General features: G+C 45.5%; 1 protein-coding gene across 1 annotated transcript; it reads left to right on the top strand.

Annotated features, from left to right (window-relative positions):
- The first annotated feature begins 226 nt into the window (after positions 1–226).
- Positions 227–72619, top strand: LHFPL1 (LHFPL tetraspan subfamily member 1). Its single transcript, XM_068249596.1, has 4 exons — positions 227–278; positions 22465–23168; positions 65251–65349; positions 70709–72619. The coding sequence occupies exons 2-4, from the start codon at positions 22787–22789 to the stop codon at positions 70825–70827; spliced, it is 600 nt and encodes a 199-aa protein (XP_068105697.1). The 5' UTR covers positions 227–278; positions 22465–22786; the 3' UTR covers positions 70828–72619.
- Positions 72620–144179: the final 71560 nt, after the last annotated feature.

The following is a 144179-nucleotide window of genomic DNA, read 5'->3' on the forward strand; positions in this document are numbered from 1 at the left end:
TCAGTTAAGTCAGTTTGCACAAAAGTGTCCTCCATTTATTTACAATGCAATTATCATCTCTGTTTATCCTTCTTGCACATTACAGGCTGGAGAAGACTGATTCCCAGAGGTGAATGTTAAATGCTTTCAGACACACCTCTTAGGCTCATAATTGCTGCCAAGCATTGGCTTTTGTCCATAACAAACTCCACCCCTCTATGTAAGGTGCAGTGACTGCCCGGGATAAAGTCACTAGCAGATGCTACTGCAAGACGGGATAGGACAGCCTCAGTGACCCGGTAAGAGCATCCTTAGGAAATACATTCCTTCTTTACATCTGTCTAAAATGTTTGCAAGCAGAATGAATAATGTAAATCTGCCACCAGCCTAATGTCAGGTTAATGTGCTAAATACATGAATAATAATAATAGCTGTTTAATTTCAGTATTTATCTGTATAATTCAATAGAAATATTTGTAGACTGTTTTCACAGGTACGGTATTTAAGTGGGAATCATTTAATGATCAAACGTACCGCATGCCTAAAATGTAGTGCATTTCGGACACATACATTCTGAAGATTTTGTCTAGCCTCTTTTAATTCAGTCAGAAGGACTTCTTGGCTATGTAGTTTCCTGTGGGTTCAAACTGATGACAACTAAGTGCATATTAACACTCTTGCCAGATCTGGGGTTCTGGGTTTGGACACCGCAGGACATTGCATAGAGTCAGTATCCTCTCCAGAACTTTGCGTGGCTTTGACCTACTGTGCTTCTAAAACACACTGACCTCTGGCCTACTGTGTGAACATGTTAGGCAGGGGGGTAACTACATAGTGCTGGCCCTCCCCAGCAGAAATCTAATGTCTGTGCCTCACCCCTCCATTTACTGACCTCCATCACCGGGGGAAGGGGGGGGGGTGTCTTAGGGCAGGGCAGTTTCTAGGCTAAATTGCTCCCAGGGCAAGGGTGTAAAACTTGTGTGCCCCCCATTAGCTTGAGAATGTTATTTGAGATGCAGTATTTAGCCCCCCAGTATAGGTAGCCAGGTATAGGTGCCCCCAATATCGGTCAGCCATGTATAGGTGCCCCAGTACAGGTAGCCAGGTATAGGTGCCACAGTATAGGTTGGCCAGGTAATAGGTGCCCCCAGTATACGTTAACCAGCTATAGGTGCCCCAGTATAAGTTAGTCAGGTATAGGTGCCCCAGTATGGGTTAGTCAGTTATAGGTGCCCCAGTATAGGTTAGCCAGCTATAGGTTAGCCAGCTATATTTTAGCCAGTCATAGGTGCCCCAGTATAGGTTAGCCAGCCATAGCTGCCCCAGTATAGGTTAGCCAGCCATAGGTGCCCCAGTATAGGTTAGCCAGCTATAAGTGCCTCAGTATAGGTTAGCCATCTATAGGTGCCCCTGTATAGGTTAGCCAGCCATAGGTGTCCCAGTATAGGTTAGCCAGGTATAGGTTCCTTCTCCCCTCCCCTGCAGGCTGGGGTATTACAGTGAAGGACGGGGAGAAATGGCACACTGGGTCTCAGCTACAGGGAGGGGGGACCAACTCCTCCCTTTCTTTTCTTGGGACCCCCCTCCGTCTCCCCCTCCATTGAAGAAAAGCCCAGCAGAGGCAAGGGCGGTCTTAGTAAAAATTCACCTTCCAGGCTTCATGAGAGGATCACATGCTGCCGGGCTCCTCTGTCTGCAGCGCCTCTCACTACTTCTACTAATCAGGAAGTAGTGAGCAGCGCTGCAGACAGCGAGCCCAGTGGCATGTGATCATTGCATGGAGCCCAGAAGGTGAGTTTTCACTAAGACTCCCCTTGCCGCTGATGGACATTTAAGCAATGGAGGGGGGAGCACAGATGGGAGGACCCATGGAGAGGGAGAGAGGAATCGGGAGTCCCAGTGTGCCACTGCTCCCCTTCCTTCACTGTCCCCTCTCCCCTCACTGTATCTTGCGCCTTAGGCGAATATCCTCCTGGCCCACCCCTAGAAATGAGACTGGCCCAGGGGCTAGGGGCGCCAGTTTCTGTATTTAAAGAGGAACTGTAGTGAAAATAACGCAATGAATAAAATTGCCTATTGTTTACAATATTCATCTATAAATTATTTACTCAGTGTTTGCCCATCATAAAGTCTTTCCTCTCCCTGATTTTTATTCTGAAATGTATCACTGGTGGTGACATCTTTAGTTCTGCCAAGTGATCTGTACGGAATGTTTGCTTACTGAGAGTTCTATGCGCAGAGGGAGATATTGGGCTTGATTCACAAAGCGGTGCTAACTGTTAGCATGCATGTGAATAGCCCTTCAGCACGCCTAAAACCCCTTAGTGCGCGCCAATTAGCGCTCGCGCGCAAAGTCCCGCACCTATAAGGTCGCATTGGATGTGCCCTAAACGTCGCATGAGTGCGACCTTATAGGCGCATAGGATGCGTCGTTTTCGTTGCACCCGGTGCGCCGTTTCGTACGCGGGTCTTTGGGCGCGATCTTATTTAACTTGGTGCGTGCCAACTACTTAGCACCCTAGTTAGCATGCCCAAAGTTAGCACCAGTTACTAGTTAGCACCAAATAGTGAATCAAGCCCATTGCTTCTTGGCACCCGGAAAAAGCTGTTATCTCCCACAATGCAATAAGGTTCACATACAGTAGACTATCAGGACCATGGTCATGACATCACACTGTGGGAGGAGTTTCACCACAATATCAGCCATACAGACCCCCCCTGATGATCTATTAGAGAAAAGTTAAGGATTTTTTGTTGGAAAGGGGGCATCAGCTACTGATTGGAATGAAGTTCAATGCTTAGTAAAGTTCCTCTTTAAAGAGAATCTGTATTGTTAAAATCGCACAAAAGTAAACATACCAGTGCGTTAGGGGACATCTCCTATTACCCTCTGTCACAATTTCGCTGCTTTAAGTGGTTAAATACTGTTTTAAAAAGTTTGTTTATAAACAAACAAAATGGCCACCAAAACAGGAAGTCGGTTGATGTACAGTATGTCCACAAATAGAAAATACATCCATACACAAGCAGGCTGTATACAGCTTTCCTTTTGAATCTCAAGAGATCATTTGTGTGTTTCTTTCCCCCTGCAGCTATCTTCCACTGGAGTGGCAGGCTGTTTCTTCCTGCAGAGTGCAGACAGCTCTGCCTGTATGTAATTCCTCAGTATGTGAAAGCCCAGCCAGCTCAGAGGAGGATTTATCCAGTTTGTAAAAGGTAATAGAGCAGAGAGAAGCTGCCCTAATCTAAATAACACACAGGCAGTGTGCAGAGAGGGGCCAGGAGGGGGAGATTCATCACAGAACCACAACACTGAAGAACTTGGCAGCCTTCCAGACACAGGCTGACAAGTCTGACAAGAGAGAGATAAGTTGATTTATTACAGAGACTGTGATAGCAGAACGTGCTGCAGTAAGCCAGAACACATTAGAATAGCTTTTGGAACTTGTAGGATGATAAAAAACAGGATGCAATTTTTGTTACAGAGTCTCTTTAAGGAAAAGCGGCAGCAGAAAGTTATGCTTCTGGCAGCAGGAAGGTTCTCCTCACCCCTCTTCAGTGTAGAAGCGCCGTACAGTCAATCACCATGCGGCTTCACTAGCTGAATGGTGATTGGCTGCACAGTGCTTGTACACTACAGGAGATAGGAGGATCTTCTGGGTAAGGCTAAGTTCACACAAATGTTTTTCAGGGCTTGAAATGCTGCATTTGATTGAATTTGTTCTTCCCTGAAATCCCCATTTATGGAAATGGGCCAACACACACGTGTGCACGCACGCACCCATGTACGCACACACGCGCATGCACACACACCCACACGTGCACAAACACACACACACACACACACACACACACACACACACACACACACACACACACACACACACACACACACACACACACACACACACACACACACACACACACACACACACACACACACACACACACACACACACACCCACACACACGCATGTTAGTTTGAAGCAGGAAATTTAGGTGCCCGCTATCGCCCATTAAAATAGTGGTATTGAGGGGAAATTTGGGTACCCAGGTTGTCCCATGCATAGCGGGCGCTGGGTCAATCGCTTGTGTATAGCAGCCTCCCTATTCAGTGTGCAGCCAGCCTCATCTTCCATGGGTAACATCCATGTACAACACAAAGCAGGTTACTTTGGTGCCCAATGCTCAGCGCCGAACGCCGAAGCTCTTGCACTAGTGCTACATGCAAGGGTAATTCAGGGACCTGGCGGTTGTCAGTCTCCGAATTACTCCTCCATCCTAGTTGCTATGACTCGGAGGGGGAATAGTATTTAACGCCGCCGGGGACTGAAACGGCAGCAGGGTGAGCCGTCATTCAGCTCACACTGCGCCCAGCTCATCGGTGGCCACATCATAAGTACGCCTACAGCAGCCCCGCTCTTTCTTATTCATCTCCTTTGGTTGGCAGATTTCCTCTTAGTTACTGCCTGGCTGGCAGTCCCTTTGGGCAGCAGCTTCCCATATGACCTTTGCAGAAGTCTGGCCCTGGTGGCATCTATCTCTCCAGCATGGCTTCTCCTAGACTCCTTCTCCCCCACTGTTATGTTCTCATTCAGTTACTGGACAGTGGGGAAAACAAAGTAAAGTGACATTTTCTATCACAAATAACACAAACACTAAGGCCCTGTTCACACTGCACCTGTTTCCAGCCGCGTTTTGGAAACGCGTGCGGGAGGCCGACACGCTCGACATCAGACAGTGCATAGAGTGCACTGTCTGATGTTCACACTGCATGCGTTCCGGACCTGTTCGGTCCGGGAACGCATGCTTCACGCATTTTTTCCTCAAAACGCGCGGCTGTCCCATTCACTTTTCAGTGATGGGATCAGCCATGCAACGCACACAAACGCGGATGTCGTGCGTTCGCATGCGTTGCGTTCCGCACGCATGGCCGTCCACGTTTGTGATGTGAACGGGGCCTTAGCCAAGCTGAGGACAAGATTCTAGATGGAAGTGTGCAACAACTCATGTCTCCACCAATTAAGCAGTGAATTATCTTGGATTAACTTTTGACTACTTCTGTTGGTGAGAGTTGTCATACTGGTTAATTGTAGTTCATAAACTTTGCAGAATTGCTTGAACACATTCTGAATCATGTAAGATGTTTCTGACTAATCTACAGTAACCTCAAGCGGAATAACACAACTGAAATGATTGGGTAAAACCCAACCTGGCTAACAGAATAGAATGAGGTCTCTGTGTGGTTTAAATGCTCCATTTATGTCTGTTCATTGAATCAGATCTCATTTTAAGAGTTTTACATCATCAGCGCTCCCATTAGCGTTCTTAATGTAGGAAAAAATTACACTGGTACACTGGTTAAATTACACTGGTAAGATAATTATTCTATTAGCATCATATAATAGCACAAAAGTCAGATACAGCCATGTAATCCTACCACGATAATGCTAGTTAGATGTTCATTCACTTGTGATGTGTTTTTTAAGTATATACACAGACACCCGCACACATGGGCACACGCACAAAAATCTGTATTTTAACAATGATATTTAAAGGGAATCTGAAGTAAAAGGTACTGGATATGGAAGCTGCCATATGTATTTCCTTATAAATAATACCAGTTGCCTGGCAGTCTTGCTGATCATTCTGGCATCAGTAGTGTCTGAATCACACAACCATGGGCAGACCTACCTTGAAACCACCTTAAAGGACCACTATCGGGAAAAAATATAAAATTTAAAATATATGTTATAACATACAAATAAGAAGTGAATTTCTTCCAGAGTAAAATGAAACATAAATTACTTTTCTCTTATGTTGGCGGTACTTACAGTAGGTACTTACAGTAGGTAGTAGAAATCTGACAAAATCAACAGGTTTTGGACTAGTTCATCTCTTCATGGGGGATTCTCAGTATGGCCTTTATTCTTTATAAAGACTCTCCTGAAGAAAGATTTATATAAAGGTGCTGGCCAGCCTCCCTGCTCACTGCACACTTTTTTTGGCATTTCAACGTAGAAACTTCCATTCGCTAAGTGCTTTTGAAAATAAATAAACTCCCGAAAATACCCCATGAGGAGATCGGTTCTGTCAGATTTCTACTACCTACTGTAAGTGACATCAACATAGGAGAAAAGTAATTTATGGCTCATTTTACTCTGGAAGAAATATACTTATTTAAATGAGTTTACATACATTTTAAATTTTACAATTTGTGCGATAGTGGTCCTTTAATCATGTGATTCCCGCAGCAAAATGTAGGGGGCAGCATTTGGACAAACAGTTTGGGCCACCTGGCGCCTGCCTCCTCTCCACTCTCCCACCCGCTTTCCTGGCACACACTCTACCCTCCTCATTCATGCATCTCCAAATCCCAATCCTCATTCCACCAGTGGTACCTGCTGCCCTTCCTTAAAGGGAACCAGAGATGAACGTAGACCTAGAAAATGAAAAAGCTTTTATACATACCTGGGGCTTCCTCCAGCCCCATATGCGCTGATCGATCCCACACCGCCCTCCTCCGCTGCCTGCATCTACGAGAACCGGCTCCTGTCACTGACGTCATCGGAACCAGGCTATGCAGGAGAAGTGCGCCCTCTACGTATCTCTCCATACACTGCTGCAGAGATACGCAAAATCGCACTTCCCTTACGCTCAGACTGGCTCCGACTGACGGCAGAGCGGGGAGCCGGTTCTCATAGCTGCGGGCAGCGGCGTGGGATCGATCAGCGCGTATGGGGCTGGAGGAAGCCCCTGGTATGTATAAAATCTTTTTCATGTTCAGCTCTGAGTTCCTTTAAGGCATCATAAGCAGGTGAGGTGTTGATAAATGCCTCTTATTGAAGCATGCTATGGTAAAACCCCATCACCGACAAGAGAGCACCACAGCCAGTCAGATGGGAAGCTTTGGCACACGACCAATCAGGCAGGAGTGCTGTCACCAGACCAGCCGATCCTCTAAAAATGTGGCTGCAAAATATCACGTTCATTTTTACTTAAAATGATAGGCACAAATAGGCACAATAGGCTTTAGAAATGTATATGTATGACAATGGCAACACATAATCACCACACTAGTCAATAAAACACAGTACGGTATATTTCCTTATAACAAGTAAAAGAAAAGCACAACAAAAACCTGTAAACCTGGATAAGGATAATGTTTATAAGCTGTGTGTTCCCACATTTTGTCAATAAACAGGAACAGAGTCTGAAGAAGGCTTATTAGCCAAAAGCTTTCTTTTTTCTTTATGAGTTTGGTATCATCATGATTCGATACTTCCCATTTCCTCCAAAGACAGTATTTGTATTCATAATGAGGTAAAGTCCCAAGGCAAGTATCATAGTACTGTTGCGTATTGTTATATACCACACCTAGACTGATGAGGATAATGTAAGCCTCACCCAGGTGTGGCATTGTGCAGCAAACTAGTTCCCACATCTGCTTCAATACTTCAAACTGAAATATTGATAAAATACTCATTGAACAGGCTATCAATTGTGAACCAGGATCTTTCTCCATCCTTTTTAATTATGAACAAATCTAGTTCAGTCTGATTCTGTTGGGTATCCTCCTCTGAATAGGCAGAGATGTCATTTAATGAGGCACGGTAAGAAACGCCTCTCAGACGTCTGTAGAAAGAAGAATGAGCCCCACACATGGTGGAAAAGTACCGTTGTGAACCTGCCATGGTAAAGCTAGGCATAAATTGTTCAAGTATCTTTCTGCTGTCATTTGCCTGGTCTACCACCCTGCACCAGACAATATTATACAAGATGTAGGCAGAAATCTTGTCTTATATCAACTGTAATGCTGCAACCACCAGGTTTGAACTGCCCAATGTATTTCAAAGCAGTGCATCCATCACACACATACCCTTCCCTTCTGCTGCTGTCTTTAAAACATCAGTAGCAGGTCAAAGTTCAAAACAGTTTCCTGAAAAATCACCATAGATTGCAACATCTTGATTCTATAATCTTACCACTTTTATGTAATATGAGAGACTACCTAAAGTATCCATATTATATTCACCCCGTTTACCCTTCTACTACTGTATATAGATTTGGTAAGATTGTAGAATTATGATTGTATGATTAGTGGGCACCTTTATACTGACTGCTCTGCTACCCTGCTTGAGTGTAACTGCTGGATGCAGCACAAAGCTATGCTGGCACTGACCGACCTTCTGTACAAATCAATTATTAGAAACTGCACTAAGAGACTTGAGTGGGAAGCATTATTTCTTATTTCCTTAAAGCAAACCTAAAGCAACAAAAAAAAAGTATAATACACTGAATTGTATATTTAGTACGGCTAATGAATAGAGCATTAGTAGCAGAAAAGAGTCTCATATTTTTATTTTCAGTTATATAGCTTTTTTTTTAAATAACATTGCATCATTCTGTCACAGTTGCAGTTTTAAAACTACAACAGTCTTTTAAGCTATAAAACAAAGCAGAAATAATGACTGTTTGACAGGGTCGTAACTAGAAATCACTGGCCCCCCTTGCAAACCTTTGGATGGTGCCCCCCTAGCGCCCCCCAAGTATAGGTGGCCCCAGTATAGCCAGGCACAGGTGACCCAAGTATAGCCAGGCATAGGTGTCCCCAGTATAGCCAGGTAGAGGTGCCTCCAGTATAGCCAGGCATAGATGACCCCAGTATAGATAGGTATAGTTGCCCCAGTATAGCCAGATATAGGTGCCCTCAATATTGCCAGGTAGAGGTGCCCCTAGTACAGCCAGGCGTAGATGCCCCCAGTATAGCCAGATATAGGTGCCCCCAGTATAGCTAGGTATAGATATCCCCAGTATAGCTAGGTATATAGATGCCCCCCTATCTAGCCAGGAGGACAGAGCATGAGGGGGGAACAATAGCCACAGAGCGGTGGGGAGGGGGCCCCACTCCCCCACCCTCACCTCGGGATCCCCCGTCAGCTCTTCCCTCTCCATTGATTAACTGCAGCACGAAGCAGGCATGGAACGTGGACGTACCTCTTCCATGTTCCATGCGGTGAAGTAGCATCAGGTGCTTCAGATTATAACCACTGCATAGAACGTTCACGTTCCATGCCTGCTTCATGCTGCAGTTAATCGATGGAGGGGGAATCGCTGACGGGCGATCCCAAGGTTAGGGAGTGGGGGAGTGGACCACCCTCCCTGCTGCTCTGTGGCCATTGTTCCCCCTTCAAGCGCTGCCCTGCCCCCCCCCCCCCCCCCCCGCGGCTGCATCCCTTGCAGCTCCTATTGTTACGCCACTGCTGTTGGAACTTTCCTGCAGTACAACCTTTTCTCATGCTGTCTCTCACCGTTTCCTGGCTGTGCTTCCAGGACTGTATTGACCCAGTGGGTCAAATAGCTACAACTGACATTTTTAACTCTTCCTGTACTGCAAAACAATATGAGACTTTTTTTTTTTTGCAACTTATGTTCTATTTCTTAACTGTACTACACACACAATTCATTATTTCATAAGTTTACAGGCTGTTCACGGGCTGTTTGGTGAATTATTGTTTTGGGCATGCTACGCTGGGACGCATTGGTGTCGCAGGTGGAGAGGGATTGCTCTCAGTCGCGTGGTGACGGGTTGGCCCATCAGCTGATAAATGGGGGCTTTAGAAAGCTTACTAAGTTATATGAAAAGAAGTCCAGACTATATTGGAATCTCAAATACAATAAAAGATATGTAGACGATCATTTTGTGGTTGCGCTTTCAAGTGTTTCCCCATAGGAGCAATATTTCACCGGAGTTCAAGGAGAAAAGGCAATCCAACTTTGAAACATGTGCCAAGGTATGTCTTACTTTGATGAGTGAGCTGAATGGAGGTGACCTGGTCCTAGTTGAAAAAGAAATTGAGAGGGTTGGTGATTCTTTGGAGGCATTTCAGGAGGACCCATTATATAAAAAACGGAATGAGGAATTAGAGAATCATATAAAAAAATTTAATAAGGGGTTAATTGTCCAACGTGACCAGAAATTAGTGAGAGACAAAACCGCCTGTAGAATTGGTACTGCGTATAGGTGGGGTGTTAGAAAACAGGTTCCTAAACCCAGGGGGGGTAGGCCGGGTGCCCAACCGGTGGAGACTTCAGACCGGCCCCCACAGGCAGTGGTCGAGGTTGATGAGTCTGACTCATCGGTTAGTGGTGTAAGCTCAGCCAGTTCGGTGAGCGTAGATAGCGTAGATAAAGAATACCAACAAAGACCACTACACACGATCTAGGGCTGAGAAAAGTCAGCCGAAAAAAATAGATAAAGTAACTAAGAAGGGTCAAGGATGTGGTGGCGGAAAAGTAAGGGGGGAGATAGGCGAATCTCAGGCATCACCTGGGGCAACAGGTGGAGGATTCGAGACGCTATCCTCTGCATCTTCGTCCTCCTCTTTAAACTTGTAGACCCCACCTATGGTGGGGATCAACAGTATATCCTAAATAAGGTAGAAATGGTGAATCCTGTTTGTGCCTCTAGGGTCCCACAAATAATTAATCTGACTGGTGAAACTCTACCCGATACTGTAATACAGATTTTAGGGAAAGGATTGGGATTTTGCCCCACTAACAATATCGATGTGTTTAAAACAATTGTCGATTTACATATGTTTGGGAGACGAATCCTTATGCAATTTTTGAGACAAGACTCTAAGAGGAGGGTCACCCCCGATCCAGCCGCTCGTGAGTGGTCGGACAATGACCTTGTGGCACTACGTAATCTTTTTGAACTACAGGATGAGGGGAACACTGGAGACGAGGAGACATGGATATGTCCTCCTCCACCCTGTGGATATCACCCCCAATTACAAGATTTTGGTTTGTTTAATAGATCAAAGAGGTTCCCTCCGTTTACGCTCTGCCCGAACCTTAAGACATTTATATCTGTTGTTGAGAAGGACTTGAGGGATATGGATGGAGGGGTTGTGAGGCACAGTAATCTAAGCGATGAAGAAGCATCTGTGCTTACCGATTTGTCAGCACAGAATCGGTGGACCATCAAGCCCGCCGATAAAGGCGGTAATGTGGTGGTCATGACCACCCTGGCATACAGGGATATATGTCTGGATATCCTCAGGGTGCGGGATTTCAGGGGTGAGCCTGGGCGGGTGCTGCGGGTGCAAGGCACCCAGGTGCCTGCCTCTGAGAGGCGCCGCCCGGCCGCTGCACTCCCCCTGACTGTGGCCGCCGCTCTCCCCCTGTGGCCGAAGCTCGCTCGCTTTCTACAGCCGCCGGCGCCGCCGCGTCAGACCTCGATCAGGCGGGCGGGCGCTAGGACCTAGCACGCCGCACTGATATGCGGAAGTGACATCACTTCCGCATATAGAGCGGGTGCGTCCAGCGCCCTCTTACTGGTCGAGTCGCCCGCTGATTGAGGTCTGAAGCTGCGGCAAGGTAAGGGGGGAGCGGCGGCAGCGGCTAGAGGGGAGGGGAGCGCTCCTGTCACTAACTACCTAAACGGGGACCCTATACCCCCTGGCTACCTAGACTGGGCACATATACCCCCTGGCTACCTAGACTGGGCACATATATACCCCCTGGCTACCTAGACTGGGCACATATACCCCCTGGTTACCTAGACTGGGCACATATACCCCCTGGCTACCTAGACTTGGCACATATACCCCCTGGCTACCTAGACTGGGCACATATACCCCCTGGCTACCTAGACTGGGCACATATACCCCCTGGCTACCTAGACTGGGCACATATACCCCTGGCTACCTAGACTGGGCACATATACCCCCTGGCTACCTATGCTGGGCACATATACCCCCTGGCTACCTATGCTGGGCACATATACCCCCTGGCTACCTATGCTGGGCACATATACTCCCTGGCTACCTATGCTGGGCACATATACCCCCTGGCTACCTATGCTGGGCACATATACCCCCTGGCTACCTATGCTGGGCACATATACCCCCGGCTACCTATGCTGGGCACATATACCCCCTGGCTACCTATGCTGGGCACATATAGCCCCTGGCTACCTATGCTGGGCACATATAGCCCCTGGCTACCTATGCTGGGCACATATACCCCCTGGCTACCTATGCTGGGCACATATACCCCCTGGCTACCTATGCTGGGCACATATACCCCCTGGCTACCTATGCTGGGCACATATACCCCCTGGCTACCTATGCTGGGCACATATACCCCCTGGCTACCTATGCTGGGCACATATACCCCCTGGCTACCTATGCTGGGCACATATACCCCCTGGCTACCTATGCTGGGCACATATACCCCCTGGCTACCTATGCTGGGCACATATAGCCCCTGGCTACCTATGCTGGGCACATATACCCCCTGGCTACCTATGCTGGGCACATATACCCCCTGGCTACCTATGCTGGGCACATATACCCCCTGGCTACCTATGCTGGGCACATATACCCCCTGGCTACCTATGCTGGGCACATATACCCCCTGGCTACCTATGCTGGGCACATATACCCCCTGGCTACCTATGCTGGGACATATACACCTGCCTACATATACTGGGGACATATACCCCTGCCTACATATACTGGGCACATATATCCCTGGCTATATATTCTGGGGACACTGGCTGTTTGTCATTATGTGCATTTACTGGTGAAAATCTGTGTCTTATGTGCATTTGCTGGTGAAAAGCTGTCTTATTATGTGCATTTGCTGGTGAAAAGCTGTCTTATTATGTGCATTTGCTGGTGAAAAGCTGTCTCTTGTTATGTGCATTTACTGGTGAAAAGCGGTCTCTTGTTATGTGCATTTACTGGTGAAAAGCGGTCTCTTGTTATGTGCATTTACTGGTGAAAAGCGGTCTCTTGTTATGTGCATTTACTGGTGAAAAGCGGTCACTTGTTATGTGCATTTACTGGTGAAAAGCGGTCTCTTGTTATGTGCATTTAGTGGGAAAATTTTGTCAGTAAAAATCTTTTGTCAGTAAATTTTTAGGTATTTGTCAGTAAAAAATAACGTGAAAGGGTGGTAACACTGGCAGGCTGCGTGGCGCAACGGGAAAGATACAGGCAGCCCACCTTGGGCTTGGCAGGGGGGAGGAGCCGACGTCAGCGAGGGAGAGTAGGGTGGCCGCAGGCAGCCATAAATACGCAGTGTGTGACTGCGTCGCACTCGCAGAGCCTCTCAGCCTGAGTCAGTCCAGAGGCTAGCAGACTCGCAGGCAGCCAAAGCCAGCCAGGAGCAAGCCCATGGAAGAGGGGTAGGAATGGGGTATCACATGCATGCGTAAAGAGGTGGAAGGTGTGGGTGTGATTAGGCAGGACATGGGTGTGGTTATGTGGTTGGGCGCGGTTAATTTAACCACTCCCATAGACGCCAGAGAAAATCTTGCACCCAGGTGCCAGGCACCCCAGGCTCACCCCTGCGGGATTGCTATGTGGGGGTCTCCCCGTCGAGGGCCGCGCGGTGTCAGAGGGAACTTTTTTCCATTATTGACGATGCTGTGATGCGGGATATCATTGATGATGATGTGGGGACATTCCTGAAGGTTGTAGATCTGGGGACTTCCTAAAGTGCATAAGAACCTTATTAAACCACCGGGGCGACCTATCGTCTCCGGGCGAGGTTCTCTAACGGAAAAGGTGAGTGTATATATTGATCGACATCTGCAGCCCCATGTCAGGTCCCTCCCCTCCTACACGCGGGACACCCTGCACCTCCTCCAGATTTTGGATGGGATGCAGGTGCCCGTGGGGACGCTGCTTGTGGCCCTCGATGTGGAGGCCCTCTATTCGAGCCACCCGCACAACCTGGGGATTGACGCTGTTGATTTGTTCTTGAGTGAACTTGGGATACAACATGTGCCTCATAACCTCTTCCTCTCGTCCCTTTTATGGTTTTTGTTACATAACAACATTTTTGTTTTTGAGGAGTCCCACTACCTCCAGGTGCAGGGCGTGGCGATGGGCACTACTTGTGCTCCATCGTACGCAAACCTGTACCTGGGGGCGTGAGAACGTGTTATTTTTCCGGATGATGGGCCTTCGATGTATCTGTGCCACGTTTTAACGTGGCACAAATACATTGACGACATCTTCGTTCTTTGGACAGGGGGAGTGGACCTATTGCAGGAATTCGTGGTTCGTTTGAACACGAATAATTGCAATTTAAGATTCACACTACAATGGGATGCTTTGAGTATCCCATTTTTCGACATAAAGGTGGGCATTGATCAACGGGGGTACCTCTTTACCCAACTCTATCGCAAGGATACCTCAACAAATTCATTATTACGGGCCGATAGTTTCCACCCTAGTCACACGATTAGGGGGATTCCTATGGGCCAATATCTTCGCCTACGGCGTAACTGTTCACAGATTACTGATTTTAAGAGGGAGGCAGACGACCTCTGGGCACGTTTTCATGCACGGGGGTATCGAGATAAACACCTAAAACGGGCTTACCAACGGGCCCATATGAGCAGCAGGGATACTCTACTCGGATCGTCTGGGAATGCGAAACAGGGATCAGAAGTCCTTAGATTTTGCACTCAATTTTGTGCGCAACATACATCAATCCAACATATAATGGATCGTCATTGGCATATTTTGACAAATGACTCCAAACTCGCCAGGTTTGTCCTTGACAAACCTCAAATCGTTTTTCGCCGGGCACTGTCGCTACGGGACAAATTAGTTGGAAGCCACTTTCGTGGAATTAACACTGTACACCAACACTGTAAAGCCTTGGGCACGTATACATGCGGGGGCTGCACTATGTGCCGTTATATACAGGTTGGAAAAACAGTGACGCTTCCCAATGGGAGGCGTTGGAATTTATCACATTTTGTCAATTGTGGAACGATGTTGGTGGTGTATCTTCTTACATGCCCCTGAACACATCACCAGCATCACCACTAAAAACTCTTCCATCGTTCCCACGCCCGTGGCTCGGCATTTTAAATCAATACATGGTGCCAACCCGTCGGGGATTCGTTTTATCAGTTTGGATCGCATTCATCGGACGATCCGGGGGGGCAATAGTGATCACCTGCTGCTCCAGAGAGAGTCCAGGTGGATCTTTGACCTACGGGCCACGGACCCACCTGGACTAAATGAAAACAATAGTTACTCCTCCTTCTTACCCTTATAAGGTTTGGGCCTCGTTGTATGACCTTAGCGGTTTCTGCGCCTCTCCTTTCCATCCTGCGGCATGCCGGTGCGTGCTGGCATGGCGTCCCCTTATATAATTTTCTTTCCCAGTGTATTGAGTTTTTTCTTCCATATTAAAGAAATACTGATTTCTTACTTTATTAAGATGGGAACTGCTTGAGTGCAGCTTTCCATTATTTACTTACTGGGGCTTCTCAATTCACCATGTATTCACAAATGTATATATATATATTTTTTATTTTTTGCAACCGTTGATTTGGCATTTACCTCGCTTTTGTGGGCGGCAGGATGGCCTTTGCACTTCCTCCACGAGGGTGGCTGGGCTTGCTAGTCCCACATCCTCCTCATCAGTGGCGTAGCTAAGGAGCTGTGGGCCCCGGTGCAAGTTTTACATGGGGCCCCCCCAAGCACCCTATACATAACAATTGATTTGGCGCACCAAAACCTGCCAAAGACAACCACAGAGTCAGAGTTGCAAGAAGGAGATAGGGAACAGTGTTTTAAGGATTACTACTATTCAAAGCATCTATAAAAGTGATTATTACCAGCACAGGACCAACACAGAGCTAATACTGTGATGAAGGGTGGACCCTTCGGGGCCCCTCTGGCCCAAGGGCCCCGATGCGGTCGCTACCTCTGCACCCCCTATTGCTACGCCCCTGCTCCTCATGACATCTTGCCCCCTCCTGTGTGTGGGTGGAGTGGTGGGAGTGTGTTGTGTCTGTGTGTTCCACCATGCGTGGTTTGTTTGGCTGCACCTGTCGGTGGGTGTTGTGCCCGCCCCTCCTGGCTCGCAAGTGGATGAGGTCTTGTGCCTCTTTACCTCCTCCTCACAGGGGATTGGGCCGTGTGGGGCGGACGCCGTGCGCTTCGATTGGCGGGTCGGAGTACTTTAGAGCCGGTTGGGGACGAGTGAGATGACTGTGCCACGCCCCCTTTGAGAAAGCCGGAAGCCCGGCGAAACATGTCAGGAACGCGGGGCTTGGCGTCCTGAGGCCGTCCGCACCCGCCGGCTCATGCCACTATACACTACCTGACCGGAACATCTCCTGGCTGGACTGTTTGATTGCATCATGCGCATCTAGTTCCAAGCGGGACCTCTGTCTATGCAATTCGCACAGCAATCCTGACAGGGTAAAGGGAGCCTGCTTCTGCTCACAGAGTCAAGCTGCATCTGACATTGGAGTTGCCCGTTGCAATATGGATTCGAGCTGATGTGACATCCATCATATGGTACTGTATGAACTGCTCATGATCAATTGGGAAAATATTCCATGCTCATCTACATCTCTTTATATGGGCTGGCAGTGTTTGTCGCTTTTGCCTATCTTCATATAGACTCTGCTGTGCTCTCGCTCTGTCTGCAGCCTTCTTCTGACATCTGCTGATGCTTTTCTGAACTTTGGGCTGTATTTCAAGGACAAGGAGACGCTTTTGCTTTATGTGTCTCCCTTCTGCTTATATGGCTGCTGTGCTTTGCTGGACTTTGATCTGCAATCATTAACTGCTCATTATATCAGAGACCCTATTTTGGGGGATACCTGATTCAAAATTATTTTTTTGCATGGGTATCTGTTCAATTGAGCAATTGCTCTTACCAGAACCAGGTGGCCAGGTGTGTGGTATGGAAACAGTAAATTCGGGCGCCTGAGGCTAGTGGACAAATCGGGCGCCGCCATTCACTCCTATAATAAATATCGTTTAATGGGCGCCCGATAGGAAAAAAGGGCGCCGGAGAAAAATAACGTTTTAAAAGCGGCGCCCGGAGACTTAATGTTTTATTACTGCTTCTCATGATTACACATTATTTAATGATTTATACATTTTTAAATATTATTTTTAAACGAAAAACAGTACAATATTTTTTTTTAAAACATTATTTTTAAACGAAAAACAGTACATTTTTTTTCTTTTTTTTTTTTTTTACATTATTTTTAAACGAAAAAACCAACAGGGGGGTCTTAGGTTTAGGCACCAACAGGGGGGTCTTAGGTTTAGGCACCAACAGGGGGGTCTTAGGTTTAGGCACCAACAGGGGGTCTTAGGTTTAGGCACCAAAAGGGGGGTCTTAGGTTTAGGCACCAACAGGGGGGTCTTAGGTTTAGGCACCAACAGGGGGGTCTTAGGTTTAGGCACCAACAGGGGGGTCTTAGGTTTAGGCACTAACAGGGGGGTCTTAGGTTTAGGCACCAACAGGGGGGTCTTAGGTTTAGGCACTAACAGGGGGGTCTAGGGGTTAGGGGTAGGTACAGGGAGGGTTACTTAGGCACCAACAGGGGGGGTCTTAGGTTTAGGCATCAACAGGGGGGTCTAGGGGTTAGGGGTAGGTACAGGGAGGGTTACTTAGTAATTTTTTTTTTAAACGTTATTATACGTTTCACTATTTAAACGAAAGATTAACGTTTTTTACAATTGCCGATTTAATGCACAATATTTAATGATTTTTAACTTTAAAAAACATTAATTTTAAACGAAATACAGTACAATACATTTTTAAACGTTATCCATGCTTATCGTTAAAAACCCGGCGCCCTTTTTTCCCAGCGCCCCTTTTTAACGTACGCGTGTGGTATGGGTGGTGGTGTGCTGGCGGCCACTGGGCTGCTTCTTTTTTAATGTTATTTCTTTTTTAAATGTGTGTACTCTATCTTGATATTTGATAATAAATAAAAGGTTTTGATATTTTTCTAAAGAATATGTTGTTTTTTGCTTGGAGTATATGACCCGCTTTAGCACCTCCTATATTGTCTTGTCCTATTTTTGCTTCAAGTTTGCTTTAAAGCAAACCTGAAGTGAAAATAAACTGATAAGTTTAGTTATTCGTTTATAAGTTTATCTGTAGTCCTACTACTAAAATAGGGGTATAAAATTTTAAAGTTTAAAAATCAAAGTTGAGTTTTGAATGTCTCAGGTGAATGGCTACAGTTTTTCATGGCTATTTAGCTCCCATAATGCTCCTATATTGAAAAATCAGGATTAGGCCTCTAGATACACAAAGCAGTGGTAAAATTGCTGTGCATTGGCTATGCACCACAATTTTAACGGTACCAGGGGCAGGGGCGTTGCTAGCCCCAAAGATCAGTGGCACGTGCACTATTCCAAGGTACCCCGGAAGTCCCCCAGGCAGAGTCAGCTGTGGAGCCTCAATAGCGGGCATGCTGAGAGTTGTGGTGCATCAATCAGGGTTATGCTGGGTGCTGTGATGCCTTTATAGAGGCATGCAGGGAGCTGTGGTTCTTCTATGAGGGCATGCTGGGAGTTGTGGTGTCTCAATGGGAGGCCCCTGGGAGCATGGGGGGGCGTTCACTAGAAGGTCAAGGATTGTTATGGAGGACTTCCAGATAACCTGGCGGCAGGCCGGCCCGCCCAGCAGAAAGCCAGACTAGCCAGCACAGAAGCCAGGTAACTGCCTAGTTATGTTTAATTGGCAACGCCTATTTATGTGATATGCTGCATTTTTTTTGTACTAATGGGGAGGGGGTTTTATCCAACATTTTGCTGGGCAGGCCTACTTAGTTAAGTTCATGTAAATCTGACTCCACCCATAACCACACCCACATTCTGCTGCGTGACCACACCCTTTTTATGGTTGAAGTGCCCCGGATCTCTTAGGATTCCTAGCAATGCCCCTGGTCAGGGGTGCAGTGCGTGTTACCCCATTAACACAATAAGCGTTACCAGGGTAACATGTTTTTGCTCCTCTGCATTAGTTCCATTGTAATTGCTGTGCACTTTATATTTCAGCAACTTAGTGGAGTCCCAATGGCTCCTTTTCTTACCAGTTGCCAGCACTGTGAATTAGTATCTCCAGTCAGTCAATGATCCAAGATTTTGTCTAATATGTTAATAAGCCCCACTCCAGAGGCAAAATTGGGCAATAAGAAATTACTGCTGCTAACAGCTGATCCATGTAAGTGGTAGTTGTGTTAATTGTTAAAGTGTACCTGTGAGAAAAGTGAAAAAGATAGATACTTACCTTAGTAGAGGGAAGACTGGATAATCCAGAGCCTTCCTCAACCCCCTCAAGCACACTCTTCCAGCACTGGTACCCTCTGAACCTCTTCGACAAGGGCTGGGTCAGCGCTTGTACGTGGACGGGAAGGCGTCCCTGAAGAAGAAGAGGGTCCCGGTGAGAAGTGGTGGTCTGCAGGAGGATCGGAGAAGCCTTTGGGTCATCACGAGGCTTTCCTCTGCAGGTTTGCTTTAAAGAGACACTGAAACGAAAAAAAAATTATGATATTATGATTTGTATGTGTAGTACAGCTAAGAAATAAAACATTAAGATCAGACACATCAGTCTAATTGTTTTTAGTACATGAATAGTTAAGAAACTCCAGTTGTTATCTCTATGCAAAAAAATCCATTAAAGGACTTACGAGGTGACATGTGACATGATGAGATAGACAAGTGTATGTATAGTGCCAAGCGCACAAATAACTATGCTGTGTTCCTTTTTTTCTTTCTCTGCCTGAAAAAGTTAAAAATCAGGTATGAAAGTGACAGTTTCTGTCTGGGTCGGGACCGGGTCGGACTGGGTCAGACTATAGCATAACCCTCACTGATAAGTAATTACAGCCATAAAACATTTTTCTGTCAGTAAATGGCTTTTAAGAGCAGGAAAGAGATAAAAGGGGTCAATAAATCATAGATTTGAGCTCTGGCATACTGCAATGAATGTGTCATTGAGCAGAGACAATGAAACAGTAAAAACTTAAAAACTAGATTTAAATATAAAATAAAACTGTGGGATATGTAAAAATACATTTTTAGGATAAGTAGGATAGATATAATTGTTTTTCTCCGAAGTTTATTTTCACCTCGTAAGTCCTTTAAGCTCTACCACTTTCAAAGTCGTGGACAGGGCTGTTATCTGACTTTTATTATCTCAACTGTTTTCTTTTTCTCTGCCAGAGGAGAGGTCATTAGTTCACAGACTGCTCTGAAAGAATCATTTTGAATGCTGAGTGTTGTGTAATCTGCACATATTATAGAATGATGTAATGTTATAAAAACACTATATACCTGAAAATAAAAATATGAGATTTTTTTCTTTGCTGCTAATCTTCTAGTAATTCTTCATAGTACACAACCAATTCATTATATCATATTTATTTTTTCGATTCAGTGTCTCTTTAAGTGATTTTCTAGCCCCATCTTCTGCCGCTAAGATGAGTCTAATGAGAAGGTTTAGACATTTTATCATTCACAACTTTCCTCTTTGTGCATCCGAAGGTAAACAATTGTCACCATGACTTATCATTTTATGTAAAAAGTCCTCCATGTTCACCCCTGCATGGACAGACGTGTCTTGGACACATTTGCATCAACAGTGTTGCATTGGCTTGTAAAGGTTTTAAAAATGGCAACAGTGCCATGCTTTGTATAAAAGATAAGAATACTTAAAGTGTACCCGAGATGACATGTTAAGTGATGAAAAAGATATGTGTATATACAGAATACTGTGGCAAGAACACAGACACCTATGTTGTGCTACTTTTCTTTTTTTTCCCTGCCTGAAAAAGTTAATATCCAGCTATGCATCTAAAGCCCCATATACAAACTCAACAGCGGTCTTTTATGGCTGGAATACACGGGTCGACCGGCGGCTCGATCGACCCCAGCCGCGTCCCCGCTGCGCCCCCGGCTCACTCGTCCCCGCTGGCGCTTCCTTATCAGCGCTCGATTCCCTGCCATTGTCCGCCGGCGGGGATCGAGCAGGCGAGGGTCGAGCGGCATGATCGGGCCAGCTGAATATTATCAGCTGGCCAGATCAGCTGGTCGATACACGGTACAGAAACAAACCGTGTATCCCCAGCATAAAGGTCCGTACACACGCCGGACTGGAGGCAACGACGAGTCCGTCGTCACCTGCCGCTGGGTGGGCGTTCCAACGACAGTCCGGCGTGTGTACGCACTGTCGGCAGACTGATACGGCTGTATCTGCGGATCGCTCAGAAACAGCCTTATCAGTCCGCCGACAGTGCGTACACACACCGGACTGTCGTTGGAACGCCCACCCAGCGGGAGGTGACGACGGACCCGTCGTTGCCTCCAGTCCGGCGTGTGTACGGACCTTAAGGCTCTCACAACTTTTCTTGTGAAACACCTAAAAAAAATTCTTGCTATTGTTCAAGCAGCTGATAAGACTGATAAGAAGTCAATCCAAATGTTGAATTGACTTCTTATCAGTCTTATCAGCTACTTGAACAATAGCAAGAGATTTTTTTTAAGGTGTTTCACAAGAAAAGTTGTGGGAGCCTAAAAGACCACTGTTAAGTGTGTATATGGGGCTTAACAGTTTTTCTCCAGTTGGAACCCAGTCGGGCATTCTATAAAACACTTTCCTAAGCAGATAACTAGGATACTGACTGCAAGGGATAGATACAATGATCAATAGTTCATGTATTTACCCTCTGGGATGCTTTAGACCAGGCTTTCTCAACCAGGGTTCCTTGAGTACTCTGCAGGGGTTCCTTGGCATTTTACCCCATCATAGGGGAAGTATAATAGAGCACACTATAATAGGGGGTACTGTAAAAATAAGCACTAAATTGGGGATCAGATTAATAATGAGCACATTAATAAAGAGCACTAGGATAAGGAGACACTAAAATGAGTGGTACTGTAATAGGGGGTAGTGAAATAAACAGCCTCACCTACTTTTAAGAAGACCATGCCTCCTGCAAAATACATGCAGGGGTTCCTTGAGATCCAAAAGTTATTTGCAGAGTTCCTCCAGGGTAAAAAGTTGAGAAAGGCTGATTTAGACCCTGCAATTGAGCAGAGACAATAAAACAATAAATCTACTTTGTAAATGTTTATACATAAAATAAATCTATGAGATGTCTAAAAAAAAGTCAATTTTAGGAGTATGAAGACAGGTCCAGTTGTTTATCTCGTCAGTTTATTTTCACTTTTGGTTCACTTAAACGCACATGGTTCAAAGTGCACTTCTCAGTCCATCTATTTCGCCTAAAGGCTTTTTGTTGAATCCTGGAGTTATCGGGAAATTAAAATGGGAGCCATGGGGCTGTACTGTATATCTTTTCTCAAGCAATCAGCAAGAACACACACTATATATATATATATATATATATATATATATATATATATATATATATATATATATATATATACACATGCTTATAATATTTCTATAGTTTGACCTATTCATTGACAGTGAACAAAGCTCTCCATGCTGGTTATTTTGTAATGAACAGGCAACTCCCTGTACAGTTGAAAGAAAAAGTAAACATAATCTGTCTTTCTCTGTCTTGGACTGAACCTATAGACCTGCACCTGCAGCAGTGAGTTCTCCTTTGCGTTGCTATGGTGTAATTTAACCCAGTGTCCTCATATTGCTTCTCAACAGGAAGAATCTGCTTTAGCGGTTACAATAAACGAGGTTTATAGGACAATGCTGGAGAGCAGAGATGCTAATTGTCTCTCAGACTGCAGAGCGTCCAGCGGAAGATGAAGACAATTATGTCCCAGGAAGATTTCTCCGCAGACATGCATCTACTGTAACACGTGGCCTCCAGAGGACACAGGAAATTGTGAACCCCAGTGAGAGTAGGAGATCATTGCACAGCTTTAGGAATAAGCAAACGCAAATTACTTCTGAGAACTGTGAAGTTTCCTGACAATGTAAGCCCTTCTTTTGTGTGCTTTACAGTGAAGGGCAGGTGCACAAGATGGCCAGCAGCCTGACGGTGATTGGCGCCCTCTGGGCTCTGCTATCTTTCCTGTCAGCAGCTGCCAGCTGCACAAGTTTCTTCATGCCTTACTGGCTATTCGGCATCCAGATGGGGAAACCAGTGTCATTCAGCACCTTCCGCAGGTGCACCTACCCAGCTCCAACAGATGACAGGAACTTTGTGATGGTGGAAGAGTGTGGAAGATATGCTAGCTTCAGTGCAATCCCCAGTCTGTCCTGGCAGATCTGTACACTTGTGACTGGTATTGGCTGTGCTTTACTTCTGCTGGTGTCTATGGTTGCTGTTTTAGGCTGCTGCATTGGGGATCTAATCTCCAGAATGTCTGGCAAGTTCCATGGAGCAATACAGTTCATTGGAGGTAAGAGTCATGGCAATAATTGTATAACTAATTATCAATATAGCCGTCAAGCTTATTAAACAGGGCAAAGAAAATATGAGCATTTAGTGTCCAATGTCAACAAATCAACCCTAATTATTCCTTGGCTTGCACATACTATTCTAAACTGGTGAAAGGGGAAGGTTGTTTGGTGTTAGTAACATTATTTAGTATGCAACACAAAAATGTGATCTTACCAGTGGCGGCTCCAGCTTCATATTTTTTTGGCGTACAAAGGGGGCACAGTGGCTGGTGGGTCCCATTTGGGTGATCAAAATTGATGTTTGTATAGCGAGCTTTCAATATTCTTTTCCTAACTCAGGTAATAAAGTTAAGGCTAACTAGTTCAATAATCATAGGAACCAATTGTAAACATCACACACAGAACTCAGAGGCTTTTTAGCAGAGCAGATTGTCCAAATGATGGTGCTATTATGGAAGAAAAGCTCCCTACAGATGTACTTGGCTAGTTGGCTGGCATGCTTTCAACCTTACTTGCTGCTTCTGTGTGGACATATCACAGACACATCATTCCAGCCCCCAGCCTGTGCCTCACAACTCTAAGCAAGCAAGGAGAGGGGGAAGAGGCAGGAGGTGGGGAAACGCTGTGTGTGTAATTCCTTATCTTATTAGTTAAAGAGAGTCTGAAGCGAGAATAAATCTCGCTTCAGACCTCATAGTTAGCAGAGGCATGTGTGCCCCTGCTAAAACGCCGCTATCCCGCGGCTTAACGGGGGTCCCTTCACCCCCAAATCCCCTCAGTGCAGCAGGGGAGCGCTTCCTGGTTGGAGCAGGGCTAACCGCCGCAGCCCTGCCCCACGCGTATCTCCGCCTCTCCCCCGCCCCTCTCAGTCTTCCTTCACTGAGAAGGGCGGGGGAGAGGCGGCGATGCGCGTCTGATAGACGCGACTGGAGGCAGGGCTGCAGCCGTTAGCCCTGCCTCCAGGAAGAAGAAGATTTACGACCAACTTGCGACCAAGTCTTGCGGGGGTGGGTTTGGGGGTGAAGGGACCCCCGTTTAGCCGCGGGATGCCCCTGCTAACTATGAGCTCTGAAGCGAGATTTATTCTTGCTTCAGAGTCTATTTAAGCATTGCTGGAGACTAGAGCTTGTATTTCACAGACAGGAAGTTTTGAAACAGGATTATTATCCTGATTATCCTGCTCTGCCGAATCGATCCACTGGACTGATCGCGCACTGAAGCTTTGGGGGCCGCTGTACTCATGCTAGATGCTCAGCAGAGGAAGACATTATATCGGCCACCTTGGCCGAGTTCCATCTAATGTGTGATCGAGGCTAAAGTCTAGTCACAAGCATCCTTATAACTAATCTTTGCAATCCCTGGAATGTTTGATAGTTACCTTATCAGGCAGGAGATCCTGATAATGACTGGGAATGCAGCTTGCAACCACACAACTTCCTACCATTAGTCATTTTTTTAATGCTGGGTACACACATTACGTTTTTTTCATGTGATAGATGGATTAGATAGATAAAATCCGTCATGTCCGATATTGCTCCCGATCGTTTCCCCACTCGATTTCTCATAGCGGTGAATGGAAAAAGATAAGAAAAAGGAATGAACATAAGAGAATCGAGTGTGGAATCATGACGCAACAACGATTGGGTCGGACAATCGCACGAAAAAATGTAACGTGTGTACCCAGCATAAGGAATACAGATTCCAAAAAGATTTTCACTAACTGAGGCTCTTGCCTTATCCAATTATCTTATTTCAAACTGCTGAGAAATAGTTTATGATATTCTAGCCAAATCTAGTCTCTTTTTGAGTCATTATATTTAAGTGCACTTGTATAAATAATATTATGATGTTTTTTTTAAACAAGCTTCACTTGAAGTTTCCTTGTGATGTTTTACAAATAAGCAGTTTACTTTGGGGAACAGCTTCTGTCTGCTCAGATGTTTCAGGTGCGGTCAGTATTAATAATCAACCATTACACACTAATAGCTTTTGTAATACGTTAAGTTGGCGATTCACTGAGGAAGCAATTTTCATTGTGGTTAAATAAAAACCAAGCTTTTTTTTTCTAGATTCTTTATTTATACAAAATTTTTATAAATATAGATAACTCGTATTCACATACCATTCATTTTATATTGTTGTCAGAAATGCTGATTTTAATACAAAAAAGACCAATCCCCAAACATCAAAAATAAAAAACATCTAGTATAAGAGAGGCAACGATAAATATCTTCTTATCCTGCCAGGGATCACTAAACTCTTTCTTATAGACTCTATCTACCTTTCCCAAGCCTACACCTTTTCTTTTTGCTATTAGATACCTCCCCTATCTACAACTCTCATACTTCTCAAACACCTCACACTCTCGCACATCTCTTCACATCCATACACGAGGGGGGTCATAACCGAGGGCAAGGCTCCGAATCCTACAGAGCAACCGTTCATGGCGATCGGATTCCATTGATTAAGTTCCCCAATGAATGCCGCTATCCTTTTCCCTCTTCCTCTTCACTTCCCATCCTCCTAAATTCTTCAGTCTCAATAAAGTCACTCCATCCCCTCCAGGCCTCTTGTGCTATAGTCTCTCCTTCTCTATTTTCTTGCACAAGCTTTTCCATTCGGTATATGTACATTACTTCTCTCAACCATTCTCCAACGGATGGGACATGTTCAGATCTCCACCATCTAGCTATTTGTATTCTCGCTGCATTTATTAAGTGCCTCAATATGGATTTTTTATATCTTCTAATACTTAAAGAATTGGCATGTAGAAGGTAGAAATCTGGGTCTCCTGGCAAAGCCAGTCCAGTTATTCTTTCCATATACTTTTTAACGTCTGCCCAATAGGGTTTAATTTTCTGACAGCTCCAGAAAATATGGATCAGGGACCCCTCCTCCCTCCCACATCTCCAGCATCCCGGATCTGTTCTTGGGAACATCTTACTTAATTTACTAGGGGTATAATACCACCTACTTAGAAGTTTAACCCCAGACTCCTGTATTCTTGTGGAGATTGAACTCCTATATGTATGATATAATATTTTCTTCCAATCCATATCTGTATATTCCTTTTGTAAATCTAGTTGCCATTTAGTTCTCCACTTCCTTGTCGGATCTTGTTGATAATTTATCAACTCGTAGATCCTCGAGAGGTAGCCTCTAAGCTGGGTCTTCTCAGTGCACATTTTCTCAAAGGGCGTAAGCCCCCTGGAAAATTCCTCTCTTGTCCCTTGTGATCTCATAAATGACCTATACTGCAGCAGACTCCATTGATCTACACCTAGATTCTGTGGGGATTCCCAGTGGCCATCTTTGATCAACATATATGCTCTCAATTGCGGGTGACCAATTATTTGCCTTTCCGAGCTCTTTTTCCTATATCCAGGAATAAAATCTGGATTATCCGAAATCGGAAGTAAGGGTGAGGGTGATGTTATTAATTGTGCCCTATTGACATATAGATAAAATGTTTGCAAGGAGTTATTTAAAAAACAGCCAGCTGGGTGAGCTATCTGAACTTTCTTATTCATCCATGGGATCCCTGTTAAGGGTATATCTATCAAGTGTTGTTCCATTTCTGCCCAGACTTTTTCTTTATTATTTTTATGCCAGTCTACTATTCTAATCAAAGCGGCTGCGGCGTGATATAGCTGAGGATTTGGGACTGCTAGTCCACCTCTTACCTTAGGCTGTGTCATCAATTTATAATTTATCCGTGGTGGTTTAGAGTACCAGATAAATCTGAGGAAGTCCTTTCTCAACTGCACAAAGAACTTCACAGGTACCTTAATTGGTACTGACTGAAACACATACAGTAGCCTTGGCATAATATTCATTTTTAGAATACTAATTCTTCCAAACCAAGAAAACTCTGGCCTATTCCAGTGATTCAAATCTCTTTTCACTTCTTGTGCCGTAGTTTTATAATTATTTTGATATAATTTCTGTATGTCCGGTGAAATATTTATCCCTAAGTACCTCAGTGTGCCTGATACCCATCTAATGGGGAAATTCCCTTTAAGCTGTTCCAATTCCTTCTGTTGTATCGCTACCCCCAGAGCCTCACACTTTGCCCAGTTGATTTTAAATTTTGAGAGAAGACCATATTGTTTAAGTTCCGCCATAAGACATGGAAGGGAAACTATTGTACCTGTTAGAAAAAATAAGAGGTCATCCGCATATGCGGTGACCTTATGAACCGTACCTCCAACCTTTAATCCACCTATGCTGACATCTGCCCTCACCCTCCTCAGGAATGGTTCCAATGTCAGTACAAAAATCAGCGGGGAGAGGGGACAGCCCTGCCGAGTACCGTTAAATATCTGCAATGGCTCCGATAGTATTCCATTAACCTTAATCCTTGCCGACGGTAATGAGTACAAACTCATAATTCTTCCCATCATATTTTCACCCAGCCCTATATGTCTCAAAATTGCTTTTATAAAGTCCCAGTCTACCCTGTCAAATGCCTTCTCGGCATCCGTCGAGAGGCACATGACAGGGGACCTGGTCGATTCAGCGTGTTGCATTAGCATTATTGCTCTCATGACATTGTCGCGTGCCTCCCTACGTATCACAAATCCTGCCTGGTCTACATGTACCAGGTCTGGGAGTAACTTCGCCAATCGAGTTGCCAAAATATGTGTAAATAGCTTAAGATCCACATTTAGAAGCGCTATTGGCCTATAACTGGTACATAGTGCCGGATCTTTTCCTTTTTTCAAAATCACCGTCACTAGTGACTGCAGTGAATCTCTCCCCCATCCTATATGGCCGTCTCCTCTCCCCGCTAATGAGTTTACACCCTCCATCAAGTATGGTGCCAAAGTATCTCTATAGGTCTTGTAATACTCTGCTCCAAACCCATCGGGACCCGGTGACTTACCCGTCTTCGAGGTGGCTATTGCCTCCCTCACCTCCTCCAGTGTAATTGGGTCCTCCAATTTCTGTCTATCTTCCTCATTAAGTTTTGGCATCTCTGCCTCCTCAATGTATTCTTCTATTTCTCTACGTCTTCTCTCTTTATGTTCCTCAGTTTCCTCTCTGCCTATCCCATATAGTTGTGCATAAAATTCTCTAAAAATTCTAGCTATCGATTCACTTCTATGATGTTTTTTGGACTGCGTATCATTTATATAGGGAATATAATTTGCTTGTTGTTGTGTTTTAAGAGCTCTGGCTAAAAACTTACCTCCTTTGTTCCCATATTCGTAATAAGTCCGCTGACATCTCTGAAAAGCAAATCTAGCTCGCGTATACATCAATGTTCTATATTTCTCCCTTTCAGCCGTTAACTCCCTAAATGTTTCTTCTGCTGTTAGTCCTTTATGCTGTCGTTCAAGTCTTGCTATGTTTGCTAATAACTCTTCCCTTAGTTTTTCCCTCTCCTTATTAAGTCTACTTCCTTCCTGAATTAGGTTTCCCCGAATAACACATTTATGTGCCTCCCAGACAACGAGGGGGGACATATCCTCAGATTTATTCAGGTTAAAGTATGTTTCTATGCTCTTCAATATCCTATCCCTTACATCTTCTTTCTGTAGCAGATATGAGTTCAATCTCCATTGAAAGGATTTATGTTTCTTAGTTTCTAGATAAACTTTCAAGAACACAGGAGAATGGTCCGATAAGGTCGAGCAGCCGATGTTTGCTTCCACCCGTTCAGAAAGTAAATTATGTGATACAAAAAAATAGTCAATACGAGAGTACATTTTATGCAAAGGGGAGAAATATGTATAGTCCCTCGTTGTAGGATGCTGAAGACGCCAAACATCACACAATTGTCTATCTTGTAGCATCTTCCTAACCCTTCTAATACCTTTATAAGTAAGGAAGGTTTTACCGGAGGAAGAGTCTATCAACGGATCTAATGTAAGATTTAAATCCCCGCCAATTACTACTGTTCCTTCCGAGAAGTCGTCAATTGCCCCCATAAGCTGATGGAGAAAATCTAATTGCTTGTTATTAGGGGCATAGTACGTTCCCAGCGTTATTTTCCTGGAATTATACATTCCCTTTCCCAGGAGGATTCTCCCCTCTGTATCTCTATAAATCTCCTGATCCTCCAGGGAAACCCCCCTAGCGAAGACAATTGCTACCCCTCTTTTTTTTGCGTCCGCCGCACAACTATATATAGCATTAGGAAATCTTTTATTAGTTAATTTTGGGTGGTCCGGGGTTTTAAAATGGGTCTCTTGGATCATTGCTATCCCAACTCCCATTTTATATATTTCTTGGAGGAGAGAAGACCTCTTCTCAGGTTTATTAAGACCGCGGGCATTCAGGGACCCAATTTTAAGATGCGCCATCATATTTCCTAGGGCTCTGTATTCTCCTCTCCCCAGCACAGCCCATCCTCGATCCGACCTCCCCCGTGCACTGGCCATTCACTCCCTCACTTCCAACATCACTCTCTCTTTCACTCCCTTTCAGATTGAATGTACACCTCACACTATGTCCATCCAATTCCTCTTGTGAGTGGACGTCATCCACTCCTACCCTCCTATTGAGGGCTTTTGAGCATCGCGCTCCTAACCTGTAGGGTGATCCCCCATATCTACTCCTACCTCTTTTGGGCATTCAGCCCCAGGGGGTAATCGTACTAGGTAATACCTAAGGGCATAAGTCTCCGTCCCCAAACCTCCTCCCACTTTTCCTATCTGAGCAAAAACAACAAACAAAAAAAAAAAAAAAAAAAAAAAAAAAAAAAAAAAAAACCACCCCACCCCAAGGGGTATCTTCCCCTCTCCCCCCTGTCTCCTCCTTTATATAATAATTCAAGGGTGGCTTTCGGGTAACAGGGTTCCATACTGGAGATCTCTCTTTACTCATCCCTTCTCATCTCCTCCCCCCCTCTCCCCCTCCCTCCTAGAAGCCATCAAGGTTCTTAATTATGGGCCGTTGGTTGCCTGTATCCTCCAGCCATCCATTGAATTCAATGATAATTGTACATAAATTCCATTTCCTCTCCTTAAGATCACACTGAAGCAGGGATAATCCGCATATACAGTTAACATATAAATCAATACATTATGAAGTATTTTACTAGAAGGCATGGGGTGGCCATCTTCCCGGACGCGGTATTTATCCTAACCCCTTATTACCTTAATTATCTATATCTATATCTACTTTACATCAATTTCCATCGTCTAAGTCTCCTATTTTCCTGTATTTCTATCATCTTAGGTAATCCCTTCCTCCATCTAAACCACGCCCGGTGGAGTGCCAACCCATGCCCTATTTCCACCTTACATTCAACTTCTTTTATAAAACCCGATATTATTTATTCTCCGACTGTTGAATTATCATCATAGTAAGATAAAAGTCCAAGGAGTCACCTCCTTACTCATCTATATACCCCAGGGATATTCCTATATTTATTTCTTTTATCCATTATTCCAAAAAAAAACAAAAAACATTTTAACAATTTATCTTCCTGTCTGCGGCTGTCTGGGCCTTATTCCTATTCTTCTTCACCTAGTGATTAGTGACTTCCCTTATCCTTTCTTCCAATTTCCCTATTCCCCCTCCTAAAGTGTATCCCTAAAATCTCTCCCCCCACCTTTATCTTCAAATTTCCCCCTAGCCCGCCCGCCCCTCCCCCCACCTCCAGATGTATCCCTATGTGTTTCCCAAACTCTGATATATCTTCTAGTGATTAACCTTCCCAACCTCCCTTACCTACCCTCCCCAGTCCCCTTCCTCATATGACTTCTCAATTTTATATTGTGACTCTTCTTATTACCCCTGTCCAGACAGCCGCAGATCGTCTGTTTCTAACGAGAAGACATAGCAAAACCCTTATAAATCGATTGTAAATATACTGATTATTCCTACTTACAATTCCATCCCACCTCATTCCCCCTCCCCCCTCCTCCCCCATTTCCCCTCTCCCTGTTTGCGACCACCTGGGCAGCATTTATTTCCGTGATAATACATTGACCTTATTTACCCTATGTCTCCCCCTTTCAAATTCTTATTTATGTGTATCTTAACGTGTCCATATTAATTACCTCTGTTTACTGTGCATCAAATATCAGTGAATATTTACAGATCCCTTTCTCCCTTATTTACATGCCTTATCCCCTCATCGTGTTATAATTGTAGTTACTCTCCTTTCCTCATATCTTTATCCCCTTATCTAATCGTGTTACATCTGTCCAGGTAGCCGCGCCGAGGGAGAAACAGCAGAGAAGTGAAGGGGAACCAGTTCAATTCAATTCATGACTTTCTCCTTTCTCTCTATTATATTAATATCTAGGTCCCCTTTAAAAAAATCTCAATTACCAGTACTGAGAGAGGAAGGAGAAAGGAGAGGGGAGAAAAAAAAAAAAAAAAAAAAAAAAAGGGCTCAGTTCAGTTCCATTCTATGTATTCATCAGCTCGTTCACCTACTCCTTTGCGACTTTCTCTCTGATATATCATTGTCTGGGTCCCATTCAGGGATCTCAACAGGTGTTATTGCTAAGAACTGAAAAAACTCTGGGAGGTCTCTTGGGTGCCTCAGAAAAAAGGATTTTTGATTCTTCCTCACTATTAAACTAAATGGAAATCCCCATCTATATTGTATTCCTTCTTTTTGTAGTGCTTGTAGCAACGGGCGGATGGCTTTCCTCTGCTGTAGGGTGCTTGGGGCCAAATCTTGATACAGCTGTATTTTATGTGTCTCCCACAGAATATTTTCCTGCTTTTTAGCTGCTCCCATAATTGCTTCCTTCTCATAGAAATGATGTAACCGACAGATTATGTCTCTTGGTTGTTCCTCTTCTTTGGGGGGCTGTCTCAGCGCTCTATGGCATCTCTCAATCTTTATTAACTGATCTGAGGGCCTATCGAGTAGCTTATTAAATATTAATGTGATGGTGAGATGCAAATCCTCCTGTTTGTAAGTTTCCGGGAGCCCCCGTATTCTAATATTCTTTCGCCTGGATCTGTTCTGTAGATCTTCAATTTGATATCTAAGTGATCCGCAGTAATGACGCTGGCTTTCTCTCTCCTCCCATAATTTGGCAGTTTTGACCTGCATCTCTATTATAGCGGCTTCTAATTTATCCACTTTACTGTTTGTATTATGTAAAGCCTCACGGATCACTTCCAGGTCAGCTTTAGTGGAGGCAACAATTTTTTCCGCTTGTTCAGTAAGGTCTTGTTTAGTGGGAAGGGTTTTTAAAAAGTGCCAGATATCGTCCAGATTCCTCTGACCTTTGGATGGTATCTCATGTGGGTCATTACTAGCCCCCTGTCCCCCCACCGAGAGTCTCTCTGTCTGTTTACCCGTCCCTCCGGCCCCTCCCGTCTTTGGGAAAAAGTCCTTTGCAGATCTCTGCGAGGGGTTTATGCTCTCTTCTGTCTCCTCTTTTTTCCTATTGCGACCTGTCATTTTAATGCTTTTATCTCCTATTGGCTCCAGTCAGTATAGCAGTGAGGTTCCTCTGATCCTCTAATAAATCGTTTTTTCCCTCCCTCCCTTCTTACTTAATATGATAGAATCTCTTAGCCTGTAAATCCCTTACACCATAAATATTTCCTTTCCTTAATATGTCCAAAACCGCACTAGCGGCTTTCTTTCTGATGTAGGTGCTGGCTTTTCCAGGATCCACTCACCCCTTTCCAGGGACCCAGCTACCGCGCTCTCAGCTTGTCTCCGGCGGGCCGGTGAAGATCCCTCCCGGAATATACAGGTCCAGCAGCGTTCGGTCCGCACTCAACCGCCCAGCTCTTCCCCCGATCACGTGGGGTGCCTGCGGGAGTGCTATGTATGATGCTCCTGTATCTCTCGAACTCCCGCGTTCCTCCTGCGCTCCGCCTGCCGCTTGCCGGTCGCGCAGGGTGCATGCGGGAGTGCTGTGGATGATGCTCCTGCGTCTCTCGGACTCTGGCGTCCCACCAGTCGCTTGCCGGACGCTCCTTGCTGCTCAACCGCTCAGTTCTTCCCCCGGTCACGTGGGGTGCCTGCGGGAGTGCTGTGTTATGTGTGGCGCTCCTGTGCCTCTCAGGCTGCGGCGTTCCGCTTGCCGCTTGCCGGGGGCTCCAGGCTCCTAGCTGCTTCCTTCCCCCTCTCTCCGCGTCTGAGAAGGCCGGCTGTCCGAGTTTGCCCACCGCTATTCCACAAGTTGAAGCAAACCAGCCGATGCGCTGTGGATGGAGGAAGCCGGGGACGGAGCTCAGAACACCACGCCCTACGTCATCACGCTAGAACGCCCCCCTCCTCTCCAAATAAAAACCAAGCTTGCTTCAACCATCGTCAGTCTCAGGAGTAGTGTTGGGCGAACACCTAGATGTTCGGGTTCGCGAACGTTCGCCGAACATCGCCGCGATGTTCGGGTGTTCGCGCCGAACTCCGAACATAATGGAAGTCAATGGGGACCCGAACTTTCATGCTTTGTAAAGCTTCCTTACATGCTACATACCCCAAATTAGCAGGGTATGTGCACCTTGGGAGTGGGTACAAGAGGAAAATAAAATATTTGAAAAAGAGCTTATAGTTTTTGAGAAAATTAATTGTAAAGTTTCAAAGGAAAAACTGTCTTTTAAATGTGGAAAATGTCATGTTTCTTTGCACAGGTAACATGCTTTTTTTCGCCATGCAGTCATAAATGTAATACAGAGAAGAGGTTCCAGGAAAAGGGACCGGTAACGCTAACCCAGCACCAGCAGCAGCAGACGTGATGGAACAGGAGGAGGCGCAGGAGGAGAAGGCCACGCTTTGTGAGACACAACAACCCAGGCCTTGCATGAGGACAAGAAGCGTGCGGATAGCATGCTTTGTACCGCCATGCAGTCATAAATGTAATAAACATAAGTGGTTCAATAAACAGGGACCACGCGGCAACGCTAACCCAGCAGCAGCAGACGTGATGGAACAGGAGGAGGCGCAGGAGGAGAAGGCCACGCTTTGTGAGACACAACAACCCAGGCCTTGCATGAGGACAAGAAGCGTGCGGATAGCATGCTTTGTACCGCCATGCAGTCATAAATGTAATAAAGATAAGTGGTTCAATAAACAGGGACCACGCGGCAACGCTAACCCAGCAGCAGCAGACGTGATGGAACAGGAGGAGGCGCAGCAGGAGAAGGCCACGCTTTGTGAGACACAACAACCCAGGCCTTGCATGAGGACAAGAAGCGTGCGGATAGCATGCTTTGTACCGCCACGCAGTCATAAATGTAATAAAGATAAGTGGTTCAATAAACAGGGACCACGCGGCAACGCTAACCCAGCAGCAGCAGACGTGATGGAACAGGAGGAGGCGCAGGAGGAGAAGGCCACGCTTTGTGAGACACAACAACCCAGGCCTTGCATGAGGACAAGAAGCGTGCGGATAGCATGCTTTGTACCGCCATGCAGTCATAAATGTAATAAAGATAAGTGGTTCAATAAACAGGGACCACGCGGCAACGCTAACCCAGCAGCAGCAGACGTGATGGAACAGGAGGAGGCGCAGGAGGAGAAGGCCACGCTTTGTGAGACACAACAACCCAGGCCTTGCATGAGGACAAAAAGCGTGCGGATATAGCAGCAATGCTTTTTGCCGCCATGTAGTCATAAATGTAATACAGATGAGAGGTTCAATAAACAGGGACCGGAAACGCTACACCATCCCAGATGTTCATTGGTCATGTTACTTGGTTGGGGTCCTGGAGTGTTGCGTAGTCATTTCCAATCCAGGATTGATTCATTTTAATTTGAGTCAGACGGTCTGCATTTTCCGTGGAGAGGCGGATACGCCGATCTGTGACGATGCCTCCGGCAGCACTGAAACAGCGTTCCGACATAACGCTGGCTGCCGGGCAAGCCAGCACCTCTATTGCGTACATTGCCAGTTCGTGCCAGGTGTCTAGCTTCGATACCCAATAGTTGAAGGGTGCAGATGGATTGTTCGACACAGCTACGTCATCTGACATGTAGTCCTTGACCATCTTCTTCAGGCGATCGGTGTTGGAGGTGGATCTGCACGCTTGCTGTTCAGTGGGCTGCTGCTGCATGGGTGTCAGAAAATTTTCCCACTCCAAGGACACTGCCGATACCATTCCCTTTTGGGCACTAGTTGCGGCTTGCGTTGTTTGCTGCCCTCCTGGTCGTCCTGGGTTTGCGGAAGTCAGTCTGTCGGCGTACAACTGGCTAGAGGAGGGGGAGGATGTCAATCTCCTCTCTAAAGTCTCCACAAGGGCCTGCTGGTATTCTTCCATTTTGACCTGTCTGACTCTTTCTTCAAGCAGTTTTGGAACATTGTGTTTGTACCGTGGATCCAGAAGGGTATAAAACCAGTAATTGGTGTTGTCCAAAATGCGCACAATGCGTGGGTCACGTTCAATGCAGTCTAGCATGAATTGAGCCATGTGTGCCAGAGTCCTACCAGAATCCTCATCATCCTCTTGTGAGCGTTGTGATAGTTGTTGTGATGCATCATAGTCGTCACCTTCCTCCTGGTCTGCTTCTGCTGACCATTCGCGCTGAATTGTGGAAGTCCAACGTGCACCGCTCTGGCCCTCGTCAGTGGTGGCATGAAATTCCTGCTCCAACTCCAGCTGTTCCTCCTCCTCTTCTTCGTCATAGCTGCTGGGGCCAGCGTTCCCTGAGGTGGATGGCCTGATGTTGGTACCATCACGCTGATCGTTTTCTCCTTCAGATTCCCCCAGTTGCATCATGACAGCTGTTTCCTTGATTTTCAACATTGACCTCTTCAGTAAACACAGCAGTGGTATGGTAATGCTGACTGAAGAGTTGTCACTGCTCACAAGCAACGTGGATTGCTCAAAATTTTGGAGGACTTGGCAGAGGTCCAACATGTTGGCCCAATCGGATCCACAGAAGCTTGGCAGCTGTCCGGATGCGCCTCGGTACTGCGCCGTCATGTACTGGACCACTGCACTCTTCTGCTCACAAAAGCGGGCTAGCATGTGCAGCGTAAAATTCCAGCTCGTAGGGACATCACACAGCAAGCGATGGTGGGGGAGATTGAAGCGCTCCTGCATCTTGGCGAGTGCCCCCGAAGCAGTACTGGAATTTCTACAATGTTTGGCCACTCGACGCACCTTCAACAGAAGATCGGCCACGCCTGGGTATGTCCTCAGGAACCGCTGAACTACTAGGTTCATCACGTGCGCCAGGCAAGGGATGTGTGTCAGCTTAGCCAACCTTAAAGCGCGAATGAGATTACTCCCATTATCACACACAACCATGCCCGGTTTCAGGTCCAGCGGTGCCAGCCACAAATCCGTCTGTTCCTTTATTCCCCTCCAAATTTCCTCCCCTGTGTGCTGCTTATCCCCAAGGCAGATCAGCTTCAGCAACGCTTGCTGACGCATGCCAACAGCTGTGCTGCACTGCTTCCACGATCCTACTGCTGCTGGGTTAGCGTTTCCGGATGAGGTACAGCTTTGAGATGCGTTGGAGGAGAAGGAGTCAGAGAGGTAGGTGCTGCTGTTGTTATCCAGTGGGAGGGACGGCGGTGCAGCTGTTTGCGGCGTGGGCAACACCCGCACCGTAGCAGGTGAGGAATCGCTGCCAGGCTCCACAAGGTTCACCCAGTGCGCGGTAAGGGAGATGTATCGACCCTGGCCGAACGCACTCGTCCAGGTGTCAGTGCTGAGGTGAACCTTGCAGGCAACGGCATTCTTCAAGCTTCGGGTTATTTTGCTGACCACGTGCTCATGCAACTCAGGCACTGCAGAGCGCGCAAAGTGGTAGTGGCTGGGAACCACGTAACGTGGGATGGCCACTGACATCATGCCCTTGAAGCTGTTTGTCTCCACCACTCGATATGGCAGCATTTCGCAGGCCAGAAGCTTGGCTATGCTGGCTGTTACTGCCACGGCCCGGGGGTCATTTGCTGGCAATTTCCTCTTGCGCTCAAACATCTCCGACACAGACAACTGAACCGTAGCGCTGCACACGGAAGGGCTGTTGGTTGTTGTGTTTGATGAAGACTGGGAGACCTCAAGAGCACTACTCCGGAAAGTGACAGTGTCAGCGTCGTCTGATGTTTGTGAATGTTGTGAACCACGCAATGGCTGGGCTACCGCTGCTGCTGAGGCGGGTCTGGTGGTGAGTCTGGTGAACCCAAGGGAGGCAGTGTTGCTGGTACCCTGTCCTGCCGAGTTTGCCCACAGAGTGGGATGTTTGGATAGCATGTGGCGGCTCATGCTGGTGGTGGAGAGGTTGTTAATACTTTTCCCCCTGCTCAGGCGGGTCTTGCACACCTTGCAAATCGCCATGGTAACATCTTCAGTGCAGTCTTCAAAGAAAGCCCAGACTTTGGAGCACCTGCCTTGCTGGCGATTTCTGTTTGCTCCTCTTTTGCCTCTCACTTGAACTTCCACGCTTGTGGTGCCTGAAATTGCGCGCCGCCTACCTTGTGGCACAAGGCGAACTCGTGCAGCAGTGGGTTCTTCAACAGACTCATCTGTGCTGCTGCTACTACGACGGCGATGTTCTCGTTCACAAACAAAATCTGGGTCTCTGTCCACATTGTCCATACCCTCCTCTTCCATCTCCTCAAACTCATCATATGTCATTGTGGGGGGCCGCCGCCGTGGAGTAGAGCTCCCCAGAACAACCTCTGCGCAGCTCACTCCAACGTCGTCTTCCAGATCTTGTCGGCCGACCTCCTGCAATTGCAACCCCTCCTGCCCAACTTGCTCTGGGATTTGGGTTTCCGAGTCCTCCTCGGACTCGCCTTGTATTTCAGTGCGCGGTGCATTTCCCACAGTTAATGGTTGTGAATCCGGGCACAACATTTCTGGCTGTTCCTCCATTGACCTTTGAAAGGTGGAAGTTTGTTGGGCTGGGAATAGCTCCTGCGAATACCCCATTGTGTCCTGAGGTAATTCATCGGACTGGTTATCTGGCAGTTGTGTGCGTGGTGTCACTGCCGGTTGTGTCAGCTTTGTGCCCACTGGCTCCTTGTAACTGGCTGAGGACTCGGACCTCGTGCGTGATGTGCTGGTGCTGCTTAACCCACTGCTGGACGCTTGAGAGGTCATCCAAGTAATTATCTGGTCCTGTTCTTTTGGATTTGTGAGGGTTGTTGTCCTGGACAACATGGGCGGTATTGAGTGGGTTTTCTTGGGTGCTCCCCTGTGGCCTGTACGTGAACCGTCAGGGGAAACACCTCTTCCCTTGCCCCTCCCTCTCTCACCGGATTTCTTCCTCATTTCACTTATCCTTACAGTACACGCTGACTGGCAGCAGTACAGTGGCAGTACAGAAATGCTATACAGTACCACTATTCCCAGCAGCGACACAGAGCACAATGCTATACAGTGGCGGGTGAGCGGTGTACCACTATTCCCAGCAGCGACACAGAGCACAATGCTATACAGTGGCGGGTGAGCGGTGTACCACTATTCCCAGCAGCGACACAGAGCACAATGCTATACAGTGGTGGGTGAGCGGTGTACTACTATTCCCAGAAGACACAGAGTGGCAGTAAACAGAATGCTATATAGTGTGGCTGAGCGAGGTACACAGAGTGGCAGTAAACAGAATGCTATATAGTGTGGCTGAGCGAGCGGTGTACTACTATTCCCAGCAGACACAGAACAGTAAACAGAATGCTATATAGTGTGGCTGAGCGGTGTACCACTATTCCCAGCAGCGACACAGAGCACAATGCTATACAGTGGCAGGTGAGCGCAGTGGCGTACCTAGGGTATTTGACACCCGGTGCTGGATATCTACAGACACCCCCCCCCCCCCCCCCCAACAAAAAAGGTAAAGTAGTGAGCGTGACAGCTAGACAGTGGTAGGATTAGCTTGTAAGATCCCCTGAGGACAGTCAGTGACATGACTATGTACCTTGTACAGCGCTGCAGAAGAGGTCAGTACTATATAAATACACTATAATAATATGGTAGGACATTAGACTAGGACTATGGAAGGATTAGATTGTTAGCTCTTATGATGATAGACATGACTATGTACTCTATAAAGTGCTGCAGAAGATGTCAGTGCTATATAAATACGACTATACAGTGGCGCGTACTTTACAATAAAAGTATGCCTCACAACCAGGTTAAACACGCACGCTGCACTGCAGTTTGATAGTTACATAGGACTATCAATGCTTTTGTGACAGGATGCAGCATTTCTTTTTGATGCAATGCAGCAGCGTAAAGGTCCGTACACACGCCGGACTGCAGGCAACGTTGGGTCTGTCGTCACCTCCCGCTGGGCGGGTTTTCAGCAGACAGTCCGGCGTGTGTACAGTCTGTCGGCGGACTGATACGGCTGTTTCTGAGCAATCCGCTGGGCGGATCGCTCAGAAACAGCCGTATCAGTCTGCAGATAGACTGTACACACGGCGGACTGTCGCTGGAACGCCCGCCCAGCGGGAGGTGACGGCGAACCCGTCGTTGCCTGCAGTCCGGCGTGTGTATGGACCTTTAGTGTGAAAGGGGACCAAAGGTCCACATAAATGCCAGCGCAATAACAATTATGGCACATAGTATTTTTAGAGGGGGCAGAAAAAAACAGAGAGAAGAAAGGAGAGGGTGATAGGGGAGTGAAGAAAAGATGGAAGATTGGAGAGACTGTATTGGCTATCTAGCAGGCAGGCTGATACAGAATACTCAGCAGTCTCCATCCCCCCCCCCCCCCCCCCCCCTCGTAAGGGGGGTTACCTTAATTACAGCTATTCAGTCCTTGCTCACATGGCCAGCCCAGGTGGTCACTCCAGTATCAGATAGCAGCCCCCCTGCAGAGCTCAAATCTGCCTGCAGCTAGGATGTGTGACAAGCTGCCCATATAGAGGTGACATGGCTCACTACACTACACAGTGCTGAGCACTGGCAGGACAGCTCTCTGTGCTTCTGTAATCAGACACATAAGCACGTGTCTGATCTCACAGCAACAAACTTTATTAAACTAGGAGACCCGGGAAGGGAAGTCATCTGAAGCAGAGACATTCACAGGGCTGTGACATGTATAAGCCGATCCTGTCCTGCAGCCTACACTGCTGTCTTTCTTCTGCTTCCATAATGTAAGTAAAAAAGTGCAGCCCCTGTAATGACCTCTCCTCTGTATGTTCCTCTGCCAGTTGTATCAGGCTGCAGGCAGCTCTACCCTCCTATTTATAATGAATGTTAGCTGGATACCTGCTCTAGAGTCATGTGAACTAGTGAGGATAGGCTGGGTGTCACTGCACCCTCACGGAGCTCTCACACTCTCTCTGCTGCCGCTGCTGAAAGTTAAAGGGGATGAGTGGGCGGGCTCACTCCACTGTCTTCCTCTCATTCATTGGCAGGAAAGAGGTGCCTGTGCAAAAGAGCCTTATGCTGATTGGAGGGCGGGAGAGAGAGAGGGAGGGACAGACAGAGGAAGATGCCTTGAACTTTTTCTGGCTCAGCCGCTCGGGGATCAGCCTCCCTGTACTGCGGTGCGCAGTGTGACACAGTTTAGTTTAATTTGGGTGATTGGCAGCGCTGTTATAAACTAGTCTCTGGGCTGGCCTTTTTGACACCCCTTTGTAGGCTGACACCCGGTGCGCCACGCCCCCTGGCGCCCTATTAACAGAACGCCACTGGGTGAGCGGTGTACCACTATTCCCAGCAGCGACACAGAGCACAATGCTATACAATGGCGGGTGAGCGGTGTACCACTATTCCCAGCAGCGACACAGAGCACAATGCTATACAGTGGCGGGTGAGCGGTGTACCACTATTCCCAGCAGCGACACAGAGCACAATGCTATACAGTGGCGGGTGAGCGGTGTACTACTATTCCCAGAAGACACAGAGTGGCAGTAAACAGAATGCTATATAGTGTGGCTGAGCGAGGTACACAGAGTGGCAGTAAACAGAATGCTATATAGTGTGGCTGAGCGAGCGGTGTACTACTATTCACAGCAGACACAGAACAGTAAACAGAATGCTATATAGTGTGGCTGAGCGGTGTACCACTATTCCCAGCAGCGACACAGAGCACAATGCTATACAGTGGCGGGTGAGCGGTGTACCACTATTCCCAGCAGCGACACAGAGCACAATGCTATACAGTGGCGGGTGAGCGGTGTACCACTATTCCCAGCAGCGACACAGAGCACAATGCTATACAGTGGCGGGTGAGCGGTGTACTACTATTCCCAGAAGACACAGAGTGGCAGTAAACAGAATGCTATATAGTGTGGCTGAGCGAGGTACACAGAGTGGCAGTAAACAGAATGCTATATAGTGTGGCTGAGCGAGTGGTGTACTACTATTCCCAGCAGACACAGAACAGTAAACAGAATGCTATATAGTGTGGCTGAGCGGTTTACCACTATTCCCAGCAGCGACACACAGCACAATGCTATACAGTGGCAGGTGAGCGGTGTACCACTATTCCCAGCAGCAACACAGAGCACAATGCTATACAATGGCGGGTGAGCGGTGTACCACTATTCCCAGCAGCGACACAGAGCACAATGCTATACAGTGGCGGGTGAGCGGTGTACTACTATTCCCAGAAGACACAGAGTGGCAGTAAACAGAATGCTATATAGTGTGGCTGAGCGAGGTACACAGAGTGGCAGTAAACAGAATGCTATATAGTGTGGCTGAGCGAGCGGTGTACTACTATTCCCAGCAGACACAGAACAGTAAACAGAATGCTATATAGTGTGGCTGAGCGGTGTACCACTATTCCCAGCAGCGACACACAGCACAATGCTATACAGTGGCAGGTGAGTGGTGTACCACTATTCCCAGCAGCGACACAGAGCACAATGCTATACAATGGCGGGTGAGCGGTGTACCACTATTCCCAGCAGCGACACAGAGCACAATGCTATACAGTGGCGGGTGAGCGGTGTACCACTATTCCCAGCAGCGACACAGAGCACAATGCTATACAGTGGCGGGTGAGCGGTGTACCACTATTCCCAGCAGCGACACAGAGCACAATGCTATACAGTGGCGGGTGAGCGGTGTACCACTATTCCCAGCAGCGACACAGAGCACAATGCTATACAGTGGCGGGTGAGCGGTGTACTACTATTCCCAGAAGACACAGAGTGGCAGTAAACAGAATGCTATATAGTGTGGCTGAGCGAGGTACACAGAGTGGCAGTAAACAGAATGCTATATAGTGTGGCTGAGCGAGTGGTGTACTACTATTCCCAGAAGACACAGAACAGTAAACAGAATGCTATATAGTGTGGCTGAGCGGTTTACCACTATTCCCAGCAGCGACACACAGCACAATGCTATACAGTGGCAGGTGAGCGGTGTACCACTATTCCCAGCAGCGACACAGAGCACAATGCTATACAATGGCGGGTGAGCGGTGTACCACTATTCCCAGCAGCGACACAGAGCACAATGCTATACAGTGGCGGGTGAGCGGTGTACTACTATTCCCAGAAGACACAGAGTGGCAGTAAACAGAATGCTATATAGTGTGGCTGAGCGAGGTACACAGAGTGGCAGTAAACAGAATGCTATATAGTGTGGCTGAGCGAGCGGTGTACTACTATTCCCAGCAGACACAGAACAGTAAACAGAATGCTATATAGTGTGGCTGAGCGGTGTACCACTATTCCCAGCAGCGACACACAGCACAATGCTATACAGTGGCAGGTGAGTGGTGTACCACTATTCCCAGCAGCGACACAGAGCACAATGCTATACAATGGCGGGTGAGCGGTGTACCACTATTCCCAGCAGCGACACAGAGCACAATGCTATACAGTGGCGGGTGAGCGGTGTACCACTATTCCCAGCAGCGACACAGAGCACAATGCTATACAGTGGCGGGTGAGCGGTGTACTACTATTCCCAGCAGACACAGAGTGGCAGTAAACAGAATGCTATATAGTGTGGCTGAGCGAGCGGTGTACTACTATTCCCAGCAGACACAGAACAGTAAACAGAATGCTATATAGTGTGGCTGAGCGAGGTACACAGAGTGGCAGTAAACAGAATGCTATATAGTGTGGTTGAGCGAGCGGTGTACTACTATTCCCAGCAGACACAGAACAGTAAACAGAATGCTATATAGTGTGGCTGAGCGAGGTACACAGAGTGGCAGTAAACAGAATGCTATATAGTGTGGCTGAGCGAGCGGTGTACTACTATTCCCAGCAGACACAGAACAGTAAACAGAATGCTATATAGTGTGGCTGAGCGAGGTACACAGAGTGGCAGTAAACAGAATGCTATATAGTGTGGCTGAGCGAGCGGTGTACTACTATTCCCAGCAGACACAGAACAGTAAACAGAATGCTATATAGTGTGGCTGAGCGAGGTACACAGAGTGGCAGTAAACAGAATGCTGAGCGAGCGGTGTACTACTATTCCCAGCAGCGACACAATGAGTGGGGGGACCCTGGCTAGCGTGGCTGGAGCGCGAACTACCCTGCCTGCCTACCCAAAGCTAAACCCACAGACAAATGGCGGAAATATGACGTGGTTCGGGTATTTATTTACCCGAACCACGTGACAGTTCGGCCAATCAGAGCGCGTTCGGGTCCGAACCACGTGACCCGTTTGGCCAATCACAGCGCTAGCCGAACGTTCGGGGAACGTTCGGCCATGCGCTCTTAGTTCGGCCATGTGGCCGAACGGTTTGGCCGAACACCATCAGGTGTTCGGCCGAACTCGAACATCACCCGAACAGGGTGATGTTCTGCAGAACCCGAACAGTGGCGAACACTGTTCGCCCAACACTACTCAGGAGTTCCTATTCTGTTATAGAATGTCCATGGATAAGATAGGAGGTAGTGTGAGGATTTGCCATTTCCGCAATACCAAATCGTTAATCCATCATTTTTTTTTAGATCCACACGTATTTCAAATGCAGTTTCATTTTAGCAAACGTTCCCTGCTATTAATTGAAGCTTTCAGAAGTCACATCAAAGGGCAGAACTAACTAAATTAGCTCTAGTCTCTTATCAGATTCTTCATGGAAAGCACAGCACCCTGCTGACAAACTTGTAAATCGCCTTGAGGGCTCTTTTCTGCTATGAAATACAATTGCAATTGCGATCGAAATCGCAATCATGTTTCAGTTTCCACCATGCGATTGCGATTAAGCTACTATACTCAGTATAGTAGAGCTCAGTCGCATCCAAAACACGTCAGGATGACGATTGTGCTTGGACCAAAATCACATCGCAATTGGCTCGCACTAATGGAAATTGCTGCTGCCGTTTCCATTAATTTAATGTACCTCGCGTTTTGCGATCGGAATCAAATCACAAATCACAGGGTATTGGATAAAGTCCCTTAGCAGAAATCGTAAAACCGGGTGTGGCAGAGCAAAGCTGTCTCTAGCATTGGCCCCTCTGCAGAGCTTTAAACAAACTTGAAGATGCTTATCACACAGCTGGACTTCAGCCTGATTTAGCTCAAAACTTTCTGACATACAAATAACCACATAAATATGAAATCAATCTTTTGTCATAAATATGACTTTCAAAAGGGCGCAGGCCCTTGTAACCCACTTATTAAGATATTTGGAACAAACCACATGGTTGGATGTCTCCGAAATAACGGTAAGCCCTGCCAAAGCAGAGATGCATTCTGAGGTCACAATTTGCCCCAACTCACTCATGTTTGATATCACTGCTCTTGATAAATTCTGACAGACACAAAAATGTTATTAGATTTATCATAACATGAATGTTTCTTGAGATAGAGCACATCTCATATTTTAGGCACATTTTTGCTTTTTTTTTTATTGATGAGGGCTGGCTCATCTCAGATTGCCTTGGGGAGTGGATCTTTCAGAGGTGAGAGACTCCCTTTGCTAATCGGCTATTTGCATTTGTACTGTTTTTGGCCTGAGGAAGCAAGCTTAGACCCATGAAACGTGTTGCCTGTGCTAAATAAATATTTATTTGTCTACACAAAGATCTCGTCATTGAGGTAAGCCACCTCATTTTTTTCAATTTTATCTTGTTTTTAATCCAATTTTAAAAACTCCAAGAGAAGATACCCAGCACTGTCTTCAAATGTATTGCAAGCTCTTTATTTGTTTAAAGCATCAAAAAGACATAAAAAAGGGCAAGTCTGTGTGACATTTCGAGAGGAGCCTCCTCTCTTTCTCAAGCTGACAAGCCCTCTGAATACATACAACTTCAATCGGCTTTAAATAGTGCTTACTCCACTAGGGAGCCAATCAAAATGGTCTGGCGCCCTGGCGTCAATCAATCAGGCAAAGTTCGTACATGTAAAACCTCCCATCTGGTGGAGGACTTGATGGGAAACTGCATCTATTTTTATGCTCCAATCATTTTGAAATGGCTGCTGGAGCACCGACCAATAAGGGCAAAGCATGTCCTGAATGAAAAAAGTCATATAACCGCCGCACGCGGAAATCCACATTGAAAATCCGCATATGATTAAATTAATGCGTATGCGTAAAAACGTACGCGTAAAATACCTGGAGGCATAAATCGTCTAAGACATAGACGTTACAATCCAATCGCCTATACCGGTAACGCATAAAATTTGCCTTTTCAGGCCAAAAAGTGTACATGCTCCTAACCCTTAATGGGTTGAATATAAACAATGCAGAATAGGAAAAATAATTTAAGAAAAAAAGGGAAAAAAATGTAAAAAAAGCTTGCGCCCTGTGTCTGGCGGCCACCCAAAGCGGCAACCAGACACCGAACGTCACAAAAAAAACAAACAAAGTAGTAACATCTCACCCTCCCAGACTGGCGTCCGCTAAAGTGCGGCGGCCAGTCTGGGCTGGCGAGAACATAAAAATACCAATCCTATCTCGACTGGCGTCCACATATGGCGGCCAGTCGGGAGAGAGACAGGTAAATAGCAAAACACCCACAAAATATTTAAAGGCCCACCCGGACTGACGGCTGCATACCAACGGCCTGAGGATGCAAGCTTAGATCCATGAAACGTGTTGCCTGTGCTAAATAAATATTTATTTGTCTATACAAAGATCTCGTCATTGAGGTAAGCCACCTCATTTTTTTCAATTTTATCTTGTTTTTAATATAATTTTAAAAACTCCAAGAGAAGAGACCCAGCACTGTCTTCAAAAGTATTGCAAGCTCTTTATTTGTTTAAAGCATCAAAAAGACACAAGCTTTTTTTTATTTTTCCCCCCCTTTATTTTCTAAATTATTTTTCCTATTCTGCATTGGTTATATTCAACCCATTAAGGGTTAGGAGCATGTTCACTTTTTGGCCTGAAAAGGCAAATTTTATGCATGACCAGTATGGGCGATTGGATTGGAACGTCTATGTCTTAGATGATTTACGCCTCCGGGTATTTTACGCATACGTTTTTACGCATACGCATTGATTTAACCACATGCAGATTTTCAATGTGGATTTCCGCGTGCGGCGGTTATATGACTTTTTTCATTCAGGACATGCTCTGCCCTTATTGGTCGGTGCTCCAGCAGCCATTTTAAAATGATTGGAGCATAAAAATAGATGCAGTTCCCCATCAGGTCCTCCACCAGATGGGAAGTTTTACATGTAGGAACTTAGTCTGATTGGCTGACGACAGGGTGTCCAGACCATTTTGATTGTCTCCCTAGTGGAGCAAGCACTATTTAAAGCCGATTGAAGTTATATGTATTTAGAGGGCTTGTCAGCTTGAAAAAGAGAGGAGGCTCACCTCGAAACATCGCATAGACTTGCCCTTTTTATGTCTTTTTGATGATTTAAACAAATAAATAGCTTGCAATACATTTGAAGACGGTGCTGGGTCTCTTCTCTTGGAGTTTCTACCTGCTGTTCCTGGAGACAGAGGGACAATGACCAAAAGTATATCGCATCTGGATGGTTTGGTGCTGCCTGTTACCACTTGTCTACTAAACCAATTTTATTCACACTGGGGCGCCTCTTTACCCAAATTGTGCTTTATATACCCCCAACATACCCTGTTGGAGGGGGTCTAGACAGACCAGACATGGTTTAAACCATAGCGATAATCTGTCACTTTTACCAAGGAGAACGACCACGCCCAGATCCGGCTGGACCACCCTGAGTGGAGTTGGGTTTGTTGTCTCCACCTGCTTCCTTTTGTCGGTTGCCCCTCTGCAACCCACCTTTGTGAGTAGTACAATTACCTCACCTGTTGATATCCCTTATATGAAAACATATTGCGCTATTGGACTCCCGTTTTTTATTCTCCTGTGTCTTTCTCTCTAGGGTTCTCAGACACCCCCACTACACAAAAGAGAAAATACACTAGGGCCTATGTGCAATTCACTTCTTCTCCTGAGTTTTCTCTGTGGTGATATTTTCTTACCTTGTCATAAAATGCTATTTACACCTCCAGCAAGCAAGAAAATAATTTTGATAGTACTTTTTCACCAACTTTTGAGTACTTTTTCAATTGTAAAATGCAGAAATGTTATTTAAAAGAGAACATGAAAATTATCTCCCAGGAGATAACTCAGGAGAAAAAGTTTATTGAATATGTACCCTGGCACCAATAGTGCAATATGTTGAAACAGCAAGATAAAATATATATTTGTAAAGAAATGCACTCACAAATTTCTGGATGCATAAAACCTGCCACAGTTGATAAAGCTTTCTGAGGAATTCATGCCCACATTTAGGCTTGTGAGGATCATCAGAGGTCGTTCTCCCAGTGCTTAGGTACTGTAGGTCATAGGAGTAAGAACTACCCTATAACCTTCCATCAAAGGTGTGATAGTTACATAGTTATTATGGTTGAAAAAAGACATACGTCCATCAAGTTCAACCAGTACAAAGTACAACTCCAGCCTGCTCCCTCACATATCCCTGTTGATCCAGAGGAAGGCGAAAAAACCCTTACAAGGCATGGTCCAATTAGCCCCAAAAGGGAAAAATTCCTTCCCGACTCCAGATGGCAATCAGATAAAAATCCCTGGATCAACATCATTAGGCATTACCTAGTAATTGTAGCCATGGATGTCTTTCAACGCAAGGAAAGCATTTAAGCCCCCTTTAAATGCAGGTATAGAGTTTGCCATAACGACTTCCTGTGGCAATGCATTCCACATCTTAATCACTCTTACTGTAAAGAACCCTTTCCTAAATAAATGGCTAAAAAGTTTTTCCTCCATGCGCAGATCATGTCCTCTAGTCCTTTGAGAAGGCCTAGGGACAAAAAGCTTATCCGCCAAGCTATTATATTGCCCTCTGATGTATTTATACATGTTAATTAGATCTCCTCTAAGGCGTCTTTTCTCTAGACTAAATAAACCCAGTTTATCTAACCTTTCTTGGTAAGCGAGACCTTCCATCCCACGTATCAATTTTGTTGCTCGTCTCTGCACCTGCTCTAAAACTGCAATATCTTTTTTGTAATGTGGTGCCCAGAACTGAATTCCATATTCCAGATGTGGCCTTACTAGAGAGTTAAACAGGGGCAATATTATGCTAGCATCTCGAGTTTTTATTTCCCTTTTAATGCATCCCAAAATTTTGTTAGCTTTAGCTGCAGCGGCTTGGCATTGAGTATGATTATTTAACTTGTTGTCGATGAGTACTCCTAAGTCCTTCTCCAAGTTTGATGTCCCCCAACTGTATCCCATTTATTTTGTATGGTGCTAGACCATTGGTACGACCAAAATGCATGACTTTACATTTTTCAACATTGAATTTCATCTGCCATTTATGTGCCCATATAGCCATACTATCCAGATCCTGTTGCAATATGACACTATCTTCCTGAGAGTTGATGATTCTGCACAATTTCGTATCATCTGCAAAAATAGCAACATTGCTCACTACTGCATCTACTAGGACATTAATAAATAAATTGAAGAGCACTGGACCCAGAACAGACCCCTGTGGTACCCCACTGCTAACAGTCTCCCATTTTGAGTACGATCCATTGATCACAACTCTTTGTTTTCTGTCCATTAGCCAGTTCCCTATCCATGCACATAGACTCTTCCTCAGTTCTTGCATCCTCAACTTTTGCACCAGACTTTTGTGGGGAACAGTGTTGAAGGCCTTTGCAAAGTCCAAGTATATCACATCTACAGCATTCCCAATATCCATATTAGCATTCACTACCTCATAAAAGCTGAGCATGTTAGTCAAACAGGACCTGTCTTTAGTAAACCCATGTTGATGCTGAGAAATAAGATTATTTTCTACTATGAAGTCATGCATAGTATCTCTTAGTAACCCCTCAAATAGTTTGCATACAACTGATGTTAAGCTTACAGGTCTATAATTTCCTGGATCTGATTTTTTGCCCTTCTTAAATAATGGGAAAACGTGGGCTGTACGCCAATCCACTGGGACTCTGCCAGTTGAAAGAGAGTCACAAAAGATGAGATAAAGGGATTTATCTATAACTGAACTGAATTCCCTTAGGACCCGAGGATGCATGCCATCCGGGCCAGGTGCCTTGTCTATTTTTAATTTATTTAGTCTTGCCTTTACTTCTTCCTTTGTTAAGTATTTAATATGACAGTTAGAAGATTGAGACTCTTCTGCCTCTGTAATTTGCAATAGTGCTGTTTCCTTTGTGAAGACAGAAGCAAAGAAAGCATTTAATAACTCTGCCTTACCTTGGTCATCCACCATTGAGTTCCCACCATCATCCTTTAGGAGTCCTATACAGTCAACCTTTCTTTTTTTAGAGTTGATGTACTTGTAAAACTTTTTTGGGTTAGATTTGATATCCCTAGCGATTTGATTTTCAGCTTCGATCTTTGCCAGCCTAATTTCGTTTTTACAATTTTTATTGCACTCCTTATACTTGCTTAGTGCAGCCTCGGTCCCCTCCTGTTTTAGGACCTTATAGGCATTCTTTTTCCTCTTCATTTTATCCCTAACCTTTCTATTCATCCATAGAGGCCTTTTTTATTCCTAGACATTTTGTTTCCATATGAGATATACATACTACAATATTGATTGAGAATAAGTTTAAAAGCTTGCCATTTCCCTTCAGTGTCCTCCCCTTGTAGTACATTATCCCAGTTCACCAAACTTAGTGCCTGCCTAATTTGATTGAACTTTGCTTTTCTAAAACTCATAGTTTTAGTACTCCCGCTGCCCCGTGGCCTATCAGTCACCAGATCAAACGTTATCATGTTGTGATCACTATTTCTCAAATGTTCTTGAACCTGCACATTTGATACATTATCTGGTCTATTAGAAATGATCAGATCCAGCAACGCATTCCCCCTAGTTGGTTCCGTTACCATTTGAGTCAAGTAATTGTCCTGTAGTGCTGCCAGAAATCTGCTGCTTTTACCTGAATGGGTAGCCTCAATACCCCAGTCAATGTCTGGAAAATTGAAGTCGCCCATAACTATGACCTAATTTTTACTTGCAGCTTTTTCAATTTGCTGTAGTAATCGCAGTTCTGCAGCTTCATTAATATGAGGTGGTCTGTAGCATACCCCAATAAGCAATTGGCAACTTTTATTTCCACCATGAATATTTACCCATGCGGACTCCACATCTTCGCAATCTTCCTCCATCTCATCGTTGAGGACAGCTGTAAAAGAATTCTTAACAAAGAGACAACCCCCTCCACCTTTTTTCCCTGTTCTATCCCTCCTAAACACATTGTATCCTTTTAAATTAGCTATCCAGTCATGGCTTTCATCCATCCATGTTTCGGTTATTCCCACAATGTCATAGCCTTTGTCCTTCAGAATTAACTCTAGTTCGTCTATTTTATTTGCAAGGCTCCGAGCATTGGTTACCATGCACTTTATATTTTTACCACCACATTTACCAATTTTGTTTACATGAAATGGGCTACTTGAAGTTTTACCAACCTCCTTAATCTTTACACTGTCCCCACCCCCCTCTCCACCCCCCATAATGTTAGGCTCCCACTGTCTTTTTTATCTTATCTTGTCTACATATTGAGACTTTATCCTCCCGCCTCCCCCCAGATCCTAGTTTAAAATCTCCTCCAACCGTTTAGCCATCTTCTCCCCCAATGCAGCTGCACCCTCCCCATTAAGGTGCAGCCCATCCCTGCTGTAGAACCTTTAGCCGACTGCAAAGTCTGCCCAGTTCTCCAGGAACCCAAACCCTTCCTTCCTACACCAATTTCTCAGCCACTTATTTAACTCCCTAAGCTCCCTCTGTCTCTCAGATGTAGCACGTGGCACTGGCAGTATTTCAGAGAACACCACCTTGGAGGTCCTTGCTTTAAGTTTATCTCCAAGTACCTGAAAATAATTTTTGAGGACCTTCCATCTCCCACTAACTTTGTCATTGGTGCCAATGTGTACCATGACAGCTGGGTCATCCCCAGCCCCACCCATAATCTGTCAATTCTTTCCGCTACATGCCGAACCCGAGCACCAGGGAGGCAACAGACTGTACGGCATTCACGGTTTCTTCAACAGATTACCCTATCTGTGCGCCTAATAATTGAATCCCCTACCAGTGAAGCTGGGGTGGAGTCCTCAAAACTTAAAGACTACACCACAACGTGTTAGCACATTCTAACCAATGCAAAAAAACGCAATATTGGTTGAAGGTGTTTTTTTTTAATTTTTTTTTTTAGTCCTTACCTGCTTCCTCTCGCCTCTCTCTTTGTGCCTGTGTTGTAACGCCTGTTTTTAATGCCTATGCCACTTGTGTCGAAGCCACTTAGTGAGCAAGCTCAGTACTGAGTCCTGAAGCTGACCAAATACCTCCTGTTACAGCTAATTCCTCCCCCTAGCTAATTTCCTAGCACACTAGAGAAAAAAAATGTACTTTTAAAAATTAACACTTGCTGCTAGATATCTGATGAATCGCAATGCACAAGCCACCAGATATCAAAGCAGCAAAACACACTTTACAAACAACAGCAATATAATATAATCAGAGCTCACAATTCCCAGCAGTGAAGTGAAGTGAAACAGCCCTCCACCAAGATTAGGGCTTTGGCCTACACTTCCTGTTTAATTTATCACCTGTGTTACAGCTAATCCCTCCCCCTAGCTAATTACCTAGCACACTAGAGAAAAAAAATGTACTTTTAAAGATTAACACTTGCTGCTAGATATCTGATGAATCGCAATGCACAAGCCACCAGATATCAAAGCAGCAAAACACACTTTACAAACAACAGCAATATAATATAATCAGAGCTCACAATTCCCAGCAGTGAAGTGAAGTGAAACAGCCCTCCACCAAGATTAGGGCTTTGGCCTACACTTCCTGTTTAATGTATCACCTGTGTTACAGCTAATCCCTCCCCCTAGCTAATTACCTAGCACACTAGAGAAAAAAATGTACTTTTAAAAATTAACATTTGCTGCTAGATATCTGATGAATCGCAATGCACAAGCCACCAGATATCAAAGCAGCAAAACACACTTTACAAACAACAGCAATATAATATAATCAGAGCTCACAATTCCCAGCAGTGAAGTGAAGTGAAACAGCCCTCCACCAAGTAACATTCAGTAGAGGGAGGCATCCAAAAATATATAAAATAGTTAGAAACTGTTTGAAAAGGAGAGGTGTAGTTGGCTTACCTGCGTACATCAAAAAAGGGCGTCGGGAAAAAAGGGCGCGTGGTGTAAACGATAAACAGTATTATCGTTTATAGAAATATTGTGTAGAATTTCGTTTACAAATAGTGTTTTAAGAATTTATAAATCACTAAATAATGTGTATGAGATCGGCAATTCTTAAAACGTTAATCTTCCCTGTTTGTAAACTGAAACTTATATTTACGTTTGTTAAAAACCCTCCCTGTACCTATCCCTAGACCCCCTGTTGGTGCCTAAACCTAAGACCCCCCAGTTGGTGCCTAAACCTAAGACCCCCCTATTGGTGCCTAAACCTAAGACCCCCCTGTTGGTGCCTTAACCTAAGACCCCCCTATTGGTGCCTAAACCTAAGACCTCCCTATTGGTGCCTAAACCTAAGACCCCCCTGTTGGTGCCTAAACCTAAGACCCCCCTATTGGTGCCTAAACCTAAGACCCCCCTGTTGGTGCCTAAACCTAAGACCCCCCTATTGGTGCCTAAACCTAAGACCCCCCTGTTGGTGCCTAAACCTAAGACCCCCCAGTTGGTGCCTAAACCTAAGACCCCCCTGTTGGTGCCTAAACCTAAGACCCCCCAGTTGGTGCCTAAACCTAAGACCCCCCTGGTGGTGCCTAAACCTAAGACCCCCTATGGATAATAATGTTTTACAGACATTAATAAATAAAAAATGTAAATAAAAAAATGTAAATAATTTTTTAGGGTGGATAATAATGTTTTAGAAATGTTTTAGAAATAGTGATTTAGTATCTTTATAAACGTTATTCGTCACGGGCTCATTTTGTAAAGTTAAATCATCACCAGTGGTAAAGGTAAATACAGGCAGCAGGGGCAGCTATTGTTTGACGTAATAGCTGGTGGCAGAGTGGCAGCAGAAGGTAAATCTGTGTACCCTTGGCAGTGGGAAACACAGACAGACAGCAGAAGGGCCGTACACAGCAGCCCACTGTAGATGTAAAATGTGTGGCTGCAGGCGACGTAATAGTCAAAGTGAACCAGGCTGGCTTAGTGAGCAGGAGCCAGGAGGTGGTAAAGGGTGGTAAGGCACATTAACGATGGTTCTTCCGGCAGCCAGTTCATGTCCCCCTCTCGCCGACAACAGGGGCCAGGAACTCGCCTTCCACCCACGCCTGGTTCATCTTGAGAAACGTCAGTCTGTCCACAGACTTGTGAGACAGACGTGAGCGTTTCTCGGTGACCACGCCACCAGCTGCACTGAAGCAGCGCTCGGACAGCACGCTGGAAGGGGGACAGGACAGCACTTCCAGGGCGTACTGCGCCAGCTCGCTCCAGATCTCCAGGCGCTTGACCCAATACTCCATGGGATCAACAGGGGCATCGCTGTCAAGCCCGCTGTAGGACCCCATGTAGTCAGCCACCATGTGGGTCAGGCGCTGGCTGTGACCGGAGGAGGATGCTGCTGCATGCACCTCCTCTCTAGTCACTGCTGCCGGAGCCTCTACAGTCCTGTAGAGCTCGTTGCTGAGAGACAGCAGGTCTGTGGGGCGCTTGCTGCTGGATGCAGGCACCTGCTGCTGCCTCTGTGCTGGCTGGACAGTGGGGGTGGAAGGCTGGGGGAAGGCTTCCTCCAAGCGCTCAACAAGGGCCTGCTGCAAGCTCCTTATTTGTTGTGCTGGCTCTCCTCCTGCAGGCGGCAGGAACTGGCTCAACTTCCCCTTGAGGCGCGGGTCCAACATCATGCTGATCCAGATGTCCTCCCTCTGCTTCATCTGGATCACCCTGGGGTCCTTGCGCAGACACGTCAGCATGTGCGCTGCCATTGGGAAGAGGCGGGCCACGTGTGCTGGCACATCGACGGCAGTGCTGCTGTCCTCATCCTCCTCCTCTGCCTCCTCAGCCTCATCCTCTTTCCACCCCCACACCAACTCAGCTGCGCTGTGCTGATCCCCCTCATCAGCAGCAAGGTCAGGGACCTCCACCAAGCCCTCCTCCTCCTCCCCCTCAGAGGTGGACTGTGCAGCTGCATGCCGCTCCTGCTGGTCCAAGGCTGCCGCTCCCTGTTCCAGCAAAGCATTGAGGGCCCTGTTCAGCAGACAAACCAGGGGCACCCACTCGCACACCATAGCATGGTCCCTGCTCACCATGTTAGTGGCCTGCAGAAAGGGAGCCAGCACTAAGCACACCTGCTGCATGTGCCTCCAGTCGTCATCGGGGACGATGGATGGGATGTTGCTGGTCTTGTCCCTTTTCTGAGCGGCGGACACAGTGGTCAGGGCAAGGTACTGGTTGACAGCGTGCTTCTGTTCAACCAGACGCTCCAACATCGCCAGGGTGGAGTTCCAGCGAGTTGGAACGTCAATGATCAGCCGATGGCGTGGCAGCTCCAGCTCCTTTTGCACGTCTTCCAGGCTCGCACAGGCTGCAGCCGAGCGCCGGAAGTGACGCACAACATTCCTTGCCGTTTCCAGCAGTTCGCCCATCCCCTGGTAGGTGCGCAAGAACTTCTGCACCACCAGGTTCAGCACGTGGGCAAGACAGGGGATGTGGGTCAGGTTTCCCCTGTCAATTGCGGCAACCAGATTGGCCCCATTGTCGGCCACCACCTCTCCGACTCTGAGGCCTCTGGGGGTCAGCCAAATCCTCTCCTGCTCCTGGAGTTTGGCCAACACATGGGTTGCCGTCAGTTTGGTCTTCCCAAGGCTGACCAACTGCAGCAGCGCTTGGCAGTGGCGGGCCTTCACGCTGCTGCTGAGGCGGGGGGTTTGGCCAGGTGTGCCGGAGGATGGCAGAGGATCGGAGGAACCTGCTGCAGTTCCCCTGACCCTGCGGGGTGGCACCACCCACTGTGTTGCCGCTGCTGCTGCTGTGCCCGCTGCTGCTCTCCCATCCTCACCCCCTTCCACCAAGCTGACCCAGTAGACAGTGAAGGACAGGTAGCGGCCTGTCCCGAAGCGGCTGCTCCAGGAGTCCATGGTGACGTGGACCCTTTCACCAACTGCGTGCTCCAGCCCTCGCTCCACATTGGCCATCACAAAGCGGTGCAGTGCAGGAATGGCCTTGCGGGCAAAGTAGTGTCTGCTGGGGAGCTGCCAGTCTGGGGCTGCACAAGCAAGCAGCGCACGCATGTCGCTCCCCTCCTGCACGAGCGTGTACGGCAGGAGTTGGGAGCACATGGCCCGTGCCAGCAAGCCGTTCAGCTGACGCACGCGACGGCTGCTGGGAGGCAGAGCCCTAACCACCCCCTGGAAGGACTCGTTTAAAAGGCTCTGGCGTGGCCTTTTGCTAGCACGGGAATCAGCGGACACAGCAGAGGAGGCCACTGAGGACTGGCTGCCAGAACAGGCCTCAGTGTCAGCGGCAGGAGTTGCAGAGGGGGGAGGAGCAGTGCGTTTCCGCACTCCTGCTGGTGCTGCTGGAGGAGCAGGAGGGCAGGTGGCTGCTGTTGCTGTTGCTGCTGCTGAAGGCTGTGCAGTGATGGGTGTGGTGCCACTGCCAGCACCAGATGCCTTCAGCCTCTGGAACTCCTCATGCTGGTGGAAATGTTTAGCAGCAAGGTGGTTGATGAGCGAGCTGGTGCTGAACTTTAAGGGGTCTGCACCTCTGCTCAACTTCTGCTGACAGTGGTTGCAAGTGGCGTACTTGCTGAAAACTGTGGGCATTTTGAAAAATCGCCAGATTGGTGACAAGAACAACCCCCTACGACCTGGAGCCACTGCTGCCTGTCTCCCTGTGGTGGTTGGGGAGGGGGGGCTTGGGGGCGGCTGGTGGTGGTACTGGCAGATGCTGCTGCTGCTGCTGCTGAGCCTGAGACACCAGCAGGCTGTGGGACCTGCCTACTGCTGCCAATGCTTGCAATGATGCGCCTCCTTGCAAGGCCCACAAGCGCATCCTCCTCCTCCTCCTCAGAGCTGCTGATGATGACATCCCCAGGTGCTGGTGGTGGCGGCACCCAGTCTTTGTCTGTCACCACGTCATCATCATCATCATCCTCCCCCTCCTGAAACATGTCCTGCTGGGATGATGACCCCCCAAACTCCTCTCCTGATGCATGGATGGGTTGCTTGACTGTCGCCACAGTCTTGCTGTCCAATCCCTCATCCCCCAAAGTGCCCATCAGCATCTCCTCCTCCAAATCGCCAACAACAGCAGACAATACCCTGATGGTGCCTGGGATAAAAATACTGCTGAGTGACAGGTCGCCAACTTGTGACAGTGAACTGGCCTCCTCCCCAGGCCCTGCTGGGCGGCTGCTGCGAACAGGGGTGGTGGTGGTGGTGAGGGTGGAGGCCTCGGATGCAGAGCTGATGGCGGGCTGCTCATCCTCCGTCATCAGTTGCACCACAGTGGCTGCATCCTTTTCCTCAATGGGATGTTTCCGACCCGGCTGGAGGAAAATAGGAGCAGGTACTACACGCTGCTGCTGCTGTGTCTCTGCAGCGTGAGTTGCTCCTGCTGGGCGGCGCCCAAGGCGTCCACGACCAGTGGCTATAGGCGGAATGTTAGCCACTGACGCAGCTGCTGCTGCTGCGGAACTGTGCATGGTGGCGCGGCCGCGGCTTGCCACAATGCTGCTCCCTCTCCTCTTGATTCCCTTGCTGTCCTTCCCCTTGCCCAAACCGTGCTGGCTGCCACTTCCAGACATCTTAGATGTTTTGGGCGTAAACAAAAAAGTTTTTTAAAAGGGTGGGTGAAAAAGTGGGGTACTTTAATGGAGTGGGTTGGTGGGTGAGGTGACACTAATCACTAAGTGATTAGATCGCTAAGTGATTACTAGTACAGTACTAATACAAAATAAAATAATCGGTAATCAGTAAGTGTGAACAGTGAACAGTGAGTGTGTCCCCTAGTACACTAACTAGAAAATACAATAATCGGTAGTAATCAGATTAAGTAGAAGGAAATAGAGTGTGTGTACTGTACAGACAGTGCACGCACGCACACACGCAGGAGCTAGCCTATGAACAGTGACTGAGTGTCCCTCCCTAGTAGTAAGTAGTAACAGTAAGTACAACTAGAAATAACAATAATCAGTTGTAATCAGAAGGAAATAGAGTGTGTGTACTGTACAGACAGTGCACGCACATACACACGCAGGAGCTAGCCTATGAACAGTGACTGAGTGTCCCTAGTACAGTAAGTAGTAACAGTAAGTACAACTAGAAATTACAATAATCAGTAGTAATCAGAAGGAAAGAGTGTGTGTACTGTACAGACAGTGCACGCACACACACACGCAGGAGCTAGCCTATGAACAGTGACTGAGTGTGCCTAGTAGTAAGTAGTAACAGTAGTAAGTACAACTAGAAATTACAATAATCAGTAGTAATCAGAAGGAAATAGAGTGTGTGTACTGTACAGACAGTGCACGCACATACACACGCAGGAGCTAGCCTATGAACAGTGACTGAGTGTCCCTAGTAGTAAGTAGTAACAGTAGTAAGTACAACTAGAAATTACAATAATCAGTAGTAATCAGAAGGAAATAGAGTGTGTGTACTGTACAGACAGTGCACGCACACACACACGCAGGAGGTAGCCTATGAACAGTGACTGAGTGTCCCTAGTAGTAAGTAGTAACAGTAGTAAGTACAACTAGAAATTACAATAATCAGTAGTAATCAGAAGGAAATAGAGTGTGTACTGTGCACGCACACACGCAGGAGCTAAACAGTGACAGTGAGTGTCCTAGTACAGTTACAGTATAATAACTACAAAATACAATCACTCAGTAGTAAAGGACAGCAGAAACACTGGTATAGATAAGATGAGAAATAAAGTAACAGAGGACAGGAGGACAGCTGCCCACACAGGCAAGGCCCTGAGGCCTAAAGCTGTGTAAGCTTGCCTGCAGCAGCTGCCTGTCTCTATGTAACACACAAGCTACTAACTAAAATACAATGTCTATCTAAATAACAACAATATAGGTGTGTATAGGAGGTGTATGTGAGCAAAAACGCTAGGTAATTGACCACTATAGAGCTCTTGCTAAGCCAAAGCACAAAGGAGCAGATCTCTCTCTGTACAAAGTCAGGCAAGGACGGAAAAACGGAACATGGCGGCCGCTATTTATAGGGTAGGGGATGGCCAGGGTCCCCCTCTGTGATTGGCTGCCGTCAGAGGGCCTGGGAGCCCTCTGATTGGCTCTAAGGACATCAATCTGAGCTATGACGCTATTCGAGCTCGGTATTCGAGCTCGGATAGCGCTGTTTGCTCGAATTGCCCATTCGAATAGCTATAGCTATTCGAGCTCGGTATTCGAGCTCGAATAGCTGAAAAAGAGCTCGAATATTCGAGCTACTCGAATATTCGAGCTCTGCTGAGCACCACTGATCATCACAAACATAGTTATAAATCCTTAAAAATCTCCGGGCGCCGTTTGTTAAAACGTTAATAATCTCCAGCGCCTTTTTTTCCCTGTTCGGCGCCCATTAAACGATATTTATAATGGGAGTGAATGGGGCGCCCTTTTTGTCCACTTGTCTCATGCGCCCAAATCTCCTGCTTCCGGCTTACCTGTCTCGTAGATCACAGGGCAGCCAAAGCAGCAAATATAACCCAATTTAATTTTCAAGAGATTATTGCACAAAAGTATGGTCAGACAACATGGTTTTTTTGGCATTTCTAGCTTCATCAGGTCAATAAAATGTATGTGTAATTCACAGTTTTACTTTTACACTGTTCAGTCCAGAGGCCTTTGTGGTGTTTCTCTTTCAGCTCTTCTGGCTGTGATAAGTGGACTTGTGACATTTCATGCCTAAAGAAGCCAATTGGAGCCATCTCTGCTGAGAAGCTAATGAGTGTACAGCTGTCCCCTGAGGTCAGTTAGATCTGGCATGCCATATCTTTAAGCAACAATGGGCAACCAAGTACATCATTTCCCTCCTTATCCTGTCTGGGAAACCATGCCAACATTTCCAGCACAATCATCCCTCCGAGATGATATCTTCATCCCTTATAAAAAAAAATGCCTTTTAGGCCACTAGCAAGCAAGAAACTTCTTAGAATAATTCTGACATGACTTTTTCACCTACTTTTTGGTACTTTCTCAATTGCAGAGTGCTGAAAAGTTATTTTAAACAGAAGATAATAAGTTATTTCCTAGGAGAAAACTTAGTGAATTGATTAAGGGCCAGGGGCCCATATGCAATTAACCTTTTCTCCTAGGTGTTATTTTTAAACTTGTCAATAAAATGCATTTTAAACTGCCAGCAAGCACACAAATGCTCAAAATAATTTTGATGTAAGGAACTCACCTGTTGGCTCCAGTGATGTCCCGTCCTCAGCTGACTCGCGCGCATCCTGACAATTCCTCTTCAGGACAACGCGCTTCCTCCGTACCCGGTGTCTATAGCAACCAGGATGCTAGGGCAGTCCCTGCTGACGTCAGTGGGTGGACATCTGCCGGCAGACGCCCGTCCTACACACTGAGACATCGCAGGGTGACTACTGTAGGTTGGGGACGGCTTTGGGCGGGCTTTAGGGTATTTAAATCCCTGTCTCACATTCAGTCCTTGCCCGTGATAGCAATCAGTACACTGGTCTCCTGGGCACTTTGTCACTCTGTGATACAATTGATATTGTATTTCTATGCGACTTTACTACTCAAATATTGTATATTAATGTGACTGAATGACTGACTTTAGTTTCGACCTTAGCCTTACTGACTACTCTCTCGTCTAGTCCTGTGTACCTCAGCCATCTGACCACTCGTGTATGACCCTAGCCTCATTAACGACCTAGCCTTTGTCTCAGCCTATTGTACCACAGCCATCTGATATCTCGTGTATGACCCTAGCCTGATTATCGACCTAGCCTTTGTCTCAGCCTATTGTACCACAGCTATCTGATATCTCGTGTATGACCCTAGCCTGATTAACGACCTAGCCTTTGTCTCAGCCTATTGTACCACATGCATCTGATATTTCGTGTATGACCCTAGCCTGATTAACGACGTAGCCTTTGTCTCAGCCTATTGTACCACAGCCATCTGATCTCACGTGTATGACCCTAGCTTACGTTTTGACTACAATTATTCTGAGCCTCAGTGTTTACGCCTTGAACCAAGCGTGATATTTGATAGTACTTTTTCATCTACTTTTTGTGTACTATTTCAATTGCAAAAGTTATTTTTAAAAGAAGTTGAAAAAATATCTCCTAGGAGAAAACTGAGGTGAAAAACTTAATTGCATATGGACCAGAATGTCTTTCTTGGCTGTTGCCTAGAGCTGCACCTGTAAAGCAATGAGGCCCCACAGTGTCACCCACAGGAATGAGCTTGATCTAGGTGGGCAACACAAATTGAGGGAAAATTGTGCGTGGGGACGCACCATTAATGTAAACTTCATTAAAGCGGACCCAAACCAAATTTTTTTTTATTCTAAATATTTAGTTGCACCACTCTGACACATACAACGATAAATAACCACTCCAAGCTCCAAGCCTATGAGCATTTCAGTGCATGCTTTTCACCCTTCTCTTTTCATAACTAGGGTTATACAGGTGGCAGCCATTAGCAATTCCTCCTTTGCTGCACACCACCTACTCCACCAGTTTGCCGGATTCTGTCCCGGCAATATGAAAGGAAGGGAGGGGTTCCTCAAATAAATGTAAAATATTTTATATTTGTCATCATGTAGCTGAAAAAAGGCTGCTAATTATGATTATAATTTAGAAAATAGATTTTATTTCTGAAACCTTGTATTTTTAATTTGGGTCCACTTTAACAGCAGAGATGGATTAAAGCAAAATAAAACTCTACAGAAGGAAACAACTTTGGCTACTTCTATTTGCCACCTGTTTGGCATTTGAGATAGAGACAGTGGATCAGCAAAGGTGCTGACCAGGGTCCTGGACACTCACTAGGAACTAGGTAACCAACTATGGCTTGTGGATGATCCAATCCTGCCTAAGGGCTGGTGCACACCAAAACCCGCTAGCAGATCCGCAAAACGCTAGCAGATTTTTAAACGCTTTTTTTTATTTTTATGAGGCGTTTTGCTAGCGTTTTGCGGATTGCTGCTGCGGTTTTCAGTATAGTAGATTTCATATATTGTTACAGTAAAGCTGTTACTGAACAGCTTCTGTAACAAAAACGCCTGCAAAACCGCTCTGAAGTGCCGTTTTTCAGAGCGGTTTGCGTTTTTCCTATACTTAACATTGAGGCAGAAACGCATCCGCAATCCAAAAAATGCCTCACCCAGGCATTTTTCGTTTCTGCAAAACGCCTGCCGCTCTGGTGTGCACCACCCCATTGAGATACATTGACCAAGCAGATCCGCAGCCGCAAGCGGATCTGAAAACGCCCAAAAAGCCGCTCGGTGTGCACCAGCCCTTAAAGTGTGTATACACACTCTACCAAACCCGAATGAGGTGGCTGTTTGTGGCAATTTAGTTCCTTGGGCAACTAGTCTACACTTGCATTCCTTTTTTTCTGCACTGGTCTTTTTCTTTTCATCAGTCTCTCTCTTAACATTGGGAAGCAGTGTGCATCATTGTTTGCCTCCTTTATTCCTAAATCCCTACCACCCCCACCAATCCATATCCCCCAAACCCAGTCTTCTTGATGAAACAGCCTCCATATGTTTGAGCTACATATTACAAATTTTAATTGATTTATTGTGCATATGAAAGCATGATTTTTTACGCCTCTAATACTTTTAGCCATAATTAAACCCTGCACAATCATGCTGATCAGATGTTTGACTAAAATTTTACTGAATAACCATTTTTTTTTAAGTGGGCAATTCAGACACTACTGATGCATGATAGATCAGCAAGATGCCAGGCAATTGGCATTGTTTAAAATGAAATAAATATGGCAGCCTTCATATCCCTCTTGCTTCAGGTATGTTTTAACCCCCTTGGCGGTATGAAAAATACCGCCAGGGGGCAGCGCAGCAGTTTTTTTTTAATTTTTTTTTTTTTAAATCATGTAGCGAGCCGAGGGCTCGCTACATGATAGCCGCTGCTCAGCGGCATCCCCCCAGCCCCGCCGATCGCCTCCGGCGATAGGCGATCAGGAAATCCCGTTCAAAGAACGGGATTTCCTGGAGGGCTTCCCCCGTCGCCATGGCGACGGGGCGGAATGACGTCACCGACGTCAGCGACGTCGGGACGTCATTGGGAGACCCGATCCACCCCTTGGCGCTGCCTGGCACTGATTGGCCAGGCAGCGCAGGGGTCTGGGAGTCTGGGAGGGGGGGGGAGGGCGCGCGCCGCACCGGATAGCGGCGATCGGGGTGCTGGCGCAGCTAGCAAAGTGCTAGCTGCGTCCAGCAAAAAAAAATTATGTAAATCGGCCCAGCAGGGCCTGAGCGGCACCCTCCGGCGGCTTACCCCGTGTCACACACGGGGTTACCGCTAAGGAGGTTAATGCAGCCACACTAAACTGAGGGATTGCACACTGCAATCCATTGGCTTGGTAAATCAGCCTCACTGTGGCTGTGTCATTGGGCCAGAATACAAATAAAGCATTCTTAATTTAAATTGAAATCTGAAGTTTTTTTTTGTACTTGGCTGGTGATACAATTTTACAGTAAAACAACTGTAGCATTGCAACTGTGTGGTGGAATATTTTGGAAGAAGTGAAGGAACATCCTTCACATCAGCATCTGGGACCTTACCACTGAAGAGAATTTACAAGTCATAAGCTGCCCCTTCTGATTTGTTTTTAAAAGGCAAGCCCTGAGAGACTAATCATCAATCTTCATTTATTACAAATCAGTGATCTGGATCAAGTGTACAACCACTAACATGTAGGCTTGACCTTCATATTTGATCGTTTTCAGCGCTTCACTAAGCAGTAAGCACTGAAGCAAGGACTATGGTTTTATGTATTTAGATAGCACTGACATCTTCTGGAGGGCTTCACAGAGTACACATAACAAATTGTGTCACTAACTGTCCCTCGGGGGCTCACAATCTATCATTACTATAGTCATAGTTCAGTGAGCCATTTAACTTACCAGCATGTCTTTAGGATGTGGGAAGAAACCAGATTGGCCAGAGAAAACTCACACAAACATGAGGAGAAATACAAACATACAGAAAGTGTCCTGGGCAAGGTATGAACCAGGATCCACGATGAGAGTGCTATCCACTCCACTACTCTACTGCCCTGGTGCTTGCATCTGTAACAAAAATTAAATAAAATAAAACAGTGTATAGGGCGCTCAACAAAATAAAATCATTAGCATCTGCATAAAACACTTCACGCAGTGTCCTTTCAGTTTAACAGGCAATAAAAAAGTCCTCATAAGCTTCCCTCAGTGCTGATGGCCCTTGAGGTATATTATCTTTCCTGTGCAGCTCCTTCAACAATAGTACAAATTTACGCTAACCAGATAATATGGCTGTCCAGTTTAGGATCAGCAACATGCTCCTCTGGCCTTGCCAGTTCACAGATATGCCACATGTGTTCCACCTCTAATCTTCATGGCTCCATACATGTAACAACAAAGAACAACGCAATAGTGCAACACTGTATGGCTTTTCCAAGCTTCCACAACACCACCAGTGCTCCTTGGCAAAACTCAAGCACCCAGTGTTCCACCACCGAGCTAAAAACTTAAGCCTCTCACCAGATATGCTGGCCGACCCAGCACAGATCAGCAATCAGCGCTTGAAAGTGTGTTATGATCATTTCCTCCAATATAGGATTTCCTAAGACTCTAACAGACTGGATATAGTGTAACTCCCTTTTTATTTAAAACATTAAAAAAGTAGTGCACTTACAAATTTCCAATTTAAAATGCGCATATCAAATCAAGTTGTCCCAGGCTCATCTAGCGTCTGCTTCACTCCTTTGGCTCCGCCCTACTAGTTTCGTCGATATGACTCATCAGGAGCCCCTGATGAGTCATATCGACGATATGCACATTGGTGCATTGTGGTTTACTGTAGGGAGCCGCTGATGGATCTGGTCCGACATGTTGATCCCCTCCAGCTCCAGCAACATATAGTGCCACGTAATAATGGAATTACACTGGCGCATGTGCAAAGGGGCGGAGCTATGGTGTGAGTCGACCCCTCCCCCTGATGCCAGGTCGCCTCCTCACTCTACAGTGAGAAGGCACAGACCCTTCTGGATCACCGCTGCTGCATTTTCACGATCACCCACTGTCCCCACAGCAAACCGGAAACAAATAAGTCCTTGTGGCGATGTGGGTGATTGCAAAATAGGATTGGATTGGGTTAACGTGATCAGATGTAGGGCTCATTCACACTATGTGCTGTGCTGTCAGTTTTGACGCAACGCACATTGTGCACGATGCATATGGCAACATGAAAGTCCATGGACTTTCATGTTACCATTCACACTACAGGTGTGCGTTCCCATGCGTTACGATGTGGGCACGACGCACACATTACCAGATAAGTACAGCTGCTGACTTCTGTGCTTAGCGCACCCCGACGTGCATTCCGTGTGCGTTGACCGGGCGATAGCAACGTATGCACGGAATCGTGTTTGTGTATGCGTTGTGTAGTGTTAATGAGCCCTTAATCTTTCCCAACATATGCACCTCTCATTTTAGCACTTTTTTGCAGTATTTATATCGTTGTGAGATGTTTGCATATTTCCAGGCAGTACACGTACTGATAAAAGCATTGTTCCTGTGTGTAGCCGTGTAATTGGTTGTAATGAACATGGTAGATTACTGTGTGAATCATGCTGCATAAACAAGCATGCCCATTTTTGTCTCTGCAGGACTCCTCATTAGCTCTGGATGTGCCCTGTATCCATTGGGCTGGAACAGTCCTGAAATCCAGCAGGCGTGTGGCAATGTATCCAGTCAGTTCCAATTAGGTAACTAGTGACTCACGATCACCAATCTTGGCCTGTGAGAATGTGTATGAGAGCCACTAGCTGTGAGTCGGTGTAAAACTCATTATAACCGTGAGGAATTGAAATCAATACAGCAGGCTTTCCATTAGTGCAACACTAGATACACATTATAGTTACATTACTTTCATGGCTGCTTAACTCATTCATGGTGGAAAACACGTAAGACTTCTTAAGTAAAGCAGTGGATGAAGCAATAGGATGTGCAAAGTGCAGTAACATACTGGCCTCAATCTACACAGAGGCAACAAAGGCGATGGACTTGGGTGCCAGGTAACCATCTTTGCTTGGACAGGCTGTTTTTTTTCCTCTCAGACACATCCCTGTTTGTGGAATTATTCCCGTGGTCAGCGCACAGGATGCACGCTGACACTGCGGAAATCCTCCAAAAGCGTATAATCTGAGAGAACCCAACAATGATGCTATGCACCTGTAGAGGGGAATTCCTGCCGGCAGATGGAGCTGTGGAGTGCAGAGGAACAGATCCTCTTCACAGCCACGGATGCCAGATAGGAATTGTACGAGGGGAAGTGATGCAGGGCAAGATAGCCCCTAAAGAGAGAGAGCACAGAGACAGGGTGTATGTGTGTCCACAAATCTAGTCGCCAGAGCGACGATGAACACACAACCGTGAAGACCAGGTGGGAAAGCAATCGCAGGAGATGGCGATTGCTAACAGCGACACAAGACTAAATAAGCACAGAGAAGGAATGTATGTATGTCCACCAATCTAGCCGCTAACCAGTGACGGCGAACACACAACAGTGGAAACCAAGTGAGAACGTAATCGCAAGAGATGTGATTGCCAATGAGAATGAGCACAGGAACAGAATGTATGTGTGTGCACCAATCTAGTTGCCAACCAGTGACAGTGAACACACAACAGCAGAGACAAAGTAGGAACGCAATTGCAAGAGTGGCGATTGCCAATAGTGACACAAGACAGAGTAAAGGTTAAACACAGGAGCAGAGAGAAAGACACAGCATATCATACAATGAGAATGTCAAATAATAAACGCAATACCTAAACGCGGTCACCACGCGTTAGGCGCAACAGCGACAAGCGCGTTTACGGCACGGTCTACGCACGTGAAGCGCAACAGAGACAAGCACGCCACCCTGACTAACGAATGAACACAAATGAACAAATAACAGGAACGCTTGCTAAACGGCTGCCTTACCGCAGACAACCGCAAGCGTTTGCTCCAGACAGACAGACAAACGGAAAACAGGTATAGGTCAGATAAGATCCACCGCTCTTCCGCCAGGGTACAGGGATAGGACAGGAAGGATCCACTACTCTTTCCGCCAGAGCGAGTGTAAACCAAGTAGAGAAACAAGGCTAGCAGGATCCACTGCTCTTTTCCACCAGAGCAAGTGTGATCCAAGAACAGACACGGAACTAGTTGGATCCACTGCTCTTTTCCACCAGAGCAAGTGTGATCCCAGTATAGAAACAGAGCTAGCAAGATCCAATGCTCTTTTCCACCAGAGCAAGTGTGATTCAAGTACAGAAACAGAGTTAGCAGGATCCACTGCTCTTTTCCACCAGAGCAAGTGGGATCCGAGTACAGGAATAGGCCTAGCAGGATCCACTGCTCTTTCCGCCAGAGCAAGTGCGATCCACATGGCAAGACAGACAGAAGGAGTAACCAGTAGCAACCGCAGCTACGGTAAAACTCCAAGACATAATCTAGAAAGATCCACTGCCACTACTGCTAGGGCAAGTGCGATCCAGGTACTGGACCAAACGATTCACCATCGCCAACCGCTGGCGACAGTGCAATCGCAAGGGCAAGACAAGACAGGCAATACAGATAATACAACCTAACTGCACTAATGGGATGCCTAGTGCAGTCCCCAGGAATACTCTAAGATAATCTTAGCAAACAATAGCAAGGCTGACACTCCAGGAGTGTATTAACAAACCATCATGACCAGCAAAGGATTGTGGAATCACATGGCATTTATGCTGCAAGCCTTCAAAGGAGGCGGCTAGGCAATTTGCATGACAAATGTATGCAAATTCCTCAGCAGCAGAGCAGGTCTGAAACTTGCAAAGTGAAGACAGGTCTCTCTTCCAGAGACCTGCAGCCCACAGACTTGAGGAATGGTCAAACAGCTGTCTGCCTGTGCAGCCAGCTGAGCGGATCATTACATCTATCTTTTGGCATTACATAATTTTGTACTGGCCAGACAGCGACTCCGCATTATGCAGTATTTCCCCCAGCTGTGCTTCTTTACTATGTGGAGTATGAATAGTAGTGGTGGAATGGAGGTGTAAAGAAGGAGACAGAGGGTGTGGATAAGGCCATAAATCAGTGGTCTGGTCATTTTGAGTTTTGGCTGGCCAAAGTCCAATAAATTAAGAATGTTTGCATTTTGGCCCTATCACTCGACTACTTCGCCTATTTGCCAACAGGAAAAAACATATAATGATTTTCTATGGGGCCACTGTGTTTTCAGGATGCACCTGCAATTCTGCAAAGAGTTGAAAAAAATATAAAACCTGCACTACTTTTCCACACAGCGTATGCGTTTCCTCAATTTAATCTCTGGCTACTGTAAAAAAACACATGTGTTAAAGCTAATGGGAAGTAGAAATAAAAACCCCATATACTCACCTAAGGAGAGGGAAGGCTCTAGGTCTTATAGAGCCTCCCTGTTCCTCTATTGATCCACTCGTCCCATCTCTAATTCCTCTGTTTTAACCCCCCACCGTAGGAGGCTTCGGAAGTCTTTAGGAGCCCAAGTGCTCCCAAAGACGGGCAGCTCTGTACTGCACATGAGTGAGTGCGCAAGAAATTGTGCGAGTGCAACAGGCACAGTACGGAGCCGCCTGTCTTCGGGAGCAATGGGACTCCCGAAGACTTACAAAGCCTCCTGCCTATATTCCCGACAAGGTACCGACAAGACAGAAGCTGTCACTTCCATGGCTAACAATTAACTTTTTCAGGCAGCAAAATACAACAAGTAAACCAGCCTGGTCATTTATATGTTTTGCACTCTACGTACACATGCTTATCTCCTCATGTCACACGTCACCTCGGGTGCACTTTAATATGTGGCCATCTTTACTGTCCTTCAGTGGGGGTCACTTTGCAATGTCTCTCTAGGATTCAAACAGGATGCTGCAAGGCAAGAGTGTTGCCCAGTGGGGGCACAGATAGTAATAGAAAAAAAATACAACTTTTTTTTTCTCCACTTGTAATGGTTTTGCCCAGAATGCTATTTTAACCCCCCCCCCCCCCCCCCCCCACACACACACACACAATAAACATGGTATTGTGATGTTGTTATTAAGAAAAGACACCATGCGTATTGTTTGTAACATTTTACATTCCAGCATACTTGCTCTGTAAATGATGTATGAAATGACAATTTCACAACTGGTTATAAATATCTCGGGATTATGAAATGGGGAAAAAAATGAAACGGTTTCTCAGACCATGGAATGATGCAGAGCAGATACTATGAATACTATAATATATATAAGAATCAAATTGGAATGGCAGCTTGGGTAAAGCAAAAGGCAATTACACAACATTAAAAATTAATTCTAGCATTTACCACAAGAGTACATTATTCCTGTCCCCGGTAAGACATTAAACCTCATCTGCATAATTACTTAGGTGGCGGGAACACTCTGGACATAACTGATGGTCCCCTTAGGGCTGGTGCATTAATGTAATTTCAGGTTCAGACTGTTCTTGGTCATGCCCCACTCCCTAGGTTACATGTAAAATGAGGGTTCAAATGTTAACTCATTCAGAATCCAACAAATCATTCAAACCTGTGTCTATTTAAAAGATTGGATTAGTGTTTTGTAACTGAGGTTTAGAGAGCCGACTCAATGTGTTTCGTGAACTTTAGTATAAGTGTTGTTCACTTCTTCAAGAGTGATCCTGGATTAACAGGTTCTTAGACCAAACTTGTTTCATCAGTACAACTTAGTTCAGTATATTAGGGAAAATTCCACATTTAAATCATAGGAAAAAATGTAATAGCAACATATCTGCTGGGCGTCATCACAAAGAGCTCCCGTGGAATGGCAGCAGGTGTGTACCATGGCGTGTGTGCCTATACTGGTAGTTACTTATATGGGATCTGTTTAGAAAACCAAAATTGGATCAGATGAATCCAAAATAAAACTCAATTTGTAATTTTCTTTCTGCAATATTACCAATTTACTGTAAGAGGAGAGGGGGCTTTCAGTGTCTTGATATATTGTACATAGCCAAAAACAAATTCAATAAGGGTACTCATATACTGTATACAGTGAATAGCCCATCCTAAATAGATTTATGTGCAGTCAGAAACAGCAATAAATTAGACTACATGTTTATTTTTTTATTTATTTTTTTACATATCTTTTTTTCCTCAAAAAGTATAGATAAACAAATAGTGGCATATAGTATTACATTGGTAAAAGCAATGGGTACAAGTGTGTGCAGATTCGAAAATCAGAAAACCTGCTCTATATACTTGCTCCAGGGGAGAGGTTCATAAAGAATCAGGATAAGTATTATAGCCAGGAACCTAGCACTTGTGAAGGCAGTAAGGTTGGCAGCCCGTAGTTGTAAAGTAAGCTGAACTTTATTTATATGCAAACTAGAAAACTAGGCTGTTGCCTAGGGTGCCCCAAGTTGGATGAAGAACCAAAGAACCATGCTGAGCACACTGTTTTCTATGGGACTCTTGTACACAACTGCTGTTGCATGATGGTTAGGGAACAGTGCTGCTAATATTGGGCAGAAGCTTCATAGGACAAGCCAAAACAACTAGGCAGCCCAATAACGTAGAACTTAAAAGGGCAAAACAATTGTTAGAATAAAGTATAAATAGTTTTCATTCAATGCCTTGTGCAATGATAGCTTTTGGAGTCTCATTTAGGTTGAGATTTTTTTTTCCAATGGAAACTTATACAACATTATTTGTGAGGAAGGGAGTGACAATGTGGTTGATGCACGAAAGTCTGGTAATATTGCCGTGCACAGACAGCCCTGCACAGACATCGACTAGCGCCACCATTGCTATAGTAGCATGCATTACTAACTAGCATTACTGTTAGTAACGCGTTACCTTAGCAATGGTCATGCCAGTCAAATACCGCGGGTTTCACTTAAAACGTAGCTCATGGTACAGTGTCCGCAGTAAGGGTAAAATTGCCATGTGATGTCTGTGCACGGCAATATTACCACAATTTTGTGCATCAGGCCTAATGGGGATTTCATAGGGCAGCAAAATGGCCATGATAGGGCCCATATAAAGAATTCAGTATAAAAGTAATATAGTAATATATTTGTTCTGTCCTGTGTTCCAGGTACTTGCAAGCTAGGCTGGGCGTATTATTGCACAGGAAGTGGGGCAGCAGTCACCATGCTCATCTGTACTTGGCTATCCTGCTTTGCTGGAAAGAAGAGCAAGCCATCTCCTTATTAACAGTCAAACGAATAACGGACATTTCCCATACAGTGTGACAATTCATTATGGCTATTTAGCATCCTCTATAATAAAACCAAACTGTCTCTGCGTCCCATCCCTGCACTTCCTGTTTGTGTGTGTATGTGTCCCGTGTTTTGCGCTACTGCGCATGTGCAGGGAGGGACACAGAAACTGAGGAGAGCTGAGGGAGGACGGCCAGGCGGCGTGCGCGCATGGTGGGTGCGCTGCGGCCCTGGGAGAGTGTGAGGGAGGGAAGGGAGTAGAGGAGAGGGGAGGGGATTCGACACAGACCTGGAGCCCGTTTTGAAACGGGCTTAGGTCTACTAGTCCTCTATAAGTTACATCTTAGCTAATATGAACTATGCATTGACAATGTTAACAAAATGCAGCTGAATAGAATGTGATGCTTACCGTATATATCAACAACTGTCTGTGTCAGGGGTAGGGAACCTATATGGCTCGGGAGCCAGATGTGGCTCTTTTGATGGCTACATCTGGCTCACATACAAATCAATAGGGGTTGATTCACTAAGCTATACTGCTCAAGCAGCGCAGCTTAGTGTGGCAGCACAAGTAACATTTTCAAAGTAGGCACACTAGTGCTGTAGCATGCACTACTAACTTACTCGCGCTACCTCCAAAATGAACAGCTGCTTCATTTGTCCTACTCTGGGCCCTGTCAGGTCCAATGACTTTGTAGGACGAGATTCTCACACTTTGATTGGCCCAATAGACTGCCTGTCACTTGACAGGCAGCCTATTGGGCAAAAGTGTGGGGATCTCGTCCTACAAAGTGAATCAACTCCCAAGTCAGCTAGCTAATGGTACAAGCTATTAGTCTATATTTCTCTTGTCTGTCTCTCAGGGAAATTGCTGATGTTGCTGAAACCCAAGAGAAGCTGAAGACGTATCTGACACTTCCGCTGCCCGGCGGATCAACTGTATACACATTACCATGGCAACAGGGACGTGAGCCCTACTGTTCCAGTTTGAAACATCTTGTATGGCTCTCACGGAATTACATTTCAAAATATGCAGTGTTTATGGCTCTCTCAGCCAAAAGGTTCCTGACCCCTGGTCTGTGTCATTCCACAAAATACCAGTGAGATTCATTCTAATATGTTGCTGTTGGACAATCACGACAGTTCATATTTTAGATACTGTGATAAACCAAGGATTTTGTGGACCTGGCATTGTGCGTGTTACTACTAGCAACAGAACAAGGAATGTTTACACAGCTACAGAAATTCTCAGCATGCTGTTACTGTTCTGCCTAAGCTGCTATGTAAATCAGAACTTGTAAGCAATGATCATTGTTGGGCTAGTTGGCAGTATTAGCTAGAGCTGAGTGCAGACGTAAGATAGGATTTACTAAGGAATGCAAAAATGTGAAAAACAGAAGTGAGAGGGATATGGAGGACACCATATTTATTTCCTTTTAAAGAATGCACATTACCTGGATGTCCTGCCGATCTTCTGCCTCTGATACTTTTAGCCATAGAACAAAAACAAGCATGCAGATCAGATGTTTGAATTAAAGGACACATGAAGTGAGAGAGATATGGAGGCTGCCATATTTATTTCCTCTAAAGCAATACCAGTTGCCTGGCTGTCCTGCTGATCCTTTCTCTAATACTTTTAGTCACAGACCCTGAACAAGCATTAGTGATGGGCGAACACCTGGATGTTCGGGTTCGGGAAAGTTCGCCGAACATGGCCGAGATGTTCGGCATGTTCGGGCCGAACCCCGAACTTTCCGAACATCCAGCTTTTGGGGGCCCTATGGGGTCGCAGGCATAAGGGGGGAGCATGCCCCGATCGCGGGGGGGGTCGGAAATTCCCCCCACCCCCTCCGCTAGCGCTCCCCCCTCTGCCCGCTTCCCCATAACAAAGTTTCAAGAAGTACCTGCTGTGTCCGGTGGTAGTGTGGGTGGCTGGCAGTGGGCGGCACTATGCAGTGACTGAATGAGGAGGAGGAGTCCGGAGAGTGACGCGTTGAGGGAGGCCGGGCAGCGGGCGGTTCACTGCTGAACCGCCCGCTGCCCGGCCTCCCTCAACGCGTCACTCTCCGGACTCCTCCTCCTCATTCAGTCACTGCATAGTGCCGCCCACTACCAGCCACCCACACTACCACCGGACACAGCAGGTACTTCTTGAAACTTTGTTATGGGGAAGCGGGCAGAGGGGGGAGCGCTAGCGGAGGGGGTGGGGGGAATTTCCGACCCCCCCCCCGCGATCGGGGCATGCTCCCCCCTTATGCCTGCGACCCCATAGGGGGGCCGTATTCGGCCGAACAGGGCCCTGTTCGGCCGAACAGGGGCCCTGTTCGGCCCTGTTCGGCGGCCATTAGAAGTTCGGGGCGAACCCGAACTTAAAAGGCCGAACACCATCAGGTGTTCGGCCGAACGCGAACATCACCCGAACAGGGTGATGTTCTGCAGAACCCGAACAGTGGCGAACACTGTTCGCCCAACACTAACAAGCATGCAGCAGACCAGGTGTTTCTGACATTATTGTCAGACCTGACATGATTAGGTGAATGCTTGTTTCTGATGTTATTCAAACACTACTGCATTCTAACAGACCAACAGGGCCACCAGGCAACTGGTATTGTTTAACCAGTTCACCCCCAAGGGTTTTTATCCTAACGGACCAGAGCAATTTTCAGTTGTCAGCGCTCCTCCCTTTTATTCCCTAATAACTTTATTACTACTTATCACAAGAAAATTATCTATACCTCGTTTTTTTTCGCCACCAATTAGGCTTTCTGTGGATAGTACATTTGCTAAGAATTTTTTTATTCTAAATGCATTTTAATGAGAAAAACAGCCATTATAGTTTTAAAATTAAACATTCTCCTGTGGATAAAACAAACACGTTTTATTTGCCCAGTGGTCCCGATAATTAAACCGTTTAAATGATGTCCCTATCACAATGTATGGCGACAGTATATTATTTTGAAATATAAATGGCGACAGTATATTATTTTGAAATATAAGTGGTTATTTTTCTGTTTGTTCTGGCCATAATTACAAGCCCCTATGTAATAAATTAAAATTAATTTTCCCCCATAAAATATAGAATAAAAAAAGCTGAGTCCCTAAGGCAACTATTTATTTATTTTTTTTAAGCTGATTTTTTTTTTACAAGTGTTTTTTTTGGGGGGGAGGGTTGGAAGTGTAATTTTATTAATGATGTGTATATACTTGAAAATGTATATATTTTGTAGGTGTAATATACTTTTTGGCCACAAGATGGCGCTAGTGAACACTCATAGGACGTGTTCACTTTTTTTTTTTTACACTTTATTAAACTGTTACATTTCCTGTTTATGTGAATGGACGTAGCCGCTGTTCGCGGTCACGTCCATTCACTCCAGGCACTGCGATTGGGTAGAGGACCGTTCGGTCTTCTTCCCCAATCACCCAGCATGGGATCCCGACGGTAATGGCGGCGGTAGCGGCGCGCACACGGCGGTAGCAGCGGCGGGAATGCGCGACGTATTAAAACGTCATGTTGCCGTTAATAGCGGTAAGTATGACGTTTTAATACGATAGGATGTCGGTAAATGGTTAAAAGAAGATAAATACGGCAGCCTCCATGTACTTCTTGCTTCAGGTTCCCTTTTTAGCACAATATAAGTTTACAGGAGCTCAGTGTTTTAGCTTTGAAATGTACTTGCTGTAGCTGTGTGCTGGTAAAGTGTATGTCCTTTATAGAATAGGCCCAGCACAGAGGGGTAAATTACTCAGATCAAAATCAGCTGCAGTAATAAGTAGATGAATGTACAATTTACAGGTCATGTTTCTGTGAAGGGCTATATGTAAGTATTGTGAAACGTCCATAATTTGCAGATAATGCTTATTAAACATGTACCACAATCAATAATGCCTTTGACCTTTATTTGTATCTTTTTAAACTGGTTTTACCTGTCAGCATCTAACATGTTATTATGTCAGATCTAATTAAAAGGAAATAACTCTTTTGTTGATAGAAGAATTCAATCCATTCATTTCAGCTTTCTATTTTACAAGCGGAGTGTCAAAGCTTCCTGCCAGTCAATAAATTAATGCAAGCAATATAAATATATAACATTGGCATCTGCTCTGTGCAGCCTTCTTTAGCACTTGTTCTATATTTATGACTACTTTGTACCAAAAGTGCAATTTCCTGAAGGTTAAAGGGAACCTGAAGTGATGTAAAAAAAAGAGTTATATACTCACCTATTTAGAGTTAAAGCTACAGGTAGTCCCCGACTTATGAAAGCGCGATTTACGAACAACCCGCCGATATGAACGGCATGGATTCTGTGTTTCCATGGGAGCAAGCCAAAAAATTAAAACAAAAAATGGCTTTTAAACTTGTATAAGCAGGCACAGAGGACAGAGGGGACACTGGGGGCACAGGGGAGGCACAGAGGAGGTACAGGGGACAAAGATGGCACATTGTTCTGACTTAAGAACAGTTTCAGTTTAAGAACAAACCTACAGTCCCTATCTTGTTCGTTAACCAGGGACTACCTGTATTTCACTTGCAGTTTGAACACCTGTTTATGACTCCTCATGCTGGCACCGGAAGTACTCACGTCAGCGAATACAAAGCAGATCTGCACTGCATGTGCGGCATGTCCAGGCTCGTGTATGTGCAGTATGAATACGCCCGTCTTTGGAAGCACGCAAATTTAATGGGGGCAGAGCAAGGACCAGGAAGTCTCTATGGGATCCAGAGCCTTCCCTCTACACAGGTGAGTATCTAACCTGATACATGTTTCCCAGCTTCCTGTAACAGAAATAGTGCCCCCTAATGGCAAGGGTTAGGTAATGCACAGATGTCAAACAGGAGTTTGACTTGAGGCCCCTTTCATGTGGGGGCGTTGCGTCACTCTCTCTCGCTGCAGTGGCCAATAACCTTAAAGTGGACCTGAACTCAGAACGTCCTCTCTGCTCTAAAATATTAAAATATTCGCAACAGCATAATAAGCTTAAAGCAGACTTGAAGATTTGTGTAAAAAAGAAAAAAAAAATCACTTACCTGTGGCTTATGCCAGCGCCCTGTAGCCGCCCTGTGCCCACAACGTTTCCAAACGTTTCCACGGCTCCGTTTCTTCACCGCTGACTTAAAGTCGACAATGGCCTTCGCCGTGCGCATCCTCATACGCGCTCCCATGGCCAGGAGCATCCTTGTGCAGGTGCAGTATGAGAAAGTCTCTACTTCACCTGCACAGTACTCTCCCTGCGACGGAAGTGCGAACGAGGACACGTGCGGCCAGGGCCGCGGATACGCAGTGGATGGTGATTGCCAGAAGAGAAAGTGAGGTGTGAAGGGGGAATGGAGGATCGTTTAGAAATGGTGGGCACAGGACGGCTACAGGGGGCTGGCAAAAACCCCAGGTAAGTTAAACTCTTTATTTTTTATTTTTTTTTACATATCTTCAGGTCCATTTTAACCACTTGATGACCCACCCTTTACCCCCCCTTAAGGACCAGCGCTGTTTTGGGTGATCTGTGCTGGGTGGGCTGTGCAGCCCCCAGCACAGATCAGGTTGCAGGCAGAGAGATCAGATTGCCCCCCTTTTTTCCCCCCTATGGGGATGATGTGCAGAGGGGGTCTGATCTCTCCTGCCTGCCTGGGTGTTGCGGAGGGGGCACCTCAAAGCCCCCCTCCGCGGCAAAATCCTCCCCCTCCCTCTCCTACCTGGCCCCCCCGGCGATCGAGGCTGCACAGGACGCTATCCGTCCTGTGCAGCCAGTGACGGGACGTCCCCTGTCACATGGCGGCGATCCCCGGCCGCTGATTGGCCGGGGATCGCCGATCTGCCTTACGGCGCAGCGCCGTACAATGTAAACAAAGCGGATTATTTCCGCTTGTGTTTACATTTAGCCTGCGAGCCGCCATCGGCGGCCCGCAGGCTATTCACGGAGCCCCCCGCCGTGATTTGACAGGAAGCAGCCGCTCGCGCGAGCGGCTGCTTCCTAATTAATCAGCCTGCAGCTGGCGACGCAGTACTGCGTCACTGGTCCTGCAGCTGCCACTTTGCCGACGCACGGTATAAGCGTGCGGTCGGCAAGTGGTTAAGCAAAAAAAATGTGTTTGTTACAGATGATACAAATCCTAAAATACATCTGCACTGTTTCTACTTCCTGATTCATGGAAACAGACGTATTGTTAACATCCTGTGCTTTCAAATGAGCTTATCTGCCCTCTCTACCATGGCAGTCATGTGACACAAGGGAGTGATCAAATTGCAACTTGTGATTAGACACAAATGAGGGGGAATTAATCAGGCTAAACTCTTTAAATACATACAGTGTGCATTTCTCTGTTTTCCTTCTGTCCTGTGCAAGCAAGATTTCAGGTCCACTTTAAAGCTGAGAATGGCTGCACACATGCATTGCATGCAAGGCACTCCAGAAAGCAACGGGATTAGCCTGCAACACAGTGTACTGCCTCCAGTGTGGAAAGCAGAAAACAAGAGGAAAACTGACTACAGTCATATGACTTCTGGCACAAGGATCTTAAAAACATATTTAGTAACTTCTTTTGTGTTTGGGGAAGGGAGAGGGATAACCACATTTTTTTCAAATCCTGGAAATTAATTTAATAAACAATATTCAAATAGCTGTTGCTGTATTTATTTCCAGCTAAACCATAAAGACAAAATAAAGAAGTACAGTATAGGGCGATTGTGAAGGACATAAGGGTATGGAATCAACTGAGTGTTCTCTTTGAATTTATAGTATTTGAAAATTGTTGGTATACTCATTTAAAGAGGAGCTGTCAGCCATACTATCTCAGAAAACAAACAAACACATATATAAGTAGATAAATACTTACTTACATAACATACAGTATGTATTGCACTGTCCACGTTTTGATTTTAGTGCTTTTTCTACAGTAAAAAAAGAGAAAATCCTTCTTAGCATTTCCCATTTATTTTAAGTGTGGCTATTTTGAAGCCAATTCTGATGTAATTTCCTCCCTTAGTCTCCTCTGCCTGATTTGCCCACCCTTCACTATATAAAGTGCATTGTCTCAGCATGAAAATATTGGCCAATCAGAGAGGAACAGAGGTGTGGGAGGGGAAAACAGGAGGGAAAGAGGCTTCAGCCAATCAGGCTGCATTAGTGAAGTCTGAGGGGAAAGTACAGAAGCAAAAAAGGACAACCCAGCATGCCCTGCAACTTCCTTTTTGTATACCAAATTTTGTGTGTTCCAAATAAGAGTCAGGTAAACTGGGTAATGATCATTTATCAACAAGAAAAGTAATAGTGATTTTAACTTTTGGATTACCTGGTTAGCATCCTTATTATTTGTTTACCAAATAAAAATAAAGAATTTATTTTTGATTTTATGCCCCCTTTACTCTTTAAAATTCTTCACATTCTTTGCAAACTGACCACAGTGTATTATATACTGTCTAGTGTCAGTCCATTACCTTTGGAGCCACAGCTTTCTGTCATGCTGCCACTACCCTTAGAAAAGTCTTGCCGCGCCCAATCCAAGCCACCTGTTTAGTCTGGCATATATGATCACATACGTAACTTGTAACACATCTCTATGTACTGATCTGAGAAAAGCTTACGCGCTTTGGGTATTACAGGAGAAAAAAGCTTTACAAATGTTTTGTTGTTTTTGTTGTTATTAGTGTTTTTACATCAGCTCTGGAATCAGTCTAATCACTTTTGTTTTAAACAGGAAATGGAACCTGTAGGCATGATGATAGCTTCACAAAGTAAACATATGGATTGCCATCCACATGACTGCAGGGAAGCATTTATTATTTATGGTGCAATCAAAACCGATCTTGGACATTTTTGCTGTGATTTTGACTCTTTATGAGAGTAGACATGTACAGTTGTCTTTTAAGAGGTCCACAAATAGCCGAACTTGCACATCTATAATCTACGTTCCAGGTGAATATCGGTTCATAAATGTAACCCATGACATCTGGCATGATCTGACAAGGAAAGTATAGGCTGAGTATAGGCTCAGAGGGGTTGCTACACAGCAGACCAGTTTTCCTCTTTATTTTATTTATGGTGGTTATTAAGCACCCCCTGCCCCCCATTGAAGGTAACATCATCTCAACCACCCATTTGCAAACATATATATTTGTTAGGCATACTCCATAATTGTATTTGTGAATGCTTCCCAAATATCTCCTTAGGCTTTTAATTAACTAAAAACAATTATTCATGTTTGCTTCTAATATTTTTTTAACCTCAAAACTAACTATAATAAATAGTCTGCACCAACAAGTTCCTCTCTCCAAGCAGGGCCGGTTTAAGCAACAATGGGGCCCCAGGGCAAAATAAAGCTGGGGGGCACCCCCAACATATACCCCGGAACAAAAATCAGCATTAGGGGACCTTTTTTGCAGCTGGTATAGTCAGGGTGTGAAGTCTAAATCGGTCGAAGCTCCACATTCTGGCTATCCCAGCCTGCATGGGGGACAAGGGGTTAAAAAGTTTCAGGAGGGGGGACCCCACATCATTTTTTTTTTAAATTCCCACACTCTAAACATAAAAAAAATTGGGAAAATCGGAAAAAATGCCAGGGATCTTCATACAGCCATATTGCGGCTGCATAGCGATCCCTGGCCAAAGCGCTGCGGCTGCGTATGGACCCCTGGAAACCCCGTCAGGAAATTTATTGCTCTCTTTTGATGCATGTAAAATTACACTACAGTTAGGTTTGCTACTAAAAGTGACATTAACCGCATTTAAAAGTATACTTTTTTCCTTCAAAACTTTAAAATCGATTTTCTCAAAAACTATAAGGTCTTTTTAAAAAATTGTTTTTTTTCCTCTTATTCCCAATGATCTCCTTAACATATCCTGGGTTTCTAGCATTTAAGGTGGATTTTCTATTAACCATTAAAGTTGGCTGTTTTTTAAATGTGTATTTTTGAAAAAAAATTGAATTTTTTTTCCTCTTGTAGCCACTGGGGACCCCTACAAGCTCTGGGGCCCTGGGGCAGCTGCCTCCTTTGCCTCTATGGTAGCGCTGGCCCTGTCTCCAAGTACAGCTTAGAGGGAATCTTAAGCCTAAAAAGAAGCATTTTAACTTACCCGGGGCTTCTTGCAGCCCTCTGCAGTCATCCTGTGCCGTCATCCACGATCCTCTCGTCAGCTGTATCGGTCCTCGATCAGCTGTATGCATGAGCCTCCTCATCGTGCTCCCATGCATGGCAGCATTCTGAGCATGTGCAGAATGGGACAATTGCCACAACTGGCCAGCTTTGAGGTGGTCACTACTACTGCTGAATGAAGGCACAGGATGACTGCAGGGGGCTACAAGAAGCCCAAGGTAAGTTAAACTGCCTTTTTTTCAGGCTTAAGATTCCCTTTAAAGCAGTATATAACCCTGACATAATATGAGTTATTCAATAAAAACATAAATTCCTATTTTTTTATATGCCATACGGTTGTCATATTTGCATTTGTGCATAAGTATTATTATTCATTTACAAATTACAAGTTCTCAAAAGTACAGTTTTTTGCTTTGAGAGCTGCCTTTGCATTTTATTCATAACTGGTTTTATTCATCTTGTATTGAAGGCAGAAATGCTTAATAATGATATTATTAATGATAATAAGGCAAGAGAAAACTTGCCTGAGTTTTCTCCTAGGAGTAATTCAATTTAGAATAAGTTTTCAGCACTTTGCAATGGAAAAAGTACCAAAAAGTAGATGAAAAAGTAATATCAAAATTATTTTAGAATTTTCTTGATTGCTGGTGGCTTGAAAGGCATTTTATAGACAAGTTTGAAAATATCACCTGGGAGAAAACTCAGGAGAAAAAGTGAATTGCATATCGGCCACAGTGAGAGTTATCTTATCTCTCCATTCCTTAAGTTACCTCGTCTGTATTTAAGTTACCTCCTCTGTAGTTACGTTACCTCCTCTGTAGTTATTTTCACATGCGGTTAATTAACTGCCTGTCTTTAACTTTAGAATACTGGAGTTATTTTAAGGATTGAAGAGTTAACTTAAAGACAGAAGAGTTAACTTTAGGTTTGCCTGAGGTAAAATGTTTCCTGAATACGACATGCCTCATCATCATGGTGATAACTCTAGAAACGTTATTAAAGACAGGAGATAAGCTTAGTGAATTGAGGCCATTGTGTCACATTCCTCACTTGATACAAATAAGTAAACACAACATAACATTGGCCTCAATTCACTAAGATCATGCTGGAGATAATAAGGCAAGAGAAAACTTGCCACCACGCAGTGACAGAGTTATCTTATCTATTCATTCCTTAAGTTACCTCCTTTGTATTTAAGTTACCTCCTCTGTAGTTATTTTCACGTGCAGTTAATTAACAGCCAGTCTAAAGGTACATACACACGTCTGATTTTCGCAAACGACCCGTCGTTTTGGATGTCCAAACGACCGGTCATTCGGACGTCAAATTTTGCGTGTGTACAGTCTGTCGTTCAGCTGATAAGACTGGACTTGAGCGATCCACATGACGGATCGCTCAAGTCCAGTCTTATCAGCTGAACGACAGACTGTACACACGCCCGATTTGACATCCGCACGACCAGTCATTTGGACGTCCAAACGACGGGTCATTTGCGAAAATCAGACGCGTGTATGAGCCTTAATTCTGTAGTTATTTTAAGGACTGAAACGGTAACTTAAAGACAGAAGAGTTAACGTTAGGTTTACCTGAGGTAAAATGTTTCCTGAATACTACATGCCTCGTCACCATGGTGACAACTCTAGAAACTTTATTAAAGACTGGAGATAAGCTTAGTGAATTGAGGCCAAAATCTACACTTCCGATGAGTCCAGCTTTCTCTGCATTGAAATTCCAAGACCTGTGTTTAACTAATTGAATGCTGTTGTGGTAAAAAAAAAAATGGTGGTAGTATATAATATGTTGTAAATAATTTTTTAGAGCAAAGAAGAAATGCTGGGTTTCATTCTGCTTTAAATACTGCCTGGGATATGAGTACATAAGAACTCAGGGAGTAGAGTAACAGGCAAGATAGATAAAGTCAGTACACAATCTGATGCAGCCTCTCTGTATGCTATAAAAGTGTCAGTGTTTGTTTTCAAATGGCTATTAGTGAAAATTAGCCTTAACAAAAGATGAGATTTGGCTCTAGGTTTCTATGTTTTGGACAAGATGATGTGTTCCACCCTAAAGATGTACAACATATATGAGTGTGCTGGAGTGCTCATTGTATACGATTTTTATTCCTTTGATTTTTAATCTTTGATTGTTCTTTTATATACAGTTTTTTTGTACTATATATTTTTAATAGGCATTGATGTAAGGACAAGTGTGTAATAAAGGGGTTAATGTGGCTGCCCCACCTGCTGTTCACCCCCCTTTAAAAGGAAGTTGCTTTGTCATAAAATCTTTTCTATTATTAAGGACCAGCAGGTCCAAAACATGTCAGTATTGTACATGTGATGCTGAATATTGGATACGTCCATTAATAAAGTGTTTAAACGTGGCATTGTGTGGACCTCCTTCCTTGAAGTTTATCTATCACTGGGTCTGGCTTGCCTTGGTCCAGCATTGCCCGTCCTTGGTGGTGAAAAGTTGAAATTTGCAATTGTGCTTGGATTGGGAATCCTGCAACAAGGGGTGTACCAACAACTCTCCTCCACTCGTGGTCAGTCATACACACCTTTACCTTTCCAACCCCCTCCTCCTTCTCTCATGGCCAGTCACACACATCACTCTCCACGTGCAGGGTAAGCACGGCAGGAGCAGCAGAGCAGTGTAATATTTACCTGCTGCAGCACTGCATCTTGTCTCCTCTTCTTCCTGGCAGCCACTCACTCTGTGCTCCACCCAATCATGTGACATTGATCGAGAGCCAAAGTAGGGCAGCATAGAGTGTGCAGCGCCATAGAGGAGAAAAGACCTGACATGGCGTGGCACAGGTAAATATTAAACTGTTGTGCTGAACTTACAGAAAAAGGAGGAGGAGCGAGCTCCCATAGCCCCTATCATAGGAATCGCAGGAATATTGTTATACTTCTGCCCATTGATTTCAATATCTGTTCATTGAATATTTTAGTGATGGGAAAACCATCAATTTTGCCAATCCCTAGTTACTACAAATAAGAGTTTTGATTTTAGAAGTGATTTATTTTATGTCTATTTTACTGCTAGAGATGTACAGAACATAAGCCAGAGTTACATTTTTCAGTGTTTTAGTTCTGGGTTTGCCATTTACATTGGTAAGATTTGGGGATCACCAAGGTCTGACATCTGAGGTCTTGTCCTGAACTGTACGGGAGCCTCTTGACAGACAGTTTCCACATTAGTGGCTCTACCTGTTGGTGAGTTAAGTTCAGCTGTGACCTTGTAGTAGACTAAGCCTACTGATTTTGACCATAATGAATTGCAGTAGACTAAGCCTACTGATTTTGACCATAATGAATTGCAGTAGACTAAGCCTACTGATTTTGACCATAATGCATTGAATATCAGATGATCACAGCAGTCTCATTGCAACAATTTGTTTTTCAACCCTGAATATGAGTGTGCTTACATATTTTCATTAGCAAGGTTTGGGCATCTACTTGACAGCTTACTGTTACATAGAGAAGCTAAGGACCATTGGCACATAAACATATAACTATTAATCTTATTAAAAAAAGACGATAGAGTGTGTATTTCTAACTATAAAAATACCTGACCAGGGCCGGATTTACCATAAAGCACTGTAGGCACGTGCCTACAGATGCCTGATAATGGAAAGGCGGCTCACTCCCCTCCCCAAGCGCCTCTCTCCCTCCTCTATGCAGAGTCCTGATGTCAAATATCTGCTTAAAATGATTATTAACTACCTTAAAGGGCCAGCCTTAAAGAGGAACTATAACGACAAAACGTCCCCTGGGGGGTACTCACTTCGGGTGGGGGAAGCCTCCGGATCCTAATGAGGCTTCCCACGCCGTCCTCCATCCGTTAGGGGTCTCGCTGCAGCCCTCCGTGCAGCGGTGACGTAACATTTACCTTTCTGGCTTCTGCGCAGGCGCTCTGACGGCTGTCGGCTCCGAAGTAGGCGAAAATACCCGATCGCCGTCGGGTCTGCTCTACTGCGCAGGCGCAAGTTTCCGGCGCCTGCGCAGTAGAGCGGACCCGACGGAGATCAGGTATTTCCGTCTATTTCCGTGCCGAAAGCCGCCACAGCGCCCCCGCTGGAGCCAGCAAAGGTAAATATTGAAGCTACAGTCGGCTCTGTCGCCGGCTGTTCGGAGGGCTGCAGCGAGACCCCCGTGGGACAGAGGACGGCGTGGGAAGCCTCATTAGGATCCGGAGGCTTCCCCCACCCGAGGTGAGTTCCCCCCAGGGGAGGTTTTTGTTGTTACAGAGTATCTTTAAGGTCGTCAATCAAGATTAGTCAGTAGTGGGTGCGTTGCTCACTATAAACAGAATATTTATAGGTTAACAGGTTTACCTCTGGAAAAAATGCGCAACACTCAGCTGCTGAATTTTATAAAATTATATTGTTATAAAAAATAGATAAAGCATATATATACAGGAATATACATCTCTCCAGTTGATGTCCATCATCCAAATTACATTTTCAAAGTTCCTTTAGTGAAACAAGTCCATATCAATATAGCAATTCTTCTGCTGTAGATTTTATCCTTCATCGATAAATGTTGTCTCGAGATTGTACAGTGTATGGTACACACAAATATAGCTTTATCCTTAAAAAATGATGTATATAGTTCTATTCTTGTATAAAGAACTTAAAGTAGATATATCTTAATCAATCAAAGCTTGGTAGTTGTCCCAAAGCTTGCTATTGCATTTAAATAGTAATGCTTACTGATTGTATATGAAGTACAGCATAAAAAAGTTATTTAAAAAACTGCTGAAGTGTGAAAATGACAAGTCTTTAACCTTTATATAGACTAATTGTCAATGAATTCACTAAGAATAATGCATATTACCTCTCTGATGTGGCTTTCAGAATCACGTCTATGAGAAGGCAGGCTTTCGGGCCTAAGATGTTTTCAGTCAGCAAAGATATCAGGCAATGATAAAATATACAGTCTGAAAACTGTCTTTTATAGAGACTTTCTCTCACGAAATAATATATGGGGACTTCCAAACTATTTTTAAATTAGTACATTATGACTCAATTGATGTTCTTTTTATATCATTTCTAAAAATACATGTACATGACTTCACTTTTATATTTAGATGGGGATCTTTAGATGCCCCCTGTGGTCACAAGTGATAATGGCCGGCACAAGGCTTCTGGCCTAATAATAGAACAACTGTTTTAATACAATCTGAAATAAAATATATATTATTGATCAGCTTATTAGATATGTGTGAACACTATGTGATTAACATTTAGCATATGAAGCAGGCTTTAGTTTCAGCAGGGTATATCTTGACCTTAAATGGTAAAACTTACAAACTCAACAAATACTGCATAGCCTATGAACATTTCTTCTAAATGTTAACCTTGTAGGAATAGACAGCTCACTTCCAAAAATAATACTGAAAATTACAACAATCTAATTCTAATTCTGATTCTGCTCATACTCACAAATCTTGAAATTCACTGAAATAATTAGCAAACCATTTAAACATTTGTAAACGATCTGGGCAAGGGGGAGATCATTTCTCTGCATTAATATGAGATTCTGACACTGATGAGAGTGTAAATGAGAGGTTACTAACCCTGCTCTCAACATTCCACTGACCAGATCTCCCTTCAGTCAGGGACACCTCTAGCTACTTAATACTGAGGTTCTTCTAGCTATCTAATAGTTAGGGCCACCTCTAGCTACTTAATATTGAGGGTACTTCTGGCTACCAAATACAAGGGGCACCTGTAGTTACCGATGATGGGCAAGGGAAGTAAGGGAGAAGTGACAGCTGGGCTAGGGCTAGCCAGCACACTTGTGGTGCAGTTCGACGGGGTTTGTAGGTTCATGGAGGGTCTAGGCGCCAGGACATCTGTGCCTATAGGCTGCTGTGATGTAAATTCGGGCCTGTACCTGACACTTTGGTCCAGATGCTGTGGCACATTTTTATTGCTATTTCAGCACATCTAGAGGTCTTCCTATGGTTTATGAATACATTCTATTTTTTACCTAAATCTAATGAGCTGCTGTAGACAGTAAAAATGAAAATGTCACTGTATATCAATGCAGACATATTACACTAATTATTTTTTGGATAATATCACTTTACCTATGATACCTGAGCACACTTTTGCTGTACATGCTAGTTAAGTTTCCATTTCTGTAGGAATTTTGGTATGATATAATTAGGTGTCAGTGGTACAGCTAGACATGAGTTATGACTGAGAAAAATGCCAGAAATGATAGTTTCTGATATTGCCATCAATGGACAACTTGGGGCAGAATCAATATTATGGTAACTATAGTCAAGTGAAAAAATTAGGACACCCTATGAAAGCCTTCATGTTTTTGCAATATTATTGGACATATGGAAATGTAATCTCAATTTTAACAATGCCGGACAATTCAAGTAGTCTAATTACCTTTAGGATCACTTTGCCTAACTGTATTTTGGAAAAAACTCATGGCCCTTATGTGTTATACTGTTACATTACAGTTGGCTACGCCCACATCAGTACCATGCCCATTTTCAGGCACCCAAATCATGGCCACGTCCATTTTTGCCACAATGCACTTAGAGCACCCCACTCTACCGTTGTCTTTTGTGCTCCAAGGTGCCCTGGATCTTTTATAAACCTAGCAATGCCCATGGTAATCACAAAGTAAAAACAGAAAAAAGGCTCTGGCCCTTAAGGGGCCAGAGCAGCACTCAAAAGATTAAACCTCAGACATTTAGTGTGGTGTGCTCCTGGCTGTTGAGGTGAGAGACAGCTGTCTGAGGCGTAAAAAAAGAAGATTATAGAAGTTTATAAGTGTTCAAATGTATTTAAATGGATCTCAAAAGAATTTGAAAAAATAATAATCTGGACATTTGTATAGCGCTTTTTTCCTGTTGGACTCAAAGCTCCCAAGAGCTGCCGCCACTGGGACGCACTCAAGAGGCCACCCTGCTGTGTTTGGGAGTCTTGCCTTGAACTCCTTACTGATTAGGTGCTGACCCTAGACAGGAATCGAACCCTGGTCACCCAAGGCGGTGCCCTTAACCAGTACATTAATCAGCCATCGCACTGTCTAGAAAATAGTCTACAAGTGGAGGACATTTAAAATGCCAACATGCTCAGGTCTGGCCTTCAAATAAGTTCACCCTGGGAACAGATCACAAGATGCGAAAAGAAATCTCCCCAAACCAGTGGCGTAGCAATAGGGGGTGCAAAGGTTGCGACCGCCCTGGGGCCCTTGGGCTAGAGGGGCCCCAGGGTGCCCTCCCTCAATCGCAGTTTAAGCTCTCTATTGGTCCTGTGCTGGTAATAATCACTTCTATAGATGCTTAAATCAATAACAAACTGTTCCCCATCCTGTTCTTGCACCACTGCCACTGTGGTTATCCTTGGCAGGTTTTCATGCTCAGTAATGTAAAATGTGCACTGGGGCCCACAGCTCCTTAGCTACGCCACTGCCCAAAACCCAATCTCACCACGGGACCTGAGGGACGGGCAGGCTCTGTGCAATCCTCTACAATCAGAAAAAGACTGCACAACTTTAAGCTGAATGGAAGGTGGGCAAGGAGAAAACCTTTGCGCTCTAAGAGAAACATCAAGGCAAGACTGAAGTTTGTCAGAGAGAACAAAGACAAAGACCAGGACTTCTATAACAATGTTCTTTTGACAGATGAGTTTAAAATGTCATTATTTTGGACACCAGAACAGTGGACATGTTTGCTATAAACCAAATATAACATTCCAAGAAAATAACCTTATACTAAATGTCTTTAGTTTTGCAGGAAGAACCGTATTTGGTGGGCTTCTTTCTGGGTTTTGATGGTGTTTTCACCCATCTCAGAATATTAGAAATTGTAGAGTCTAGGAATCAAACGTTTTGTATCTTATTGTACAGCATTGTCTGTGACTTTGATGACTTTCTGTAATTCTAATAGTTTTACAGCAAATTACACTTGTGGTCTACTGAATGGAAGCATTTATATATAAATTCACTGCAGTGAATTTATATATAAATGCTTCCTACTTAACCAAACATAATTTTTAAGTTCAAGCTCAGACACACAGCGATAAGCAGATAAGCAGAGAAAAATCTTGTAATAATTTGAAAGTTTATTACTTTGTTTAGGAAGCCCTCTAGTGGCAAGCATAGATTATTACAATTGCTTTTAGAACATTATTCAATGCACGGGCAATTAAAGATGCCATCAAAAAAGCTCCATGCAATAACCCTTTTTGTTCAATTTGAAGGATGCAGCTGCAACATTTTTTTAATTTTTTTGATGTTCCTCAACATCATTATTCAGCTCAGCACCTAATTATAAACTGTGTGGTGAATACACTTACATTTTACACTTTTTTGCACAGTTTGTATGTTCTCCCCATGTCTGTGTGGGTTTCCTCTGGGCACACTGCTTTTCTCCCACGTCCCTAAAACATACAGATAAGTTAATTGGCTTCTCCCTAAATTGACCCTAGACTACAATACATACACTACACAATACATACAGAGGGATTGGTTCACAAAAGAGTGCTAACACTTAGCACACCTGTGCAAAGCTGCTTTGCACGTGATATCTTGCGCGTAAAGCTTTACACGTGTAAACAAATTACATTGCGTGAAGTCATACGTTTACGCGTGTAAAGTTTTGTGCGCATTACATTGCGTGCAAACCAGCTTAGCATGGGCGTGCTAAGCATACACTCTAATAGGTTAGCACGTGAAGCGCCATAGTTTTCACGTGCAAAGCGAACGTAACGCCGTACGCACATAAAAGTTAACGCGCGATCGCTAAAACTTTGCACGTGCAACATGCGCGCAAAATGGCTTGCATGTGCAAAGCTTTTAGGCGTGATAACTCAGTTATTACTCTTTTGTGAAGCAAGCCCATAGACATATGACTATGGTAGGGATTAGATTGTGAGCCCCTCTGAAGAACAGTTAAGTGACAAGACAATATACTCTGTGGAGGTCTGCGGAAGATGTTGGCGCTATATAAATACTAAATAATAATAATAATAATAATACTTCATTAAACAACGAGTCATAGTATTGAAGCACTGGATAAATGCAGTTCCAGTAAATGTTTCGACTTGTACTCACTGTGTAGTGTAGTGGAGCTCAGAGGGTTAATGTTGGGGGATGGGGTAGTAGGACGTTAGTTTTTAATTGTTATAATTAGGATGTGAGGTAGTGTTGGTTTTTGAATTGGGCATATTGAATTCGGAACACCCGAATACTGCTGAACGCCACACTTGTTCCATATCAGTACGGAACAAGCAGACAGGGTCAGTGGGAGTTCACTTATGCATGTTTAACGGCACACTTTATGTGACTTACTTCCTACTTTCTGGCTTTGGAAAGAGGAATTGTCGGAATCCCATAAAGCACAAGTGAGTGAACTCTGATGAACTGAGCAATTTATTAGGGGAATGTAAGGGCCCCAAATCGTTTTCCTATAAATCGCTCCACTTTAAAACAGCAAAATCACTCTCAGCGTTTTCAGAGCAATTTGCAATCTTAAGTGCACTCCCTTGCACACGCAGTATATTGCATCAGGTACTATAAAGCAGGAGCACTACCATCGGAGCGCTATGTAGGGAACACTAGAATTTAGGGAAAACTGTAAGGAATAGCACTAGTATGGTAGGCACTTGAATAGAGGCCCTAACATAAGGCACTGCAATAGGAGGTACTATAATGGGGGAACACTAATAACAGAAATGTAGGGCCAAAAAATTAAATTGGGTCTGTGCAGTGGATTGCATTTTAATATGACCACTAGAAAGTCATAGTTTTCACCATTCCCATGTTTCTTTGTTGTGTCTAATTTTGCTTCCCATCTGCTAAGGCTGACTATTGGTCAGCTACCAGCCATGCCCATATCTCTTAATGGATTACAGAATATTTTCTAAGTCTCTTATTGATCAGCCAGGTCACATGGTATTTTAAACATCACATGACCCACTGCAGCCAACTGGGAGCCAGCAGCCACAGTAGGAACACATCAATGTACATTATGGCCAGGGGAGGACTGGCCAGGGGGGAAGGGGGGAGATTTCCCCCCAGGCTGCCTCTAATTTAATGATTTAGGGCTGGCCGATCAATAATTATTATCGAATCAAATGAAAATCTGTGCCACAAGCATGCCCAGTCAACTATTTGACTGATTTTGTGTGGAAATTAGCTGAATGTATTGATCTGAGATGCTGGGAAATCACAGGTCGATCAAGTGCAATAATCATGAATGATGAACGTGACGGAAACCCCGGCCGTTGTCCCTCAAAATGTATTATGTGCCCCCCGGTTCCTGTGCATTATACTTTACCTGTCATGCTGTCCCTCAAGTGTCCTTGCTGTATTTCTGCTTTGGCGTCCCACATGACTACCGGCATATAGCACGTGGGGCGCATACATGACGTAATTTAGGCTTGACGTCATTTGGGCTGGGGCTGTCGTGAAAACGGGCCTCTAGTTTGCGTTTTCCCTCCAGGCCAAAAGGTCCCAGTCCTCCCCTGATTATGGCAGTGTTCATCCATCACAAAATGTTCTTTCCACAAGTGCAGTAGTGTTTCCCCTATATGAAGTGCTGTCATTTTCTAGTACAAGTGCAGTACATACAGTATGTATGCCTCCATGTCTCTATATATCAATTCCAGTCATGCTGAAGTGATTTATTACTGGTTGCTCTTGTGATAGGCAGTGGCGTAGCTAAGGAGCTATGGGCCCCAGTGCGAGTTTTACATTGGGCCCCCCTAAGCACTCTATACATAACAATCAATACGGCCCACTGAAACCTGCCAAGGACAATCACAGTGTCAGAGGTGCAAGAAAGGGATGGGGAACAGTTTGTTAATGATTACTACTATTCAAAGTATCTATAAAAGTGATTATTACCAGCACAGGATCAATAGAGAACTAATACTGTAGTTGAGGGAAGGCCCCTCAGGGCCTCTCTGGCCCAAGGGCCCCGATGCGGTCGCTACCTCTGCATCCCCTATTGCTACTCCACTGGTGATAGGTAATATTTGAAAACGCATTGTGTTTTAGAAAGGTGCACTTTCAATCAGTGGCGTAACTAGAAATCACTGGCCCCCCTGCAAAACTTTGGATGAGGCCCCCAACCTCCAACCTCAATCCCCCCACTTTCTGCACAGGCAAACTGAGAACCAATGTTATTTGAATGGCTATTGCACAATTGAATGTGTTTTCCCCATGCGGATAGAACCAGACAGCAGTGAAGCACTGCATGCATTTTCTCTATCAATGACATTAGCTTCTGTGATAAAGCATGCATGTTTTCACACGTACAGACACACATGGGGCTTGATTCATTAAACCGTGACAACGCATATCATGGCAGCACTAGCGTTTTAGCGTTTTGCGCAATCGCGAATTTTCACGCACAATAATTCACAATAATTCACGATTGCACGCAAAAATTCACGATTGCATGTGAAAACGTGTGCAAAACACAAAGGTGCCCGAAAACGCTACCGCGGATGTGATATGAGTTATCACCATTTAGTGAATCAAGCCCATGGTGTGCAGAAAATGCATACAGAAAACCGACAGACGAGTGTGCTCCAAGCCTCAGCTTATTACACTCACTCCATCCATCTCTGATGGAGCATAACTGGCACTGCAGACTTGACTCCAGCATCACTACTGTACAGAGTACTTGGGGAGAGGTAGAGAGGTTGGGGGCTGAGCGCTGTACACAAGACCCTGCTGCACACTGAATAGGGACTGTCTACAATTATTTGTCTACAAAACTTTGTATGATTCATTATCAGTGGCTGAGCAGATGCAGTCATTAGAATAATTGTGCAGTGAATAGAAAGCTTTTTCTCTCCGTGTTCAGACTCCACAAACATCACTACAGTACACAGCACTTGGGGAGGAGTAGAGAGGCTGGGGGTAGAGCAACGCTTTACACAAGACCCTGCTGGACGCTGAATTGGGACTGTTTACAAATGTTTGTCTGCAAAACTTTATATGATTCCTTATCAGTAGCTGAGCAGATGCAGTCATTAGAACAATTGTGCAGAGAGCAGAAAGTTTTGTTTTCTCCTTGCCCCTGTGGCTTCTGCCCCCCCCCCCCCCTGCAGCTACATCCCTTGCAGGGTCTGTGGTTATAGACCTGCTTTCAATAGGGGATTTTGGGCTCCTTAGGTCCTCTACAATAATCCTTGCAGTTCTGATTCTTTGTGACTTACCCGTGTACCTAATTCTTCAATTAAACTTAAATTAATATTGATAAAACATTTTTTAAAGCCAGCGTGCGTGTTTTTTTTTTTTTTTATAAATGTATCTTTGAAATAGTGCCTTTAAAGTATACCTCAGAATATATACATATATATTTTACAGTTAGATACGTACCACAGTAGAGGGAAGCCTCTGGATAATCCAAAGGCTTTTCCTTCCCACTCGAGCTTGCGGTTCCAGCGTTTGACCCTCCTGAACTCATTCGACAAGGGTTTGTTGAACAAATAAATGTGTGGCGGTGCTTTATGTACCATCGTGGCCACACTGTACAGGTTTAACACAGACCAAGCCTGAGCAATAACGTGGAGCCACTTGGGCAGGGCTTTTTCCTCTGAGCATCAACAGCTCCATGCTACCGCTCTAGCTTTTAGATGGCGATGTGCAGTGTGGCCACGCCCATTCAAGGGTGGCAAGCATGGCCACCTAGAAGAAAAGGATCCCAGGAAACAGAGGTGGCGTGCAGGAAGATTAATTCTTCTCAAGTAAATACGGTATCTAACTTTCTTATTTATAAAAGTCACAGGTTTGTGAAGGATAAGTGTTTATGTCAGGGATACTCAAAGAATTGTCCCTGATCAAATATGCTATCACACAACTAAGTCACATTATTATGACTACCACTTACCTCAAACTTCAAGCACACACAGCCAAGCAACAATTGCACATGTCACATGCAGGCTTTGTGGGTATAAAAATGTGAATCCCAGCAAATTGCCAAAATAGCAACCATGGCTGTCATGGAAAAAAGCTCACTTTATAATACACTAAAAAAGGCATGATTATCAGCCATTGGGTCAAGGACAGCAGCATTTCAGAAATAGGCCAAGCTTTGTGAACTGTGCATGCAGTGCTGCATTGCTGTGGTTAAAGAATACTGTGAGTGTATGACTGGAACCTGCTTGATAACCTGATGTGGTAACAGTGGGGCAGCATCAATATACGAGCTGAATGTCAGCTACGCAGGATGATGTAACTAACCATTCATAATGAACTAGTGGGCTCCTTATGTATGCCAGAAATAACTGTACAGTAAACCCGGTTGTGAACTGGAGAAGATGGAAGATAACCGCACCAATGCTCATAATGCTTCATTGCAAAAATGGTACTACTGATATTAGACATGCACCACCAACTGGCAGAGGGTTGTCTTCTCCATTGATTCTGTTTCAAAATGTTTTATTGTTTTTTCAATTTTCAAAAGAGAGAAAGATATAACATAATGTACAATAAAAATTGTACAAAGATTAAAATGTTTAACAATGTAGGCACTTGCAGAAGGACAACAAGGTGACTGTAGGAACACTTGAGTCACGCCAGTGGCTTCTCGCTGAATATATAAAAATTTAAATCATTAGTGATCCTATACTCAAAAGAATGCGCCTACTGTAGGCTGATATTGAACAAACAAGATCCCGGGTTTCCGGGGGTCAACAAAAGAAGACAAATGGTAGAAGGTAAAGTCAGAAAAGAGAAAAAGAGAGAAGGAAAGAGGAAAAGAAGAAGACAAGAAGTCTGATTCCACTAAAGTCATGTTATAAACAATTTGGTACAATAAATTAACTTAGGCCCATGTACAATTTCCAAGGATCCCATATCTTGTGGTATTTGTCCAACTTATCTAATATACCCGCCAGATGTTCCTGCAAATGACACAAATTGGGTTTTCCAAGCTCGTGCTATTGTTTGAGAAACTGCAGCAAAGATAAAATGAGCTAATACCCTTTGTGATTTATTTAAGGTGTCTATTTTGCCATGCAGTAAGACTATCCAAGGGTATTTTGGAATTGTTTTTTGTAACATGGAATGGAGCAATCTGAAGACTCCTGACCATAGTCTCGAGGGCATGGTGCAAGACCAGAACACATGGAACATATCACCTTTAGTCCCACACCCCCGATAACATAGACCCCCACCCGCCCCTGGTAAATGACCCAGCCTTGCTGGTACCCATTACCACCTTTAAGAGGACTTTGTAGGCTGATTAAACTATTGCCAAGTTAAGTGATAGCTTGGGAATTATATTCCAGGTCTCCTCCCACTCCTCCTTCGATTTTCCTCCCTTTAGGTCAGACTCCCATTTAATCATGTATCCATGACGAAAGGATGGTGATGGGTCTGGTTTCCATTGATTCTCATTCTGAGGTTGGTTCCCTGCCCTACAAAGTCCCCAGACTTTAACCCAACCAACCACATTTGAGGCCACCACAGTTTACATGTTTGATGACTGAATCCACCATCACACACCTGTCAGCAACTGTTAGATGCCCTATAGTCTGCATTGCTCCAGATCCCTCTAGCAACCATTCAGTATCTGGGTCACTCCCATGGTGTCTGGCTGCTGTCTGTGTTATTCTGGATATATCATGATAATAATGTGACTGAACTGCATACCGGTAATCCATTTCTGAATTTGCTCTATTGATGAGTACCCTCTGATTTCTTAGTTCTCATAAATATCTCTTAAAGGACTTACGAGGCGAATTTTAGAAAAAATGTTAGTTACCTTATTGCAATATCAGACCTCAGGGCAGATGATCAGTGCTTCCCCTGTCAGTTTCAGGCGCTCTGTTATCTAAATCCAGGATTCATTACAGGCCCCGACCCTCTGCAGGGTCGCCTGAACTGATGAGATAAGAATTGCCGCTTTAAACAGCAATGTGAGTTACACTCGTGGCCGCCACATAGCGGCTCCCTCCCCCGCTGTGAGCCGCTGCTAGGAGGGAGCCGCTGCTAGGAGGGAGCCGCTACTATAGTAGGCAGCCCTGGTGGTATCATCCATTCACACGCCACGGCCTCCCTTCCCTCACCCGCCGAGCAGCCAGCACATCTACCCCCTTTTGCGGAGGAATTCTGGACATGCGGTCACTGAAGAAGAGCCGCTGGCTCATATTGAGCAGAGAGTCACTGAGGAGCCGCTGGTGAGCCGGCTCGCGTACGAGCGTACGCGAGCCGGCTCACCAGCGGCTCCTCAGTGACTCTCTGCTCAATATGAGCCAGCGGCTCTTCTTCAGTGACCGCATGTCCAGAATTCCTCCGCAAAAGGGGGTAGATGTGCTGGCTGCTCGGCGGGTGAGGGAAGGGAGGCCGCGGCGTGTGAATGGATGATACCACCAGGGCTGCCTACTATAGTAGCGGCTCCCTCCTAGCAGCGGCTCCCTCCTAGCAGCGGCTCACAGTGGGGGAGGGAGCCGCTATGTGGCGGCCACGAGTGTAACTCACATTGCTGTTTAAAGCAGCAATTCTTATCTCATCAGTTCAGGCGACCCTGCAGAGGGTCGGGGCCTGTAATGAATCCTGGATTTAGATAACAGAGCGCCTGAAACTGACAGGGGAAGCACTGATCGTCTGCCCTGAGGTCTGATATTGCAATAAGGTAACTAACATTTTTTCTAAAATTCGCCTCATAAGTCCTTTAAACAAGTCTATTTACAGTATATGTACACCATACATGGCTGTAGGCTGGTGTACCATAGTTCCCAACTGTCCCTTTTTCTAAAGTACAGTCCATCTTTGGGAACTAAATCCCCCTGTCCCTCTTTCTTCCTTATTTCATCCTCTTTCAGGACTCATGTACAGATCCAGAGCAGGATCTTCCACCAGGCAGGATAGGCAGGTGCTTGGGGCCTAGTGGATGTCAAGGGGCCCATCTGCCACCTTATTTCACCTCTCTCCACTTCAGCGTACCAAAAGGACCACAAGAGGGCCCAAAATCTACTACCTTGCCTAGCGCCCCATTACATGTTAATTTAAAGTGGATCCGAGATTAACTTTTACTCATTGCATAATTGTGTTCCTTTCCTATTGTTTATAGGGCATTCCTCAAGCCAAATACTTTTTTTGTTTTTGTTTTAATACTCGAATTCCCTATAAACTAAACAAGCCTCGCCCACAGTTTTTCAGAGAGTCTTGGCAGTAGCAAGGGCTCATGAGAGCTCAGTCTGGGCAGGGGGAGGTATTACTAGCCAGAGATTTCAGAGGCAGAGGGGAGGAGGGAGGAGGAGGGGGGATTAGGTTTTTTTCACAGAAGATGCAGATAAGCCTGCCTCTGTGTAATGTTTACAAACAACATGGCTGCTGTCATTGTATCACAGGAAGAAATAATCCTATTCTATTGAAGCTGTTTGCAGCTAGATTTGCTGTGAGAACTATCAAACTTTAGATAAGATATATAGACAAGTTACTTGTTATAGTTAGTTTTTCATCTCGGATCCGCTTTAATCCATCTTTGTACAGATCTAAGTAAATATATGTGTTTTTTCTACTGAAAATGACTTTAATATACTCTCAATGTTATATCTATAGTTTAAATTGATATATTTCTTATTTTTTAAATGTTAAAATGAAGGAAAACTAATGATAATGATAGAGAGGATCAATGTGGTCTGACTTATAAAACCTTGTCTTTTGCTTCTGAATACTTTCTGGTATCAGTGACTCGGGGTGTGGTGGGGGCGGGATTAGGAATGTGGTGGGAGCATGACTCTGGGTGTGGTGGAGGCGTGATTAGGGATGTGGTGGGGGCGTGACTCGGGGTGTGGTGAGGGCGTGATTAGGGATGTGGCAGAGGTGTGTCTTCAAGTGTCCATTTTCCTTAGCTCAAAAAAGTTGGCAGTTAGGGTGTACTGATGTGGCAGCCATACATGCGGTGTTCGACTATCACATAGGCCTGATTGTGAGTGGAATAAGTGGCTGTCATGAAAAATGAGCGGCTTTTTTTGGTATCTACTAAACATTTCAGAGCAATAATGCAGATATTGAACATTACCAAACAAGACCTAATTTTAAAGTGAACTCTTGCACAGGACAGAAGAAAAACATAGAAAAATGCACCCTGTATGTATATAGAGAGTTTAGCCTGTCTAATTCCCCCTCATCTGGGACTAATCACAACTGTAATTTTATCACTGCCTAGGCCGTGCGACTAATTTGTAAACACAGGATATTAACCCCTTGTCTGTTTCCATGATAGAAGGAAGTAGACACACTGCTGATTTATTTCAGGATTTATACTAGCTGTAACAAAGATAGTTTTATGTAAAATTTATTAGGCTGTTGCTTATTTTTGAGCAGAGAGGAAGTTCTGGAGTTCAGGACTGAACTTTTCAGAAAACGATCTATCAAGTGGTCTACATGAAGACTCTCTTGCTCTAGATCCAGACTGGTGTGGTGCAGGATAGAGACCTAATGTATATACACACTAATGCTCTCTGCAGGCCAGAGCAGCTGCTTCTCAGTCCATCACAGCCATGCCTAGACACATTCCCTTTATAAGCAGCCTCAGCTCTCTGCTGCCTCAGCACTGAGGTCCTGATCTCTCAGAGCAGTTACTTTCCATTTACATCCCAATTAAATTTAATTTCCTTCTAAAAGCATATTTTTAGTACTCTCTGTGCATTCAAAACTAAAACGCTTTAATAGCTTATGGTAATTCTGCCCAACAGACTTTAACTTTTGATGAAACAGAGTTGTAAGCTACTTACAAGGGCATTGCATTGCTGTGTCGCTATCTTTCTACAGACGCGCTCGCATTGTGTTTGATAATTTATTACTTCCGTATTATATAGCTTTACCTCTGTATAACCTTGAAAACCCTTAAGAACCCTGATAGTCATCTATACTTGACACTCATTATAAGAAATTAACATAGACTTGAATGTGTTGTCTGGGCTTGTCAGCAAACAATCACCAGAGAGTTCAAAGGAGTTATTAATATACTGATTTAAATATATAGCTATGATGTCATGATGTCTGGTGAGTGTGAAACTATTCTCAAGCGTGTTTATTTACTCCCGCTCCCCAAGGACAGTGAGGATGAGTTCTTAAAGGATATCAGATGCAAAGTTTATTCTAAAAATGGGGGGAGGAGGCATGTATAGGTAGGAATAAATCCTGTAGCTGAGAGCGCTCTGCGCAAGTGCACTAATTTGTGACTCGCAGTGCGCATGCGCAGAGCGATCAAGGCTATTGGGCCAGTGCTTGCACACCAGTGTGTGACCTGGCCCACCCAGAAGAATGTACGGAGAGCATCTGCCAGCCAATGGAGGGGGATAGAGAAGAATGGGTGGTGCAATGGGTCTGAGAACTGCTGCACATACATGCCTGCATCTCCCAGTCTTTAGTATACGCTTACACTCGGGTATCCTTTAAAGGGTGGCTATGGCAAAAAACTTTAAAATTATTATTATTATTATTTACACACATCCATATAAGAAAATGCACTATACATACAGTATTTACTCGCTATGTAGCTGTCACTTTCATTAGGTATTATAATCTACCAGCTCTGAGCCTCTTTCCCACAGGTTTTGGACTAGTTTATCTACTCGCAGGGGATTTTCACAATTTCTTTTATTTTTAAAGGTACGTCTTGATTTGCAGGGGAACAGTACAATTGTCAGAATTGTGTGGACATGAATAGGCAGGTTGGACAGCATCTTTGTGTAGGTCCTCTCATGGAATGCTTTAGAAACAATTAAAATAAACTTGGAGATAGATCCCCCCTGAGGAGATGGACTAATTCGAAGCCTGTCGTTAAGAGGATCAGCGTTAGTAGACTATAATACCTACTGTAAATGACAGCTATGCAGGAAGTAAAAAATGTATGGTGCATTTACTCTGATCAAGTCTAAGTATGTGTACATATGTACCATATTTTTTGGACTATAATACACTCCTGACCAAAAGACGCAACTAGGTTTAGAGGACAAAAACCCGGGGAAAAAGATATATACTAAATCTGGTGAAGGGGCATTTTGTGGACTATGCCCACTTTGTACCTCATGTCCCCTTTACCTCTTGTGTCTCTGTGACCTCCTGTGTCTCCCCATGTCCTCTTCTGTCCCCCTTGTGTCCTTCTCTATATCCCTTTGTATCCCCGTGTCCTCTGTTTGTCCCCCTGTGTCCTCCTCTGCATGGGGACAGTACATGGAGTCCCCAACATTGTAGCGGGTTGACGGTTTGTATTGGCAGACAATCTCAAGTCAGGAACTCTCTGCATTTGGACTATAAGATGCAGTGACTATTTCCCCCCACTTTAGGGGGAGACAAAGTGAGTCTATATTCCAAAGAATACAGTATTTTACATTTTACAGTTTTTCATTATAGCCTTTGCAGCCCCACAAAACCCACAATTGTACCAAATGTATTTGGCAGGTGATACTACACCTAAAGTACACCACATTTCTTCTGATTTCCGTAGATGGATGGGTCAGTCAGTTGTGACCATGTGACATCCATAGTAGGAAGAATAATAAATACTGGACTACATTTCCCAACATCCCAGCTTAAAAACAACAGGGAGGGTTTTGGGTATGGAGTGGGACAGGCAGATGTTTAGGATAGGGGGTTATAGATGTTACAGAGGTGACCATCATTAATATGTGTAATGAGAGGTTCCTTCTGCCTGGAATAATGTATCAGCAGAGGCCTCCTCAAACTCTATCCTGCCCAAATGAGAACCAGCTGTACAATCCCTGCTCTCTAATGCATGTCCTTGCTCTATTGAACTTGGAATACAAGCCATCTGAATAAAGCTTTCACACTAGTTTACAGGAACAGCAGAGTAGGTGTGCAGCCCAGTGTTCAAGTGTATAGGGTGAGGATAGCAGAGAAGTGTTATAGACAACATGCAGCCAGAAGGTTCTCATGCCTCTTCAGAGAAACAAAATGAATTATGTATTATAATGGTATTATTAACAAGTGAACAATATGCAGTTGATTTAGCACATTTATGTTATAAGTACACTTATTTAATTCAGTCACTTTAATGATCAGCCTGAATGGATGTGATGCTTCGCTGTGAAGTTGTTTAAAGGAGGTATTAGCTATTTTCCTTAGGCTACACCCGGTGCTGTGAGCACCTGAAGCCCTATGTTAGGTACGCCACTGCACCATAGCAGTCATAGCAGCTGCTATGGGATCCTAGCTAAGGAGGGGGAGCCATTCCTGGCTGCTCTTTTTTAATTTTCAGTGCCACCAGGCCCCCCCATTCCAATTCCCCACCCAACAAAAAACAATGCTGCTTTTCACCCCTACCTCAGCCCAGACCCACACACGTTTCCCCATCAGCGGCTTCACCATCACCATAGTGCCGGGTGCCACGGCAGCGTCACTGTTGCCATGGTGCTACGGTACATGCAGTGGTCTGGCTTCTGTGCTCTATTGCCATGGCAACAATAACGCTGCTGCAGCACCAGACACTGTAGTGATGATGGAGCGGCTGATGGGGGCAATGTGGTGTGTGTGTCTAGGCCAAGGTATGGGCAATGGGGGCATTGTTTTTGTTGGAGGGCAGCACCAGCAGGTGAGGTCAATAGCTGCACCGTCTTTCAAGTCTGTGTTTGTGTTTGGGGGGAAGATGAAGGGGGTGTATATATCAAAGGGGTGTATATATCTGTGTGTGGGGAAGAGGGGGTTGGGGGGCTGTGGGGTGTGATTTACTGTAACTTACTGTGTGTATGTGTGTGTGTGTGTGTGTGGGGGGGGGGGGGGGGGTAACTTCCTGTGTGGTGGAGGGGTATAATTGCGTGTGTGGTTGTAGAATTTACTCTGTGGGGGGTGGAAGGGTGAAACTTATGCCTGGTACACACAATAAAATTCTTCCATCAAATTAATAGGAAATTTCCCATCATTTGATAGTTTCCAACACATCCGATCTGCTTTTGATCGAGTAAGGGATCATTTTTGTGCAGTGCTGATCCCCAAATCAATCCCTTTCCCGATTGGAAGCAGATTGGAGATGTTGTAAATTATATTATAGTGTAATGATTTGCTCAGCTGCCTGTGCAGGCAGGCAGCTTTTTGACCAGCAGACGAGTGCACTAAACTTTTAGCGAACCCTGAATTCCAATGCACCCCAGTGTCTACCTGGGCCCCCCAAATGGTCTACATTCTGTTGGGGGGCGAAATGTCAATGTGGGCTTATGATGTGTTAGATCATACCACCCTGAGTCAAAGACCCCTGGAATTCTTGGCCTTTTTAATTCACAATTGGCTGAGATTACCTCAATTACCATACCCCCTTAATGAGTTGTTGTCAGCAGCTCAATCAGCTGTTCCATCTACTCTTTCATCCAAAAAGCAGCCATCCAGAGCTGCTAAGTCTAAACGTAAAAGATCTAGGAAGACTTCCCAGCGGAAAAATCCGTTGCCCATAGCAACTACAAATAAAGAAATTAGTTATGTAAACTCTGAAGTAGGGAAAGCACTTGAATGTGATGATTTCAGAGAGACTTCTCAGTCTCAGGTTTCGTTGCCCCAATCCAAAGCTTATGTGGATCCTATTATAGGTAGGATCGCACACTATATTACAGCAGTTAAAAAATCTGTTCTTGTTCTTGATCTCCACCCATATGGAGATTATCTAGATACTGGCTTGTTTGAACCTCCATTTGCCTCATGGGATGTCGGGGCCTTATTGGAGGAATTTGATTTTGATTGGAAAGCCTTTTGCGATTTTTACATCGCAAAAAGCGAAGATGTCTTGAATGCTTGTCTCGATTCTATGTACCTTCTGATTGATTCCGATGAATGTGACAAGGATGATGTGGATCTGGTGATCTATGTATGGCAAACCATTTTGGATGAGTTGCACACACACCAACCGATTGATTCCAATAAAAAGACATCGTTCTCGGATGATTGTTCCTGCCTTTCTGGGGTAAAGCATGAGAGTCTTGACTTTGTGCAATCTGAAATGAATGAGTGTGCCGCTGTGGTTGATTCCTGTGCGAATCCTGAAGGATTCTCTCCTGACAGTGTGCAGTTTGAATCTGTGCGATCTGATGCCTGTTTCTCGGATGTTCCTGCAGATTGTGATCGCCATGAGTCTGCCGGTTTCCTCAAGGATGTGTGGGATCCTTTGTCATTTAGAAACAGATCTGTGAGATCTTCCGTCTGTGACCCTGCTATGGGGAAAATTTCTCGACTATGCAGTGTCAAAAGTAAAATTAATATGCCTAATAAAGTTTATCCTGTTGATGTCGCAATTTCTTCTGCAAATGAGTCTCTGTCTCACCCTGTTCACACCTGTAAGGGCCCGTTGCCTGATGACAGTTGCTCCAGTGTTTCGGTCCTAGATGCCTTGCAGTCTGCTTCGCAGATCGCGGAGGTTTGCGCTATGGAAGCGTCAGTTTCACAACCTAAAGTGATTTTTGATTCGCAGGTTTTGCGTTCTGAATCCTCGGATTTGACATTGTTAGCCGAATCTAAGAGTGAGACAGCGCTTCGGTTTTGCGAATCTGATGCTGAACCTTCTTTGCCTTGTTCAGAGACGCTTTCTCTGAACCTGCCCTGTACCATGAATGAAAACATGTTTTCCTTTCACGCTGACGTTTGTGAGCCCCTTTCTTGCTCTGAGGGAAGTGCTTATTCTGCACCCTGTACTCTGGATGAGTCAATGTGGCCTTGCTTAGAATCCCCTGCAGTGTCCCTAGAGGCTCGTCTAGGTATTGCCACTATACTCACCTGTTTTGCTGCAGTTTTGGAGTTACAAGCTAGTTTGACTGCCACGCAGAATTCTGGGTGCAGCGAGATTAAAGTTAGGGAGTCAGTGTGTGTTCCAGTAAATATTCCTGTACATCTCGCTAATTATGATGAAGTTCAGTCTCAGGTTATGGTGGAACCCTTCCTGGGACATCTGCCCTGCCTGCAGGAGGTATTTAATGTTCAGCCCTGTAACATGGATAGTTCAGAATCCTTCTTAGAAAACCTGGAAAATGATGTTCCTGAGGTCTTGTTTGATGTTCTGGAGGTCTCCGAGTTCCTCCCAAAGGGTGCAGAACTTGTAGGAGATGTCTCCTGCCCCCCAAGTCCTTCTGAGGTGTTGCCCTCTTTCGTAGGCATTGCTGCCTTGCTGGCTACCTTTTCAGCTCTGGTGGAGCTTCAGTCATGGGTAGTCAATGATAAATTTCTGTCAGATACGATTACAGTCATTGAGATCTCTAAGCCTGAGACCGAGTCTTCTTTTGAAATACCAGTACCTGTGACCTCTACTCGTGATGATTTTCTGCCCGGTCCTGGTTTTGGTCTGGTCGTGCCGGACTCTGAGGTTGGCAGTTCCCCGACATGTCCTGAGGGTTCTCCTGTGCTGGTTTACCCCAGTGTGCTCTGTGACCCAGAAAGCCCAAGTGTGCCTCGGTTACCAGCGTACTCAGATGCTTCCTCGGTGGAGACATGTTCTGATTTAGCCTGCCTGCTTGCATGCCCTGAAGTGGTCCCTGAAAGTCCTGATCTTGATGGGTGTCCTGCTAATTCTGAATCTGGAACTGTCATAGGTTCCATGGGGGTGCTTAGTAGCTCTCCATGTGAGTCTGGTGAGCGTTCTGGCTTCTTGGAATCTCTGCGGAGCTTCAAGGCGTTCTGGAAGATTCCGAGAGAAGTTTTGCTTGGTACCCTGAATATGATCAACAGCGGCTTTTGTTTTGAAAGAGACACTTCGAACAGGTTTTGTGGCAGATTTGGTATTTTTGGACGCTCCTTGGAAGGTGGTGGGTATTGTCTGGAGGGTGTCGATGGCTTCTTCTCTGGTATCCACAGTCCTGATGGGTGTTACGCTGAGACTTGTAGTGCTGATGGGCATGTTTCGGTGGCTTCTGTTTCCGATGAGGTCGGTTTCGGGTGGACTGACTCTGGAATTGGACCTTGTCGGGCTGTCCCGACCTTCATGAGTCTTCGGTTGGAGTCTTTTGCTAATAGCAGTTTTGAGGGTCGTCTGGAATTCAACCCTGGTTGGGGGGGGGGGGGGGGGTTACTGTAATGATTTGCTCAGCTGCCTGTGCAGGCAGGCAGCTTTTTGACCATTGTTTAGGTTTGCATGCTGCAGGACTCTGGAAAGGAGAGCTTCTGTCAGTTTTGCAGCTTGTGCATGCTGAGGAATTTGCATACGTTGTCATGCAAATTGCCTGGCCACATTCATTGGAGGCATGTACTATAAGCACTATATGTTTCCCACAATGCTTGGCTGGTCATAAGGATTCCTTCCTGTGAAACACTCCTGGAGGAGTGTCAGCCTTATTATTTGTTTAAAGATCAGCTTAGAGTAATTCCTGAAACTGCGCTAGGCAGGTTTTCTCTAGTGCAGTTAGGATTGCTTATCTGTTTTGTTTGTTCCTTTGCGATTGTCCTGTCCCAGCGGTGGACGACACGAAATCGTTCTGATCTCTGTTCTTGGAGTATAGCTGGTGCAGCGGTTGCTACCAGCTATCTCTTCTGATCTGTCTCACTTGGATCGCACTAGCCTCTTTTCGCTAGTGCTGTGGATCCTTCTGTTCTGCCTCCCTGGATCGCACTAGCATCCTGCGCTAGTGCTGTGGATCCTTCTGTTCTGCTACTCTGTACCTGGATCGCATTAGCATCCTGCGCTAGTGCTGTGGATCCTTCTGTTCTGCCTCCCTGGATCGCACTAGCATCCTGCGCTAGTGCTGTGGATCCTTCTGTTCTGTCTCCCTGGATCGCACTGGCCTCTTTTTGCTAGTGCTGTGGATCCTGTCTCTCGCTTGTTCCTGTTTTCGTGTGTCTTTCTTGTCTGCTACGAACGCTTGCTGGAGGCTCGGTGAGGTAACCGTTAAGCAAGCGCTCGCGTCCTCTGTTTTATGTTTGTCTGTAGGTGGTTAGTTAGGCGTGCTTGTCCCTGTTGTGCTTATCACGCGGGGACCACGCACGAACGCGTGCACTGTTGCGAATGAGTTCGGTGTTCGCGTTCAGTTAGCGTTGGTTGTTTTCTTTACCTCCTCATTGTATTATTTACTGTGCCTTTGCTATCCTCGTATTCTGTTCTGATCTGCCTTGTGTCACGTCTGGCGATCGCACCTCTCGCGATCGCGTTCCTGCTTCATATCTGCTGTGGTGTGTGCACCGTCGCGGGTTGGCGACTAGGTTGGCGCACACACATACAACCAGTCCCTTTGCTCGTTCTCATTCGCAATCGCTTCTCTTGCGATTGCGTTCTGCGCTTCGTACAATTCCTGTCTGGCATTTGTGGAGGTACAGAGGATTGGTTCCTCTGCACTCCCCAACGCCATCTGCCGACAGGAATTTCCCTCTACGAGTGCGTAGCACCGTTTGCTGGGTTCCTGCAATTATACGCTTGTGGAGGATTTCCGCCGTGTCAGCGCACGCGTTGTGCGCTGATCACGGAGGAAGTTCCTCAATCGTTACATATAGCAAATAATTTGCCGATTTGATGAAACAATTGTATGGTATGTACCCTGCTTCACTGCGTGTGTAACTTCTTTTTTTTTTGAAGGGGGATGGGAGAGGGTCTGTGACCCCAGAAGAAGATCAATGGCTTATAGCGGAGCATTGCATTGAACATGCAATGCTATCAGTCTGATTGATGCACCATATATTGCTTCTAAAATCTAGCAGAATTCACTTGCCATGTAGAGAGGGACTCTCTCCCTCCCCCCTTTCTGAGAGCTGCCAGTGGGGAAGGTGGGGTGTGTAAAAAATTGCTATAGTGCCCAGTCATATCTAGCTAAGCCCCTGCTAGGCAGGGATGCTTACACTTCATTTCACATTTTTTTTTTTTACATAGGTTAAAGTGGGATTTTACTCCCGGTACTAACATTTCAGCAGCTACACTTAGGTACACAAAAGCACATTTAAAAGCATTCTACGCCATCACCTGTGTGTATAAAATGTTTACTTTCACTGTAAAGAGCAGTAGAGCTTTGCTGATTTCTTGCTAACTGGCAAATATAATCATTTCTGGACAAGAGACCCTTTTTGTCTGTGTCTTGATTCTGCTCCCTCTGCAACAGCTGAGTCACTTCAGCAGAAAGGAGGGTGGCAGAGTGAAGACACAGGCAGAGATGGATTCTTGCGAGTAATGATTACATTTGTCGATTAGGAAGAGATAAACAAGTCTGTACTGCTCTCTGCAGTGATAATAAAAGTTTTTACACTCAGGAATGCTTTCAAATGTTCTTCTATGGAACTGAGAGTAGTTACTAAAATGTTAGTTTTCAGAGTATAATTACACTTAAGAGCAAATATCGTAGTGCAGCAGTGGTGGGGCTGATGAGGATGGAGTAAACCTCTGTGCTATCCAGAGGCTTCCCTCTACTAAGGTAAGTATCCAAGTTTGATTTTTTTACGTCTTAAAGGTTTGCTTACAGGCGTCACATTTTTAATTATTATAATGATAATATTATTTCATTACTTTAGAGGCACCCAGAAAAATAAGATAGATTCAAGTCAATTATTCTGGATACATTTTTACATTAATTATCCTGGTTTAAGTATCAGAAACACTTCCTACCATCTTTCCCCGAATATAAGACACTGTCTTATATTCTTTTTGGGGAGGAAATATGTGCTAGGGCTTATTTTCAGGGTCAAAGGGCGCCCTCATAGCTTAAATACCATGTCGCCGCCGCCACCACCGGAGAAATTACTTGGAATGGAGGGGGACGCAGCCACAAGGGAGGTGCGGTAAGAGCCCACACACCCCCCATACACACAGCGCCCCCCCCCCCCCCCCCAGCTAGGCCTTATTTTCGGAGTAGGTCTTATGTTTCAAGCATGCTTGAAATATAAGGGTGGCCTTATTTTCGGGGTAGGTCTTATTTTAGGGGAAAGACGGTATATCTATATATATAGCTGTATGTAAGCACCATCCCATCCCAGTGATAAGTAGCTTTAGCTGTTTAGTTCTGTGGATTTCTTCTCCTAGCACTCTGGGAGACCCAGTATTTTTTTTCTTGTGGCTTAAGTACAAGGAGTACAAACATTCCACAGAAATGCAAGTGACAATTTTAAAGGAACCCTGAGCGGTAAATAAAATCGAAATTTGGACTTACCTGGGGCTTCTTCCAGCCCCCGTAGACCATGAGGTTCTCCAGGATCCTCTTCTTCCCTCTCCTGGTCCCGCTGGCTTCTCTGGTAATTGGCGGCTCCTGGGTGAAACAGCTCGTGCAGGCCCCCGCCGCATCATTACACTGGTCGCCGTAAGCCTCCTACGCATACGCGCTTCAGTCTTCAGAGAACCACCCATGCGCAGGAAGCTTACAGCGACTGGTGTGATGATGCAATAGGCGTGCGGTGGGGTGCATGCACGACCTTATCCAATGGTCGCTGATTACCAAGGCCGCCAGCGGGACCAGGAGAGGGAAGAGGAGGATGCCAGGTGACCTCGCAAACTATGGGGGCTGTAGGAAGCCCTAGGTAACTCCAAAATTCAATTTTAATTACCGCTCAGGGTCCCTTTAAATATGTTGCCACCTGCGATAAATCTCAGAATATAAATCAGGGAGAGGTAAGGGTAAGGAAAGATTTTACAATAGGCAAACACTGACTAAATACTTTATAAAAGTAATAGTGTAAAAAATAAGCACTTTTGTTAATTACATTATTTTAAGGACAGTTCCTCCTTAATCACGAATATATTGCTGCTGAATATGAATGAATGCTCCATGTTCTATGAATCAGGAGGAAATTATTACAACTCATCAGTCTGCTAAACTAAACACTCTCTAGGAGTCGGACCACGTGTGATATATTTACTAAAGGGTTAGAAGTTATCACTGTTTCTGGAAATACCGTTGGTAAAGCATCCAACTGTAGCTTGTTGTGTCTAGGGGGAAGTCTGCAGACAGAGATAAGCTGCTGCAAGCGGATAAGCTCCCACCCCCACCCCAGGGAGTTTCTGCATAGTGTGATCATAGCTGGGGGGCTTTTTAAAGGACCACTATCGCGAAAAAAGTAGGCAGTTAAAAAATGTGACAGATGACAGGTTTTGGGCCAGTCCATCTTTTTAAGGGGGATTCTCAGGGCTTTCTTTGTTTTCAACAGCATTTCCTGAACAACAGTTGCAAAATCTAACTGACATAATAGTGTGCAAGTGATTAGGGAGGCCGGCTGGTATCTTGTTATTTTGGCAGTTAAACTGCTGTTCAGGAAATGCTGTTGAAAACAAAGAAAGCCCTGAGAATCCCCCTTAAAAAGATGGACTGGCCCCAAACCTGTCATCTGTCACATTTTTTAACTGCCTACTTTTTTCGCGATAGTGGTCCTTTAATCAAAATCTATTCTATTCTAAAGGATATTGGCATTGGGCCATTAATTAAAGGTAAGTAGTTTTGGTTAATAAAAATAATAAAAATGTTTCATAACTGTGTGTCTATGTTTTTTGTTTTACTTTCAACTCCTTTTTGGAATGGGTACGGTATTTTGAAAAATCTTTTTTTTTTTTTTTTTTTTTTTTACATTTTTGACACTACTAGCAACCCTTGCATACACATGGCCGAATGGCATGGCTTTGACCTTGGGCACCTGGAAGCAAGGGGGGGGGGGCAGCAGGCTGGCACACTCCAAATATGTGGAGCACAGCACAGCAAGCGCCTGCTACAAACTTTGCAACAAACACTCTCCTAGATCTGGTCCTGCTTCCACCACAGAGTCTGTAGCCACCTGTTGTCATCATGTGCAGAGAGCTAGATCTGGGATGAAGGGGCAGCCAATAGATACAAATTACAGTCTGTGACCCAAGCTGTCAATGCCACCGTCAGCCGCCCTTTGAGTCTGACTCCACCCTGCACCCAGCTCCAACCTATCAGAGCTGTGGAGAGGCAGGAAAATTTGTTGCATTTCATCGTATGTGACTCAGCGCTGACAGATAGGTCAGAGAAACCCCAGGGTGTAGGTGCAGAGAGACGGACCTCCCTAAAAAAGAATACATGAAAAGAGCCTGATGAGAGACTGACCAGGGGTTTGGAGCTGCAGCAGATGAGGAAAGGAGAGAGACAAGGACATATGTAAATTGTGTGTCTTAAATTCATTGATTTCTGGGATCAATGAATGTGTGTGTATGTGGGGAGGGTTGGCTAGGGGATGGTTGGTCATAGTTGCCTTGGGCGGTAAAAATTAAAATACGGCCCTGGGCATACATAACACCTTTGGTGATGAAAGCATGTTGGAGGCTTTATGATTAGTCAAAAACCATTTAAATTCAACCTTTAAAAAAAACTTTGCAATCAATTTTCTCAAAAACTTTATTTTGAGCTTTGCTGCATATACACTTCAATGCAAAGTTTGTCTTATGGCGAATTTTATCCTCAGATTCACAAACGTTCCTTACCAGTTAACTTCAAAGGAAGCCTGAAGTGAAAAAACAAAGCAGTTTAACTTACCAGGAGCTTTCTTCTAGCCCCCCTGCAGTCCTTGCCACCACTCTGCAATCATCTGTTCAGCTGCAGTTCCTGTCTGTCAGCTGTATACACGGCTTGACCACATGCCTCCTGATCCTGCCTCCATGAATGGGAACATTCTGCGCTTGCACGGTATGTAAACATTACTACTCAGCATGCGTAGTGATAAGGAGGCGCACATGCACAGTACCCTGCGACTGGCCAGCTTTCAGAGGGGCACAGTGGCTGACTGGAGAGTTTCACAATGACGGCAAGCATACAGAAGGACTGCAGGTGGTTGGGGGCCACAGGTAACTTAAACTGCTCTGTTTTATTTCACTTAAAGTGGATCCGAGGTGAACTTTTACTCATTGCATAATTTTGTTCCTTTCCTATTGTTTATAGGGCCTTCCTCAAGCCAAATACTTTTTTTGTTTTTGCTTTAATACTCTACTTCCCTATAAACTAAATAAACCACCCCCACAGGTTTTCAGAGAGCCTTGGCAGAAGCAAGGGCTCATGGGAGCTCAGTCTGGGCAGGAGGAGGAGGAGGTGTTACTAGCCATTGATTTCAGAGGCAGTGGCAGAGGGGAGGAGGGGGGATTAGGTTTTTTTCACAGTCTTAGTGATCAAGATACAGATAAGCTTGCCTGTGTGTAATGTTTACAAACAACATGGCTGCTGTCATTGTATCACAGGAAGAAATAATCATTTTCTATTAAAGCTGTTTGCAGCTATATTTGCTGTGTAAACTATCTAAACTTTAGATAAGATATACAGTATAGACAAGTTACTTGTTATAGTTAGTTTTTCATCTCGGATCCGCTTTAAGTTACCCTAAAGGTTAACTTACATGTAGGTCCTTCAAGTCATGCAAGTAGAATCAACTTATGCTTCACTGTCTGTCATGTAAAAGTACACATAAAATGGTTCCTTCATCACCCCTACATTTCTGACTCCAGTCTGTTACAAAATAAAAATCATATACATGTTTAGCTATCTTTATCAATCACAGGTCCTCTTTGTAAAAGCTGATATTATTTTTGATATGTTATTATGCTTTATGATTGCTAAAATATAGAAGGGCTTAATATATTAACAACCTGAGAAGAAGGAAAGCAGAGTGTAATGATCGGTGTCAGCACACAGAGAGAATCTTATTATTGATGATCTGCAGAATCATCAACAATACAGATGTATACCTGATTATGGATGATCTGTAGAATCACCAATAATACAAGTATGATTAACCTCTGGACACCTAATAAAATGTAAGTGTTTGGTGTAACAGTATGCTATCTCCCGAGAGGCGGGAGATACAGGCAGCTTAACCTAGACCCACCTGAGGGGCAGGTTGCCCTGGGAAGTGCAGGAACTATCCCCTAGAGAGAGGGAATAGCGAGGACCTGGCAACCAGGGATCTCTGGAGATGAGATATAAACTGTACTGCAGCCAGGGGACTCCAGGAGAAGAGGCCACTGGCTGCCAACAGGCTGGACTCCCTGAGGAGCAGGAGTCCTAGTTGCAACTGACACTAGGTGGAATTGTGTCACTGCTAGTACAGATAGACTGAGCACTCAAGGAGTGAGTGACAGCCTGGAAGGTGGGGCAGGCCAGGTCGGCAACACACGAGCAGATAAGGTACAGAGACAGAAGGCTGATTCGGTAACCGGGTACAGGCAGGGTCTGGCAACAGGAAGGCAGATATGCCGGGGTACCGAATCAGTAGGCAATAGAGAGGTCGACAGAGCAAATAGTCATAACAGAAATAGAGCAGAGTTCTAGTCTGGGGTGTGAGGTCCGTGGTCTCGACACCCAGGAACTAGTCTAAAGTATAACACAGCAATGACACAGTAATCCTAAGCTTGGGCGTGAGGTCCTTGGTCACAACACCCCAGAACTGGTCTAAAGTATAACACAAGCGTAATCTGGCTAAGTGTGAATTCCCAGGTCCACCTGGTTCTAACACACTGTGGGATCTGACTATGGTCTGAGTGCTCACACGTATGTATTCGCAACGGCAGACAACTTGAGACTGACCAGCGAGATCTATATATAGTGAAGCGCTCCTCAGCGCCACCCAGCTCTCTTCAGCCAATCAAAGCCTGCGCTGGGATCAGCTGATCAACCTGATCAGCTGATCCCTCTCCTACTGACATAAAGGTCCTGCCTCCCAGCGCGCGCACGCGTAGCTCTCCATCTGTGTGCACTAGAAGGCTCAGACAAACCAGACGCATGCTGCTGTGTGGAAACCGCCGGTCTGAATGCGGAGACAGCCGCCCCGCTGCCAGACCGCGTGGCAGCATCTCCGCAATCCATTACACAGAGATGTCACATGAAGCAACCAGTAAGAGTACACTTCTACAAATGTTATACATGTGGCCCTCCGTAAAACCAAGAACACTTAATTAAATAATGCATTTCCCCTTCATGTAAATCATCTTCAGGCCCCCCCTTCTCAACCTTTAAATATAGAAACTAGTTTGGGAATTTATTTTCAAATTTAAATTTATCGGCAAAGCTGCTGACAGGATCCCCAGAGTAAACACTTCCTCATACACGTGTTTCATTAAACAAGCTTGCTCAAACTTTGACTAATTAAGAAATGACACCTTAATTACAGATAGTTTGAAGGGGGCCAAGCTGGGCTGGAATTAATTCATCATTTACTAAATGATCGGCATTGTAAATTATGGGAGGAGATTGGCATTGCACATAATCCTTCATCTTCCCAGCGCATTGCTTGGATTAAAGTAAATTGGCTGCAATTACAGAAATAGGTTACAGGTATGCGTGTCACATTCTCATCTTTCCTGTGAGGTTTTTTTTACCTTTTAAAGAAAACCTGTATCGAAAAAAAGGGACCCTGGGATGTACTTACCTCGGGAGGGAAGCTTTAGGATCCCTTCCCCCATCCTCCTCCATCCCACAGTGGTCTCGCTGGGCCACCCCAAACTGCGGACATGTAAATATTTACCTTCCCAGCTCCAGCGCAGGCGCAGTAGCAGCTCTTGGCTCGGGATCAGGCGGTAATAGCTGATCCTGGTTGGATCCACTCTGCTTGCCCCTGCACAGTAGAGCAAACCCGACTGGGATCGGAAATTTCCACCTGATCCCAGCCGAGAGCCTCTACTGCGCCTGCACTGGAGCCGGGGAAGGTAAATATTGCAGGTGCTACTGCGCTTGTGCCACAGCCTGACAGTTGTTGGCTGTGGCTTCGGAGGGGCCCAGCAAGACCACCATGGGACGGAGGAGGATGGGGGAAGCCTCAATCGGATCCAGAGGCTTCCCCCTCCCGAGGTAAGTACTCCCCAGGGGTCCTTTTTTTGATACAGAGTCTCTTTACCTTTATGTTGGGTGGAAAGAGAAGCTCACTTAAAGCTGAAAGTATTTGTGTCTCAAAGAGAAATCATATGACTGTAAGTATTACCCCAAAAAGATCTAATTTGAATGACATGCAATAAGTTCAACAATAGTGTCGAATAATGCCTAAAAGCTGTTTTATTACTTTTAAGATTATTGCATATCTGAGGATGTCAGCCTGGTACACTTCTTAGGCTCGGTTCACACTCATCACAGCTGAATGCAAAAACAGACTGTGAATACATCCTATGTTAATAAAATCCGTTTTCACTATCAGAACATGCGTTGCACCATTTTTCCACAACTGGATCGCAATGAGACCATGAATGCCAGGACACGGACAAAATGGAAGTCTATGAGAACAGACAGTGTCACTTCTCACTAGGCTGGTTGCCACATGTAAAACGTAAAATCACCTGTCCTGTGAATTCAGTTCCGCTGCTCCTGGCATTAGCCACTCAGTCCGATGCAGGAAGGAAGCTGGTATAAACATATGGGTGCTTGGCATGGGTCTCCCCATCGGATTGCAACAAACCAATCGGAATCCTCACTCACCAGGGAGGATTCTCATTGGTTCAGTAGTGGACCAATGAGAATCCTCCCTGATTGAAGGGAGGCTTTACATTGGTCTGTTGCAAACCAATGGGAATCCCCATGCTTTTCCAATCTGTTTATAACGGCTTCTCTCTTTGCAGTCAACCGAGCAGTGGGTGCCAGCAGCGGCGGTGGACAGCATTGGACAACAGCAGATGAAGCAGACGTGTGATCACCGGCGTGGCTGTGACAGATTTCTGTCCCTGCATCAGTGCGATCCAAAGTTTCCTAGCGGCATAGCAGGAGCCGCTGTGATGATCGGCGTGACTTTGCCCCTTCATCAGCAGCGCAATTCTGGCAGGGAAGTACCAAAGATGTTCAGCCGCTATAACGACAGTGTCCTCAGAGGCTTCCGTACTGCTTTTACTTGCGCCCTCTCATGACCTGCCACGCACGTCCGCCAGGGACATAAAGTAACACCAGTACACAAAGCAGTACAGAAAGTTCTGAGGACACTGCCGTTATAGCGGCTGAAGATCTGTGGTACTTCCCTGCCAGAATTGCGCTGATGAAGGGACAAAGACACCGTGATCATCACAGCGGCAACTAGGAAACTTTGGATCACGCTAAAACTGCGGCAGATGCAGGGACAGATGGAGGGGAATAAAGCCATCGAAGCCACGCCGGTCATCACTGCAACTAATGCTATGCCGCTAGCAAACTTTGGATCGTGCTGATGCAGGGACAGAAAGCCATCACAGCCAGCCACAAGCATTGCCAGTCACTATAGCGGCTGCTGCTATCTATGCTGCTCAGAGACGCCACTGCGGACCTCATTAGGATTAATTACAGCTTTAAAAAAGACAAGCGGCAGGATAGGTAAAACTGCTACATTAGGACTATAAGACGCAGTAACTTTTTCTCCCTACTTTTGGGGAGAAAAAGTGCGTCTTATAGTCCGAAAAATACGGTAATTTTGAAGCAGTGCGGATTTCTACAAATTGATTGCCAGTACATGGATGATTCACATGGAAGAGGGGCTGCACATGAAATGGGGGAAGGGGGGGGTCTATCTGCGCATAAAAGGGGAGTCACAACATACTTGGCCCAGGGGCACAAAAAGTCCTTACATGAATTTACAACTTCTGCCATTTGGCTGCATTGTAATTGCAACCGAATGGCTCTTATGGGTAAAAGACAGGATGTTGAACCGCCCGACAAGTGTCCAGTTCAGCTTCCTATCTGAAAGCCTCCTTACAAACAGGCCTCATGCTTACCTAAGTATTAGTAAGTGGTCCAATCACCCCTTAAAGCCTGTATTGCAAACTGTGAATAGCAGGATTACAAGTGACAGCAATTGACCCTAATTTAGGAAACAGCTTTGGGAAAATAAAAGCTTGCACAGATCCCAGTTTCTTCCTGTTCGACAAAATCATTTAATCATAGCTTCGTGGAGACTAACTTAAAAAAACGGAATGCACATAATTGTATCCCTCTCCTGCAGCCTGAAATCAAATTGTTACAGGTGACAACTCTTCACTCGGATCTTTAACAGCAATAATACGACTTTAAGACGTATTGGAAGAAATTGGAAAGAAGAAAACCTATCAAACCTACGAAAGAACTATGTTTGTTATTCCACCCACTGAAGGTCAAAGAGAAGATTGTTCCTGTAATCTCTACGTGAACAGAAGTAGAAATGTTCTGCTGGTACAATCTTATTTAGTGAAAAGACACAGAGATCTACTAGTCCTGCCACAACTGCAATTTTTCATTGAGCTGAGAAATGGAAACTACGTGTTTGCCTGTTCAAGCTAAATAGAATGGAAGAGAATTATCAGGTTTAGAGTACATAAAGAAGTAGTGTTGTCTCACTGAATTAAAGAGACTCTGAAGCGAGAATAAATCTCGCTTCAGAGCTCAAAGTTAGCAGGGGCACGTGTGCCCCTGCTAAACCGGCGCTATCGCGCCGCACAAAGGGGGTCCCTTCACCCCCAAACCCACCCCAGCACGACTTGGTCGTGCATTTGGTCGCTCCTGGAGGCAGGGCTAACGGCTGCAGCCCTGCCTCCGGTCGCGTCTGTCAGCGGCGCATCGCCACCTCTACCCTGCCCCTCTCAGTGAAGGAAGACTGAGAGGGGCGGGGGAGAGGCGGAGATACGCGCTGACAGACGCGCGTGGGGCAGGGCTGCGGCGGTTAGCCCTGCCCCAACCAGGAAGCGCTCCCCCGCATTACGGAGGGGGATTTGGGGGTGAAGGGACCCCCGTTAAGCCTCGCTATAGCGGCGTTTTAGCAGGGGCACACATGGCCCTGCTAACTCTGAGGTCTGAAGTGAGATTTATTCTCGCTTCAGTCTGAAATGATAAGGTAAGCCAAGAAATAACCTTATTATTGACTCAGAGCATGTTGGTCTGGAATTCATGCAGTTTTATTTTAAACTGCAGCATTTTTGCTAAAAAATAATAATAGTAGTAATAAAAAGGATTTAACACACATTATTACATAATCCATTTCATAATAAAGTTTACTAAAAATTACCATTTCTTTTCAGTCTGGTTTGTAATGTGAGTTTTGCAATCACAGCAAACGTCCATTGTTTGGTGGGCAGAACACTCCCATGAAACCATTACTTTGCTTTTCAGATTATGCCAAAATAGGATAAACAGAGGCGCCAAAAAGAATAAAAGTACACTAAAAACAGCTTAACCACTTTGTCCTCCTTGACCTATAAAAACGTCAAGGAGGACAGGCGCGCTCCCGCGGCCGATCGCGCGCGTGCACGCGCACTCCCGGACGCGGATTCGGTAGCCCAGGAATCAATGTATCGGGCTATGGTGCCCGATCACTGATTCCTCTCCCCCGCTGAAAAAGCGACAGCTTCTCTCGGAAGCTACGCTTTTACTGAGACTATGTCCCTCTAAGCGTACATTGTACACTTAGAGTGACGTCATGTAAACAAACTCGAGGTTGCCATCTTGTGGCCAAAGAGTAACACTACATCTAAAAGTAAAAAAAAATTACACTACACAAATTTTTACCTAAATAAAACACTATTTACTCCCCCCCCCTCCCAAAAATACCCACATAAAATGTTTAATAAAAACAAAACAAAAACATTACAATTTAAAAAAAAACAAAAACACATAAATATTTACCTAAGGGTCTAAACTATTTAAATATCTATATAAAGATGAAATATTTCTATATATTTTTTTTTATAAGCTTGTAAATAGTGATGGATGCAAAACGGGAAAAATGCTCTTTTATTTCCAAATAAAATATTGTCGCCATACATTGTGATAGGGACATAATTTGAACGGTGAAATAACCGTGACAAATGGGCAATTACAATACGTGGGTTTTAATTATGGAGGCATGTATTATTTTAAAACTATAATGGCCGAAACCTGAGAAATAATTAATTGTTTCCGTTTTTTTCTTATTCTTACTGTCAAAATGCATTTACAGTAAGGTAGCTCTTAGCAAAATGTACCACCCAAAGAAAGCCTAATTGGTGGCGGAAAAAACAAGATATAGATCAGTTTATTGTGATAAGTAGTGATAAAGTTATAGGCGAATGAATGGGAGGTGAACATTGCTCGGATGCATAAAGTGAAAACGACTGAGAGCTTAAGTGGTTAGCTACTTTTTTATTTACCTTTTGGCTGTAGCTCCTTTGTCCACCTATGCGCACGATCGGCTGCGGAGGCGTTTTTTTTCATGGACGTAGCTCCTACATCCAAGATGCATAGGTGGATGTAGGAGCTGCGTCTATGAAAAAAACTACCTGATCTAGGTCTACGTGTCAATGATCTCGGCATCAATGACATGCCTGTGGTCATCTCATTAACACTTACATGCATTGCTTCTTGTTTCATGTACTAAAAGCACACGCAGGAAGCTAATAAGTGAGGAGATCTTGCGGCCAAATAGTAAAATTACACTTACATACATTTTTTTAATACACAGACCTACACATATTTTAAGATTTCCTCCTTACTTACCACACTCTCCGAAAAATACCCCAATAAAACTTTTGATTAAAAACAACAAAACATAAATAGTATCCTAATATGCATGTCAAGAGGATATATTAATATTATTTTTTAAATTATGGGCTTACAAATAGTGATGAACGCAAAACGGAAAAAATGCACCTGTATTTACAAATAAAATATTGACACCATAGATTGTGATAGGGACATAATTTAAACGGTGTAATGACTGGGACAAATGGGCAAATAAAATATGTGTTTTAATTATGGTAGCATGTATTATTTTAAAACTATAATGGCCAAAGAAGAATTTTGTTTTCCCATTTTTTGTTAATATTCCTGTTAAAATGCATTTAGAAAAAAAACATTCTTATCAAAATGTACCACCCAAAGAAATCATTTTGTTGTGATAAGTAGTGATAAGGTTATTAGCGAATGAATGAGAGAAACGCTGAAATGATGCATAAGGTGAAAAAAACCTGAAGGTTGAAGTGGTTAAAAGTGGGAGGTAGTGGTTGGCTTACCTCTCAACAGATGACGCGATTGGTCTAATTTAGAAAAATGCACACTTTATTGGAATATGCTCCACTTTTTTACAACGTATTTCATGGGTCGTACCCGCTTCTTCAGGCAATAAGGGAGTAACTTAGGGAAAGTATCTCTGCGCTGGGCACCTCTGCAGAGATACGTCACATGAGTTACACCCTCATTGCCTTGCAGCAAAAGTGCAGAGTAATAAACCAATCGTGTCATTTGTTTTGAGGTAAGTCCACTACTATCAGAAATGCAGGGGGCCCGGCTGGCTTAATTCTTTCTGATGGGCCCACTGGTTCTAGGTACACCCATGTTTTTAACTGAGTGTTAGAATCTTGAATTGTATCCTTGTGTAGTAGGCAGCGAATGGAGGGATTCACAGAGACAGCAGTAGAGAAAGAGAGGGAGCTGTGAGTGAGTCAAGCAGCAGAGTGCACGCTAGACTGGTGCAGAGGCAGTTGGTTAAGGTGCCCCCATTTCAGGAATCCCACTCCAACAGAGATGGTGTAGCTCTAAAAAAGACACAGGAACTCTCCAGACAAACCCCCACTGGGGTGCCCAATAACAGGAACAAGAGTCCGTGGTGCTGCATTGTCCCAAACCTGGTGTGAACAGAGTCTGTGGTGCTGCATTGTCCCAAACCTGGTGTGAACAGAAGTGCTAATGTGTATTTGGATCTACTAAGAGCCCTTACACATTTGTCCATTGTGTAAAAGTCAGGGGACCTCAAAACCCATTATCGCTGCAGGGTACATAAGTCTTTGCTCTGGTTTCAGGGTGACTAGATAACACTAAAAATCATCACTCCTGGTACTAGGCACCTCAGAGGGCAAGAGATTTGCCAAAGAGCTTCTATATCCGCCAGTGTTGGGAGTGGTACTATGGAAAAGATAGAGAGCAAGTGGACCTCTCTGTTAGGGAGCTACATTCCCACTGATGACGGGGCTAACATCTTTAAGGGGGAATCATGCTTATTTTTTTTCTCTGCCTTTTATGGAGCTGAACATATTCAGCACAATGGAAAGCTCCTTAACCTCCTGAACGTTACGCCGCTCAGGACGGAGGTTATGTAACTTTGTGCCCCAGGGTGAATAAATGTGCTGTAATAGCTGCCAGGGCCGGGCCGAGGCATAGGCTGGAGAGGCTCCAGCCTCAGGGCGCAGTGTAGGAGGGGGCGCATAATTCATTTAGCTGTCATTCTTAATTGTGTTTGAAGCAGAAAGAAATAAGAAAAGGGGATACATAGCAGTGACTGCAAGCCAGATAACTAGATATTAAGGTTTTGGGGAGGTTGTGGGCCCTGTGGCCCTCTTAGTCTAATAGCAATCAGTGTGTGACGGCTGGGGTGGGAGAGATGGATGAGCGCACTTTGGTGTCTCAGCCTTGGGTGCTGGAGGACCTTATCCCGGCTCTGATAGCTGCAAAACCTTCTGCTAGCACTAGGCTAGCTAGTACAAGTGTCCGGCACCCTCCGATCCAGCCAGTTTATACATTACCCCCCCCCCCACCCCCTGGATCCAGTGATCGGTGGAGCCTCCCCGGACAGCTCCGGTCTTCACTATGTGGGGGATAGCATGCTATAGATGATGTCATGCGCAAACCCGATCCTCCCCATAGAGAGACCGGAGCTGTGCAGGGAAGTTGCGCGATCGTTGGATCCAGGGGGGGTAATGTATAAACGGGGGGATTGCGGGGAATCGCAGGGGATCCAGGGGTGCCGGACACTCTTACTGGCTAGCCTAGTGCTAGCAGAAGGTTTTGCAGCTATTACTGCACATCTATTCAGCCTGGGGCACTCCTGAGGACAGACAACGGTATGCCCGCTAAGGAGGTTAAAGGACAACTGTAATGAGAGGGATATGAACGCTGCCATATTTATTTCCTTTTAAGCAATCATAGTTGCCTGGCAGCACTGCTGGGCTATTTGGTTGCAGTAGTGACAGAATCACACCAGAAACAAGCATTCAGCTAATCTTGTCAGATCTGACAATAAAGTGAGAAACAACTAATATGCTTGCATGCTTGTTCAGGGTCTATGGTCAGCAGGATAGCCAGGCATGGTTTGTTTAAAAGGAAATAAAAATGACAACCGCCATATCCCTCTCATTACAGTTGTCCTTTAAGCTACAATCATTGAGCAAGTTGCCTTAGCTGGTTACAACACATAGCACAGCAAACAGTGTTTAGGCGTAATGCAGAAGCCCACCTGAGGTAAACCTCATGCACTTTTTTTATACATTGAATACACAGTAAACTGTGGTATTCAACAGTAATATATGCACAAGGTACTGTAGCTCGAAGCAGGTCATTTTGGCACTCGAATCCCCACCGTACAGCGCCAGATTTGCGATATACCAATGCTATAGCTGAAATATGAATTACCAGTGACAGTTTAGGAACAATCACAGTACAGACTCAGCTATCTGCCGAGAAGTTTGGTATGTTCTATGAATAGGGGATGGATGGACAAATGATAGGCACTTAGCTGTGGGCACTATAGTAGATAAGCAATGGCAGCTGGACAAGAGTGGCCCAATGAGCACTTTTGCCTGAAACAATCACAGATGATCATTTTGGCTATGGAAATCTAAGCTGAGTACAGGGCCAGATTTCTGGAAAGGCCCTAAAGGCCCCAATGGGGCACCTGGATAGGAAATAGAGGTTGCTACATATGAAAAAGAAGGCTGCAAATGGGGAGTAACCAGGGCCGGCCCTAGACTTTTTGCCGCCTGAGGCAAATTGTTAAAAAATTGTCACCGCTGCCCCTCCCCCCCCGGGGGGGGCGCTCTGGGGGGCCGCCGAGCTGGAGGGGTAGCTGGCAGGACGGGGGTATTGGGCCAGCGGCGGGGAGGGGGGTCGGACCCCCCCCTCCCTCGCCTGGGTCCCCCGTCCTCCGCTCCCCTCCAGCCTAAATAGAAGCAGCGGTATGTGTAAAAGGCACGGGCGGGGAGGACACTCACCTCTTCCCAGCGTGCGCTCCACTGACGTCACTTCCTGCAGCGTCCTGCAGGAAGTGATGTCAGTGGGGCGCACGCTGGAGCGAGGAGGAGGTGAGTGTCTCCCCGCCCGTGCCTCTTACACATACGGCTGCTTCTATTTAGGCTGGAGGGGAGCGGAGGACGGGGGACCCAGGCGAGGGAGGGGGGGTCCGACCCCCTCCCCGCCGCTGGCCCAATACCCCCGTCCTGCCAGCTACCCCTCCAGCTCAGCGGGCCGGCTCCCCGCACCCACGGACGGGCGGGTGCCGCCCCTGGAAATTTGCCGCCTGAGGCAAAAGTTTCACCCCGCCTCATGAGCGGGCCGGCCCTGCGAGTAACACATGAAAAGAGTAGCTGATGTACAAGAAAGTTGTAAATGATAGGGACTTAACACGGCCAGCACTTGTGCAGGAGCAGGGTACGCTGTTTACCGGCTTTGCCCTGCTCTGAAATCTCCCAGCGGCTATGTAATAAGTATGCGCTCCATGTACTGAATATTCCTATGTCTGCACTGCCAAAATGATTAGTAAATCAAGACTTTACTTCTCTGGCTACCTTTTATTGGAGCTACCGATTAACCATCCTATCTGTATTCCTGAGTGTTGCTCAGAGTTAACTTTCAGTACATGTAGTGGTAACCCCAAGCCCCACTCAAAGAACCCGCTGTGCAGGGCATGTATAGAGAGTGCAGCAGAGCAGTATACAACTCACCTCCACAGGATCCGGCTACACAAAGCCCATTTTCACCATAAAGATAGAGCCCCTAGGAGGAGACAATGAAGATAGGTCACATGTGCCTGCCCGATCCTAAAAAAGTGAGTTGTATACTGCTTCGCTTTGCAGTCTGCATAGTGTATTGAGGAGCCCTGACTGGCTACCTATACTGAAGGGGATGGCACTCTCTGGCTAACTATACTGGGGGACCTCTCTGCCTACCTATACTGGGGGAGAGGGGGGCACTGTCTGTTTTCCTACACTGGGGCAGTGGTGTAGCAAAAGGAGATGCAGAGGTTTGCGACCGCAATGGGACCCTTGGACCAAAGGGGCTCACTAGGGGCTCTCCATCAACCACAGCATTAGCTCTTCAATGGTGATATGCTGGTAATGATCACTTCTATATATGCTTTTGTTGCGCCATATGAATTGCTATGCATATAGAATGCTTGGGGGGCCCAATGTAAAATTTGCACTGGAGCACAAAGCTGCTTCGCTATGCAACTTACTGGGGGGCTCAATCTGGCTACCTATTATGGGGGGGGGGGGGCACTCTCTAGCAAGACATAATGGGGGAACTCTATGGCTACTAATAGTTGGGGGGGTAAGGGGGCAATATCTGGCTAAATATACTGGGGGAGACCTCTCTGGCTATAGGATTATTTTAATATTTTTAAATATGGAAAAAAGGCCCTGTTTCCATATGTGATATTGCAACTGTGCTTGCCCTCCATAAATGGTATAGGAAGTGCAAAACGCGTGGCGCAGCTTGCATTCTGCAGCAGGAATAAAGACAAAGCTTTTTGATACACCAAATGTTTCAAGCGAATGGTTTTTCAGAATTTCACCTGACAACATTACTGGGCTGCTTATTTACAGACAGCTGCCGGTACCACATATTATTTAACTGCAACAGCAGAGGAGATGAGGTCAGGTCTTCTGAATTTTGTATCCATGCCATCAGCATCTCCAGCCTAAAGAGCACAAGCTGTCCAGTCTGGGTTATTTAATTAAATTACACAGCTTTCATTCCTGATTGCCTTTTCTCCCCTTGTAATTGTCAACATGTTGTCTGTGTGTGGAAGGAACATTAGCTTTCTGAAGCAAGTAGCGGACAATGAAATGTAGCTCAATAAGTAGCTAATAAACATATTTGCCCAGCACAGTCAATACTGAAACGCTTGATTGTACTTTGAGAAATTGTTCCTTTGGGAAAGACTATTGAGTAACTCCCATCTACTAGCAGGGCAGACACTGCCACTGCATTCTGTGGAGCATTAAATTAATCTATATGCGGAACAACAACAGAATTGAATATTATAGTGTTACCATTATTGCACTTAATCACATATTTGCAATTGTAGGTTTTTAGGAGGGTTGCCATTTTTTATTCCGTTTGCAGTTAGAGGAACTTAAGCTAAAAGGTGAAAAAAAATAAACAATACATTGCAAAGTGAGACATTAAAAGATAGGAGAGATCAAGAAATGATTGATATTCACCATGTAATCTGTTCATATTGTTTGATTCACAATCAGCAGGCACATCATCATCTTTACTACTGGTAGACATGAAAAAAACAGCAACAACTGCCATTACCTATAACCACGCCCCCTAACAATGAGATAGGCAAAAAGGTTTTATTTTTTTTTATAGCAATACATATGCACAGAGGTATCTGCTGGTTGCTTGGACCTAGGTCCTGACATCTCATTGTGGGAGAAGTTTCACCACAATATCAGCCATACATACAACCTTGACGATCTATTCCAGATTCAGAAAAGGTAAAGATTTCTCATGTGAAAAGGGCGGGGTATCAGCTACTGATTGTAGTTTAATCCTTGGTTACAGTTTAAGAAACTAATACCTAATACTACGATAAAGACTAATTTCTTGCTCTTATGGGCAGGGTCATGCATTTTATTATGTCACAGTATTGCTGTACCTCGTCTCAGGGGCGTAGGAATAGACCCTGCAGCCCCTGCAGTTGCAGGGGGGCCCCTAGCAAGTCAGGGGCCCGGAGGAGGAAAGGCTGTCACCACCGGCGTACCTACCGGGGATGCGACTCTCTCAGCTGCAGGGGGGCCCTGCCGCCCGGGGCTGCTCTGGGGCCCGCTCACTGTGCGTGGGGGGAGCGCTGCTCTGAACCCCCCAGCAAGGTGCTCAACTGGCCGCAGCGTCTAATAGACGCTGCGCCAGTTCATTCCCCGCAGCTCCGCTCCAGCAGCAGCCTGCATAGTCTCCGGCAGGCAGAGCAGGGCTACGGCAAGATGGCCGCCGAAGAAGCCCTACACTGGAGACTATTTGTGTCTCTAGTACAGGGCTTCGGCAGCCATCTTGCCGTAGCCCTGCACTCTGCCTGTCAGCGCGGGAGATGTGCTGCAGGAGGACTCGGGGAGCTGCGAGCCAGATGCCGGGAGAGGAGAAGACTTCTGCCAGGTAAGTGAATTGTTTTTTTTTCACAGGTGCATTTTTTTTTCTAGTGTCTGCTGCCCACATTGTGATTTTCTGGTCACTGCTGCCCACATTGTGATTTTCAGGTGTCTGCTGCCCACATTATGATTTTCTGGTGACTGCTGCCCACATTATGATTTTCTGGTGTCTGCTGCCCACATTGCGATTTTCTGGTCACTGCTGCCCACATTGCGATTTTCTGGTGTCTGCTGCCCACATTATGATTTTCTGGTGTCTGCTGCCCACATTATGATTTTCTGGTGTCTGCTGCCCACATTACGATTTTCAGGTGTCTGCTGCCCACATTGCGATTTTCTGGTCATTGCTGCCCACATTACGATTTTCTGGTGAATGCTGCCCACGTTACAATTTTCTGGTGACTGCTGCTCACGTTACTATTTTCTGGTGACTGGTGCTGCCCACTTTACAATTAATTTACAGTGAAACGCTGCCCCATTACGATTATTTGGCACCTATGGGGGGGGGGGGGGGGGGCCCATCCAAATATTCGCAGGGGGGCCCAGTGATTTCTAGTTACGCCCCTGCTCGTCTTACCAGGTCTGTGCATTGAGTGCATTATCAGAATTTGTATCTTATAATTGTATGTATAGTTGTATGTATAGTGTGTCTGTCTCACTACATTTGTAAAGCACCATGGAAATGCAGACACTTGAATTAAAATAATGATTATTTTATGTTGTGTTGTAATTCTGTATATTTTTCATTTTGTAATGACTGCTGTGTGTAATTCCTTTGTGAAATGGCTGATAGATGTCTTGTACTACAGCCTCATACACATGCTAGCGGCTTCTCAGCAGAAGTGGCCAATCATCAGTGCTGCCTCTGATAAGAATCTAGCCTGTGTATGATAACTCTAATGCCTGGCTGAAAGATTCAGGGTTCCGGATTATCTGTGGTGCACCGTGCCTTGCCCCACCCCTCCCCCCTATAGACTAGCAACATATCCATACATACCAACATATCATAAACTGTTGCCTGAGTAGTTGATTACTGATCATTGCAGGTGACAACAATTGGAGGTGTGTATGGACTTTTGGATTAAGGACACACCCTAATGCTAGAAAAAATTGAGGGCAAAAGGCGAAGGGGAAGGCAGAGAATGAGATGGATAGATAGTATAATGGAAGCAACAAGCATGAGCTGGGAAAAGTTCCAAGAGGCAGTAGAGATTAGAAGGGCCTAGCTTGCAGTGGTCCATGGGGATCACAAAGAGTCGGACACAACTGAATAGCAACTGAACAACAACAAACGCACCTTTAGTTTGGTTACATAATAGCATGATGGAATCAGTCTTGCAGACTAAGGGCTTGATTCACAAAGCCGTGATAACTCTTATCACGGTTGCGCTAGCGTTTTGCGCGCAGTACAACGCGAGTAACAGTTTTCGCTCCCAAAAAATTGAAAACAGTCGTGTTTCGTGTGAAAACGCGGCCGATTGTGCGCGAAAATTTCAGATTGCATGCAAAAACTGTTACGCACATTATAGCGCTCTCAAAACGCTAGCGCGATTGTGGTGAGAGTTATCACAGCTTTGTGAATCAAGCCCTAGTGTACCCCTTTCTCAACGCATGTGCTTGCATTTTACCAATGATTCCTTAGGGGTAAACAATAAATACAGGGAATTCACAAGGTAATAACATAGTACTAAATCAACACATTGCAAAGCAGTGGTGCTCAGCAGAGCTCGAATATTCGAGTAGCTCGAATATTCGAGCTCTTTTTCAGCTATTCGAGCTCGGTATTCGAGCTCCGAATAGCTGTAGCTATTCGAATGGGCTATCCGAGTACACTCGAATAGCCCATTCACTATTCGAGCTATTCGAGCAACCCGGCGCTATTCGAGCTCGGTACCGAGCTCGAATAGCGTCTTAGCCCAGATTGATGTCCTTAGAGCCAATCAGAGGGCTCCCAGGCCCTCTGACGGCAGCCAATCACAGAGGGGGACCCTGGCCAGCCCCTACCCTATAAATAGCGGCCGCCATGTTCCGTTTCTCCGTGCTTGCCTGAGACTTGTACAGAGAGAGAGTTGCTCCTTTGTGCTTTGGCTTAGCAAGAGCTCTATTGTGGTCATTTACCTAGCGTTTTTGCTCACATACACCTCCTATACACACCTATATTGTTGTTAGTTATTTAGACATTGTATTTTAGTTAGTAGCTTGTGTGTTACATTAGAGACAGGCAGCTGCTGCAAGCTTACAGGTTTAGGCCTCAGGGGGGCCTTGCCTCTGTGGGCAGCTGTCCTCTGTTTATTTCTCTCATCTATACCAGTATTTCTGCTGTCCTTTACTAATAGTATTGTAGTTATACTGTACTAGGAGTAGGACACTCACTGACTGTCACTGTTTATAGGCTACTAGCTAGCTCCTGCGTGTGTGCACTCACTCACTGTCTGTGTGTACACACACTCTATTTCCTTCTGATTACTGATAGATTATTGTTAGTTAGTTGTACTTACTTACTACTTACTCTTACTGTACCCGTAGGGACACTCACTGTCACTGTTCATATAGGCTACTAGCTCCTGCGTGTGCGCACTGCACTCACTGTCTGAGTGTACACACACAACACACACTCTATTTCCTTCTGATCGCTGATTGATTATCGTAATTAGTTAGTTGTACTTACTGTTACTACTTACTCTTACTGTACTAGGAGTCTAGGACACTCAGTCACTGTCCATAGGCTACTAGCTCCTGCGTGCGTGCACTCACTGTCTGAGTGTACACACACAACACACACTCTATTTCCTTCTGATCGCTGATTGATTATCGTAATTAGTTAGTTCTACTTACTTACTGTTACTACTTACTCTTACTGTACTAGGAGTCTAGGACACTCAGTCACTGTGTTCATAGGCTACTAGCTCCTGCGTGCGTGCACTCACTGTCTGAGTGTACACACACAACACACACTCTATTTCCTTCTGATCGCTGATTGATTATTGTAATTAGTTAGTTCTACTTACTGTTACTAATTACTCTTGCTGTACTAGGAGTCTAGGACACTCAGTCACTGTTCATAGGCTACTAGCTCCTGCGTGCGTGCACTCACTGTCTGAGTGTACACACACAACACACACTCTATTTCCTTCTGATCGCTGATTGATTATCGTAATTAGTTAGTTGTACTTACTGTTACTACTTACTCTTACTGTACTAGGAGTCTAGGACACTCAGTCACTGTCCATAGGCTACTAGCTCCTGCGTGCGTGCACTCACTGTCTGAGTGTACACACACCACCCACACTCTATTTCCTTCTGATCGCTGATTGATTATTGTAATTAGTTAGTTCTACTTACTGTTACTACTTACTCTTACTGTACTAGGAGTCTAGGACACTCAGTCACTGTGTTCATAGGCTACTAGCTCCTGCGTGCGTGCACTCACTGTCTGAGTGTACACACACCCACACTCCATTTCCTTCTGATCGCTGATTGATTATCGTAATTAGTTAGTTGTACTTACTGTTACTACTTACTCTTACTGTACTAGGAGTCTAGGACACTCAGTCACTGTCCATAGGCTACTAGCTCCTGCGTGCGTGCACTCACTGTCTGAGTGTACACACACCACCCACACTCTATTTCCTTCTGATCGCTGATTGATTATTGTAATTAGTTAGTTCTACTTACTGTTACTACTTACTCTTACTGTACTAGGAGTCTAGGACACTCAGTCACTGTGTTCATAGGCTACTAGCTCCTGCGTGCGTGCACTCACTGTCTGAGTGTACACACACCCACACTCCATTTCCTTCTGATCGCTGATTGATTATTGTAATTAGTTAGTTCTACTTACTGTTACTACTTACTCTTACTGTACTAGGAGTCTAGGACACTCAGTCACTGTGTTCATAGGCTACTAGCTCCTGCGTGCGTGCACTCACTGTCTCCATTTCCTTCTGATCGCTGATTGATTATTGTAATTAGTTAGTTCTACTTACTGTTACTACTTACTCTTACTGTACTAGGAGTCTAGGACACTCAGTCACTGTGTTCATAGGCTACTAGCTCCTGCGTGCGTGCACTCACTGTCTGAGTGTACACACACAACACACACTCTATTTCCTTCTGATCGCTGATTGATTATCGTAATTAGTTAGTTGTACTTACTGTTACTACTTACTCTTACTGTACTAGGAGTCTAGGACACTCAGTCACTGTCCATAGGCTACTAGCTCCTGCGTGCGTGCACTCACTGTCTGAGTGTACACACACCACCCACACTCTATTTCCTTCTGATCGCTGATTGATTATTGTAATTAGTTAGTTCTACTTACTGTTACTACTTACTCTTACTGTACTAGGAGTCTAGGACACTCAGTCACTGTGTTCATAGGCTACTAGCTCCTGCGTGCGTGCACTCACTGTCTGAGTGTACACACACCCACACTCCATTTCCTTCTGATCGCTGATTGATTATTGTAACTAGTTAGTTCTACTTACTGTTACTACTTACTCTTACTGTACTAGGAGTCTAGGACACTCAGTCACTGTGTTCATAGGCTACTAGCTCCTGCGTGCGTGCACTCACTGTCTGAGTGTACACACACCCACACTCCATTTCCTTCTGATCGCTGATTGATTATTGTAATTAGTTAGTTCTACTTACTGTTACTAATTACTCTTGCTGTACTAGGAGTCTAGGACACTCAGTCACTGTTCATAGGCTACTAGCTCCTGCGTGCGTGCACTCACTGTCTGAGTGTACACACACAACACACACTCTATTTCCTTCTGATCGCTGATTGATTATCGTAATTAGTTAGTTGTACTTACTGTTACTACTTACTCTTACTGTACTAGGAGTCTAGGACACTCAGTCACTGTCCATAGGCTACTAGCTCCTGCGTGCGTGCACTCACTGTCTGAGTGTACACACACCACCCACACTCTATTTCCTTCTGATCGCTGATTGATTATTGTAATTAGTTAGTTCTACTTACTGTTACTACTTACTCTTACTGTACTAGGAGTCTAGGACACTCAGTCACTGTGTTCATAGGCTACTAGCTCCTGCGTGCGTGCACTCACTGTCTGAGTGTACACACACTAAATTTACTTGTGATTACTACTGATTATTGTAACTGCTAGTTGTACTTCCTGACTGTTACTACTTACTTACTGTACTAGGGGACACTCACTCAGTCACCTCACCAACCAACCCACTCCATTAAAGTACCCCACTTTTCACCCGCCCTTTTAAAAAACTTTTGTCTATACGCCCAAAACATTGAAGATGTCTGGAAGTGGCAGCCAGCGCGGTTTGGGCAAGGGGAAGGGCAGCAAGGGAATCAGGAGGAGAGGGAGCAGCATTGTGGCAAGCCGCGGCCGCGGGCGCGCCACCATGCACAGTTCCGCAGCAGCAGCAGCAGCGTCAGTGGCTAACATTCCTCCCATAGCCACTGGCCGTGGACGCCTTGGGCGCCGCCCAGCAGGAGCATCTGCAACTCACGCTGCAGAGACACAGCAGCAGCAGCGTGTAGCACCTGCTCCCATTTTCCTCCAGCCGGGTCGGAAACGTCCCATTGAGGAAAAGGATGCAGACACTGTGGTGCAACTCATGACGGAGGATGAGCAGCCTGCCATCAGCTCTGCATCCGAGGCCTCCACCCTCACCACCACCACCACCACCACCACCACCACCCCTGTTCGCAGCAGCCGCCCAGCAGGGCCTGGGGAGGAGGCCAGTTCACCATCAGTCGCCGACCTGTCACTCAGCAGTCTTTTTACCCCAGGCACCATCAGGGTATTGTCTGCTGTTGTTGGCGATTTTGAGGAGGAGATGCTGATGGGCACTTTGGGGGAGGAGGGATTGGACAGCAAGACTGTGGCGACAGTCAAGCGTCCCATCCATGCATCAGGAGAGGAGTTTGGGGGGTCATCATCCCAGCAGGACATGTTTCAGGAGGGGCATGATGATGATGACCCGGTGACAGACAGAGACTGGGTGCCACCACCTCCAGGGGATGTCGTCCTCAGCAGCTCTGAGGAGGAGGAGGAGGATGCGCTTGTGGGCCTTGCAAGGAGGCGCATCATTGCAAGCATTGGCAGCGTCCCACAGCCTGCTGGTGTCTCAGGCTCAGCAGCAGCAGCAGCAGCATCAGCCAGTACCACCACCAGCCGCACCCAAGCCCCCCCCCCCAACCACCACAGGGAGACAGGCAGCAGCGCTTCCATGCCGTAGGGGGAAGTTTCTGTCACCAATCTGGCGGTTTTTCACCATGCCCACTGTGTACAGCAAGTACGCCACTTGCAACCACTGTCAGCGGAAGTTGAGCAGAGGTGCAGACCCCTTAAAGTTCAGCACCAGCTCGCTCATCAACCACCTTGCGGCTAAACATTTCCACCAGCATGAGGAGTTCCAGAGGCTGAAGGCATCTGCTGCTGGCAGTGGCACCACACCCATCACTGCACAGCCTTCAGCAGCAGCAACAGCAGCCACCCGCCCTCCTGCTCCTCCAGCAGCACCAGCAGGAGTGCGGAAACGCACTGCTCCTCCCCCCTCTGCAACTCCTGCCGCCGACACTGAGGCCTGTTCTGGCAGCCAGTCCTCAGTGGCCTCCTCTGCTGTGTCTGCTGATTCCCGTGTCAGCAAAAGGCCACGCCAGAGCCTTTTGAGCGAGTCCTTCCAGGGGGTGGTTAGGGCTCTGCCTCCCAGCAGCCGTCGCGTGCGGCAGCTGAACGGCTTGCTGGCACGGGCCATGTGCTCCCAACTCCTGCCGTACACGCTCGTGCAGGAGGGGAGCGACATTCGTGCGCTGCTTGCTTGTGCAGCCCCAGACTGGCAGCTCCCCAGCAGACACTTCTTTGCCCGCAAGGCCATTCCTGCACTGCACCGCTTTGTGATGGCCAATGTGGAGCGAGGGCTGGAGCACGCGGTTGGTGAAAGGGTCCACGTCACCATGGACTCCTGGAGCAGCCGCTTCGGGACAGGCCGCTACCTGTCCTTCACTGTCCACTGGGTCAGCTTGGTGGAAGGGGGTGAGGATGGGAGAGCAGCAGCGGGCACAGCAGCAGCAGCAACACAGTGGGTGGTGCCACCCCGCAGGGTCAGGGGAACTGCAGCAGGTTCCTCCGATCCTCTGCCATCCTCCGGCACACCTGGCCAAACCCCCCGCCTCAGCAGCAGCGTGAAGGCCCGCCACTGCCAAGCGCTGCTGCACTTGGTCAGCCTTGGGAAGACCAAGCTGACGGCAACCCATGTGTTGGCCAAACTCCAGGAGCAGGAGAGGATTTGGCTGACCCCCAGAGGCCTCAGAGTCGGAGAGGTGGTGGCCGACAATGGGGCCAATCTGGTTGCCGCAATAGACAGGGGAAACCTGACCCACATCCCCTGTCTTGCCCACGTGCTGAACCTGGTGGTGCAGAAGTTCCTGCGCACCTTCCAGGGGATGGGCGAACTGCTGGAAACGGCAAGGAATGTTGTGCGTCACTTCCGGCGCTCGGCTGCAGCCTGTGCGAGCCTGGAAGACGTGCAAAAGGAGCTGGATCTGCCACGCCATCGGCTGATCCTTGACGTTCCGACTCGCTGGAACTCCACCCTGGCGATGTTGGAGCGTCTGGTTGAACAGAGGCACGCTGTCAACCAGTACCTTGCCCTGGCCACTGTTTCCGCAGCTCAGAGAAGGGACAAGACCAGCAACATCCCGTCCATCGTCCCCGATGATGACTGGAGGCACATGCAGCAGGTGTGCTTTGTGCTGGCTCCCTTCCTGCAGGCCACAAACATGGTGAGCAGGGACCATGCTATGGTCTGCGAGTGGGTGCCCCTGGTTTCTCTGCTGAACAGGGCCCTCGATGCTTTGCTGGAACAGGGAGCGGCAGCCTTGGACCAGCAGGAGCGGCAACCAGCTGCGCAGTCCACCTCTGAGGGGGAGGAGGAGGAGGACTTGGTGGAGGTCCCTGACCTGGCTGCTGATGAGGGGGATCAGCACAGCGCAGCTGAGTTGGTGCGGAGGTGGAGAGAGGATGAGGCGGCAGAGGAGGAGGATGAGGACAGCACTGACGTCGATGTGCCAGCAGACGTGGCCCGCCTCTTCCCAATGGCAGCGCACATGCTGACATGCCTGCGCAGGGACCCCAGGGTGATCCAGATGAAGCAGAGGGAGGACATCTGGATCAGCATGATGTTGGACCCACGCCTCAAGGGGAAGTTGAGCCAGTTCCTGCCGCCTGCAGGAGGAGACCCAGCGCAACAAATAAGGAGCTTGCAGCAGGCCCTTGTTGAGTGCTTGGAGGAAGCCTTCCCCCAGCCTTCCACCCCCACTGTCCAGCAGCCAGCACAGAGGCAGCAGCAGGTGCCTGCATCCAGCAGCAGCAAGCGCCCCACAGACCTGCTGTCTCTCAGCCACGAGCTCTACAGGACTGTAGAGGCTCCGGCAGCAGTGACTAGAGAGGAGATGCATGCAGCAGCATCCTCCTCCGGTCACAGCCAGCGCCTGACCCGCATGGTGGCTGACTACATGGGGTCGTACAGCGGGCTTGACAGCGATGCCCCTGTTGATCCCATGGAGTATTGGGTCAAGCGCATGGAGATCTGGAGCGAGCTGGCGCAGTACGCCCTGGAAGTGCTGTCCTGCCCCCCTTCCAGCGTGCTGTCCGAGCGCTGCTTCAGTGCAGCTGGTGGCGTGGTCACCGAGAAACGCTCACGTCTGTCTCACAAGTCTGTGGACAGACTGACGTTTCTCAAGATGAACCAGGCGTGGGTGGAAGGCGAGTTCCTGGCCCCTGTTGTCGGCGAGAGGGGGACATGAACTGGCTGCCGGAACCATCGTTAATGTGCCTTACCACCCTTTACCACCTCCTGGCTCCTGCTCACTAAGCCAGCCTGGTTCACTTTGACTATTACGTCGCCTGCAGCCACACATTTTACACCTACAGTGGGCTGCTGTGTACTGCCCTTCTGCTGTCTGTCTGTGTTTCCCACTGCCAGGGTACACAGAATTACCTTCTTCTGCTGCCACTCTGCCACCAGCTATTACGTCAAACAATAGCTATATTGGTTGCAAAACCAAAACCAAACAAACCATTAAAAAAAAAAAAGGTTTAATTTTTCTGAGGTGCCCGGGTTGAAAACTGTGTTGTTCCAGTTGTGTATTGGACACAATGTGGGCTGCACGACCGCTGTCTGGGACCTCCTGTTGTGTTTATTTACAGCCCTGGTATCACCGCTAGGTACCAGGGCTATTATGTCACGCTGCCTACCTGCTGCCACACTCACACTGCTCCTCCATACCTCCTCCTGCTGCTGCTGCTGCTGTCTGTCTGTGTTTCCCACTGCCAGGGTACACAGATGATTTACCTTCTGCTGCCACTCTGCCACCAGCTATTACGTCAAACAATAGCTGCTCGCCTACTCCTCCATTCCTCCTCCTGCTGCTGCTGTCTGTCTGTGTTTCCCACTGCCAGGGTACACAGAATTACCTTCTTCTGCTGCCACTCTGCCACCAGCTATTACGTCAAACAATAGCTATATTGGTTGCAAAACCAAAACCAAACAAACCATTAAAAAAAAAAAAAAGGTTTAATTTTTCTGAGGTGCCCGGGTTGAAAACTGTGTTGTCCCAGTTGTGTATTGGACACAATGTGGGCTGCACGACCGCTGTCTGGGACCTCCTGTTGTGTTTATTTACAGCCCTGGTATCACCGCTAGGTACCAGGGCTATTATGTCACGCTGCCTACCTGCTGCCACACTCACACTACTCCTCCATACCTCCTCCTCCTGCTGCTGCTGCTGTCTGTCTGTGTTTCCCACTGCCAGGGTACACTACACAGATGATTTACCTTCTGCTGCCACTCTGCCACCAGCTATTACGTCAAACAATAGCTGCTCACATTACTCCTCCATTCCTCCTGCTGCTGTTGCTGTCTGTCTGTGTTTCCCACTGCCAGGGTACACAGAATTACCTTCTGCTGCCACTCTGCCACCAGCTATTACGTCAAACAATAGCTATATTGGTTGCAAAACCAAAACCAAACAAACCATTAAAAAAAAAAAAAGGTTTAATTTTTCTGAGGTGCCCGGGTTGAAAACTGTGTTGTCCCAGTTGTGTATTGGACACAATGTGGGCTGCACGACCGCTGTCTGGGACCTCCAGTTGTGTTTATTTACAGCCCTGGTATCACCGCTAGGTACCAGGGCTATTATGTCACGGCGAGCTGCCTGCCTCATTGACTGCCTGCTGCCACACACTCATCCTCCTCCTCCTGCTGCTGAATTTACCTCCTGCTGTCTTTGTGTTTCCACTGCCAGGGAGCACATACAATGGCGCTTCCAACATGCGTGCGCCCACCAGCTATTTGTTACGCTCAAAAATAGCTGCATTTCTTTAAAAAAAAAATTGAAAAGAGAAATACGTGAAGAAGAAGAAGACGATATTGAAAAAGAAGGAGAAGGAGAAGATGAAGATGAAGAAGAAGATGAAGAAGAAGATGAAGAAGATGATGAAGAAGAAGATGAAAAAGAAGAAGAAGATGAAGAAGATGAAGAAGACGAAGAAGAAGAAGATGAAGAAGAAGAAGATGATGAAGAAGAAGAAGAAGATGAAGAAGATGATGAAGAAGATGAAGAAGAAGAAGAAGAAGAAGAAGAAGATGAAGAAGAAGAAGAAGAAGATGAAGAAGAAGAAGAAGAAGATGAAGAAGAAGAAGAAGATGAAGAAGAAGAAGATGAAGAAGATGAAGATGAAGAAGAAGAAGATGAAGAAGATGAAGATGAAGAAGAAGATGATGAAGAAGAAGAAGAAGATGATGAAGAAGAAGAAGATGATGAAGAAGAAGAAGAAGATGATGAAGAAGAAGAAGAAGAAGAAGAAGAAGAAGAAGACAATATAGAAGAAGAAGAAGAAGATATAGAAGAAGAAGATCTAGAAGAAGAAGAAGAAAGATAAAGAAGAAGAAGAACAAGTATATACAGTAACACTACTGAACAAAATTAAGGACACAACTTCTCTTTCAACATTTTTTTTTAAAGGAACATCCCCACATAATCACTTGCTGTTGTTACTTGGAAAAAAAGATGTTTCTTGCATCATTCACCCTCAAAACAAGTGTTGGAAGCTATTTAAGGCCAATTCGAATAGTCAGCTCGAATAGTGAGCTCGAATACCGACTCGAATAGTGAGCTCGAAGTCCGAGGTCGAATCGAATAGTAAAAATTATTCGACTCGAATATTCGACTGACCTCGAATAATTTACTATTCGAATTCGACCAAACTCGAATTTTAAAAAGGGGTATTTAAGCACCACTGTTGCAAAGTGACAAATGGAAAAATAGAAGAGAGTTCAAGAAATGATTGATATTCGCCATGTAATTTGTTCATATTGTTTTATCCACATTCAGTCTGCATGTAATCATCTTTACTACTGGCAGACATAAAAAAACAGACAACACCAACTACCATTATCTATAACCACTCCCCCTAACAATGCGATAAGCTAAAAGGTTGTTTAGATATACATATGCACAGAGGGAGATACTGTTTGCTAGGCAGTTGGAAACAGCCATTATTTCCCACAATGCAACAAGGCTCCCACAGTATGATGTCAGGACCTAGGTGTTAACATCACACTGTGGGAGGGGTTTCCCCACAATATCAGCCATACAGACCCCCAGGGCAGGTTCTGTTATGAAGCAAGGTGAAACATCAGGCGCAGAGATTGCAGGGGTAGCATGTTTGTACTGTGTGTTTACACTTACAGCATACAGTCAGAGTAGGAGGAGAAGCTAGAGGAGAGAGAGCGAGGTAAAGAGATCATCATTGGGGAAAAGCAGCATGTTGTGCTGTGTGAGGAGTCTGAAAGCTAGTGGGGAGGCAGGAGAGAAGCAGTGTTTCATTTGACTAGCACAGCAGAAGGAAAGAGGTGGCACTGCTGTCCTAACTGAGGAGGAATGGAGGACGGCCAACTGGCTGAGGGTGAGCATTTTGTTTGTCACAGACCTGCAGCCAGACAGCCAGTGTGTTATTGTGTTGAGCTGCAGCATGTCATGTGTCAAATTGTTGCATAAGCTTCATTGCTGACTGAGAACATTAAATGAAGCAGAGTAAATTGCCGGGTGCTGTGCGATCATTCCAAATCGGAAAAGGGGAGAGAGGGACACATCCTCATAAGAATGTCTCAAGTCTAGAACCGCCCCTGCAGACTCCCCTGATGATGTGTTCGAGAAAAGGTAACGATTTCTCATGGGAAAAGGTCTATCAGCTACTGATTGGGATGAAGTTCATTGCATGGTTACAGTTCCTCTTTAAACCATGTACAGTAGAAAACAAATCTTATACTATACAGGTAGATGCAAACAATACTTAGCAGAATTGTTCTTTAACTGTCTTTATCCCCAGACAGGACACATTTATAATACCTTTCTTAACCATATCTCTGTTCTCTTCACGTTTATAAGAAGGCATGACAAATATTGCGTATTTTGCTTATAGACACTGCAATCCATTACACTGACGTTCTGTTCGCTTATAGAATATGAGTATGATAGATGCACTCCGTTTATAACTTCCAGCCTTTATCATTAGTTTTGTCATGTCCTAGAAAAGGAATTGTGTTGCCTGTTTGCAGAGCCAAGACAATCACAGCATCTAACTCAAGTCAAAGAAAAATAAAAAATAAATTTGGTCTGACGTATCTTTTTGTTATACATCTTACAAAAATAAGATTCAAATTAGATTTGATCTCCAGGAATAACAACACATACATAATAGCAACCTGTACTCTCCACACTTAAAGGGAACCTAAAGTCTGGAGGAGAACAGAAGAAAAGAGGAAAAGAATGTTTGGAAAATAGACTCAGACTATAATACTCTAATTTCATAACTGACTTGTATGTGTGTCATTTTTCATAATTATAATTTTTTAAGGTGTCAGTGTTTTATTTAATTTTTGTAATAGATAGCGGAGATGCCGCCGCAGTGGTGAGCGGCAAGGCGGCTGTCTCCGCGTCTCAGCCGGCGGCCTTCGCTGCGCAGTTACATGGTGGAGTTTTGCCTGGTCTGTCAGTTGCACATAGACTGAGGGCGTCTGGCGACAGGACCTTTATGCGAATAGAAGGGGAGTCAGCTGATCGGCCGGTCAGCTGACTCCAGCAGTGCTCCTGATTGGTTGAGTGACTGGGGCGGCGCTGTGGGGCGCTCTCAGTATATATAGGACCTGCCTGTCAGTAGCTCCTCGTCTGCTGTTGCAAATGCTACGTGTTAGCACTCAGACCTTAGTCAGATCCTAAAGTGTGCTAGAACCAGCAGGAGCTGGGGATCCACACTTAGTCAGATTCTGTTGATAGCTAAAGTACTAATTGAATTGTATTATTTGTTATGACCTTCTGCTAGCCTTGACTACTCTTCTGCTTACCGATTCTGTGCTTCTGCCTATCTGATCCTATTGCCGACTGAACACTACTCTGATTTAAGCCTTCTGTCTTTGTACCGTATCTGTCCATTTGTTGCCGAATCTGCTTGTCTGACTCTCCTGCCCTCACCAGTGAGCCTAGTCCCAGGTGAGGGATTCTCAGTACAGTCTTAATCACCTGCTCCTCAGGTGACCAGTAGCTGCAGTACAGTCTTAATCACCTGCTCCTCAGGTGACTAGTAACTACGGTACTGTCCTCATCACCTGCTCCTCAGGTGATTAGGAGTTGGCTGCAGTACAGTCTTGATCTCCTGCCCCTCAGGTGATCACCTGCTGCAGTACAGTCTGAATCACCCGCTCCACGGGTGATCAGTATACGTTGTCTTACTGTGCTCCACCCGTTCCTCGGGTGAACTGATTACTAGTTCATCTGCATCTCCAGCTTGCTGGAGTGCTGATCCCTGTGTTCTATAGAGATATCTCCCTCAACCAGCTTCTCTGGGGAGTTGGTATCTCTATCTGTATTACTGTTGCACCAAACACCTATCTTTACATCTGGTTGTCCTGTGTCTCACTATACCCACATTATTGGTGATTATGCAGATCACCACATAATCAGGTATAGTATCTGTATTATTGGTGATACTGCAGATCACCAATAATCAGAAAATCTGTTCTTGCTGACACCAATCGTTACAATTTTTTAATGTAAATAAGTAAGGGGTCACCCTATAAATGACTTGGACCTAGAAAGAACATACCAAAACTGCATGACTAAAGTACATGGTGTTTATGACCTATCTGGCACCCCAGGCCATGCACTTGAGTCACATCCCCCTCCTCCTTCAGTTACATTGCAGTGGCAGACAGGTAGTGATGAGTATATTGTAGTGCCTACCTGCTAATGACAGTTAGATTCTAATGGCTGATAGGTGGGAATCGATAGAGTCTAGTGGCAGGCTAGTGGTGATCAATAGATTCTAGTAGTCAGTAGTAATCAGTAAGTATTTATCAGAGGAATTAGTGCCCATGCCCAACCTGTCTACCCCCCCCCCCCACACACACACACAAGTGCTCTGTACTGTAGTGGTGTTGGAGAAGTCTGCAGAGCCAGTTCTGAAAACATTTACTTTTTATCACAGAAGCTAATATACAGGTCCTTCTCAAAAAAAAAAAAAAATTGCATATTGTGATCAAGTTCATTATTTTCTGTAATGTACTGATAAACATTAGACTTTCATATATTTTAGATTCATTACATACAGCTGAAGTAGTTCAAGCCTTTTATTGTTTTAATATTGATGATTTTGGCATACAGCTCATGTAAACCCAAAATTCCTATCTCAAAACATTAGCATATCATGAAAAGGTTGTCTAAACGAGCTATTAACCTAATCATCTGAATCAACTAATTAGCTCTAAACACCTGCAAATTATTCCTGAGGCTTTTAAAAACTCCCAGCCTGGTTCATTACTCAAAACCGTAATCATGGGTAAGACTGCCGACCTGACTGCTGTCCAGAAGGCCATCATTGACACCCTCAAGCAAGAGAGTAAGACACAGAAATAAATTTCTGAACGAATAGGCTGTTCCCAGAGTGCTGTATCAAGGCACCTCAGTGGGAAGTCTGTGGGAAGGAAAAAGTGTGGCAGAAAACGCTGCACAACGAGAAGAGGTGACCGGACCCTGAGAAAGATTGTGGAGAAGGACCGATTCCAGACCTTGGGGGACCTGCGGAAGCAGTGGACTGAGTCTGGAGTAGAAACATCCAGAGCCATCGTGTACAGTCGTGTGCAGGAAATGGGCTACAGGTGCCGCAATCCCCAGGTCAAGCCACTTTTGAACCAGAAACAGTGGCAGAAGCGCCTGACCTGGGCTACAGAGAAGCTGCACTGGACTGTTGCTCAGTGGTCCAAAGTACTTTTTTCGGATGAAAGCAGCTTTTGCATGTCATTCGGAAATCAAGGTGCCAAAGTCTGGAGGAAGACTGGGAGAGGGAAATGCCAAAATGCCTGAAGTCCAGTGTCAAGTACCCACAGTCAGTGATGGTCTGGGGTGCCATGTCAGCTGCTGGTGTTGGTCCACTGTGTTTTATCAAGGGCAGGGTCAATGCAGCAAGCTATCAGGAGATTTTGGAGCACTTAATGCTTCCAGCTGCTGAAAAGCTTTATGGAGATGAAGATTTAATTTTTCAGCACGACCTGGCACCTGCTCACAGTGCCAAAACCACTGGTAAATGGTTTACTGACCATGGTATTACTGTGCTCAATTGGCCTGCCAACTCTCCTGACCTGAACCCCATAGAGAATCTGTGGGATATTGTGAAGAGAAAGTTGAGAGACAAAGCCCAACACTCTGGATGAGCTTAAGGCCGCTATCGAAGCATCCTGGGCCTCCATAACACCTGTTCAGTGCCACAGGCTGATTGCCTCCATGCCACACCGCATTGAAGCAGTCATTTCTGCAAAAGGATTCCCGACCAAGTATTGAGTGCATAACTGAACATAATTATTTGAAGGTTGACTTTTTTTGTTTTAAAAACACTTTCCTTTTATTGGTCGGATGAGATATGCTAATTTTTTGTCATAGGAATTTGGGGTTTTCATGAGCTGTATGCCAAAATCATCAATATTAAAACAATAAAAGGCTTGAACTACTTCAGTTGTGTGTAATGAATCTAAAATATATGAAAGTCTAATGTTTATCAGTACATTACAGAAAATAATGAACTTTATCACAATATGCACATTTTTTGAGAAGGACCTGTAGTGATGCTGGAGAAGTCTGCAGAGCCAGTTCTGAAAACATTCACTTTTTATCACAGAAGCTAATATAATTGATAGAGAAAATGTGTGCAATGCTTCACTGCTGTCTGTTTTTGTTTGCATGGGGAAAACACATTCAAGTGTGCACTAGCCGACTGAATAACATTGGTTCTCAGTTTACCTGTGCAGAAAGCAAGGGGGAGGGGGGGGGGGGGGGGGGGGGGCATCCAAAGTTTTGCAGGGGGGCCGAGTGATTTCTAGTTACGCCCCTGCTATGGATGTTTAGGCCCAGTGGATATGAAGCTGCCATTGTGCAGTTTTTGCAAAGTTGCAGTTAGTACCAAGGTCCAGTTTGTGCCAAGTTGCAGTGGGTGCTAAGTAGTACTGGGTGCCTTGTTGCAGTGGGTACTAAGCATTACTCAGTGCTAAGTATCAGCGGTTGCTCAGTTGCAGTGGGTGCTAAGTAGTACTGGGTGCCAAGTTGCAGTAAATGATGAGCAGTACTGGGTGCCAAGTTGAATTAAATGATGAGCAGTACTGGGTGCCAAGTTGCAGTAAATGATGAGCAGTACTGGGTGCCAAGTTGCATTAACGATGAGCAGTACTGGGTGCCAAGTTGCATTAAATGATGAGCAGTACTGGGTGCCAAGTTGCATTAAATGATGAGCAGTACTGGGTCCTAAGTTGCATTAAATGATGAGCAGTACTGGGTGCCAAGTTTCAGGAAATGATGAGCAGTACTGGGTGCCAAGTTGCAGTGAGTGCTAATCAGTATTGGGTACCAAATAACATTGGGTGCTAAGTAGCTAGGGGTGTAGTAATAATCATAGCAGCCATAGCAACTTCTATGAGGCCCTAAAGCAGAGGAGGCCCAAGTGGTAATTGATGGGTTCACTATTTTGTTTCCTGTGTTTCTCCACCCTCTGTCTTCATCTCAGTGTCATAGACTGTTTGCAGTGTACATTGCATAGGAATGTGCATTGTCCGGTCAACTCATATCCCACAGGATAGGGACAGCTGGCATTGCTCAAGAGTGCCCAGGTCTTATGGCCCAATCAAAATTTTGCCAGGGGGCCCCATAATCTCTAGCTACGCCTCTGTACTGTAAGAAGCAGTATGTAACAAGTTGCAGTGAGTGCTGAGCAGTATTGGATGCCAAGCTACAGCGAGTGCCAAGCAGTATTGGGCGTGGGGTTGCAGAGCAGGATAAATTGCAGTGGGTGCTAAGTAGTACTAGGTGCCTTGTTGCAGTGGGTGTTAAGCAGTACTGGGTACTAAGTAGCAGTAGTTCCTAAGCTGCAGTGAGTACTAAGAAGTAGGTATGAGTGAAAATGCTTCTTACAGTCTCATGAAAATTTCCTCAAACTTTATGTGGTTCCGCACATTTTTGACAAACCTATTCCATTAAAGTCTATTGTCCAACTTTAAATGTTATTCGCAAAGCCCTTATGCATATTAGAACCATCAAATTTACTAGGAGTGTGTAAGAGAACATTAGAAACAAGAGGACAAAAAAAAGCTCCAAAAGACCTTTATGATTTTTCAGAAAAACTGCCTTTTTCCAGAAAAGGGCAGTTAAAATGATAGAAGGTAAATAGTATTTTGGTGTGATGGACAGCTTAGTGTTAGCTCAGCCCACTACAGACCAAGATAACCCTCTGGTTCTTACTGTATTGCAGTTTCAGAAAAAGGTAAATAAGGAAAGACAATAAAGGAAAATAAATAACACAATTATTTTGAGTATTTGTTTTCTTGCTGGTGGTGTAAAAAGCATTTATGACAAGTTGTGAAAATATCACCTAGGAGAAAACTCAGGAGAAAAAGTGAATTGCATATGGGCCAGCGTGTGGCCTCTGACCAGCTATCCCCAGGGAAAACACATTGGTAACTGGCATGGAGAGCTGGATGTAGTGCACGGTCAATGCCACCAGAAAGTGTATAATACAATTTGCTTGAATGGGGTACTAATAGGCAGCAGTGGCAGTAGGAAAAGGAGGAGGCATCGGGCTCAACCATGCTGAATCTAACTGTACCCACTGCAATAACTCCTGCCTCCTGATGTTCCTTCAGGGGGAATTGATTTAATTGCCAGCAGTCTTTTATACAGTATATAAAGTTGAAGAACAAATGTAAACTTAGCGTCTCTGATGTATACACAGCTACTTGGGCAATCAGAGCTAACAAGTTAGGATGCCACACTAAACAAGTCTCCAATCTGGAAACAAGGAAGCTACTTCCTCTAGGAAACTGTCACCAAGATCATTAATGTTTACAGATACTCCAAAAACCACTAAAAGGAAAAGTTCGTGTAATACATTTATTAGAAGTGTCCATGAAAAATGAGAAGTAGAATTTGAATGGCTACGCTGTCAGAGTTCCTTCTGTCTAACTTTGAATTGGGCCATGAATTTTCCGTTCAGGTCTTAATAATCACATTCATTTCCTTCTCTGTAGAATAATAATGAGCATGAAATGAATTTGATTGAGGGGATGTTCTTGTTCCCTGGTTGTATTAGAACATAAATAATTTTCCTGCTGTTAAGGCCTACATTTGCCGTCAGCCTTTTCTCAACCAAAGGTAACAAATGCTCATGAAAAAAAAAAGTAGAAGAAAAGTAATTTCCATAATACTCTAACAAAAAGTTTTCCTATTTCTAACATCTAGAAAATAAACAAAACAAAAAAAAGTCTTGATGGACAAAATAAACTACAAGCTACAATTCCATTTTCTCCTAATGTAGTTATCATTTATCTTGCTGTAAGTGTGCAGTCGGCTTGTAAGATGGAATGGAATACAAAACAGCCGACATTTGCTGTTTATTTCTTCAGTGTAGACTCAGCTGGTGAAGGAAAAAAAATGTTCTGTTGTACCAGACTACAGACCAATGAATAGCATAAATGGAGTTGTGTTTCTCCCTGCTGAGTAGTTTGGTGGCTCGCTGTTGCTGCAGAAGAGCCAGCCTGCTTATATACAGCCAGTCAACTACATGAAAGGTGATGTTTGTATAGGTGGGAATGTTCCAGATAAGCTGTTCTGTAGAAAACAGTGATGCCTGTGGAAACCTGCTTGCAGGTAGGGATGCTCAAATTCGGATTCGGAAGATACCCGGATAGTTGCAATCCGGATATCTCCCAGTAATGCTGTGCGGGCTGGGCGGGGGGGTCAAGCTTACCTCTCTGACGTCTTCTTCGCTCGTCCCTCGGCGCCTCCCATGATGTGGTCCACGCGGCGGTCACGTGACTACAAACACTTCCTCCTTCCGGGTTGAAGGAGGAAGCGTTTGTAGTCACGTGATGCGCGTGGACCGCATCGTGGGAGGCGCTGAGGGACAAGCGAAGAAGACGTCAGAGAGGTAAGCTTGACCCCCCCGCCCAGCCCGCACAGCATTACTGGGAGATATCTGGATTGCAACTATCCGGATATCTTCCGAATCCGAATTTGAGCATCCCTGCTTGCAGGCCCTGACAGTGATTGCCTATAACATATTACCACTGTGCTTGACACTCAAAACTTCATTTAAAGCAAACATGAAGTGGAAATAAACTTACTAGATGCTTCATTGTATGTGTTTTACTAAAGTTAAATAAAACATGAACTGTCTCATATTTAGATTTTCAGTTCAAGGACTTCATTTTAACCCCTTCCATACCAGCAGTCTCTGGCCCCTAGGGTCCTTTTACACGTATTCAGCTGGTATGCGTTAATGTGCGTTAGTATGCGTTGGTAAGTGTTTTTTCCATAGCAGTGCACTGTGAAAAAGCTTTCAGTTAAAACGCGTATAGTGGGAACTGAGCCATAGGAAAACATGGACATTACTTTGAAAATCAGTTTTCTTTCATTTATAACTGAGAGCAACTGATTAAGTGTAAAAGGGCCCTTAAGGACCAGGTACTGCTGGTTTAAAAGAAGTCGCTTAGCATCGTCATGTCACTCTGACCTGCCGCTACTGCCATTCATGCTGATGTCCTGTCGCTGTAGCCCACTTGCTCTGCTATGACGGCAGAGCTCCCTGAGCTAGTCAGAAGCCGATTTCATTGGCTCCAGACCTTGTTATCAATGTCAGTCAATGTGATTGGCTCACAGTGATCACAGGGTCAGGAGCCAATGAAATTGCCTCCTGACCGTCTCAGGGAGCTCTGCCGTCATACCGACGGCAGAGCGAG

The sequence above is a fragment of the Hyperolius riggenbachi genome, chromosome 8, assembly GCF_040937935.1.
Source record: "Hyperolius riggenbachi isolate aHypRig1 chromosome 8, aHypRig1.pri, whole genome shotgun sequence".
In the NCBI taxonomy this organism is placed as follows: domain Eukaryota; kingdom Metazoa; phylum Chordata; class Amphibia; order Anura; family Hyperoliidae; genus Hyperolius; species Hyperolius riggenbachi.

What these genes read in the sequence shown, in the direction of transcription:
- LHFPL1 (XM_068249596.1), top strand. Translation starts at nt 22,787, where the DNA reads ATGGCCAGCAGCCTGACGGTGATTGGCGCCCTCTGGGCTCTGCTATCT. An exon ending in AGCAATACAGTTCATTGGAG is followed by an intron (nt 23,169 to 65,250) that starts GTAAGAGTCATG and finishes TTGTCTCTGCAG; the next exon opens with GACTCCTCATTAGCTCTGGA. An exon ending in ATCCAGTCAGTTCCAATTAG is followed by an intron (nt 65,350 to 70,708) that starts GTAACTAGTGAC and finishes CCTGTGTTCCAG; the next exon opens with GTACTTGCAAGCTAGGCTGG.